The sequence below is a fragment of the Sphaeramia orbicularis genome, chromosome 5 (genome assembly GCF_902148855.1).
Source record: "Sphaeramia orbicularis chromosome 5, fSphaOr1.1, whole genome shotgun sequence".
Classification (NCBI taxonomy): Eukaryota; Metazoa; Chordata; class Actinopteri; order Kurtiformes; family Apogonidae; genus Sphaeramia; species Sphaeramia orbicularis.
In genome coordinates, this window is record NC_043961.1 from 27224140 (window position 1) to 27327138 (window position 102999).

At 37.3% G+C, this 102999-nt stretch overlaps 9 protein-coding genes across 19 annotated transcripts; 3 read left to right on the top strand and 6 right to left on the bottom strand.

The window, feature by feature from the left end:
- Positions 1–4258: 4258 nt before the first annotated feature.
- Positions 4259–8612, bottom strand: sys1 (SYS1 golgi trafficking protein). 2 transcript variants are annotated; one of them, XM_030133875.1, is made up of 4 exons: positions 8477–8612; positions 7069–7330; positions 6905–6972; positions 4259–5435 (listed from the first exon to the last, which is right to left on the bottom strand). In XM_030133875.1, the coding sequence occupies exons 2-4, from the start codon at positions 7225–7227 to the stop codon at positions 5195–5197; spliced, it is 468 nt and encodes a 155-aa protein (XP_029989735.1). In that variant the 5' UTR covers positions 7228–7330; positions 8477–8612; the 3' UTR covers positions 4259–5194. The 2 variants fall into 2 exon arrangements, with proteins under 2 accessions (XP_029989735.1, XP_029989736.1); XM_030133876.1 differs by having other exon boundaries at positions 7069–7340; positions 8477–8604.
- A 2130-nt stretch (positions 8613–10742) lies between these two features.
- Positions 10743–23975, top strand: LOC115419223 (peroxisomal succinyl-coenzyme A thioesterase-like). Of its 3 annotated transcripts, none has more exons than XM_030133871.1 (12): positions 10744–10827; positions 12702–12796; positions 14430–14648; positions 14834–14933; positions 17464–17654; positions 17747–17922; positions 20270–20386; positions 20464–20552; positions 22075–22168; positions 22289–22369; positions 23042–23177; positions 23278–23975. In XM_030133871.1, exons 2-12 carry the CDS (start codon positions 12703–12705, stop codon positions 23388–23390), a joined length of 1410 nt encoding a protein of 469 aa, XP_029989731.1. In that variant the 5' UTR covers positions 10744–10827; position 12702; the 3' UTR covers positions 23391–23975. The 3 variants fall into 3 exon arrangements, with proteins under 3 accessions (XP_029989733.1, XP_029989731.1, XP_029989732.1); XM_030133872.1 differs by having other exon boundaries at positions 23281–23975; XM_030133873.1 differs by lacking the exon at positions 12702–12796 and having other exon boundaries at positions 10743–10827.
- A 1636-nt stretch (positions 23976–25611) lies between these two features.
- Positions 25612–26341, bottom strand: LOC115419907 (protein S100-B-like). The gene is made up of 2 exons (XM_030134982.1): positions 26194–26341; positions 25612–25764 (listed from the first exon to the last, which is right to left on the bottom strand). The coding sequence occupies exons 1-2, from the start codon at positions 26320–26322 to the stop codon at positions 25612–25614; spliced, it is 282 nt and encodes a 93-aa protein (XP_029990842.1). The 5' UTR covers positions 26323–26341.
- Positions 26342–31354: 5013 nt separating this feature from the next.
- inpp1 (inositol polyphosphate-1-phosphatase) lies at positions 31355–37418 on the top strand. The gene is made up of 6 exons (XM_030133891.1): positions 31355–31607; positions 32253–32458; positions 32553–32613; positions 33261–33461; positions 33552–33726; positions 34869–37418. Exons 2-6 carry the CDS (start codon positions 32255–32257, stop codon positions 35356–35358), a joined length of 1131 nt encoding a protein of 376 aa, XP_029989751.1. The 5' UTR covers positions 31355–31607; positions 32253–32254; the 3' UTR covers positions 35359–37418.
- Positions 37419–38854: 1436 nt separating this feature from the next.
- On the bottom strand, positions 38855–46117 carry dnajc14 (DnaJ (Hsp40) homolog, subfamily C, member 14). Its single transcript, XM_030133886.1, has 7 exons — positions 45984–46117; positions 43366–44789; positions 43122–43228; positions 42627–42746; positions 42327–42487; positions 42096–42198; positions 38855–41330 (listed from the first exon to the last, which is right to left on the bottom strand). The coding sequence occupies exons 2-7, from the start codon at positions 44572–44574 to the stop codon at positions 41036–41038; spliced, it is 1995 nt and encodes a 664-aa protein (XP_029989746.1). The 5' UTR covers positions 44575–44789; positions 45984–46117; the 3' UTR covers positions 38855–41035.
- Positions 45626–55895, top strand: nab2 (NGFI-A binding protein 2 (EGR1 binding protein 2)). 4 transcript variants are annotated; one of them, XM_030133887.1, is made up of 8 exons: positions 45626–45931; positions 48957–49619; positions 49895–50814; positions 51003–51136; positions 52061–52109; positions 52210–52324; positions 52849–53034; positions 54948–55895. In XM_030133887.1, exons 3-8 carry the CDS (start codon positions 49906–49908, stop codon positions 55043–55045), a joined length of 1491 nt encoding a protein of 496 aa, XP_029989747.1. In that variant the 5' UTR covers positions 45626–45931; positions 48957–49619; positions 49895–49905; the 3' UTR covers positions 55046–55895. The 4 variants fall into 4 exon arrangements, with proteins under 4 accessions (XP_029989747.1, XP_029989750.1, XP_029989748.1 ...); XM_030133888.1 differs by lacking the exon at positions 45626–45931 and having other exon boundaries at positions 48510–49314; positions 49516–49619; XM_030133889.1 differs by lacking the exon at positions 45626–45931 and having other exon boundaries at positions 48510–49314; positions 49540–49619.
- A 3119-nt stretch (positions 55896–59014) lies between these two features.
- LOC115418925 (uncharacterized) lies at positions 59015–63639 on the bottom strand. Of its 2 annotated transcripts, none has more exons than XM_030133478.1 (5): positions 63529–63639; positions 62111–62225; positions 61387–61506; positions 60940–61304; positions 59015–59553 (listed from the first exon to the last, which is right to left on the bottom strand). In XM_030133478.1, exons 3-5 carry the CDS (start codon positions 61496–61498, stop codon positions 59377–59379), a joined length of 654 nt encoding a protein of 217 aa, XP_029989338.1. In that variant the 5' UTR covers positions 61499–61506; positions 62111–62225; positions 63529–63639; the 3' UTR covers positions 59015–59376. The 2 variants fall into 2 exon arrangements, with proteins under 2 accessions (XP_029989338.1, XP_029989339.1); XM_030133479.1 differs by having other exon boundaries at positions 62111–62204; positions 63529–63629.
- A 10543-nt stretch (positions 63640–74182) lies between these two features.
- On the bottom strand, positions 74183–81241 carry LOC115420164 (probable nuclear hormone receptor HR38). Of its 2 annotated transcripts, none has more exons than XM_030135411.1 (7): positions 81112–81241; positions 79145–79983; positions 78766–78895; positions 78354–78517; positions 78049–78251; positions 77778–77956; positions 74183–77694 (listed from the first exon to the last, which is right to left on the bottom strand). In XM_030135411.1, the coding sequence occupies exons 2-7, from the start codon at positions 79979–79981 to the stop codon at positions 77432–77434; spliced, it is 1776 nt and encodes a 591-aa protein (XP_029991271.1). In that variant the 5' UTR covers positions 79982–79983; positions 81112–81241; the 3' UTR covers positions 74183–77431. The 2 variants fall into 2 exon arrangements, with proteins under 2 accessions (XP_029991271.1, XP_029991270.1); XM_030135410.1 differs by lacking the exon at positions 81112–81241 and adding an exon at positions 80233–80251.
- A 4431-nt stretch (positions 81242–85672) lies between these two features.
- Positions 85673–101720, bottom strand: dgkab (diacylglycerol kinase, alpha b). Of its 3 annotated transcripts, none has more exons than XM_030134336.1 (24): positions 101586–101720; positions 99688–99769; positions 98267–98343; positions 96447–96591; positions 95986–96060; positions 95825–95874; positions 95260–95334; positions 93975–94091; positions 93709–93826; positions 92916–93004; positions 91297–91407; positions 91118–91216; positions 90993–91043; positions 90708–90781; positions 89923–89997; positions 89761–89846; positions 89587–89676; positions 89312–89472; positions 88990–89054; positions 88813–88903; positions 88511–88691; positions 88241–88361; positions 87964–88024; positions 85673–86803 (listed from the first exon to the last, which is right to left on the bottom strand). In XM_030134336.1, exons 2-24 carry the CDS (start codon positions 99758–99760, stop codon positions 86723–86725), a joined length of 2166 nt encoding a protein of 721 aa, XP_029990196.1. In that variant the 5' UTR covers positions 99761–99769; positions 101586–101720; the 3' UTR covers positions 85673–86722. The 3 variants fall into 3 exon arrangements, with proteins under 3 accessions (XP_029990196.1, XP_029990195.1, XP_029990197.1); XM_030134335.1 differs by lacking the exon at positions 101586–101720 and adding an exon at positions 99918–100082; XM_030134337.1 differs by lacking the exon at positions 101586–101720 and adding an exon at positions 99847–99867.
- Positions 101721–102999: the final 1279 nt, after the last annotated feature.

Below are 102999 nucleotides of genomic sequence, written 5' to 3' on the forward strand. Positions count from 1 at the left end.
GCTCCCTACAATCTTTTTCAGGAAAAGCTGCAACAGTGTAGATTTTTTATAGAAGTGAGTTACTGTCATTTTCAATAACTGTAAAAAACTAAACACTGACATGAAAATCTCTTAATTAATATACAGTATTTTCTTTGACTTAAATTAAGCAGATTTTGTGTGACTAAAGCTGATGAAGTGATGTTGTACAATAATCCCACACAGTCTGACCACGATCTCCTCTGATCTATTTGTGTTTCCCCCAGAATTTTGTCTTGCAGGACGCAGCTGCAGAACTATAAAACAATGTGGCTTTATTATAAATTTACTAAATGTCTGTTCATTTTAATTATCAAACCACATCAGACATCAAACATGAGACGTACTATGGTTGAAATGCTCCTTTAATTATGATTGAATTTAGTAGATATTTGTGTAAATGACAATCAAGCTACTTGTATAAAATGAATGACCCCTTTCCCCCTCAACACATCAGCCCACTGTGGCTGATGTTGCACGGCTGCTATAAAGACACCAAAAAACCCCACATCTGACACGTCATCACATGTTTTCTCCTCCAGCTCCTCTCTCGCGCTCTCAGAGCCTCACCCCATGCTTCACTCACACTTCTGACTTTGTGCATTTGTGTGAACAAGAAAATCTGAAGTGTGAATGTTCGTTTTTACTTTTTTTTTTTTTTGTTCCGTTTTGTGTGAAAATGTTCATTTGCAGTTCACTCGATATCAGTCTATAAATGTTCATCTCAAAAGGCCAGGAATATTACAGTCAAAACAGACACTACATCACACAGGTTTGAGTTTCATAAATGAATTGATAAATCCACTGTATAATAAAAAAAAACAAAACACACATTATAATACCTGAATCCTCAGCTGAAACATATTCAGCACATAAAATTAATCTTAAATGAACTCATAAAATATGCAAGAATGAAATTAGCAGCTGCTGTTTCACTGGACTAAAGCTTATTTTTGTAAATGAGCCATACAGCTGCTTTTTTCTCAACGGTATTGATCTACATATTAATATATTGCATTTAGAATTTGATGTGTGCTGTTTAATTTGTCTTACCTAAATTGGTCTAATGTTCCATTTGATGACAGAAATCAGCGTTGTAGATGGTAACAACAATCACTTGACGTACTCAGCCATAAGATATCACTAATTGTAATGGTATTTTAATCATTCTTAGATGAGGTTGAATTTCCTTTCAGTCTGACACTGCAATAAGCACAAAGAAATCAGAGAAAACGTAAGACTAACAAGCAATAGCATTGATTTGTTTCCTGTTTATTTTTCTTTCTCACCATTTGCATATTCCCTTTCACATTCACAGTCTCGACAGTCATTATCAAAACTTGTGGTCCTGAATATTTCACCTCTTTTATCACAAATGCATGATGATTTCTGTGACAGTGCTTCAGAAAATGGACAGTGTGTTGATTGTACCTTGTCCAAAGGCGCCCGGTGTCCAGTGGTATTGACCTGTGCATGACATTAGACTAGCTCCTCAGTGTAACCGCATCCCCTTTTATGACGATTCAAGCCTTTTCCTGACCTCTTTGCCACCATTAGCATGTTTGTTATAGTTGTTTCTATTTATTTGCCGTCTCACAAGTAGTTTGTAGCATTCTGTCATTCACTGTGTGTCTGGTGGTGAGCGTATAAAAACAGTAGTGATGTCCTCAAAGCATGAGCAATATGTACGGTCACTTCAACAGAGGACTCTATTCCCTACATATGCTGTTAAAGAAAGCATGAAAATGATGGTGTTATCATTCAACTATACCACGATGACAATTTATATGGAAAGAACTTCAGAATGTAAAACAAGCTCAGTGTCCATGTTTTATTTCTTAATCGGTTTGCAGACAAAAGCACACTATTTGCAAGACTGTATAAAGCAATATATGGTAAAGTTATGTGTTTGTAATAATAAAGCACCATGTTTAAAGTAAATAATGCTTGTGTGTATTGGTGTGAGTGAGATGACAGATTGTGCAGATATAACAACACAAAGAGGCAAAAATAATTAAGGATTTACTCAATGAGTCAGAAATGGTTCGGAGAAAGCAGTTAGTCGGCTTGTGTGCCACTGGTTTTCTATCGCTGTTTCTGTTTTTAGTTTTTTTTCCCCAAGCAAAGTGCTGGTAATGAGGATCGGAACTCACATTTTTCTACTCGTTAGTGCTTTCCCATCTGCCTCTGTCCACCTGGACGCTTCCAGCAGAGCGAGCGGTGACAGAAAATGAGGCGTCAGGGCCCAGGGTGGAAAACCTTCACAGAGCTTCAAACACACCTCTGCTATATCCCTCATTAGGATCCCCATCTCTGACATCTGAAGCATAATGGACGATTGTTTTTCACACCTGCACTTTCCTTGACACACACATTTTTCTCAACTGTTACGGTTTGGTAGTGTTTTATTAAATGGCTTATGCACAAAAGTACTTGCACTGTACTGTAATTCCTTAATGCTGGTGCCAACATTTACACCTAAAGAAAAAAAAAACTTTAGTATGTACACATTTTCTGTGATGTAGAACACTTCAGAGAACTCACTCACATGAATAATAGGTCCATCTGTCAAGTATTTAAATACATTATAAAAACTAGACTTTAAAGAAAACAAAGGAGCCAATGTTACTGATATAAATTTTAAAAAAAAACAAAAAAAAAAAAACAACTTACTAAAACAAAATATATGGTGAGTCGAGAGAGACAATCACAATACTTAAAAGACATGACAAACTCTGAAACCGAAGCACTGTGGTACTGTTTATCTTTCAAATTTTCATTGTGGTCAGTTTCAGATGCTGCAGCTCTTTCATAATTCATAGTTTGAGTTATTATTTGTTCAGTATAAATTGTCAGCCTTGTAAATCCAAGCTGGACTGACTGTACATATCCTGTCCAAGGAAAATAAAATTCTCACTTTGTGCAGTAATCTACACCTGGCTTTTCTGCCTCTATCTATAATAATATACATTATATAGCCTAAATGTCATCTAAAATTAACATTTATTTGTAACATAGTATAGCAAACTATTACATGATCAAAAACAAATTAATTTTAGATTTGAATGTCTGGGGTCACCAGAAATTTGTGACGTTAAAATGTGGTCATGAGCCAAAAAAGGTCAGGAACCACTGGGTTAAAGTGAGATGCTGCAAAGTCCTCTCTGTGAAGGGTCTGGAAGCCATCATAGAAGGAGAAAACGCTTCCTGAAACCATCCGAGCAGCAGGTTTTATGAATGCTCCTGTCACCTCCCTCAGACAGTCACAGCACTTTCAGAAACACAGACAGGTCCTGCTGTGAGAACACAGCTAGAGGTTGACAGACCGTCCCCAAAGTGGCCACTTTGTCTGCATAATACATCGTGACACAAAGAGATGGAAAAAAAACAACAGGGGTTGTGCGAAATGCTGTACAAGCTCAATGAGGAAGGTTCACAGAAAAATAAGGACAGGGAAAATGAATGCAGAAATATCCTGAAAAGTAAAACTAAGCCTGATTTTTTTATATTTGTGATAGACTGTGTGGTGCTATTATGAAGCAGAATGCATTCTTACTCCACCTTACATAAGGTTACACAGTAGGTGCATTTCCATCCAAAAGTATTGAAAATTTTTAGTTTCAGAATATTGAGAATAGATAATGAAAATATATGCAAGTTTCAATCCATTAGTTTTAATATTTGGAGCTGGTTCATCAATATGGTGTGAAAAATTGCTTGTTCTTTGCCCATTAGATGTATAATGTCAAACAATACCATACTGAGCTGTTGATGACAGCACCAACTAAGAAATTTCAACAAAAACCTGAGGCTGCTGGTCTGAATCATGTAACACTTCAAATTCTTTAACATTTCATTTGCAGCTTTTCATACAGTACTGAGTCAAAGTCTTAGGCCACCATTAGATTTGTTGTTTTAGTGAGGTTATAATGACCATAAATATGCATTTTCAGTATTTGTATCAATACGCACAACTGGAATTTATAAGAAATATGTAAACAGCAATAAAAACAGAAATAAATTTCAGAAATATTATGATTATAAAAACTATGTAAGATCATCTGGACAAAGAAAAGAATAAAAGATGTTCTGAAGGAAGGTTGGTATTCTACACCAGAAGATTATTTAAGAAAACTTCCAGACAGTTGAATAGAGACAGTTCAAAATGTACTAAACTTAAATGTAGGTCACACAAGTACTGACTTACCTGAACAAGGATCTTTTTTTTTTTTTTTTTTTTTTTTACAGCATCTTAATAAAGAGACAGAGAAATAAAAGTGCATTCTCATTACAACCCTGCAAAAATGCTAAAGACAGGCTAAGACTTTTGTACAGCTGCTGTTTCTATGTAACTTGCAACTTATTTTTGTCTCATTAATTTATTCAACGTGACAATGTTCTGTTGGTTCACACATTATTGTTCACTAAATCTGATCTGATTGCACATCACTGACCAACTCAAAAGCCTTGTTCTGCAATTTTGACTTTTTTTTGGTTTGTTTTGTTTTTTCATTTTCACTCAAGTTTTTTTTTAATGTGCAGAATGAAAATGCATCTGGAAGGAAACACATCTTCTGATGTCCTTTTGAAACCCACACAAAAAACATTTACATCCTTACATTTCTGAAGATCTATAATGTAATTTTTTTGTAAAATGATGGTCAACCTCGCAAGTCAGCTAAATGAATGCAAAAAAATCCCTGTTGCTTTACAAGTGTCTGTATTTTCTATGAAGCCTCCACTTGTTATTGTATGTTAGTAATGCACATACCCAGAAAACAAAAACAAAATACTGCAAAAATCCTAAAATGAGGGAACTTGATGCTCATGCTTATGTGCTGAGATGTAATGCAAAAATATTAGTTACAGAAAAAATAAAACATCCTATTTATAGTCATTATGTTCACAGGTGAGTGTGACATCTGTTTTCATAAGCATTAAAAACATTTATCCCAGTATGCTACAGAGTTAATACCGTCTGACAGACAGCGAGGAATAAATACAGAAGTTCATCTGGTGTTGTACATGAATAAGAGATGCATCCAGTCAGCAGACGTATTCACCGATGGAGGTTAAAGCTCCATTTCTCTTCCCAGCAGTGGAAAAAAAGCCTTGTCTCAGCAAGTTCCTTAAGTGTTAACCGTCCACAGATTTTCATCTTCATGTCCACTAGTGTTCAAAGGTTAGACTTGGGTCCAGTATTGACTGGAATAGCCCTGAGCTCAGTCCGCATACACAGGTACTCTCCAATTACAGCCATCAATGCCATGCAGGCTACATTGACGAGCCACCAGGACAGAGACGCTGGAAGATGAGCGTTATAGATCCAGCAGCCGATCATATGGAAGAAGTGCACAGTGACAGTGAAGTCCAGACACTGTTTCCCTCGACGAATGAAGAACCACAGACCAAGGGCACTGCAGGAACAAGAGACAGAAAAGTAATGGTATCTTCAAGGCTACGCCAACTTCACTTATCTTCATATAGATACAAACATGTTCAGGTCTTTATTACTTAATCACCTGTTAGACTTGATATTAGAAATGTTTCATTTATGAGGAAATCCATTATTCTCAATAGCTTTTATCAGGTTTGTGTAACATCATTCTTGAAGAACATTATTTCACAAGCCAAGCTGCAGCTTCATCTCTTTTTCTTGTGCAGACAGAGAGACTTGGCCTGTTATGATTATTACATAATTGTGTTATTGAAATTATCTGAGCTAACCCAATTATTTGCATAATTGTGATAATTACTTGCATTCACCTGTTTTAAAAACGGGATTAAACACAACAGAAATATTATGTTCCATCATTATTTATACATTTTTTTTTACAAAGTTTCAGATTTAACTGGTGAACTTTGAATGATATAACCTAGTTGTACCCACTTTATATCTCATTCATTCATTTTCCAAACTGCTTAATCCTTGAGAGGGTAAGACAGAGATTGAATCTTTATTTATATGTTCAATAACCAAAATGCCTCTTCTTTGTTAGACATACTGTGTGTGTGTGTGTGTGTGTGTGTGTGTGTGTGTGTGTGTGTGTGTGTAGATGTGTGTGTATGTATACACACACACATACACAGTGTTGGGGAAGCTACTTTGCAAGCACAGCTTGTAAAACTACAAGTAGTTCACCAAGGCAGTAGTTCAAACAAACTACATTTCTACCCCTGGAGAAATGTAGTTTGTAAAACTACACCTAGAAAAAGTAGTTTTAGCAACTACTTTTTATTTTCAGCGTTAAACTGAGAATGTAAATGCTGTGTATATGAAACAAAATATGGCCATGGTTGGGGCGGCACATCGCTATCGGGGGTGGTGCTGGTGGGAGGGTTGCCCATGGTGGTGACGACCACATGACGTTAGTAATGATCACACATCTGCGAAGCATTCGAGTGCTGCCAGGGCAAGCAAATCAGAGGCAGTGTTGGCTGTCAAATCTACATGATCATGCCTTCAAAGCAATTCAGGATGAAAGAAAAAGGGACCGTCTTGTATTCAATGGTGAAATACAATTTATATTACAAACAATAAATCTAAATAAAAATACTTAATTTTATGTTGTTGCCCAAAATTGTAGACTGCAAACTGAGTAGTTAAACTACAAAATATTACCCAAAAAGTATTTAAACTACTTGAAACAAAATATGAATGTGGTTTAACTTCCAGCAATTTACAGCAAAATGTAGTTTAACTACATAGTTCAACTACATGTAGTTTAAGTCTCCCCAACACTGTATATACATATATAAACTATTAATATGCTTATGTTACATTATATTTGAAATACACAAGTCAATCCTACACTAATGACATAAAGCAGATGGGAAAAACTCCAGTATCATGACAGGTATAGGGAGGACCGCAGACATTTCTTACCAGGTAAGAGAGTTTAAGATGAATGCCATCATTGAGAGCCTTCCCTGCATTGTTGCAAAAGCAAGGACCTGTAAAAGCAGAGGAAAATCTCCAATACATTTTCTGAAATAGGCAAACATTAAACAAATATAGGTTCAAAAGATAAAAAATAGCCTTTAACTTACCTCATAGCTAAAAATCTGGTCTAGTGACCGATTTGTTTGGACCAGACTGTCAACTCCTGCCAACCACAGGCCCAAGAAACTGTAGTAGATGCACTGCATCAACACAATCTGGCACACGATGAGGACCGGATCCCATATGTAGCTACGGAAATGAGCCATCGCAGACTGATGCTACACGTACAGGCCCAGAAGTTTTTAAAGAAGCTGGCCTCGGCTGTCACCAGGTGGGCGATCCAGTGTGACCAGCCTATGATCTCAAAATCTGCAATAAAGTGAACATTAGCGATATGTGTTAGGTCAAGATTTCAGCTTTACTATATACAAACAATGGGCATCTGTTTCCACTATTTAGGAGATGAATCACACATTGTGTAAAGTTTTGATTTAACCACTGAATGTGTTGCACTTACATAAATTTAACTGAATAAACTGTTTTTACACAATAATAAACCATAGTAGTAAGGATACAAGCACCCTACAAGCGCTATTAATATTTACATAAATGTCCACATTAAAGGACAATAAGGAAAGAATAATTTTCCATTTGATCTAGTTATCTGATCATGTTTATTTGAATCATTACTGAACAACAGTCCACACTCCTGGGCAAACGATTAGATAACATCTTTTCATCATATATTGTGCAATCATTCTTGAATCTTTTTAACAGAGACGCAAATATTTGACAATAAATTACAAAGACATGTGATATGTGTCTGTGTTCTTTATGTCTAATCGTTCTAAATTAATCGTTAGATATGATGGAATTGGCCCAGAATTTCACAATAATCCGTCCAAAAATGACGAAAAATAATCAGTTCCTCAAATGTCTTGATCCGTTAACCAATAACATTCAGTTTACTGTTACAGATTAAGGAAAACTCTAAACATTCACATTTAACAAGCCATCCACATATTCTGATTCTTTTCGTACGTATATTATTTATCCATTAATGACTGCAGCTAAAAAATAACATCTATATATGTTTTTTTTTTTTAATCTACGTGCGTAAAATTATTAATAAGACAATAACGGACGGAAATAAATCAATATTGAAGAGCTAACAGTATAACGTATTTATAAGAATGTAGCGGAAGGTAAACAGTAGATGAACACAGTTTAAGCTCCACTAAAAAACAATCAACATTTACATCAACCAGCTAGCCTGTGTTAACCCTGCTCCAGGACGATTTCAACACTTTAATCCAATATAATAATATCAACTGAGTCATGATAACTTAAAATAAACACAGGTAATCTACTCACATAGTTAAAGGTAGAAAGTAAAAACGCTCAAGTGTTTTCGTGTAACGGTACAACAACACGGAAGAGTAGCTACAAGTTAAAACGTGTTAGCGGTGTCGTTTTCTGTAGAAGCGACAAAACACTGAGACATTTCATACACACCTCAGTAATAAAGAGAGGATGATCCAGATGGATGTCTCATCGACGAACTGCACACAAAACTTCACTTTGCTGAGAAGACGAGGCCTTTGTAAACGAGAGGCTAAAACTGATGAAAACACGGAAGTCTGACTGATTGACCCGGAAGAGAAACTGACCTACTTCCGCGTACTTTCAAAATATAATTTCGTCATACGCTTCATTTTGTTTCCTGTTATATATATATATGTATATATATATATATATATATATATATATATATATATATATATATATATATATATATATGTGTGTGTGTGTGTGTGTGTGTGTGTGTGTGTGTATATATATATATATATACATACATATATATATATATATATATATATATATATATATATATATATATATATATATATATATATATATATATATATATATATATATGTCACAGTAGAGATTGAAATCCAGTAGGATTTGTAATCCTACTAGGACAGATAGGAATTTTGTATGTATGTGTGTGTGTATATATATATATATATATATATATATATATATGTCACAGTAGAGATTTGTAGGATTTGTAGGACACAGTAGGATTTGTAATCCTACTAGGACAGATAGGAATTTTAGTTTGTCCTAGGACAAACTAAAATTCTAAAAACTAAAATTAAAAATGATTATAAATCCTACTAGGACAGATTGAAATTTTAGTTTGTCCTAGGACAAACTGAAATCCTACAAGAAATTTGGATCTGAAGATTGGAATTCCAATCTGTCCTAGGAGAATTTGCAATCCTACTAGGACAGTATTAGAAAAAAACAACTGACAAAACCTCTATAGTATTACTTGTTTGAAATTTTGAAGTTAGTACTATAGACTAAGGTTATTGTCACTTAACTAGTGAGTAGTATGCAGCACATTTAAGTCTTAGAAAAAGTCTTTGAAGCTTAGCTATAGAATATTAGATTCAAAGTCTGTGTAAATTCTGAATAAAATCATGGTTTGTAAGAATATTGTTGTTTCTTTTACTTTTAACCCTACCATCTAGACCAGGGGGCAGCAAAATGCCAATGCCAACTTTAACATCGTACATTTTCTGAATGGCTTGGCAAGAATTAGATGATAATAAAAGTGTATGTTGCCATGGCAACGGGTTGTTTACAGGTACGTTTTTCAAATTCTACCGATTTCTGAATACAAATGTGTCTCATTTACATACCAATGACAGTTACAAACGGCCATTGAATAAGGTTGGACCAGATAGGACAGCTGGCATCCTGGTTACAATGTGTATTGACCTAAGGGCCATATACTGTATCTAAGATATGAAAATAATTCAGCTGGAATAGTGATGGCGAAATCATAGGACAGACTAAAATTCCAATCTTCAGATCCCACTTCCAAATAGAATTACAATCTGTCCTAGTAGGATTGTAAATTCTCCTAGGACAGATTGGAATTCCAATCTTCAGATCCTAATTTCTTGTAGGATTTCAGTTTGTCCTAGGACAAACTAAAATTTCAATCTGTCCTAGTAGGATTACAAATCCTACTGGATTTCAATCTCTACTGTGACATATATATATATATATATATATATATATATATATATATATATATATATATATATATATATATATATGTATATTGCAGCCGCTAAAGCACAAAGTGTTAATTTCGCGCTATGCGTGAAATTTTTTTGTCCGCGCCCCCACCCCCCCAACATTTTCTTTGCCCTCCAGTTGCCCCCCCCCACACACACATACACACACACACACACACACACACACACACACACTTTTAAAATCCTGGTGCCGCCACTGAGTGGAGGGGACATTTTTGGAACTCCATAAAAAATAGGGTCATTAAAACATTTTCAATCACATTGGTTTTTTCATGCCTAATGAAGAATATAAACACTCAGGAACAAAATCTTGACTAAGGTTCTCATAACTGATGAATCAAAGGGTTAAATTACCACTGATATCCTTGTCTAGCATTTTAACCACTGAAATAAACGTTACTCCAAATCCAAACAATTCCAAAGCCTTGTACATAAATGGATGCTCCACTGTATCAAACGCTTTATGACAGTCGAGAAATACAATGATGGCCTGAGACTCCACATAATGTGAGTAGTCCAGTAAATCTATAACCAACCTTATGATGTTACTTATATGGTGACCGGTCATAAAGCCAATCTGGGTTTCAACTCTTACTGTATTCAGTTTCAGGGTCACTACAGTGACGTTCAGCCTCCGGTGGGTGGGTCAGTTCGAGGCTCCTCCTCCTTCTTCTTAGTGGAAACTTTACTCTCATCTGGATCTGCGAATTATTACTGAAAGTTTCACTCCTGCAGAAAACATCTGTGGTAAAATATGCATCTTTACGAGTATAATCTGAAATATATTTAGAGAGTTCAAAGTCTGTGTAAAAGTTTGTGTCAGACCTTTGGTAAAGTTTGTGGAAACATGAAAATCCTGTCGACTGGTCAGCTGCGATCAGTTCAGATTCGACATGTTTACAAACGGACACTGTTTATTAATCTGTAACGGACTCCATTATTATGCGGGCTTTTACTGTATATGTAAATATGAAACCATTATGTGAAAGTTTAGAGTTTAAGTTTAGACTTAGATTTTTTGGCTAACTTTGCAGTAGTCTTATGCAGCCTTTAGCTTTGTTGTTTTTCCATGGATGTAATGGCTGTGTGTCTTTATTTCTCATCAGGAATATGCAGGAATTATGTGCACAGCTATGAAACTCACAAATGAAAAAAAGAAAAAAAAAAAAAAAAAAAAATCCCAACGAAATAGCTTCTGCAGTTACACCAGTATTCAGTGTGACCTCCATTCGGTTCATTAAATCTTCAGCTCTCTAGGGTCGACTGTCTGGATGTTTTCTTAAATATTCTTGTGTTATATTCCACACCTTCAGAATATCCAGTGGTTTTCATGGTCTTGCATCATTGTCTCTGTCCAGATAAATAATCCAATCTTGCTTCTTCAGTATTCATATTTTTGCAGCTATATGTACATTTAGGAGCTGTTCTACTGCAATATTTAGAAAAATGACATCCAGCATTTTATTTCAGTGTCAAATTCAACAGATTTGACCCTCACACAAAACTTATACTTTTTAATAATCACAAACACTATTTCATCTCAGTAGTGTTAGAGAAATGTCTGCGTTTTCCTGTTTCCACTGATTGGCTGAGTGTAATTCTCATAATAATGATGGTTAAAATGCAGTCTCCTGTTATTTCTTCATCGTTGTTTGACCTGTGGGGTTTTTTGATTCTAATGTGAATGACTCCAGATTAGATTGAGGTTATAGAGTACTCTCATATCTAAGTAGATAGATATCAGATAGATAAGCACGTAGGTAAATAGAATGCAAGGCCGTTACTTTAACTTAACATTATAAGACGGCTCTGCTGTTTCTGAATGCTGCCCTCTAAATAAAATGTGTTCAAGTACTATTTATACACATCAGTAATCACCTTTGACCCAGTTACACTTTATTTATCAAGAATAAATGACAGTATCACAATCATGTCATTAGAGGAAGGGAAAATATTTTATTCAAACTTTATGACAAACAGTGTGTATGGTTCCTTTGCAACAAATGAGTAAAATCATGTCTAAAAGTCAGTTTTTTGACCTTATAAAATAGAAAAATCTGCCTGTTCTTGCAGGAATAGGTATTACTTATTACCTCCGCCAAGGAGGTTATGTTTTTGCCGGCGTTGGTTTGTCTGTCTGTCTGTCCATGTGCAAGATAACTCACAAAGTTATAGATGGATTTGGATGAAAATTTCAGGAAATGTCGATACTGGCACAAGGAATAAATGATTAAATTTTGGTGGTGATCGGGGGGGCACTGATCTGCCTTGGCGGAGGTCTGCGCTCTCCGAGTGCTTTTGTAGTTATAGTTTGTTTTGTCTTGCAAATACAACCAACAGGCTAAAACAGGAATAGTCCACATTTTTATGGCAGTAGTCAATGAAGCAGTCAAACTGATCTTTTATGTTATGTGATACGCTGCTCAGTCTGTAGGTTGACAAGGGTTAAAGGTCTAATCTGTAACAAAGGTTTTACCTTTGCCACACAAGTTTCAAAAGCAGAGTGTGAGTTGTTCAGTTAAATAGTTAACATTGCAAATTTTTTTCACCAGAGCAGAGAAGTTTAACTTTACCGAGGTACAAAATTCAGGGGTTACTTATATACTCATATTTGTTTTTAGGATGAGCAGAAATACTTTGAGACCACTGACGGTGAAGATGATCACATCGTTACTCCGTGTTCACAGGAAACTGTCCAGTTTGAATCCTGCAGTTGGTAAGAATGTGTATGAGTGATTTTGTGGCATTAAAACGAGGCTTAAAGGAGTGATATTTTGCTTTTTTAAAATGGAATTATGCATTTTAAAACACTAAAACCTGTGGTCTACACAAACTGTAAATGCTATGCTTGGGTCTGAATTCTTTATTAATTCAACTCCACAGGTCCATCTGCAACCCTATTTCAGAGTGATGACACTAGAAAGGTCGTTTTGAGCGCTGGCCCTTTAAATGTAAATGAGCCATTTCACATTAAGCTTATCAGTTTGTTATGCTGTATTTTAGGGCTGTCAAAATTAATGTGTTAACATGTATTAATCCATCATCATGATTAATCTGATTAAAAATTTTAACACAGTTAACACATCTGCAGCGCAGAATGACTCTTAACATCTCTGGCAACGCATTTCAGGGAGTTTGTCCAAGTAGAGTTACCATCACACATGAACAAATGGGCAGTTGATCCGGTAATGACAGGCAGCAGAACACACCCATAAAGACAGAAGACGGTAAACAACACGTTGGCCCTCTGGATGGAAATATGAGTATAAAAAACCCCAAGACAGAACAGTTGTTTCAAGTTGTTTTGTTGAAATTGTTGAAGGTGTTTAATAAACACGTTAAGTGCATATATATTCTCTTCTTTCTTGAGTCTACTTGCTCATGCAAAATGAAAGGTGATTAATGTACTGTAGATTAAAAATGAATGATATTAAATTGAGATTAATCTAAATTAATCCACAGCAACCTTGTGATTAATCTTATTAAATTTTTTAATCCTTTGACAGCACTAATTTATTTGCATTGCTGTTTTAACTGTGATACATGTCAAAGTACTGAAATTGTTAAACACTGTTTTCTGTTGTTTTTTACTTGCATGCATTGACAATGTGTTGAGCTTTTATTGAAGTCATGCTCTCACTCATTTGTGAGTTTTGTTCACAAATATGATATAATTCAGTTATTGTGATGATTATACGCTGCTGTGTTGGGTTTTATTTATATGTAATGTATGAAAGTTGTTTGTTTTGTTCTTTATTTTTTATTGTAATCTGTATTCTGCTGTTCTCTTGTCCAGGTCAAAATTATTAATCTTAATAATGAAAATGAGAAGTAGTTTAATTAATAATGTTGGTACTTGTAGTGGCACTACCGTCCAACACTGAGTTTTAGATATTTTTAGCATATAAAATATTTGTCCAAAGACAGAACCAAAAGTCAGAACACAACATAAGTTCAGAAAAAGTATGTGAAGCTTTTGAAACTTCCTAGTTTTTTGTATGAATTGGTTATAAAATGTGATCTGATCTGCATCTAAGTCATGTGTATAGACTAAGAAAATGTGCTTATAATATTTAATTTTGCACAGCTATTGAACACCACTGGAGAAAGTGAGCAAACCCTAAGGCTAATTATTCCAAAAAAAGTTAATTAGAGGCAGGAAACATGAATTCTAATCAACAAAATGAAATGGATGGAGTCTCACTGTGATACAGACAGTTACTTTCATTTTTTAATTAAGGCAACTTTAAATCGTATGAAGACTCATCTGTAAAACTCAGGTCATTTGTTTCTTATACATTAGGTCCATAGATCATCAACACTACATCTGGTTTATGTGTTCTCTATAGGTGCAGTTTGTGGGGTTCGCTGGAGTAGTGGCCTTAACCGACCCCCCCTGTTGTCAGCCGCTCCCGCTCGCGCCCTCATGGATGAACAGATCATCATTAAAGGACGCTTCCTGCCTCCACACTGTCCAGTTACAGTGTGTGCACAGTTGCACAGTGACGACGGAGACCTGTGGCAGTCGTTCGCCCACTACAACACAAACGCCGATGGAACTGTGAACTGTGAGCTGAAAAGATCACTGTCACTGTGGACTGTATGTCATGACACTGTATTGGTTTAATACTGAAAAACAGGAATTCATTTTCCTTTTAGCCAGTTTATAAAGGTAACAACTGTTTTTGTAATTAATGCTAGAAGATTCTGTATAATTAAGAATGGATTCAGGCAGTTTTTTTCTCTTCCACAGTGGCCAGTGATCATTCGGTAGGGGGCTCGTATCTGGGCTGTGAACCGATGGGACTCTTCTGGGGACTGGAGCCAGCTCCTGGATCAAGAGAAGGTTTGAGGCAGGTGATGAAAACAGCCACACTGAGAGCTAATAGTCGAATATTAGAAGCTGATACCATAACGACAGTGTGTAGCAAAGCAAATCAGCCGGTATCACCACTCCTACTTCAACACAGTGGAGATAAATGACTCTTCTTACCTTTATTAAACCAGGTTGGTCCCACTGAGATGGGGGATCTCTTTTTCAAGGGAGACCGGGTCAAGACCCCTCAAGTCAAGCAGTTGTTTTTATCTGTGCAGGAAAGCTGAGTGGTCCCACTATAAGAGGAGCACCTTATCACATCATGAAACTTTCTGTATCAGGCTGTATAATAGCTAGTTTTGTCTATTCCTTATTAAAGCCTTTGCACACTGAGAGTGTGACAAATGAATGAATAATTAATTACCCACAAACAGGTCTCATCAACACTATTAATGCTGGCACCAATGCAACTTTGTGACAGTTGCAACAGATGTTTAGGATCAGGTTTGAAGAGACTTTTGCCAGATGATTCAGCAGAAATAGAAATAGATTTAACAGCAGCTGGAGCCTCATTTGCACCCTGTGTTTCTGATCCAACACCTTCTTGTCCTCTGGGTCTATTGTCCAGGTGAAAAGGCACACAGTGCAAACTCTTATTATGTTGACATTACAGAAACGCCTCGCATACAGTCTGGTTGTTTGTTGATGCTGTTCCACACATTGTCTTTCGCTTCATTATTTTAATTAGGTGTATGTTTTTACAAAACACTGTGATTAGACATTAATGATATCCTTTTAATGTAAATTATTGGTTGAGGGCTTTATTCATGTCTGCACAAATCTCCTAACATAAACAACAGTTTGAAAAAATAGAATAAAGTTGTGAATTAATTACATGAAAAAAAATGCCGTCAGTGTTTAAAGACCTTAATTCTCATTTGAGAATTGACATCAAGGATAGGGCTGTAGATGCTGGACTTGTCGGCACCCTTCTGTTACAGAAAGAAAAATCCACAATGGTCACTTAACTAACCTGAAACTGACATAAGTAATATTTTTTTTAAAAATATACTAAAAATTAACCAATGAAAATCAGACACTGCTTTTGAATTTTGATTTGAAAGAATAATTTTTTAAAAAATGACCATTGGGACATGTTCAACTAAGGTGTCTCCTGTAATTAGCATTATATGTGTCTGCAAATTTGTAATCAGTCAGTCTGTCTGTTTTAAAGGCTGAAAAGTAGTCAGTGCTGTTTGGTATTATGGAGTGTACCACACGGAGCATCAACCACAAAACACAAAGGAGAGGGTTGTCTCAGGACAGTAGAAAGAAAATTAACAAGCATGTTAACGGTACAGGCTATAAAACCATCCCCAAGCAGTCGGATGTTCCTGTTACTACAGTTGCACATATTATTCAAAAGTCTATGTGGGTCATGGGTCCCCATGACCGTAGACAACATCCCTGGACATGGCCACAAGAGGAAAATTAATGACAAATTGAAAAGATGGATAATGCGAACGGTAACCAAAGACCTCAGAACAACTTCCAAAGAAATTAAAGGTGAACTCCAAGGTCAAGGTCATCAGCGTCAGATCACACCATCCATCATAGAAACAACTGGAATTTGCCAAAATGCATTTTGAAAAGCCCTAAAGCTCCTTTAGAGCAGGGGTTACTAACTGTGGTCCTCGAGAGCTACTACCCTGCATGTTTTAGATGTATCCCTCTTCCAACACAACTGATAAACCTATCATCAAGCTCTGCAGAAGCCTGATAATGACCCATCAGGTGTGCTGGAAGAGGGAAACATCTAAAACATGCAGGATAGTTGCTTTTGAGGACCAGGGTTGATGACCCCTGTTTTAGAAAGATTAGACAAAACTGGAGTTCAGTCACATCAGCTCTATATTCACACAAATATTAAACATGCAAAGAAAAGAGCAGTGAGTACACCCTGTTGTGAATCTCAAGGCATTCTGGAGCGAAATGTGGCACCCAATGTCAGAAAGGTTAGTCTCAGTCACATAATAATACATAATTACCCAAAAAACAGGCCCAAGGATGGATAAGAACCAAACATTGGCTATTCTGAAGTGGCCTTCTACGAGCCCTGGTCGAAATCCTATTGAACATCTTTGGAAGGAGCTGAAACATGCAGGCTGTTGAAGGACCCCTTCAAACCTGAGTCCACTGGAGCAGTTTACTCATGAGGAGTAGGCCAAAATATATGACAGAAGTCTCACTGACAGTTACAGAAGCTGGATTGCAGTGATTACAGTCAAGCTCCTTTCTTGAATTGCGCCCGTGTGGATGAATAAAGTTGTTTTGAATTGAATTACCTCCAAAGGTTGTGCAACGAAATGATAAGTTAAAGGTGCCACCAATTTTGCACGTGTGTATATCATTAAATTGCACATATCCAAAAGCAGAAATAATATTATGATGGATAGTAAAAGGTAATATAAGCATAGTATGTCCACTGTTAACGCTAGGTGGTTTTAAGTGTTTTAATTGACAATTTTTCTAGTTAATGGTTACTTGCAAGTTTCCTGTCTCCACAGGCTGAGGAAAAAAAATGTTGAGACACCATATGTTGTGCACATGTCACTACTGGAAGGACATGTGTCGCAGAGGGAAGAGCAGAGCGTTGAGCTGGCAGTCGCCACGACTGAACGGTGGTACATGGCACCAGGAGTAAAGAGGAAAGATATTCGCCAAAATGGAGTTGTTGGGACATTGTTCTTACCGCCTGGTTAGCATGAAGTCTGCAACATTCACTCACAAGTTTTAAGTATCACATAAAATGGTGGTTTTCCTTAAAGCATCCAAATACACTGATTGCAGGTCCAGGCCCATTTCCAGCCATGTTGGACATGTGGGGAATGGGTGGAGGACTGATGGAGTACCGCTCTGCTCTGCTCGCGTCCAGGGGATATGCTGCTTTTTCCCTCGCCTACTTTGGGCACAAGGACTTACCTGGTCCACAAACCACCATCAACGTTGGTGATGCATATTTCAAGGTGAGGTAGTATACTCTTTATATGTATGTTTTAGAATCATACATGTGTCCTGACCAAAGATGGAAACAATGCAGAACAAATACTTCATTACTATACAAGTTATTCTGTATGTGCAGGTGTCTCTGCTTCACTGAAGCATTGACTTTTCTGGCAACTTATTGTTATTCCTTGCATTTTAACAGAGATACCTGTACTTTCTACTTCTCACATTTTCACAACAGGCTTGTTGCTTTAAGACATTAGAGGAATTATTGATTAGTTTTGACTTATTTGGCAAATGCAAAACCAATTTTAATCTTAATTGATGAGATAATGATATATAGAAAACTCAGCTCCTTGGATTAATTGGTGCAACACACAAGAAACATAACTAGACACAAATTATATTAAGGATACAATACATTAAAAGAGACATGAAACAGATTTATATGTTCTTAGCTGAAAGTTATAATTAATTTATACACTGGAGAAAAATTAAGGTTCAGAAACAATTTGTAGAAAAGTCTTTCAAAATGTTGCTGTTGTCCGTACTTGAAATAATAACCTGAAAAAAAGTTGAACTTGAGTATTCGCAGGGTGCGATTTGTTTTGCTGAATGAATTTCATCCTTGGGGGGGACAGGCAGGTTGTGATTGAGTTTTCTTACACCTGTGGCCTACATTGCTGGCACTAACTTTCCCCTAAACCAAACTGTCGACAGTCTTGGAATTCGCGAAAGTCCCCATCACAGCTGCCTTAATGCATGGCCTTACCCGGGCTGCAGCTCAGGGGCCCACCGAGTTCAGGGGCCTATTATTTTTGGGACACGATGAAAGACCAGTGTCCAATGAATGCTAAGGAGTTAGATTGGTGTGGCTCCTCCAACTCCAGCCATACTGGGCCAGATCTACTAAAGGTTTGCGTAAATTAAAATGTGTGCAAACTCATTGCACACTCAAAAAAATCTACAAACTGATTTAGTACCAGTGCGCACTAAGGATTACATCTTTCAAAGGTACCAAATAGTGCGTCTGCATCCAGTTAGTACATTTGTCACAATGAATATGCAATTTGAGGCATTTACATGCAGTTGTGCTTTTGGTGGGAGGAGAAAATGTAAATATATTTATTTAGCACACGCAAAGTGATTTATCAAACCAGAAAACAATTTTGCTGATAGAAACTGCATCTCTAGTTAACACGTCTCAAAGGGAGGTGCAAACGGTTTACATGCATAATTGTGCACACATGGCTGCCGTTAGGAGACATCGAAATGATGAAGCGAGATGCAGAGAACGCATTTTTCAGCCACGTGTGAACACTTCTGGAGTGACGGAAGAAAAAATAATTGAGACATACCCCCCACACACACACACACACACACACACACACACACACTTTATGGGACTCTTTTCCACTCCTGATGAGTGTGATTAAAAACATGCACCGATATTAGGCTACAGTTTGACAAAATTTTGTGCGCCTGACAGTCATTCCGTTCATTGTTCGGTCAGTGTTGCCTTTTTCTTCTGACTCTGAGACTGGTGGTTTTGTGGTTATGCAAGGAATGGAAGTTGGCTTTGTTCCTGTGCTGCCACACGTGGTCTTTGACTGTGACCTGATTAAAGGTGTATTTCCACTTGGTGTTTGCCCTGCTTTACCTTTACAGGGAGTGCAGTTTGGTCTACTGGTCCACTGCCGCTTATTGTTGTAGCCAAACCTCTCTAACTACAGAAGTGTCCTGCCAGAGCTTTGTTGACCTCAGTCCAGTCTGCACAGTGATACATGCACAGAATAAAATTATGTCTGATCCTGTCGCAATAACTAATGTTGAAAAGGCATTGATTGATCCGGTTTCACTGTGTGGTCTGTGTCCATCTGTGTCTAAAGACCAGTGGATTAAAGCAGAAATCGGACATGTCTCTGTCTGTGTTGTGGGACCAGGTTGTGCCACATGACCAAATTGGTGATAGGGGTTATTTTGTTCATGATGAGTTGTTAATTGGTAAGTGGATGTGAAGGTGATTTGGTGGGTGAAGCTGTATTTCAGGTTGTGGTGCCTGCTGAGTTTAGAGCTGAAGTGTTGAAAACAGCACATGGACATTTTGGAGTGCATAAAACCTATCTGCATGTCCTTAAACACTTGCACTGAAAATGAATGTTCAGCTGTTCGACACGTAATAGGGCCTACCATTAACTCCAAAAAGAATTAGACCTGTTGATTGCTTGTTTTTTCATGATTTACACCCCCCCGTCCCCATTTTTTTGACAAATCGCACCCTGAGTATTTGTGCTCCTACTTGATAGTTATGCCACTTCCTACTAATCTCACTGTAAATTTAATTTGTTTTATGTCTTATGTTTACAGTCTGCATTCCAGTTTCTCCAGGATCACCACCAGATTTGTGCTAACAGAGTGGGCATCATAGGCCTCTCCTTTGGAGTTTACCTGACTCTTCGAATGGCTGCTCACATAGGCGTCAAAGTATGTCAGAAAGTTAAGTACACATCATCCAGTACACATGAAAAGTCCATCTGACTTGTTCGTATTCTCCTCCTCAGGCATCCTGTCTGATTTGCATTAATGGACCAGTCGGTAGCGTCTTGGATCTGGTTGATGCAGACGGCAGGTGTACAGCATTTGAGGAAAGGTCAATGAAATGTCCAGTGCATCACATTTAGGAGAGTGGGCCACCATTCATGGAGTCTGCCCTCTTTGTTTCTTTCTTTGTTTCTTTCTTTGTTTCTTTGTTTCTTTGTTTCTTTCTTTCTTTCTTTCTTTCTTTCTGTTATAATCATGGACAATCCAGCATCATTTGTAGTTTAACCCATAAAGACCCTGTGCTGCTTTTGTGGCAGTTCCCAAATTAATTTTTCTCTCTATTTAACCTTTCTTAAGTGATTTATCATCATTTATTGTAATATTATCTGTTTTATTTTGTGTTTTTTTTTCCCCAGTGAAAATCAGGTATTTTCCTATGTTTAATTCACTGACTATGTAGATGTTCATAAAAGCTCAGGTTAAAGTTGACGGTTATTATATCAAAAATAGAGAAAAGTGAAGAAAAAGTGACTTTTTTCTGTAAAATCTATCATTAACTGAACATAAAAACATGCATCTCCATCTACTTTCATTTATCAAACTCCATGGGTTTTACTGTTGAACCAATGTTGTAGAAGATGACAGTGTTTCCACATTCACTACGGAGCGTCTGAACGTCCAAATGGGTCATATCTGATGACTATGTAAAGATGACAAACTGCATTTTACACCAATTATTTACATGTATTGATAGGATTAGTGGATCAACAGATATTAAACATTTTAGATCAGTAGACGATTTTGGTAGACAGTTGCGGTTTGGGTCTTTATGGGTTAACATATACAAAATAAACACTGATTCTGTCAGAAACCTTCTCATGTTTTTGCAGCCACCACTGCAGAGAGACCCTTTTCCACCAACATGCTCAGGAACTTTTATTTCCAGGAATTTATTTACCTTAGTAAAAGTATTCGTGGTGATTTGTGTGGTTTTTGTTTCCACTGCACCTCAAAGTTCCAGAAAATCTTATCAAATCAGGTTTGGTTGTTTTGAGTTGGAAACTCAAAGTCCCATAGAATTTCTATTGTGCATATTTAGCAAATTTGTTTAACAAGGTCCAGGCTCATTGGAGTATATTTGCTGAATATACTCTAGAACAAAAGTACAAAGTGCTGCAAGTGTACTCCACCAATCAGCATTCTTCAGTACACAGCCCCGCCCCTCAAGAATTCCAGAGAATCTGACAAGTCCTACCTCCCCTACTAGAAACTTTTTTTCAAAGAAAGTTTGGGTTTGAGGGAAAGGTTTTTACCCAGGTAAATTTGGTGGAAACACACCAAGGTTTTTCAGAATCCTGGGCAAAGTTAAAGTTCCTGGTAAAGTTTCAGCGGTGGAATAGGGACTACTGAGCGTTTTTTCAGTTGGTTGAAACCTACTACATGCCACGACATATCACACACAAACCTTTAATGTTCCGCCTGTGTATCAGGTTGCTATGTCAGTTCTGTGGTTCTGTGGTACTGTAGATCTATTTATATCGCTAAGATTATTTTCATGATTTTTATTTATGGTGAAAGACTAGTCCAAATTATGGTTTATGATTGTGGTTTTCTTTCCTTTGTCTTTGTAGTAGTCAGAAACATTGGTCATTTGATGAGAGAGGCTATGTCAGTTTCAGAGACATTTCATCGCCTGGTAATTTTAATCCTGAGAACAAACTCAAGGTAATACCCTAAGAGACTAAACAGACTCCTCATCCTTTGGAAACCACAACACACATGCATTATGAATATTCAAACTCCTACATGATCACCTCTGTTTTTCTGTTTTGGTTTTCTTTACAGCTGGAGAACATCAGCTGTCCGCTAATGTGGGTAGTAGGAGAGGATGACATGAGTGCCTCGAGCATTGAAAACGCAGATGTGGTAGGTTTCATATGGTTAATTCAAAAAATGTTTATCTCGGCTCTAAATGTTCAGTTCATTTTAAGGCTGTGGCAAGAGAACACTTTTCAATTAATTAACTGGTCAGTCCCTATAATTCCGTTCAGTGTTGTCGTCCTCAAACATCTTGTTTGGTTCAGAACCTCAAGGATATTTGGTTTACTGTCATAGAAGATTAAGGAACCCAGAAAATACTCAAATGTATGAAGGTGGAATGTAACTATGTATTTCAAACATATACAGTGGTGGAAAAAAGGTTTTGTTCACCCCATGTATTTGTGATCTATTGCATTAAGAATCAGTCTTAAGTCATTGAACTATGACAAGTATTGTTCCATTTTCCAAACCCACATGCTCCCCTCTGCATGTTCCGTCAAGGTCAGAACTGGATGTAATGAAACACATCCAGGACATGACATGTTGAAACTGTCAATTTAATTTTGTTATTTTTTTCTTGTTAACGATAAACAAAAAAAATCAAAATATATTTGTTTGTATCTATCTGATGCAGCACATTTTGAAACAAACAAGATTTTTCTGCAGATATTTCATGATAATATTTACAATTTGTAAACTTTTGAGGTTGTCTGAAAATGTTTTTCCACTACTGTATTTATAGATTGACCATACAGTAATAGTTATCTTTATCATCAGATGGAGGAGACTCTGAAGGCTTCAGGTAAAGCCCACCTGTTCACCCGTTTGTCGTACCCTGGTGCTGGTCACCTGATTGAACCGCCCTACTCACCCAACGCAAGGCTGTCCCTGTGGAGCATCAAACCAGTGAAATGTGAGTTTATCGTCCTGCTCTTAATGTGACACTGTTAACATATTAGCCCAGTATTACATTGAAAATAACTGAGTGACTGTTGGTTCTGTTTGTCCTGCAGACATTACCATATGGGGAGGTTATCCTGCACCACACGCCGCTGCACAGGAAGACGCCTGGAGGAAGATACTGGATTTTTTAGATACTAACCTGAGGGGATTTGGTCAATCATAAGAAAGACTGAGGCTCATTTTGAGAAAGTAGAAATTAATTGTTTACAGATATCAGCCAATCAACTCACGTTTAACTCACATTCACCTTCAGCAAACTTGATTCTGCACAAGAGGGAGCTGTTGAATCAGTTTCAGAGCAGTTCTTCACCAGAACACATCAAATAAGTAGAAATATTCAGATCTGTGATTCCACGCTGTGAAAATACTCATCCACAAGTATTATCTACAAAATATGCTTAATGTATGAAAAACTAAATTTATAATGTAACTAAATGCTGCCTGTCACTGTTTTACTTTTATATATGAATTTTTACTGCTGCATTAATGTGTGTTACATTTTACTGATGTAAATGTTGAGCTCATATGAAATACTTTATATACTGTTGGGTGGTTTACTCGACAACAGTGCATTAAGTTTTTAATAAGATCATTGTATATTTTAGGTGTTTATCTTGTGAGAACCCTGTACACTGCAAAATTGTCACTTTCTCTGATTTTACCATTGATGGGTATGTGTTTCATTGTATGTTGTTGATTTTTGTTTTATTCTCTAAACTACCGACAACGTTTCTGCCAAATTATAAATAAAAATATTGTTATTTAGAGCATGTATTTGCAGAACATGGCAAATGGTCAAAATAACAAAAATATGCAGTGTTTTCAGCCCTCAAATAATGCAAAGAAAACCAGTTCATATTCATTTCTAAACAACACAATATTAATGTTGTAACTTAGGAAAAGTTAGATCATCAATATTTGGTGGAATAACCCTGATTTCAATGACAGCGTTCACATGTCTTGGCTCTCCTCCATTGCTGTTGGATGACTTTCTGCAGCTCCTGGCAGAGAAATTCAAGAAGCTCAGTAATGTTCCATGGTTTGTGACCATCCAACTTCCTCCAGAAGTTTTCAAAGTGGGTTCAGGTCTGGAGATCGGGCTGGCCATGACAGGGTCTTCATCTGGTGGTCTGTCATCCACACCTTAATTGACCTAGCTGAGGCCAGGAGCATTGTCCTGATAGAAAAACCAGTCCTCAGAGTTTGGGAACATTGTCAGAGCAGAAGTCCAGTAGTTTTCAATAGTTATTTTTGGATTACAATTACTCTTGCAGTATAATAGTACTGTTTTTGCCACCCAGCTAGTCCTATTGCAAGAAGACAGTGATGGCCACAGTAGTGGTTTTTACTTCTTCTTAAGTAAGACATGGATCAGATGTTTATTAAGTAGAATAAGGTGTGCAAGTGTTGGAATTCAACAGACACAGGAGTGGAATGGCTGTCATACATGCAGACATGCTGATTACACAGGAAATTGCAGTGGTTGCAATTTTTTTCCAGAGCTGTATATATACATACACACACAGTTATTTTTCAGACATGACACGGATGCTCTTCTACTGCTTTGCTCCATGTTTTAGCGGCCTAACTTTTCCATAAAGGCAAGAAACGAGGTCAGGTCGTCTACATAGTCTTTTGTTTTGACTCAAGACAAGAGAGTTGCAGAAAGAAGCTGCTGTATTTTCAGGGTTTTTTTTCCATTTCAGTTCCTGCAGTGTCAAGAATGTGTGAATTTTCTAAATCCATAGAGAAACATTTCATCCCTCAATTTATCTCAAACATTCAGAATCAACACGTACAGAGATACATGGTTTTCACTGAACATTAAGGAGAAGAAAAACTCTAATTGTAAAGTAACTAAGATGTACAGGAGTAGGAGTATAAAGTTGCATGAGCTGAAAATGCAGTACAAGAACTTCATAAGAGTAAAAGTACTTTATTACATTCTACCACTGCATGCAGATGTTTACATCTGTAGTTTAATCCTTATATGTTAATTTTTATTGTTATAAGATTTACAAAAGATCCATACTACTTTTCTAAACATCCAGATTCAACACAGGTTCTACATTTTATTGTGTTAATTTTAGCGACTGAAGGATTCTCTGTTGTCATTGTTGAATAATTTTATTTTATGCCACAATCTTGTACAATAAGTTTTGATGAAGAGAGAGGATCAAAGCAATGATCAACTTTTTGTCCAATTCTTATCAGACAACAAATAGATAATAGCACATAATCCATTCCAGAATAAACAGATATTGATATATAATTTTTGTGTTTTTGTTAGTTTTTATATATATATATATATATATATATATATATATATATATATATATATATATATATATATATATATATATAGTAATGAGCACACAGGGTTACTAGTTATTGTGGTAGTTTGGGATGAAGAGTTCATGGCAGGCTGAGGTCACCATGGCGATTAAGGTGATGAACTCCTGAAAGTCAATCTCCAGGTCTCCGTTTTGGTCCAGGTCTGCAAAGAGCTCGTCCAGAGTTTCGTTCTCTTGTATTTTCTGTTCAGCAAAGAAAGCAGATGAAAGTAGAACATTTAGAAGATAATATTAGAAGTCACACAGCAGCTCCATGTGGCTGTCAAGATCATTACACGTCAGAAAAGAAAACAGTTTGGGTTTAAGTTTACTTTAGAGGACAAGTAACTGTTTATCTGCAATTTTAGAGTAACTCAGACTGAAATAAAGCATTTTAACTGGAGTGAAGTTATCTAGTGAATAAAGAATGATTGTCTTTTTTTAACTAGCAGGAAAAAAGAGGAAAAACACTAGTGCTTATTCACACATTTAAGTTCTGTTGTCTATAAGGAGACATGAAAATCACACATACTTTTTTAGAATCTTTTATCTTTAAAATAACTTCCATGATTTATTATAAGTTTTAAAACATGCATTCTGCCACAAAAATGCACATTTACATCTACAACTTACCATTATGAAATGATTCATCTCATTGTTGATAAGCTCTTTAAGTTCTGCTTTTCTCAGTTTACACTTATGACCAGAGTATTTGTGAAACACACGGATGATGGTCACCATGCCCCTCTCCAGCTCTGACATGTTGTCCTCTGAGACCTGCAGCAAACAAATCCAATCAACTCCCAGCTACTGCTACTCCCACATAACAAATAATCTAATAGAGATTATTACTTTTCTGTTTACTTTCATATATGAGATGCAGTTTAACATCCGCATCAGTAACCTGTTGTATAAAATAAAACATGCTGTTTACCCAGAGGATTTAGCCTTTCTTACCTCCATCTGAAGAAGCTCCTCCGTCCTGTGAGGATCCTAAGTGCGACTGATGACTTCTCCAGCAGTGTGTTGACTGCCTCGCCCAGTTTAGCGTGGACTTAACTGTATTGATCAATGATATGAGGGCTACTCAATTTCAATGCACTGCATAATGCACAACTAATGGATACCGGTGGTCAGAGGCTTGACCAAAAAGCATTTGCTTCTGTATTGTATCATTTCACAATGATCATGTGTCACCATTTTGCTGAGTGTGTTTGTGTGATCTTACAAATGAACTGGCAGAAATGCCTGTATTTTCCATTTTTCATTTTTATGTATTTTTCTTGATACTGTGCAAACAATTAAATAATATTAAATTAAATACAGTTTGTTATTATTAACATGTAGCCATTGGTAAAGAAATAAAAACTCTTGAAAATAAAAGTTATGATATTAAGTAAATTTGAAAAGTCATTGAATTGTATTTTGTTGTCTGTAATGAAAGTAAACAGACAAACCTGTCTGATCACAAGAACATGGTTAAAGAGTAGTATTTGTTGAAGTCCTTTGTTGAGCTGAATACAGTTTTATGTTGGTTCAGTTTTCCCTGACGTGTCACAAAGTCAGCACCAAACTTTCTGACAGTGACTCTATTTTAAAAAGTCTAAAATTCACCTATAAATGTATTAAATATGTTTTAGGTTGTTAGGTTAGGTGACATTATCTTTACCTTTATAAAGTTAGGTTAACTTGTAAAATGTAAAACTACAAATCCAAACTAATATGGAATCGATAAGCATTTTTCAAGGTGTGCAGTGCTGACATAAAAAACGGTGAAAAAATTAAATGATGGAACTGTGAATACATTTGTTTACTTTGTAGGTATTTCTGGCTCTGTTATCTTCCATTATGGACTGACAAATAAAAAAATATATATATATATAAACGATCTCAAATTGCAGTCACGATAATTAAAAAAAATAAAACCAGTGGTTAAACTTGAAGAAGCTCTGTGTTTTCTTCTGTGAAACAGTTTGCAAAATGAAGATAGAAGTGAAACTAACATACAATTAAAGAGTGTAAAACATTGCTATATTTTGTCTTATAAGAATAAAGTCCAGTTCACATAATGATCACATTATTGGTCTTTGAAAAGTCATGCCAATTTGAAAAGTGTTGAAATTTTTATCAGTGATAAAAGTCGGCATGATACAATTTGTGTGTACTTTTATGGAGAGCAGTACACTGAACTGGAAAGATCATCTTCAATTTGAGTAAAAAAAAACTGTTATTCAGAATTCACTTCAACCTTTTCCCCTGTGGTTGTATGTCAAGCATTTAAACCTCATGACAATCTGTAACAACTTTAATGTGTGCTATGTGCTATAATTTGAATAAAATTTCTGGCCTAATAATATCAACCATTACTAGGATGTAAAACAAATGATTTTTGAAATTACACAAACGTGCATTTAACATTATGCAACAAAACCCTTAACTGAACTCCTATAAAAAAATAAGTCTGTCATCAGTCCAATGCTGTGTCTGGTTTTTCCTCCACAGTCGGCATAAAGCAACTATATAGAGCTGCACCTCTACTGAGAGCACTCAGCGGTGTGTTTGTGGTTTAAGGTTTTATAGATGAACAATTTGTGGATTTCTGATCCACTTTAAAAGCGCTCAGAAGAACCTAAATATTTAAACATTAAAATGTGCTTGTAATTTAACAGCATTCAAAGAGGAACACGATGTCAGCCTAGATACATATTTTACATCCATATGCAGACTGTCCACCCACATATCACTGAGCCCCAGAGAGATGCAGAGTGGAGGCTGTTTCCTCTCTCTACTCGTATAATGTGATGATTACTGCAACTTACTGTAACTGACAAACTAAGTTATTCCATTTGTAGCAAAAAGAGGTTGGGGTGACTGTTTTCTTGAGAGTAAGTTCTCATTAACAACTAGACAATCCTAAAGTCATTGTCATTGTGACCATTTGATATAAATTATTCACTAATTTAGCCAAATTTATATATTGGTTTATGTGTTTATAGGCATCTATCTTTTCTTTCAATCTGAAATTTGATTTATTTTACTGTAAATATAAATAATTAGGGGTATTTTTGCATCTTTTTTAAAAAATTATTTGTGGCATTTTGTACGGCAGTTTGTACAGTATCCCTTAATACTGTTTGTTTACTTTATTGCTGTAGTTTTTTCCATGGAAAAAAACAACTGACAGGCTCATCAAATGTAGGATGCTGGACGTCATGTAAAACACATGTAAATCCCTCTAATCCATAACACTGATTCATACAATTTTTTTTTTTTTTAAAGGGGAGGAGTGCCTATTTGTTTATAACCAAAGGCCTTCCTGGTAATGTTTGTGAAATAAAATAATTTTCTCAATATACACATAAGACATAGCATATTCAAATAAAATGTGCAGTTTTCCACTATGTTCCATATGTGAAAAAGTCAGGTGTTCCGATGTTGAGGAGTCAGGGACTGGACATTTTGAAAAATTCTGTAAGTTTTTATTCATTCATTATTCATTCTTTATTTGGGAAAAGTGGGAAGGTGTTCATTAATCCATGTTCTCTTTTCTCCATGTGATCTGAAGAGCTGGTTTTCATCAGCAGTCACTTCGACTGATGTTCATGGAAACCCTACAATGAATAAAAAAAATATAGCATGCACAATAAGTCATATAATAAAAACATGTATAATACATGGAATACATCTAAATAAGTTTGTCAAATAGAGCTAATACAAGAGGATAAAGGGAGACTGATTGAATGCAGTTTTCCTCAGCATTTTTTTTTCTTAGTTAATTTATCATGGAAATTATTTACTTATAGGAAACACCAAATCCACTTTAAACGTGCACGACATCTAGTCCTTATAAAGGCTTGGACTTCAGTACCTTGAATGTGTTTGGCAGAATGTTTGAAACTGTCTGCACAATCAAAACACATTACATGTATTTGTGTTTTCAAATTGAAGTTGGGAAATACTGAAAACTAGAATATGCCTACAACATTTTTTGCCTGAACACTGAGATATTCATTAAATCTCTGACAGAAGGAGACATTGTTAAAGCATATAGTGGATCTTCACCACGAAAGATCTCATAACTTTTATGAATATTTTGGCAATAAAATCAACCAGGTGCTGAAAAAAGACAGCTGCCTGTTGCATTCATAAGTATTACTGTGGTGGTTTTTCATGTTGTTATTCGGGGGGATAAATGTATGGATAATATGAATTTCCAGGAATTGGAAGTAATTTGACTCACTTTTCCTTTTTTCTTTTCTTTTCTTTTCTTTTCTTTTATTTTCTTTTCTTAACCAAACTTCTACTCTCCTTCTTCTTTCACTGATTTCAGGGTGCATGCAGTGGATTCACCCCTTCACCATTTAGAATATAAATAATAAACATGTATGGAGTACTTTCGTTGACTGTAAATCTAACACTATTCAAACACTATTCTTCATTATATTCTATTATATTTTGAACTTTCACTTAGTGCCTGAGTTTTGCACTTTAACTAAATAAAGACACATAAATTGATAGAGAAAAGTCACAAGTTGGGGCACATGGCCGATGCTGAAATGACACCCAAACTTTATTAAAGAACCACAACAATACAATCAAATATTACAAGCAACAGACAATAAACTAAACATATATATAAAATAGATGGCGCAATTATTGGAAATAGGTGTAATCATTCTATTTTAAATAGTGATGTGACTTTCACGAACGAATCGAATCTTTTGAACGGCTCTTTGAAATGAATGATGGGAACCGAGTCTTTGTAAAGAGCTGTTCTTTTTTATTTTTTTTAAGGAGGGAGTGTCCAATTGCCTGTCAATTTAGCGTCACTGGGGAGGCATTGGGCGGGAGGAGAATGTTCGAGCAGAAAAAAAAGCATGTCTCATGGCAAGAAGTTAGCAAAAAACAACAGTTTGGAGCGTGAGGTGAGCATCAGCATACTCGAGAAGGCGGAGCTGGAGGACTGGTCGAAACCGGAGAAAAGTTTGAGAGTGAGTGAGTGACCACCTGTGAGTAATGAGCCAAAGAAAAAGGAGTAGTATGTAGTAGTTGTGTTTTGTGCAATTTTTTCTGTATGTTTACACACATTTATTGTTCTTGTTTTGAGGAGAATAAAATGTTATTAAATAAGAAAGTGTTTTATTTTCTTCTTCATTTTTAGGCTACAGACTATAGTCCACATAATGTACCATGATGTTTTTTGTCAAATTCCAGTATTTGCCTAATGTCACCTCTCATGTCATGTATTTAGCCCACACATTTTAACTAACTATTCTTTTTTACAGTAAGATAATACTGTTGCGCCAATTAAACACCTTTAAAATGTAATGTCAATCATCACATGTAGTCTATTTAGTCATTAAAACATTGGTGTTTCAAAATAATGCAAGAAAACATAAAAGAGCCAGTCTTTTGAATGGCTCTTTTCAGTGAACAGCTCCTGATTGAACGGCTCCCTTCAAAGAGCCAAAAGTCCCATCATTAATTTTAAATAATTCTTTGAACATTGTAATGGTTTTGTTGCTTTTTTTAGTTTATTATTTGAGTAATGAATTAAAATAAGTTTTGGATCCGCACTTGAAAATTGTGTGTTATTTCAGTGTCGCTGGTTGAATCAGAACAAATGCAATTTGTAAGATAGTCCCAAAAAAAAGAAAGAAATACGTGGCACAGAGACCCGGAAGTCAAGATTTCGCGGTCGCACCTCATCGCCCCTCTGCTCTACTTCCGGTTGTCTACTCCTTGAAATACCGCCGTGTTCTACTTCCGCTTACGTCACTGTCTGCTCCCTGTGCCTGTGGTGCTTGATGTGGGTCTGTCCGCCCTTCCTGCGAGAGGAAACTCGCACTGACGTAAAGAAACCAGAGCAGACGGGATCTCAGGGTTAATTAAGAGCTGAAATACCTGTTTTACTACACATCCGAAGCTGTACGCTCCAGTATCATAACTTACCCGCTGCCGGTGACTGCAGGTCGGTCAGAAGGAAAATACAGCAGCCGACAGGGACGGACGAAAAGGAAATAAACAGTGTAGAAGCTGGTATTTTGGTAAGGACTGAGTCTTTTCATGGCAGTTTTATTCTCTGACGTCTAAACTCCATTGCTTCATTACCTGACATCATACATGCTAAGCTAACACCTAACAAACCTGTGTGATGAGACGATAAAAGCAGCAATAGTTGACAGAAGTGAAGTTAGAAGCAGTTCAAGTCAAAACTAGACAATCTACATTCTTTGGGTTCACTGGAGGCCTGTATTTCCATCCACAAAGATCACAGAGCTTCTGTAATGGTTTTTTCACATTAAATGGGGGCTCAACAGTCCTTGGTAGTCTCTTTCTACAGATATTATTTTACTTTGTGATGTGTTTCTTTTAACATGTTGCTGTATTTTACACATTTCTCATCTATTAATTTGGAAATCATGGTAACTACATGGCTTCACTGAAGAGTTGAATATGCATATATTAAGCAGACATACTGTGGTGTTGTGTGCACATCTGTCTGTGACCCTCATTTCTCCTTTTTCTTTTTTAGAAATGCCCTGTTTTCATTAGGATGCTATAATTAGCTCAGTATGTGAGTGTGACCTGCCTCATCTCTTTTCCTTCTCGCTTCCTCCTTCCCTCATACAAAGACGAGGTCTCTGTTCTGTTTTGATAAAAACCCTTGTCAACTTGCCCCTTGTCTTTAGGCATGGCTGATCTGCTGAGGCTGCTGCTCCGGGTGGCTGAGAAAGCGGCTAATGTGGCTCGGGTCTGCAGGCAGGAGGCTATTCTTTTCCAGCTCCTTGTGCAGGAGAAAACTGGAGAAGACAAGAACAAGAAGTTTGTGCAGGACTTCAAGACACTGGCTGATGTGGTAATCCAGGAGATGATCCGACATGATGTTGGAGCTGAGGTGGGAGACAAACATAAAGTAGAATGCAGCATAAACCAGAATCTTGGACTACTTAGACTACTTGAATCATATTTTGTCTTGCTCTTTTGTGTAGTTCCCTGAAATGGTTGGTTTCATTCATGGAGAGGAGTCCAACAAGTTTGAAAATGGGCTTGGTAACATCACACTTTCTTTTTCCCTTTGAATGTCATAACCACAGCATTTGGATAGATTAGAATCCATTTCAGAAGGTGTGGTTAGGTGTGCTCTGGATCTTTTTGGATTGAAATAATCATGTTTGTTGTCAGTCAGATTCTTGTATGTGAAGAATTTCAATCCAACTTCTAACCTTTTTAGCAACAATTGTAGCTTGCATTCATTGGTTTTTTAGTAGAATCACTTAAATTTTTCTTTTTAGCCATATTAGTTATATAAGTTTCATGTTGCAGCTCTTCAGTCTGGGTAGTTACACAAAGAGTGTGTTTTTTCCACTTGCAGTTTCACACCTGCAGACTGCCCACTTAGATTCTCAGTGTCGTAGGAATTTAGAAGAGTTTCTATTAAAATAATACTACATATTTTTAGAGAGTGTTGTATTATAGTAGTTACTCCATGTCATATGTGTAGAATAAATCCAGGAGCTGCAGTTATACTTGACCTAATGATCTACATCTGAACCTCATCACTGTTGATTTATCTTCAAAATTATCAGACCATAAAAGTCAACATATCAAATGGTGTCTGTACAAATATTTGGCGTTTTCTAAGCTGCTCTGTGTAAACTTTGTTGTGAAGTGATCGTTTGCTTGTTCTGTTGCATCAGGAGAGAGTGTGATTGTCACCGTCTGCAGCACAGAGCAGGAGACCGCCACGCTGTTGTCCACGGTACTCGATGGCGATCACACAGCAGCGTCTCTTCTGGCTCGAGCCATACACCAAGACCCCGCAACGATCGACGCAAACACAGATGGTCTGACAGTGCCCCTCAGCCCCTCAGAGCTCGGCATCTGGATTGACCCTATAGGTAAAAGGGCCCGCAGTGTATTAACCCAAAGCTCATTCTTTAAAGATGTGCCTCAGTGAGAGCAGTTTGTTTCTGTTGTGTTTAATGAAGACGCCACCAGCCAGTACATAGAGGGTCGTGAAGAGGTGCTGCAGGAGGGTCACCTGTCTCCTTCTGGTCTTCACTGTGCTTTGGTTCTGATCGGGGTTTACCTCCGCAGTACAGGGATGCCTGTTATGGGTGTCATCAACCAGCCGTTCCACCACAAAGATCCAGTAGGAGGAGGGTAAGTTCACAACCAAATCACACTGAATCGTCAAAGCCCACAAATATTTCTTTTTCTATTTCATTTTGCTCGAAGCTTGTGTACTACAGCCAGAAACATTTAAGCAGTCACTGCACCAGGAGGCAACATTAAAGGGCTGTTTTGGTTAGAAAACGAGGCATGAACGTGTCTAATTAAAGTTATAATATGTAAGATATGTGAAGAAATTTCCATGTATTTATCACCTTTTGATTCCAATGTGTGAACAGATAGTAACATCCTAAAAATGAGCACCCAGTTTTCTCATTGCGTAGATTTTATGAGCAGTCTGCATACCAGTTTCTACATAAAGGACTCAGGGTAGATTTTCTATTAAAAAAAATGTGATGCTTGCTCCTGAGTGCCTTGATTCTTCTCTTCTGCTCCTCTGTTACATATTGCACCATAAAATCAACTCTTATTTTTTTGCTATGCTTTAGAAATCTAATATTGTCCAATGTTGGCTCTATTTCACTTCTTTCTAAACAAACACAAACCTGCCTTTTTTAATTTTTGTGGTAGATTTTGTTCCGCAGAAACATTTAACCAGTCACTGCACCTACAGGCAAATGTACAGAGCTTTTACAAAAATATATATGACAGTGTCTGGTTAATTTATTATGGTATTAAAATTTTGCCCTTTTTACTTGTAGAATTACATAATACACCGTCAGTCTTTGAAATATGCTGTAATGATGCACTATGAGATGCACCATGAGTTTTTGCTTAATTGTCTGCTGCAAGATTTGTGGTTTTATGAAACTTAAATAATCATCCAAACTGATGGGATTTGGATTTGGATTTTTTTTTTTTCCTGTTTTGTGAGAAATTAACATAGATTGATGTGTGTGTGTATGTAGTCTTTTGTGTTTCTGTTTGAGATTCAAGTCTGGACAGCATAAAAAGAGGAACATCCAATGATGAGTCTGACCAGATACTGTAGGTCTCAAATCAATCAACAAACTGTAGAGAGTATTTACATGGTGTGACTCAAACTCCTGAACCTTTCAAACAAATATGTAAACTCTGTTTCATAAAGGCCATCAGTTCAACAGGTTCTCTCACAAACTCATTTGTTGTTACAGCCATGTGATATATTTTTGTGTGTGTGTGTGTGTTCACAGTTGGAGGGGGATGCATTTTTGGGGAGTGTCCTGTGATGGTGTAAATGTCTGCTCATTGTCTCGACCCAAAGCTGGACCTGAGGGGGGTAAAGGTCTGTCTGCGGTCCTGAGCTCCAGTGAGAAGTCAGTGGTTAAGGACGCTCTGGCCTCGCTGTGCAGCCCTGATGAGCTGATGTACGCATCTGGAGCCGGATACAAGATCCTGTGTGTCATCCAGGGCCTGGCTGATGTCTACGTCCTCTCAGAGGGCAGCACCTTTAAGTGGGACTCCTGCGCCCCTCATGCTCTGCTCCGGGCCCTCGGGGGAGGGGTGGTAGACCTGACAAAGAGTCTGCAGTCCAGCTCTGCAGCTCAGACCGAACTGACCTACCACCAGGCATACACTGAGTGTAAAGGGGCAGACCGTTGGGCCAACCAGGGAGGCCTGGTGGCTTATCGAGACTGTTCTCAGCTCTGCAGAGTCATTGAGGCTCTGAAAGGCAAGCTGTAATTGTCACATCTCTGATTATGTGTTTTCTATATTGGAGGAAAGAAATATGGGGTCAAAGGAAGAGATATTTTAATTATAAATAATATCTTATTTTTAATCATATATATGCAATTTTACGTATATTACAAGGTACACTTCAGGTCTGGGCCAAATAGTTTTCACATATAATGTGTTTTTTTCCTTAAACTGGAGGTTGTAGAGCAGTTGTAGGAGTGTGAATGACCAGAAAGAAAAGTGTGGAGCAAACTAAAGCACACAACACACTATAAATCTGGTAAATCGAGTAAGATTCAGCACAGCAATATTTATTGAAAGCAGACTGACATTTAAGTAAAGGGCAGTGGTCATTATTATCCAGACAGGGTGATGCAGACCTCCCTTTACTACAGGACTACTCACTAAAGAAATCAATAACTTGCAAAAATATTAATCTGGTTTTACTGATTTATTTTTTTTAATAAAATATTTTCTGTAGAGGCTTAAGCCTCAAGAGTCTATGATCAGAACTGTGCCCATAGATAAAATGGAGGAATGGAACGTCAGTATTGACCAATCAGAATCCCAGTATCAAGTAAAGATCCAGTGTGCAAAATTCAGGACGATCTAATTCCAGAAGTAGAATATACTTTAAGATTAATAATTATGTTTTTATTGATGGAATGTATAATCACATGAAAATGAGAACTGTTCTGTTTTCAATACCTCAGAATGAGTTGTCAATATTTATAGTCTACAATCTACAGTATTTTTTTTTGCTTGGTTTTATAACACGTTATGTTTAAGTGTGGACCAGAGTTAATATCCCCTTAACTATAAGCCAACAACAGACAACACACACTCACTCTAATGAGGGACTTGTGTGTATTTTGCAGCTACTGTTGGTGAACATGGTGGGTTTTACTTTGGTTGCAGTCTGCAACTTCACTGTCACTAAATATCAATAATACTGAACCTTTAACAAAGCTGTGTTTTAAAGGAAAAGTAAGATAAATACTAGGGCACTCGGAGACCACCTCAGCTTAGGCCACTCTTCTCATTCATGGCCTGTGTTTTCCACCTTTCTGTCTGCTGTTTCATTTAAGGTAGTTTAACTGTTTACATGGAAACAAAGCTCTTAGTTCTTCTTTCCCTCATTCCCTCAGTTCATCTGCTTCTTTCCCTCAACTAAGAATCAGTGCCGTAGTTTTTGTATTATCCTGCAGACAGACCAACAGGAATGACTGAAAAACGTCCTTGGCACAGGTCATAAGTGAAAAGCATCTTCACAATGAAACATATCGGTCAAATCTAAATTTCAAAAGTTTAATTTTGAATGCTGTTTATCCCAGGCCTGATAACCATGTATTACACCATTGCAAAGCTTTTAGATTAGATGAGTCTGTTTGCTGCTGGACAGCTGAGGAATGCTTCACTGTCAGAGGAGTATGTAACCTGGCATCACAACTGACCTGATGAGTGTTTGTTATAGTGAAATGACTGTTTTATCAGACCTGTAAAACATAAATAAGTGAAGTGAATGAATGAGGCCCTAATCGAAGCGTCGGAATCTGCACGTCAGTGAATTGGCTCCTTTTAAGGAGCAGATGGATTCACATGCCCTGCCCTTTTTCCATGGCCACAGCACCATTAGTTAATAAGGTCAGGGAATGGAAAAGCCTTATGAGGTAAAACAGCGATAGAGAGCTCTTTCAGTGTGGGTTTACACTAAAATGAAATATGAAGCCCAACGACACCTATGCAGTCTGACAGTGCAGCAGGAGATACTTATAAAGATGTTTGCAGTGTACATGTGTAACTTTACTTTCATTGTCACTCTGTTTAAATTGTATTAAGTCTTGCATTAGTTTATACAGAGCACAAACCAGTACAAACATTGTGCATGTTGGAAACCATTTTATTTTGAAAACCAGAGAAAGCGGGGGAAAGAAACCCAACAGTGACATTTTAAAACTGTTTGCCAGCCAGGGAACTCACCTCATTATTCCCTACAAAACACCCTGATGATTGTCAGATATTTTTTGCAATACTTCTGCATATTCTGTTAAAAACATAAAAAAAACACAACCTCTGGAGTGTTGGCTCTTCCTTTTATCATCTCAGACTTTAACTGCTACCTTTAACAAACAGCGCCGTACATTCTCAAGTCAAGGCGGATGTGTGGAAAGCAAAGCATTCTGGGATATAGCTGTGGGCCCAGAGACCAAATAAATGGCTATTTATTAGACATAAATCCAGCTGTGAAATAAGAAAAATTGCACATAATGGAGAACAAACTGGAAAAAAAAAAAGAATTTTATCATGTAGTGTTTAGTGTGAATTATCTTATTCTTATAAGATCTGTTATTGATCTGAATTATGAGCCTGAAAAACTCTAGTTCTGATTGGTTTACATGAAAGACATTGCTGTCACTTATTTTATTTTACAGCAACCCAATCCACATTTGGGAAACTGGTCAAAAACGAAGGATAATATGACACATGAAGAGAAACATGGCAACTGAAATGGGCTCAAACATCATTAACAACAAAGGCTCATCTTCAGAAGCTCACACAAACCCACACTGTGCATCAAGATGCCATATCAAATAGCTCAGATACTTCTTTTTCTCCAGAGTGGTAACTAGACATGCAATTCAAATGATGTTTTAAAATAATTTGTCACTCATTAAACATTCAGATTCAACAACAGAAAAAAGAAAATCTTGAGCTGTTAGCCTAGCGAGCTACACCTCCTACTCAGCTGCAGCTGGAGGAGTCTGATTCGGCGAATCACTGATGACTGTTCAGAAACATTCTGATGTTATTACTGAGGTGGGAGTGCAGAATAACACAAAAGAAAAAAAACCGACAATGAATATTGTATTTTTTCATCAACTGTCAACATGTAAAAAAAAATACCCTTTATAAATGCCTTATCAAGCATAGCTGTCAGATCACTACACATTCTTCACATATGAGCTGTAAACAGTAACCGTTCTGTTTTGTTAAATTAATCTATGCTGAAAATTAAACTGTAATTTCTGTGCAAGAACTGTATGAAGAAACCAAACAAGAAGTACAACCAGTTCCTAACAGTCAGGCTGATACAATGCTGTAACACTGGAGAGTCAATGAGTGTGGAATCTGAGGCCTTGACATGGTTAAAAGTGAGTTTCATCAGACACCATAGGGCTCATTAATCAATTAGTTGTTGATTATCTTTTGTAAAGTGACTGTAAAGTGAATATCTTTCGGCTGTGACCCAAATATTTGAGGATCTCACCTGCAGCACTGGAAATACATGTTCACCCTTTATGACAAATATTTCAATATCCATTTTCATATTTTCATATAATGCACATCTTGTAGGATATAAGTATTACTCGTTATATATTTTTACTAGCAGATTTCTGTTACTGAGGCTCCTAAAATGAGTTGTGATCAATAGGGACTTACTGATGTACAACCCCAAATCAGAAAAAGTTGGGAGAGTATAGAAAATAAATAATAATGAAAAAAAAAGCAGTTTTATAGTATTAAAATGTACCTTGACTTGGATTTCAATGTAGATATGAATGCATATCATGTTTTGTCTGGCCAGTTTCACTTAATTTGTGAATATACATCTATTCCTTACATTCAGTCTCCAACATCTTTACAAAAATGGAACAGCTGACGTGAGCAAATGATTGCAAAGACAACGTGGTGCAAAAGCAGCATCAGGAAAGGTCTGGTTGATTCAGACCAATGATGGGATGAGATTCAAGATGTATTCATCTGGATGTATGTCAGGGCGTAAACAGTAAGGATTTGAAGCTTAAGGTGAATACTATGACCTCTGATCCAGGGGCTGAGGAAGAAGAGGGTCCTGGACTTGGAAACATAATAAAACATGAAGATCCTGTCCTGTTCACGTAAATCACACCTGAAACACTTCTTCAGACCCTAAACATTTGTTAAGTGTTAAGAAATGGCAACATTACAAAATGTGTTTCTGTCCAAATTTTTTAAGATATGCAACAAGAATAAAAATGAACATGTGTATTTCGACAAAAAAAAAAAAAAAAAATACACGAGGTGAAATATCAAATAAAAAACCTGTTGTAGTTTCTAATGTAAAACAGATCAAGGATAATTTAGTGTTTTAATTTTTATGTAACGTACCATCCCAACTTTTTCTGATTTAGGTTTGTAAAAACAGAATGCTTAACATGCACCCCAAAGCATTTCCAGAGGCATAGAAAGACATGAAACAGTTCCAGTGCTGTGGTGGATCAACAGGGGGCAGTATTGAGGAGCAGTTTTAATCTGCAGGAATATTTGGAGGAGAAACATCATTTCACTATGTCAAGGTGTCACTTAAAAGGTTTTGAGACATCCTCAGAACAGCTCAGTGTTAAACAAAACTACTGAACTCCTCCTGCTGTTGCATCTGAACCTGCACTAAATTATATAAAACCGATGACGAAACAATATTCATATCATTGTACATCCTAAAACAATTTATTTTGACCAGTTTGAATGATTTATGTCCAGATTTTACACACTGACAACATTACAGGTTCTTTTTTCAATTTAAGACTTATTTCTTAATGAGTTTTGGTTCTTCAGATAAATGTGAAAACGTGTGTTCTGTGAGTGGTTATGAAGCAGGATGTCATTCCCTGGTAGTTTCATCATTCATTTCAGAATAAATGGACACAGTGCTACATTACTGATACTGATGTTTTACATCATATCTTTTTTTAGTATTAGCTTGGACGGGATTTGTTTTTCTTAGAGATTATATAAAACCTCATTAAAATAATTATGTTTTCAAGATCCTGAGAAAAACTATTTTTAAGCAGCGTGCCCATTTTTAAAAGACAATTTTCCTGATTATTTTACTACCAATCAAAGGGAAAAGCTCATGCACATGGTGGCTTGTGACTTCAATTAGGAGTTGCAGACAAACAGTATTTTGCTTTCCCTTGCAGGCCATATGCTGAGTACCAGAGCTGCACTGTGGTTTTAAGGGAGAACAGGCCAACCATTAGTCATTACTGGATGTACAATTAAGAAGTTTGTTGCATCGCGTAGGAAAACCATTCTACAGATGGTCAAAAGCACTCTGTAGTTTTGTGAATTTAGCCGAAAAAAATATGTTGAGCTTGGCTGTCTTTCATTCATTCTTCAAATATAGTGCCACAATTATAGGGAACAAACTGAAGCTGCCCAGATCAATATCTTCTTCATGTTAATGTACTTCACAGTCCCTTTCATCAACTAGAACCACTGTCTGAAACTAACTGTAGACAAAACATTAATAACAGATTGTGAGAGAACTGAAGTGTTAAAATGCAGGTGTGTTAATCATGCATTGCAGGATTTGGCAGAATTTTAGGAAAGGAAAATGTTTCATTACAGCATCCTGATAAGGATTTCAATGCCAAGGCTACAGTCGTCTTACAGACCAACAGAAATTAAGGTGAAATGAGCGGTAAAGCACCATCACTGCCACCACTTCAACTCTCCTTCGATACTTTTCTTCATTCAACAAGCTCCTCTTCCTGATCTAGTCTCTCCTCTTGGGTGGTGTCACGCCAACCCACGTGATTCCTCTCCAGTTCAGGTCTTGGCATGCCAGCAGGCAGGCGAGAGACAAACATGGCCATTATTCACTGTGTCCCTGTGTTGCTGTGTGAGAGGTCGACAGACTTCACCTCTGGAAGGGTTTGCGGACCTTCTTCCTCCTCCTGGGGGGTTTGCCGCTTTCAGCCCACGTCTCAGCTGACTCTGGCCGTTGACCGCCCGGCATGTAAAAACCTGTCTGCCCCGGGGGAGGGGAGAAGGTAGGTGCTCCACCACCAGGAGGGTGATGATGGGGCGGACCTGAGGGAAAGAAGCCCCCGTTGGCAGCCATGTCGTTCGGAGGTCCTCCCTTGAATATACGATTGAAGAAGTCCTGCAGATCGGCCGGGTTAGTTGGACCTGTCGCTTGCTCGGGGGGCGTCCTGAAAGTAAAAGAAAGTTCAGAGATTATTTACATGGAAGTATTTTAGAGTAATGATGTCAATTAGCTACTGACACCGTTAGTATGATGAAAGTCAAACCAAATGATGCATAATTACAGGAGAATCATAGAACACCTCCATTTTCTCTAAAGGAATGACTTTATGGTTTACTAAATATATTTATTGTCTTAAGTATATTTATTAACCATGTAGTTCCATTCCTTGAGTGCATCATGGCCATCATGGACTGATTTTATACACAAGGTTTGTGAGAAATCATACAAAAACTGCTAGGTTGCCTATTTTATACACACTGCTGGTTCATTTTTAACAAATACTCTCTGTGTATAAAAGCACTGTTAGAACAGACCCTGTTACTACACCATCTGAAGCTTTATTTGGACAGCACTCCACTCCAGGAAGTAGTATACCAAAATTATAACGGCAAGAAACAAGCAATTATCAAATGACAATAAACGAAACTGACAGACAGATCATTATAACCCTTCAATGTGTTGGTCTTTTATTTAAATAATTGTGTTTGTAGTGTATACTGTAATAATATTTGTCCTTGTCAGAGAGAACTTTACCCTGAGAAATGAAAAAGATGGAAAATATTCTGCCTCTTGGCCCAATTTTTCCATAACACATCTAAGAATAATTTAAAGTATGTGTCCAGATAAAGAGGAGGAAGAAGCTACATACATAACATACACCAGTATTGTGGTTTTGTTGTGATAGTTTTAATCAAAAGGATATACATACCTGTGTCGTGTGGAGTTGCTGTTATTCTTTGAACCAAAGGAGATATGATAGGGCACTCTGTGTGTATCAGGAGAAATACCAATTCTCTGACAACCTGCCCACTCTAAAAGAAGACAGATGGAAAATCATATCAAATAAATCTGAACCTCTTTAACCTGTGTGAGATACTTTTGTAAGAACTACAGACTGTTTTGTTGGCTGAAATAGTAAATATCTGCAGCTGATGTTTACCTGTAATATCATAGACCTTTCCATCCATAAAGGCAAAATATGTGATGCGTAGGCCTAACATGCTCGACTCCGCCCACAAGTCCCCCTCCTCAGCGCTATGGCAACGGTTGCACTCAGCACAGAACCGGGCTTCAGCAGGTTCACGATCCATCTCGAACCGCCTGCACACACACAGGTCACGAAGGAAAAACACTGTGGTGATTTTTTTTTTTTTAATTCACATGATTCACAGGTGTGTAATACTCAATGTTCAACTCCAAACTAAGGAAATATTTAATGCTGAAGCAGCTGGTGACTTACTTGTGTTTGCCTTCACACTTGGTACACATCATCGTGTTCATGGCTTCCTTCAGGTCATCCTGCAGTTTAGTGAGAAACTCATTCATGGACTTTGAGAGCTCAGTTGCTGCCATACGTTTCCTATGTGAGAGCAAAACAAACTGGTTGGTCTTGTATTACAACTTAACAGATGAAAGGAAAGCAAAATAACTGTAAATCAAAATGCAACTAAGAGGAAAAAATGAAGTCGGTACAAACACTGTTTTGCCCAAATGTCACTAGTGTTCACATGCTTCCTGTGCAGTGTTTTATTTTCAGTCCTATGTTACATTAATTATAGCATTTTATCCTGTATGTAATTTCTTTTTGGTGGTGAACTTTGTACTTTATTATATAAAACGTACTTTGCAAAAAAATGTTTATTGCTATGCCTACTAAAGAAAATACTTTTTTTCATGCCGATATTTCATCCTTTTTATTTTTATTTTGCTCTGTCTACTTTTTATGTGTACTCACAACTCATACTCTCGTCGTGTTTCTGGGTTACTGACGATATCCCAGGCAGCCCGCAGTACTTTGAACGCCTCTCCAGCTCGTGGGTGTTTATTCTTGTCTGGATGGACCTGAGAGGAAAATGGATAGAAAAAGGTTGTATGAGTAAAGAAGAGATACAGTTTTTTAGTCATTAATACAGGTATATAGTGGTAGCATTGTAAAAATAACAAAGTATCAGCAGGTGACAGTGAAACTCTACACATACCTGGACAGCCAGCTGTCTGTAGGCCCTCTTCAGCTCAGCCTCAGTTGCGTGGATCTCAACACCGAGCACTGAAAAAGGGTCAAGCTCATCCTCTGGTACTTCGGCCAAGGCCAGCAGTCTTTCCAGCTCCTGACCTGGCTGGCTTCTCCCTGCTCTGCCTGGCGACTCAGGGTTGGACGATGGCACATGGCCATTTCTCCTGAAGCAGCTCCGGACTTTCTCCAGCAACGATACAACACTCCTCCAGAACCTTGACTCCTGAAAAAGTGTCCAATAGTGTTTCCCTCTCTCCCCACCAATGCGAACTAATAAACCTTTTGCCCACTGAGTTCCAAGGATGACCAAAGCGCATAACAGTGTGAAACAGGATAAGGCAGAAGTCTTTACAAACTTCACTGACCTTACGATTTTATCTACTAGGTCTGCTCCTGTGCTTTTTGTCCAGTTCAGAATCCGGCTAGCATCTGCCTTCATCCCAGGTATGTCTGTGATTTTAACAAGGAGCTGCTGGCCAAAGTTGTAAAGTTTCACACCACCTGTCTCCACGCCAACTCCACAATTATGAGTTAGCGTGACAATAATTTCGATCATCATATGGATGCAAGAGATGCACCACAAGCTGACTGACTCTGATAACATTTCCTTAAAAGCTAAGACAAGCTGGTTGCCTGTGCGCCTGCGGCCTCGGTTCTGCTGATGGTGATGGTGGTTACGTCTGCGAGTTTGCTTGTGCCTGCTGCCACTGGATATAACATTGCCTTTTTGAAACGAGGATGATGTAAAAGAGCTCTGTTCTGACATGGATCCACTGTTCCTCAGTTTGCACTTCTTTCCACTTCCAATGCTCCTCCAACCTGACTCTCCATTCATTTCCTTTGCAGCTTCATCCTCTTCCTGATTTATAACCTGCACATTCTCAATATCTGCCATACTTTCATGCTCTAACCCATCTGAAACCTCCTCAGTATCCTCTTTGGCCTCTGTAGATCCACAAAATTCGGATTCCCCAATTCCAGAGTCGTGTGGAGTGGATGGATTAAGGGTGTCCTGAGAATTAGATCTGAGATAGGCTGTTCTTTCCTCCTGGTAACAGTCATCATCAGTCTCTCTGGTCTCCCACTGACTGGTCTTAGTATCATTACCATCAGCGGTCTCTTCATCAGTGTCCGTGACCTCCTCCATCTCCTTCTCAGCTGCTTCTCTCTCCATGTTTTACAGCTGATTAACAGAAGCCACGTGAAAATGAAAACTCATGGAAGTTGATATCCTAAATTCATTCTCTGTGGCAACTTCTTCCCCAGACTCGTGTGAAAAAGGTAACACAGAGGGCACCTGGGAGTCCGATTCAGGTTCACCATTATCAGCACTCACTTCCTGGTGTCAAAACTCCTTTTCACAGTTCACATCATGCATTGGGTCATTTCCTGAAAACAAACAGAACCGGTATTGTATCAGTATACAGTGCACAGAAATTTTTCCGAGGGAGGTTAGTTATAGGTCCAAAATATGAATATACTTATATGTAAATTAAGAATGACTTCTTCCTAGGGCTAGGCAATATACTCAAAAAAGAAAAAAAAAGTCAAAAAATATGAGTTAAAAAATATGTTTTTTACGAAACCCACATGCAATACGTGACAGGAAAAACATATTCACAATATACTACAAGAAGTAAGCAAATTATACTTTGGACTTTTGCCAAGCAATGTCATGTAATGATGTTGATTTTTACAATTGTGGCATTTTTCACCATTTTCAAAAAGCAAAAACCTGCTTAGTCACATTAATTTGATAAAAAATCCACAGCTCTACATCCAATGTTCAAAAACAGTCCAGATTTGAAGCTGTGTGGCACCACACGTTCGCTATAATTCATAGAATTCAGAATTCTTTTCCCCTCTGGTAAAAACAGTTTTTAGATTAGAATCACAGCGAACTAAAAGGGAAGGGATAAAGTCAATATTAGCGAATACTTCACGTTTAGATTGTTTGCTCAGCGGCTACAAAAACAACGTTCAAACCACACAAGTAGCTGCGTGAAATGATCTACAACAAAAATAACATAGCATTCATTTCACACCAATGGCTTGTTGGTTAATCTCTACAGAACTGACTGCCTTTGACAAACGATTGATGTGATCCAAACAATAGCCATCACAAAACGGCGGACTTATAAATTGTTGTCTGACCATTTTTATGTTCGTTTCACTTTGACAACAGCAGCAGAGATTATTAAAACGGCTAATGTTAGCAGACAGCCTGAGTGTTAGCATGAGGAAGCAGCCTTGCCAAGCAGGATGACATACAGGGGGCTAAAATTAGCTCGGTTCTGACTGTCTACCCCTGAAGTACTTCGAATAAATTAGATCAGTTAGAAATTTAACGACAACACAGCAACGCTAGCGATTTGTTAACGTCCTCTGCTAACAAACAGCTAACCGTGCAGCTAACTGTTAGCTACGAGCAGCAGCGAGCTGGGCTAGCTAATATTAACGTCTGTTTCCCCTTCCTGTGGGGTTTGGCAAGTAAGCTAAGGCATGTTTTCAACACCGGACGAGTCCAATAAGTAGGTACATTATTTTTCATTTGCATTCAAACAAACTAGATGTCATATATACCTCTCAGGTATTTGTGTAACCTTGTTTGTTAACAGACAGCCAAGTGTCCGTGTTGTTTTTTTAGCCACTTCTTCTTCTCCTGCTTCTTTTTCTACTTTCTTCCAATTTCTTCTTCCTCCTCCCCTTGCTTTTCTTCTTCGCTGCTTTCGTACTGTTACACAACAATTCAAGTGTACTGCTGCCATCTATTGTTGTGGCCGCGTAGCTAATAATGCAACCAACTTGAGAAATTTGTATACATTTTCCCTGATAAATCTTGTAAACATACCCTAAAAATTTTATTAACTTAGACATCCAGCTGCAGAGGTATTGAACAAGCAGTTAGTATTTAACAGTTTTAAATTTTTTTGTCTTTAAATTCTTCAAAAACTGTTTCAATGCACTTCTCAGTAACATGTAATCTATGTGAGAGCTTCACTACAACCATTGATCAGAAACAAATTGCAGAAGTAAATATTCAGATATTTGGTATTTAGGTGTGGAAGGTGTGGTCTTGGACTCGCAACTAAAATTTGATGTGTTTATTAGGAAAGAGTCCAAAACCATCAAGACCAGCATTAACTGTAGCCTACTAAAGCAGCCCAATTCCATGATTCTCTCTACAAATTCTACAAATTTTTCAATGATTTTTTCTGATATATGAATTTGATATTTGAATATGTGAATGGTTCTGTATCAGCAATATTCAACAAATGATCTTAAAATATAACAGTAAAGGTATCACCACAGGGGGAGCTGCTGGTGGAGATTGCAACCAAACTAAATGTAAAACATTCTTTGCCTGTTGAAGGTCCTCAGATCTGTGATTCTTGACCACCAGACATAAATAATCAACTAATGTAAAAGTTTTCAATCATAAGGCAACACTGTGGCTCAAACAACAACAAATCTGTGAACATTTAATCCTATCCAGCACTGATCCAGTTGCTGCTTGCAGATCTGTGTCAACATATGTATTTTGTCAGTCTTTGTTGATTTTGATGCTGTTCTGTCATACTGGTTTCTGTTTCAGTGTTGTTTCTTGAGACACAAACCAGGGATATGGTCTGCAAACCATTGCCTGTAACTATTGTCCTTGTCAAACAAAATCTAAATTAGATAGTGTATAATACAGTAACCCATTATATGTTTACCTCATATATGTTGGCCATTTTTATCCAATCCAATCCAATCCAACTTGCGCTTTAAAACAACTACAGTGGACCAAAGTGCTGTACAGAAGAATAATTACAACCAAAATAGAAGTATAAAATACAGAATAGATTTAAAGACATAGAAACTGTACAAAAAAGAAAAAAAGTGTTATATAGAAGAATAAATAAAACCCACATAAAAAGAATAAACTACAAGGATAGATTAAAAAGCCATACAATTAAAAACAAACAAACAAACAAACAAACAAACAAACAAATAAATAAATAAATAAATAAGAACTACCAAATAAAAACAATAGAATAAAGATAGTACCTTCAAACATCTCACATGGTTTCAAAAGCCAAGGAGAGAAGATGGGTTTGAAGAAGGGATTTAAAAACAGACAGAGAGGTTTTATGGTTTATTTCATTTTTCGGTAGGCCTCTAAGACCCCATCCTTAAGTGCACAAATATGTTTTAGACACCCCCCCTACAATGTTCATTAAATTATAAACATATCACTTGTGCCAATATAGGCATGCTGTATATCACTGGAAGGGTTAGATTCTCCATATTTTTGCTATTTAGGTGTTTCTTTGAAAATCACATGCATTTAAGAACAATTCATGAAAAAGTCAAGACGTGTCAAAGGTTATTCTTGTTCCTTTAGTCCAGTGGTCAATTATGATTGAACAAAGTCCAGATAGAGAATATTTCTTCATGTACAGTTCTGTTGCATCATCATGTTTAAATTGAATTATAATTTAGTTATATATCAATTGATGTATATAGTCATTGTATCAGCATATGTCACATGGTGTAAAAATAATTTTAATTCAGGTTCCACATACAGACTAATAAGATGTCAGTTGGGTCAGACCAGTACAATATTATCATAATAACCTATAAATAATGACAACTGCAGATTTTATCTTTGTTTTAGTGTAAAAAAGTACATGATAATGTTTATATTAACAAACTATCCTTTTACAAAAAATGTGAATAACCTGAATATGAACATCCAGAAATGTCTTAGATGAAGTAAATGCAATTTTAACAATATTCTGCCTGTTACTAAACGTTTTGTGTATTTGTAATTGTCATGTAAGTTGTAATGCACATGTGTAAATTATAAACTGATAAACCGAGGCAGAATATTGTTCAAATTGCACTTATTTTTCTTAAGACATTTTAAGTTGTTCATGTTATTAAGATTTTTAAGGAAACGTTGTAGATGTAAACATTATTGTAATGTAATTTTACTTTTTTCATTGTTCTTATTTTACTGGTCCAGCCCACTTGAGATCATATTGGGGTGAATGTGGCCCCTGAACCAAAATGAGTTTGACACCCCTGGCATATGTACTGCATAAAGACAACGCCTCAAATCAAATGAAGAAAGCTATATTTCAATGCCACTTCAACAATACTTATTTTTAGTGCAACTCTGGGGGGTTTTAATTAAAGGTGCAACTTCCAATGTCCAACCAGTGCACCATGTTCAGTTTTAACCCTGATTGCAGGAAACAACAAACCCTTGTCCTGGATGATGAATGGGCTGACTGTTGATAAGGAGCTTTAATGGGGAGTTTAGTGTTGCTGTATTTATTTGGACGAATTATCCCTTTGAAGTTGCAGTGAAATGAAATGATTAAAAAGTGCCTGTAAACAGTAGGCTACAGAGGGGAAGTACATGAGCTAAAATTCCATCTGTCCTCCTAGAATAATTTATGACCACCCCCACTTTCAAAAAAGTAAAACACAATTTTACACTATAGCCTGCTCTATTTGCACTGCATTACATCCACATGTTGTTAACGGTTCTCTGTGTAATTCAAGTGTCTGAGTGCACAAGGTCTTTGGCATGGCAAACTGTGGGAACCCCCCGACGCTTCTGCATAAAAGACAGATCTTGAAGACGCAGAGGGTTAATTTCAAGCCCCCACCACCACCACCCACATCTCCAATTTGAAAGCCGCCTCTCTACCGGGAGAGGAAGGCTCTTTTTCGGTCAGATGGCGTGCTGCAGTCCGCCCCCGTCATTCTCCAGCCCACACAGACAGCAAAAAGGCAGCCAGCAACCAATACGGTGCGCCGGAGGAGGATTTCTGCCAGTGATTTCAGACGAGGTACGATACGCAAAGGGGATTTACTACGCCAATCCGAGCCGGGGAAGCTTTCGGCAATAGATAACAGGGTAAGAAACGCACAGGACAATAACTGCAATGTGTCTTTGCGCAGGGTGTTTTCTCCTCACATCTGGCTTCTGTCGATGATTTTTATCTGAACTGGCGCCAACAATTGAAGTGTTTCTACTTTATTGATGTCAAAATCTTACTGGGTTTTGTCCCGTTGATCGATCGAAAATAGTTTTTTTGTTCTTCCTCATGTTAATCAGTTTCATTCTGGTATTACGCACCAGTGACATCGGTTTTTGGAGAGACCCTTTTGCGTAATTACGCTGGTCCCTTCTCAGCACATCCGTCTACTGACTTGAAGAAGGTAAGGCAGGTTTCTGTATTCTCAGCCATATTATCATGTAAGTGCTTGGATGGGGGAAAAAAACGTGTCTGAAATGATGAAATAGTTTGAAGGAATCTATGATCCTCAAAAGTAGAGTTTGCATAACTTTGATGTTATATTTTCAATTGTATTACCATAGAGTATTTTTAAAAAGTATACTAGGTGTGGTCCAGAACTAAGTCCCTACTGAAATTGATGACTTGAATAGAATTGTTTTCATGTATTTTCTTTATTCTTCTGCCTATACTTTGCAGTGTTGTGTGCCATGTCCCTGCCACGCACACTTGGGGAGTTGCAGCTCTATCGGGTGCTGCAGAGGGCCAACCTGCTGGCCTATTATGAAACCTTCATCCAGCAGGGTGGTGACGATGTACAGCAGCTCTGTGAAGCAGCAGAGGAGGAGTTTCTGGAGATCATGGCACTAGTAGGCATGGCCACCAAGCCACTGCATGTGCGTAGGCTGCAAAAGGCCCTCCGAGACTGGGCAGCAAACCCTGCCCTCTTCAGCCAGCCTGTCCCTAGTGTTCCCCTCGGGGGCATCCCACTGTTCAAAGTCGATGGGACGGGCACAAGCGGGTCAGCAGGAGGGCCCAAGAAGTCTGTAAGCAACGGGCAGCCTGGTTCACCATGTGAGAGGGAGGATCGGGCATGTCTCACTCCAATGCACAGCGGGAGTCCCAGAAGTCCCTGCTCCCAGGCGTCCCCACAACCACCGGACACACATTACAGAGAAAAACTGTCACCAATGGATCCACACTGGCTCAGCCCAGATCCAGACGGAAACTGCACTTTATCCTCTGCACATGGAGAAGAGGAGCCGCACAGTCCACCTCTACTGTCAACATGTCCCGCAGGCCCCTCCACATCTCCAAGTTCCTCCGCCTCTTTCACCCCTGCAGCCCTGTCTGCCTGGCCGGGGGGTCAGCTGGACGGAGAGACAGCAAAGGCAGTGGTGGAGAGTGTGGAGAGGCTCCTCAGGACCCTCCCCAGGTCAGATCCTGCAGAAGTGAAGACTCTGCTGAGGATGAACAAGAAGATGGCAAAGACTGTGGGCCATATCTTCAAAATGGGGTCTCAGGATGCAAGCAAGGAAGAAGAGATCAGGAAGTACAGCCTCATATATGGACGATTCGACTCCAAGAGGAGAGAAGGCAAGCAGCTCACACACCATGAGGTAAAAACAAGAACTGAGATCAGGTGTTTGAATGAATCACTTCATGTTTCATACCTACACTAACATGAAGCCTCACTCCAAACCAGAGAGGAGCATCATGTAGTAACAAATACACAGCATGTTTCATGTGTTTTGCCTGCATTTCACTTTCACAGTTCTAATCCATCCTTCAATCTCTTCCCTTTCAGCTGATCATCAACGAAGCTGCAGCCCAGTTCTGTATGCGCGATAATGCCCTTTTGCTGAGACGAGTGGAACTCTTTTCATTGGCTCGGCAGGTGGCAAGAAAATGTGCCTACACCTCCACACTAAAGCATGCAAGGTAAGGCCGCTGCCTGTGGAGAGGAGTGATTTGTCCAACAGGAACCAGTGACCGACACACCACACTGCTGCTGTGATTACTCCTCAAGCAAACAAAAACAGCTTGACAACCAGGAAAATAGTCTGAATATTACATTGATGTGGACAAAAAGAAAGTAAGCGCCATCTTGCAAAGGCAGGCAAGTCAATTTGCATTTATTAATTCCAGCAGCATCATGTCTCATTTATCGTAGAACTGAATGAAATCATTGAATAGCTGGAGAAAACAGCTTGTATTTAGCATATTCTCCTTGTGGACTGTGGGTTATTTTATTCATCTTCCCACCTGTGCATTTGTTTTCAAATTGAACCAGGCTCAGATCACAGTAGTAAATAAACTCTAGCCTCAGTAGTGTTATTATAATGAGCTTTGAGGCCACAGCAAAAGACACAAAGCTTATATTTGCTTGAAAAACATATCTCCTTATGTCTTAATGATTTATAACATCACGACAAAACAAATTGCTGCACTGATCTATTTAGACTAAAAACTTCACAGTATTAGTCACAATAAGTAAATCTTTAGCCTCATAGCATTTCCTAATTTTCTAAGTCGTATTTTTTTCAGGTCATAGCCAATGATGACAAATGAAACAGCAGTGTTAAGAGAGTAAAGTTACGCAGATATCATAATTTTGCCAAAAGTATGACTTATAGAATTATGTTACGGGGTTAATGAAATGTTACAATGTTTGCTGAAAACATCTGACCAAACAGATGTATGCTCATATTATATTTATTGCCATGACTATACATAATTCAATGCTATCTCATTAGCTGTTATTTCTATTTTCATACTTTTGTTTAATTCCATTTTACACTGACATTGTAATGTACTCAATTTTACTTAGTCCTAATGAACTTTTGACTGGTTTCTCACTTTCAGGACAAATGAGGAGAACAGTGTACAGACTCAGAAGAGAGCGAGACACGAGGTGAGTGAGGAGAACTGAGGAGGAGGAGGAGTCACTGAAAAACACCATGTGCACATTCACATGTGATCATCAGTTCTGAATCAACAATGTGGTGTTTTAGGTCATTGTTCCAGAGAGCGTGTCTTCACTTCTGGGAGCAGAGGGTTCAGAGAGTCTGACCCAGAGAGCAGACGACGACAGCTTATCTGCAGAAAGCCTGGACAGTGTGTCGCATGGTAAACACTTTAAATCTGTATCATGAACTAGACACCCACAGTCTGCTATTTCAAAGCAGATCTATTCCATACAAGGTTTGACCACTTTCTCTGGATCTGATCTAAGATTTAAAGCTACAGTAGAGAGACATTAAGAAAAAAATTGAAAAACAAAAAAATACACACCTTCCCTCACTTCCTTAAGCATAGACTAAACATAAAGATACATAATGCACTGCTGTTTGTATGCCAGATGTTTAAAAGCCTGAAAACAGAGCCAATAGGAGAGACAGAAGGCCTCATTTCCTGTCAGGCAACTTGAATCACAATATGCTGAAGGGTTATTGTAGAAAGAAATCTTGCCAAATCACACAAAAGTTGCCCACTGATGCTTTAATGTGTTCATCCTTCTGCTAAGTTTCATGAAAATCAGAGCAACAGTTTATGTGCTATCATGCTGACAAACAAACAGTGATTAAAGAGATTAAACTCCAGAAATGTTTCTTCTAAAAACCCTATAAACCTAAACCTATCTTTCCTGCTAGACATCGGCTCCCAGTGCAACCAGTCTCCGTCCCCTCGCCATCCCACCGACGCCTCCAATCCAACCAGCTGGAGTCGCCATCTCATTCAGCAAACGCTAATGGACGAAGGGCTGCGATTGGCTCGGATGGTGTCACATGATCGGGCTGGCAAGATCAGCCTCGGGTCAGAAGGAGCTCATGCCACAGGTGACTTTTCAGATAAAGACTTCAAAATATTATGCACTTAAACATGGACCCAGAATAAAAGTCTGCTTTCTCGTGCTGTTTTCCCATTTTCTGTGAGAGGAATTGATATTGGGGTTGAATTGAGAATGGCAGACAGAGAGATTCCCTAACCTCTTCTAACAATGAATATTTTATAGCTACAGCTTGAACTCTAGTGAGTCACAATCTCTCTGAGGTGACGCCTCCCACTAAGCACAGCTGAACTTCACCAGACTGTAAATTAGAGAGGATAGAAGTTAGAAGGGGAAACAGAAAGAGGTGGAGAGAGAGATGTAGAGAGGAAAAAAGTGAGAGAGGGGTGGGAGGAGGAGGGTGTTACACTGTTATAACACTTCTGTAATAACCCTGTTACCCTCGCATTTCACTGATCCATCACAGCAATTTTTCTCACAAGGAAGAAAAAGTAATCTGGGCAAGTTAACTGTTCTGGGCTGCGATAGCCATTTGAAGATATGAAGCGAGGAGAAGGAAGCCAGCAAAGACATGAGGGGGCGGGGAGGGAGGGAGGGAGGGAGGGAGGGGAGGGGGGGTAGGAAGTACTCTGTGGGCGGCAGAATCGGACCCCCCCTCCCCACCAGCAGCGACTGACGTCAGAGTGTGCTAGGTGCGTGGGCTGAAGGGCGGGATGGATTGGCGTGGGGGCGACGGAGTGGGAGGTAATTGGAGGGGCGTTGCATTGACTCACCAAGCGACAGTGTACAAAAATAAAACCTGTGGGCAGGGAAATGGCACAGTCTTTTTATACATCTCTCCCTCTACCAAAAGGACTGCGGAAATAACAAAAAAAAATGACATATGTTTCATCTCTGACGTCGAACTCCCTCACTTTGTCTTGTTTTTTTCGATCTTCCACTCATCCAAGTTTCCTTCTTATCTCTCTGTGTCTTCTTTCACTTCCTTTCACTCTTTTCTGCCGACATTTATCTGTTGTTGTTGATTTTATCACTTCTCGCAAAATATTTCACTATTTACACAACAGAGAAAACTTAAATCCAGTGCATCGCTTGTATTCCACATGTTTGCAACTGAATATATGCTATTAAATATTTGTACAATCAAAATATCATTGTTCATATTTTATTGCATCACTCCTTGTTTTTACAGTGAATCAACAGTGAAAGATTTAGTGAAGCAAATGATTAAATAGACTTAAAATGAGTAAATCTTGACTCATAAACACAGGGGAAACACTTAAGTGCTTTTTGGCCTGATGGTTTTATAAAGTAAATGGTGCAGAGGTGGCGAGAGTACACAAACCCCCATGTGTGTCCTTGTGTTTATTCATAGCTCTTTGCAAGCTAATTAGTGTATTTCAGAAATAATTGTTCCAGCATGAACACCCGATGAACTTTGGTTTGACTCCCTTCACTCATCACCTGTTGCTTCCGTGTCTGCTTTATCAGACAAGCAGAAGCCATGACTTGCGTTACAGCTGACGTTTTATTCGTCAGCAGCTTGCATTGGTCATATAAACCATGATGATGTCATTCCATGTGGGAGAACCTCGAGCTGAATTCCCCAAATGATTATTCAGAGGTCTTAAAGTGCTGGTTGCACCATAATTACTGAGACTCTTAACTGATTTTATCTTATATCTCAGTTGAAAAATGTCTGTTGAGTCACTTGAAAGCATGTATTAACAGCATTAAACAAGAGCAAATGCATAAAGATGGGTTTATTGTATGTTCCCTCATTTACATACACAGTACTGATTTATATTTCAAGGTGTTACACATGCGCTCATGGCCTGATGAATCATTTCTGTTTGTCTGAAATGTCACTCAGTCCGCTTCAAAACACTTGTAAGTGTTTTTCTAACCAGCATTTGTTCTTTGAGTGACTCCCACTTTAGTTATCTTTGCTTCTCTCTGCAGACCACGACAGTAAAGTGGACAGGCGGAGCTCCATAACAGCGTGCAGGAGCGGTAGCCCTTGCATCATCAAAGACGAACCCAACCATCGGGGGAAATGAAGGAAAAAAAAAAAGAAAAAAAAGCTCAGCAGTATCAGTAAACATGTGCTGATGAACTCCACTCAGAGTCCTGTGTATGAGCAGGTTTTTATACATGTAGTTACATCACTGACAGCACAAGCATCAGATAGGGAACAGACTCCTATCGACAGGCGGGATCAATATAGTAAATGTCAGCGACTAATAGTTTGCAGTTACTTCTAAACACTGAAGTTGTGGATTGAATTTGTTTTTACTTTACATTCAGTATATATTTAGGTGAGTCCTATTTATTTAACTTTTTGAGAGCACATGAACTATATGTCCTGCAGCTTTTAAGCAGAAAATATTTCAGCTCACGTGGCTCTTGTGATGTTTGCCATCCTGTTTCCTATGACATGGAATTGGCACAGCAGGGGGCACTGCAACTTTAGAAACTGACTGCCTTCAATCCAGTCTGACTGGAGTTGCATGGAGACTTCAAGGGTTCTTATGAAGTCTTTTTTTTTTAATCAAGTAACAGTCTCCAGTTTAATCTGCAGCTCTCAGAGTTCACTGCGATGGTGTTTTATTGATGATAATACTTCAGGCTGTTTCACAATCCTTTGGTGAACTCAGTGGTGTGACATAATACTGATATTAATACTAATGCTTTATTGATTTCTATTCAGAAGTTGTTTTTTTACTTGCCTCTCTCCTCTGTAGAATCAGGTGTTGTGCTCATGGGCCCTTTAGCAGGGGGGATTCGTGCTGATTTTAGGGCTTTGAATCTGCTCTCCTGTTTATTTACACTTCACTGCCGTATTGTACAGCCTCTGAGGAAACTACATTCAAAACTACACTGCAAGGTTTAGAATTAAACAATTAAAAATGAAAGGTTTAACACAGCATTTTCAGATAATATGGTGATAAGTGTGGATTATTTAGGTGTAGCTGAAACCTGACCGTGTGTCTTTGGGATTATTTCTGTAGTCTTAGATCAAAAGAATTATCAGTTTTTGGAAGCAGTGGTTTCGTACTTAGGGACTTACAGTTAAATAGTGTCACTTTTCTCAGTTTACTTTAAACTTTCAACAGGAAAAAATATAAACAATATGTAGACATTTACAAAAAAGAAATCTCATGGTGCTTGACTTTTGATGCAGCAGCTACTACAGCTTATTTGACCCCGCTTTAATTTGTTAAAACTGCATCCAGGTTTTATGAAACACGTCAACAATGATTGATTTTTGTACACTGAATCACACAGAGTATTAGTGAGGTAGCTTGCTGTGCATCAGTTACACATGCCTGTCTCTTGAGAATTAGTAACCTCCTCGGTTTATTATGTTGAAAAGCAGATTATTTATTTTGTTACATCTCAATAAATGTTATTTTATTGCTTAAAACAGCAGTGTGTTGTGTTGTATTCCACGAAGGATCATTTTTGGCAGCTCTCATGTGTGGAAGAGGCTGAAGGAGCTGCGTCAGATAGTAAGCAACACCTCTGCTGTCGTCGTGTTTATTGCACTGATGCTCTGTACAGGCCTTCAATGCCTGCATGACTCACCTGGACTAGTGACGTAACCGGCACTCATCATCTTTGTTTTTGAGATAGACATCAGGGAATATGAAGTTATACCACCCAAAATGTCAGGCAGTTTATTTATGAAGCTCAGGACAACTCAGTATGTTTGAATATTGAGGTTAATCTGTGGTTTTACTGTTAAGTTGCATCTTCATCATGAGGCCTTTCCTGAAAAAAACATCTCCCGGAGCGTTTTGCATACACAATAGCAATCATATCAAGTTTTCTTTTCTGTGCTATGATTGTTCGAGCAGCAGTCATGTGGCAACAGATGATGGAGCCGCCATCGTCAATCAGCTGTCAGCACTGCTAATTAGGGAGTTAAATCTTATACGCTATTCTTAGCCACTGTTATTTCCTGAGTAACAGAGAGCTGAACTGCAGACAGCTGATCGCATTATGCCTGACTGAAAAAAGGGAGCACAACCACTATACATTAGTATATTAACCCAAATATTCTGCAGTCTTTAAACAACAGATCTATTTTTAAAATCATAAAAATGAGCAATAATAATAAAACAATGTGCCCACACAGCCTGTAAGTGAAACAAAACTTTAAAAAAAAAAATTACACACTGAAAGTAGATATTTAACATGCTACTGCTCATTAAGTTGCAATAATTTTCTTTTCAGATATATTGCTTTTTATTCGTATTTATGCAAATTAGTAATGACCTTTCATGACCTTTGACCCAATGGTTGATTACATACTGAGTCCCATTTACACTTTATCTATCAAGAATACATCACATTGTCAAAATCATTTCAGGTAAAAATATTTTACTCCGACTTTATGGGCAAGTGCATTTTTTACCCTAAATCTCCATTAAAACACACAATTAAAATCGGAATCTCACAATTAAAATGTAATATTTATTGATCACTGACCACTAAACCCATTTATTACATTTTCTAACAGCATACCAATAATGATGATGTGAAGTAACAAGCATGACACATTATGCTTTCCCACATTCTCTCTAAAGTGATGATGACAACGTGTGCTGTGTAAAGTTATTCATTTCAGAGTTAGCAGTTATCTTTTTAAAACATAGCCACTTCTGATCATTAACACAACATTGTGTCATACTGTGTGTAACTGTTACTACAGATGATCAAACTAAAGCACTGAGATTATTTACTGAAGGCTGAATCAGAACGTAAATCACCACTGTGGCCCAGACAATACAATAATAAAAAAGAAAAAAAATGTATGCGAGGCTAATTTCTCATATTTGTTTACATTTCTTTGTGTCTATACCATTTGTTAGTTGCAGAGTCTGTCATCATTGAGTGCTGTGAAACATCTGATCTTCAACAGCCAAGAAATTATTACCTACAACAAGGAGGTTATTTATCACTTGTGGTTGTTTGTCAACAGAATTACATAAAAAAGCACACACAAACTAAAATGCCACTAGGTGGAAGGGAATAGCATAGACCATGGATGAACCTGTGAAATTGGAGCAAATCCATTGAAAGTGTGGACCATGGAACATTTTAGTTCCAGGTACTTCTTAGTTTATATTCTGGTTAATCTAATCTATTCTAATCAGTATTGTATAATCCATAAAGACCCAGCGTGATTTTTGTGTCAGTTCCCAAATGAAATTTTGTCTATATCTGATCTTTAAGTGATTTATCACCATTTATTATAATATTATTCTCTATATTTTGCATTTTACCAATATAAATCAGGTATTTTCCTATATTTAATTCACTGATCATGTAGATTTTCATAAAAGCTCACATCAAAGTTGAGGGTTATTAAAACTAAATCAAATGAAACTGCTGAAAAACAGACTTTTTCAACAAAGATATCAACAACTGAACATAAACCCAGTGTTTCCATCCACTGCCACTGATCCAACTAGATGGGTTTTACTGGTGAATCAATGTTGTAGAAGATGACGGTATTTCCACATTCACTACGGAGCCTCTGAACGTCCAAATAGGTCATATTTGATGACCATGAAAACATGACAAACTGTATTTTACACCAATTATTTACATGTATTGATAGGATTAGTGGATCAACATGTATTAAACAGTGTAGATCAGTAGATGATTTTGATTAAAGTTGGATGTTTGGGTCTTCATGGGTTAAATTGTAGTGACACAGTACTATATAGACATGGAATATAATATTACTACATTTTCACTCTGATTTACCTAAAAGCATCTGTTGAGGATGATAAGCAGGTTAATTAAATATGGATGATTGTAAAGAAAACGAGGTTCTTGCATATGAAAACAGACAATATGCACAGTATCTTGTACTGTTTTGTGTGTTTTCTCTCTCTTAAATCACCTCTACTATGTTAAAAAGCAGTTCATTGTCAATTAAAGAACTAAAATTCACTGTTCAAACATATTTTTTTGCAAGACTTTTTCCAGATTTGGTTCAAGCTACATGGCAGCTACTCACCTGTCCACAAATTATATTAATATCTGTTTTTGCTTTTTGGCACATACACGTCAGAGAAACCTGCACAAAAATAAAACCAAAGTTATTGCATGGCCGTGTGGAAGTAATGCAGATGTGACTGAGAAACTGTCCATTTACAATCAGCGCCCACTATCCTAACAGCTTTATATGAAGTCTATTTCCAACATGCACTTTACATGTCAGACATGCCGGCATCAGCTATTGCACAGTTCATCCATCAAACAGCTGAACAGATCGGTTTCAACTCTGCTTTAGATGAAATAAATCAAACCTGCTTCATCAGATGTTACCATATAAAAAACATATCATCAGGCAGCAGAGAGGATTCGTTTTCCTTTAGGTAATGTGGGTGTAGAGATGCCTTAAGAATTCTCCTCTGGTGGTTGTGTCTCCGGGGAAAACTGCTTGGCAGAACTCACAAACATGAGACTGCAGCGCGATGTCTGACATCAACAAGGCGTCCGACTGGCCCAGGAAATCACCGTGTGGGGACAGACAACCTGCCAAAGGTGTCTGACGTGAACACAAAGGACAAGACGGATGTTTGTGAGGAGGAATACTGCTTCAAAACTGGCATTTGGTTATTAGACGTTAACACTCATGCAAAGTAAAAACTAAGTGTGAAGTATTTAGATTCCCAAATAGGGCTGGACAATATATTGAAATTCATTTATTTAGGGTTTTACTTACTGAAAATCAACCAAAATACCTAAATTTTACAAATCAGCCCCCTCAAATTCTTCCTGCACAAACAAAACATGGAACTGCATCTTGGACAATGCATCCAGTACATTCGTTCATCAACTGAATATTTTGCGCTAGCTCACATTGAACTGTCATCTTGCTCTTATACACTTATGTCCTTTGCACTCGTTCTATATATTTGTCCATAACACTTACGTCTGCATACTGTATATTATACCCACTGTACATAGTGTAGTTATTGTTAATACTGCATATTCTGTACTGTCTGCCTTTGCTGCTTATTGCCCCTCTGGCTAGATGCTAATTGTTATTCATTGCTGCAATTTTGTTGCACAACTGGTGTAATGACAGTAAAGTCTATTCTATTCTATACATATGTAATGGCAATAACTTGAATCTGAATTATTGGAGATTATTCCTCTGGAGATCATTCTTGCTCAAGAAAAATCCTCAAGGCAGCCTGTTGGTTTCTTGTAACATATTAATTGTGAATGTTTTTCTTTTTTTTTTTTTTTTTTTTTTTAGTAAATAAAGTGTATTGAATCACGTTTTGTCTTCAGCCCACATGGCCAGAAAACATTTAATCAAAAATGTTTAATCATCCATAACACTGAAAAAAATTAGTTCAAATTTTTTGGCCATATTACCCAGCTCTAGTGACAACAAGACGCAGAGCATTGGATTTTTTTGGTCAATATCTATTATTTTCACTGTAACACACAAAGCATTAACACTTTATAATGCTTTTAAAACAGTTTAATGGTAAATATCACCATTTGAGCATAAGTGTGTGTCCACATAGCTCTTTACATAAAGAGAGTGTGTGATTAGGTTAACTGAATATACAATTTCAGCTGAAAACTGTCATGAATTAGATTATGTTTTCATGATCAGAGGTTCACAGTTGACAGTTAGTTTAATCATCAAAATAAAAAATAAGAGAAGACGTATTTGGTAGAGTTTAATCAACCACCAGTTATGTAATGAGAAAACTGCAGATTTTAACAGATATTTCAGAGGTAACCATAATTTTGGATTCACGTTACAATATTTTAGGATGGTAAATATTACACAAACAATAGCTTCAGCAAACAGCAGATTTAGAAGGTTACCACCACTAGTTTGGAGTATTTAATGTGACTATTGTGGTTTTAACTGTCCAGGTGTAATGGGTGATACAGTTCAGACACCTACCTGTACTGTGTGCAGCCTCCTGTCTCCAGCTCTGTGATCTCTGGGTTTCGGATGTTTCGAGACATTCTGAGAAGCTCCCTGTATCTTTGCAGCATCTTGGAATAACAAAGATGAGGGGTTTGGATCTGGCTTTCGATCATCTTTTCCATGCACGTCTACACAGAGCTTAAACATGTCTTGAGCCAGGAGATCAGAGAAAGTTCCCACATTTTTAGATGGGCATTGAACACCACACTGTGCTGCAGGGTTGTGTGCAGCGGCTGCCAATGGTAAAGGCTTTTCCAGGAGGCAAGTGGGGATTTCTGGAGTGCACTGCACAGGGATGGACATGGTATCGCTCAACTCTCCATTTGGAACAGATGCACCTGAGGAAAAACAGCTTCAGAGTGAATAACGACCAATGCATCTTAGTAACCTTTGTATTTACACAGGAGTTTATCAGTGGACCTTGTTGCTTCTGCAGGGCTGTGGTGAGTTGATGTAAAAGAGCCGCCTGCTTCAGGCAAAGTGACCTGAGACGAAGGAACTCCTGGTACAGCTGAGTGTACGCCTCCTCCATCTCAGCAGCTAGAAAACATCATAGAGGACATGAGGCATTTTCTACATTAACTCTAGCATGTAGAGATGGAAGATTAATGAAAGAAACCTTCAATACTTCGAAGAGTTCTTGTAAAATGCATCTAATAACTAATCTAATATGACTTTATGTGCACAGAACATATCACATCAAATATTTCTTAAAAGGAGAAAAGATGTAAGAAGGATATCAATATTAGCTGGATATTTCAACTTTTAAGTGATTACTGACATCAAAACTATGATAAAAATGTTTCTCCATAGTCTAATCATTAAAACATGCTTGAACTTTTTTTATGCTAAAATGTTGAATTTAAATATATTAAGTATAAATAACATTCCTTACAAATGGCCAAAAATCCACATGCACATGATGAGGACATGATGTCAGTGTCCTCAGCTTTAGCGACAGCCCTGAAGAATTTAGTTCCTGTATGCGAAACTAACAGCACAAAAGTCAAGCCTTCTTCTTTAAGAAAATAACGTTTTTGTGCATTTACCAAAACACTCTAAACAGTGACCTTCAATAAGTTCAATAAGTTTAGTAACTCTACCTCTGACATAATCGTGTCCACATCGGTACAGTTTTACCCACCTCACCCAGACTTCAGGACTCCTTCTCTATTTACCAAAACAAACTGCATTGAAAGGATTCTTCTCCCGATTCTTCTCCATCTCAAATCAGCTTCCTGTTCCAGTCAAGGGATAGGCTAAAACACAGATTCATCAATAAAGTAGAGCTAATACACACATCACAGAATAAAGACGTACATGCTCTGGTCATGGAACAACACATAATCTATTGGACAATGTAATCATGAGGAACTAGCTCATAAAAAAGGAAGTGAAAGAGGTTTGGTTAAAAAAAAAAAGGAACTTCTCAGTTTAAGCCTCTTACATGAGACTGTATGACATTCTTTAGCACAGAATGATAAACAGAACAAGTATTTTAATTTTTCTATTTAGCCACTGATATTTTTGTTAATCAGCTATACATGAACCTCCCATGTACATGTATGATCAATATGGAAATGTAGACTCTTACAATGTTTGTTTATTTATTTATTTATTTATTTATTTATCAGGGACAATGCAGTGAAACATAGCGGACATACATAACCTCTGATGTTCTGCACAAAGAGTATATAGCATTTAGCTAATTTGCAAGTCCCATCGCTGGTTGGGCTTTTCAAGAAAGAAATGCATTTATAATATAAACAACAAAAATATTTGCAATTATTATACAGTATTTAGCCCATAGCATGATGCAAGACATTTTGTACTACTCTGTGATTTGCTGTTTTACATATATTTTCTGTATTCATTAATTATTACTTTTTATGAAGTACTACTTTATATATTTTTCATATGTTTGTATATAGAATTTTATCATATATATATTTCTTACTTTAATCCTCATTTTTAATGTTATTATCCCTATGCTGCTCTGTAACTCCCCACTGTGTTCATCTTATCTTATCTTATCTTATCTTATCTTATCTTATCTTATCTTATCTTATCTTAATTTATTACATTGGATGCAGTGTTTTTACTGACAATGTACGTAGTCAAAAAGCAAAAATGTTGTGAGGGAAATAAACGCTTCCAAGGTCTTAAAATGTAGTAATTAAAAAAAAAAAAAAAAAAAAAGTTTCATTAGAGAGCTGCAGGGTTTTTTTTTTTTTTTTTTTTTTTTTTTTTGTTTTTTTTTTTAAAGAAGCCTCAGAATCAAAACTCTCCAAAACGTAATGTCCATTCGTGATCTCCAGGTCCTGTAGCCTTTAAAGAGGAGGATTTATCTTTCTTTCTCTCCATAAATGACTGTTAGCAGTCATTTAACATATTTTGTCATCAGAGAGAACACACATATGACCACAGAGTAACCTTTTGCCGATTACATTTGGAAATGAAATGTCAACGAAACACGAAAGTCGAAACACAAACTAAGGTTTTTTCCTCTGACACGCGAAAAACGTTTCATTTCAAGTTAAAAGACACATATAGTCTACTTACACTTTCAGGGTCTTTTCCTTCCTACAAGGAAGTCCAGGAGCAGAGGCTGACAGAAGTGAGTCCCTGCGGCTCAACCAGATCCGCATTTCAGCGTCATGACGTCTTCACCCCTCAACCTGAGACTGAGGTCACCTGCACTGACGTCAGCCGCGAGCGCACCTGGAAAAACACACTTCCTGTTTAGGTCTGACTTCAGAATAACAAAATAAAAGCCTCAGAGGAAGAAAGAAAGTCCTACTACTACTACTACTACTACTACTACTACTACTACTACTACTACTACTACTACTAATAATAATAATAATAATAATAATAATAATAATAATAATAATAATCAGCATCAATATTATTATTATCATGGATGGGATTGGATTTATTCCAATACCACAAAGTATTTACAAACTTGATGTACTTTACTTGAGAATTTCCCTTTAATGGTACTCACACTGTATCTCAGAGGTGAATAATGTACCTTTACTCCACTAGTTTTGTCTGACAACTTCAGTTACTTTTCAGTTTCCATTGTTCTCATCAAATGGGTTTAATTTATGGGGTGCTTGTAAAATTCTCCTCCTTTCTGAAAAAAAAAAAAAAAAAAAAAAAAAAAAATCCTGTTGAATTGTTTGGAAAATGAATTGTTGCAAAGCTGACAATAGGCCTGTTCTAGATCTGAACTTGTGAAAAGTAGACTTTGGCTTTCACAGGATGGAGATGCTACAAACATATGATCTGACAGAATATAGTGCACTATAGATTAAACTGCACAGCTGCTGATCATATGGTTAGAATCAGCTCAGTCTAAAGAAGAAAAATGCACCTTAAACCAATGCAACACCAAAATTGATCCAAAAGTGTCATACACAACAGTAAGACTATGTTACTGCGCTGTGACTTCCTTTATTTTTCATACTGTGCCTCATATACAGTACATGCTGTACATACTCTTACAAAGGTAAGACTGGGCGTTGAAAGCAGAGTATTTTCACAGTGAGGTATTTTTAGTGGAGGCTTAAAAAGCTTCTCCCATCACTGGTTTGTGGCGACCCCCAAATGAATTTCCTCTATATCTAACCTTTCCTTTGTGATTCATCGCTATTTATTGTAATATTATTCTCTGGGTTTTTGTATTTTTCTGTGAAAATCAGTTATTTTCCTATAAATTTACTGGTGAAGTAATCAATCAATCAAATAAATGTTATTTATATAGCACCAAATCGTAACAAAAGTTATCTCATGACACTTTACATATAGAGCTGGTCAAAACCAGACTCTCAAGCCAATTTACAGAAACCCAACAGAATCCCCCAGGAGCAAACACTTGGTAACAGTGGAAGGAAAAACTTCCTTTTAACAGACAGAAACCTGGAGCAGACCCTGACTCTGGAGGATGGATGTCTGCCTTGACCAAGTGGGGTTAAAGAGAGAGGGTAAAGGAAGAGAAAGAGAGAGAGAGAGAGAGAGAGAGAGAGAGAGAGAGAGAGAGATGGGGGTGGCATGGATGCACAGCACTGAACTACAGCTGATAGAAACTACAACAGCTGGTGCTAGTATAATCACCAATAACTAGAACAAATGTCCATAACTGTTAATACTACTTCTACAAATACAAGTATTAACAGTGGATGTACTACTACTGCAACTGTTAGAACAAATAACAAAAACCTCTACCATCTATGTAACTATACAATAAACACAGTCACAACTATATGGATAAATGAGTGATGACAATAAAGGCAGGAGAGAAGAAGGACCACAATAGCAGGTTCAGAGATGATCCAGGGAAAACCTGTGAGGACATAAAACACAGAGACTCCAGGGAAGATGGAGAGTCAGTAACATGTAGATGTTCACAAAATGTCAAAACAGAGAAAACTGAAGAAAAAGTGACTTTTTACAGCAAAATATACCTTTAATTGGACACAAAAACAGGTGTCTGTAACCACTGTCATTTGTCAAACGACCTGGGTTTTGTTGGTGACTCAATGTTTCAGAACATGACAATGTTTTCATGTTCATTACAGAGCCTCTGAATGTCCAAATATTACATCTTATGATGATGAAAAGCTAGGAAAAAAACCTACATTTTACCTGGATTATTTTAAAAGTAATGAAAGAATTATTGGTTGAAAAACTAATAAACCTTTTAAATCAGTAGGTGCTTATGGCCACATTGAGGGTTAAAGTCTGATATAATAACCACAACATGGAAAAGGCTGATTTATGCCAATTAATCAGTCTATACATCCAGAAAAGACACTACTAACTATTTTTGACCTTATTAGAAACAGGACACTTGTTGAATAAGTTAAACATCAATATTTTAATACATATTAATGTATTGATATATATTAATAATCCTGGAACTGAATGTGAAAATAAGAGCCTAAAATCTAGATGATTTCAGATGTGATTTTCACTTTTTGACCCATTATTTTCCCACAAAGTTGACAATTCCCATTGAAGGATTGATATTATCCATCAACCATTCTCAACATCAAGTTTTGCTAATAACAACAGATCATTAAATGTCTCTAAAAATCAAGTATCAGATCAACTATTAGCTTTTCTCATTCTTAGTTTCAATATCTGTCTTAATAGATTACACTTTGGTATTACAATGCACTTGTGTGATCAAAAAGCTTTCATAATACCCTGAAAAATCACACCGTGCTCATCAAACTAATAAAAAGTCTGTCTACAAGGTCATTGCTACTTTATTTCTGTATTTTACATTAGTCGTATCTGGCCTGAGTAAATGACAGGTGTGTGGAGATGGGCTACTGTGAACAGAGTTTTCCATGAAAATGCTTTAGTTGTCCTCTGGGACACAACACATATATACTGTTGGTATAGTGTATGTGTGGTGTTTTAGGTGTCCAGTCATGTGCTGAATGTGGCTGATACTGGTATAAAAATAGACCCACATTAAAACAGCAGGGACCTGTGGGTGGCAGACTTCTTTTCATGCCATCCGCTCCAGAAGGAGCCGGGGTTCTGGGCCTCCGTGTCAAGCCCTGACAGCTGAGTTTGCAGCCAGTACCTTGTGATCTGAGGGTTCGACTTCAGTCTCATTATGTAACTCTAAAGTCTGTCTGACACTCACAGAGGCACGTCTTTGTCCAGCCGCCTGTACTTCAAAAAGGTTTGACAACTCTGAGGCCAAAAAATACACCAGCGGTTCATCTAGAGGTACAAGACATTGAATAGACGTGATTAACACTAGAAGTGTCTGGGGTCTATATGGAGGTCCCCTATAGTCCACAAAACATGTCCTCTGTCATTGGTAAGGTTAGGTAAATGTCCTCACAAAGGATGGTCATTTATGCTCTTCCAGTCTTTATGCTCTCTATCAAACTGATGGTTGGTTTTTTCAGCTTCGTCAAGGCAAAAATAATTTACATTTCAACCCCTCGGTGAAAACAATATTAATCTATCAAATCTAATCAAATCGATTATATTGTCAACAGTTACTTTAACTGAGACTGGGTTGAACTCGTATTTCATACTGAATGAAACATACTTAAATCATTGATTATTTTTGAAAGAATTTCAGTAGAAAAATTCCAATGATCCAACAATGTAATCACGTAGGAATGAAAAAAATAGATTTTTTTTCACTTGTTTGAAAGTTGTGTCAATGATTTTGAAGTTACACCTAATTTTGCTTTTTTCGCAGGGTATTTTCATTGCACTATGTCTGACTGAATTTGAGTTAAATGAATTTTTGTAAATATTAATATTCTTTTCTAAAACAATTCAAGTACATTTAACTAAATGTCACCAAGTGCTTTAGAAAGATTGATGAAGTTAGTGAAAGGATTTTTTGGTGGGGGACTATGTGGTCAGTCTACTTAAATCTCATTTTTAGCTCAGCGGCTGATAGGGTATGAGCTACTGTGTGTCCACTGTTGTCTTCAGCGTCATCTTCGTGTTTGTCGTCACCTTCGTGTGCAATTTCTTCAAATATCTTCTCTGACAAAAGTACAAGTCAGCTTCATTTGTAATTTTATATGTATCTTCTTTGGCACAATGTCAACAAAGTCTGTTCACAGTTATGAGACATTTTGATTTTTGAATTATTTGCAAATTTTTGAAATATATAAAATTTGCCTTTACTTATAATGAGCCATATTTTGTTGGCTTATAACATGGAAATGGTTACAGATATCAATGTGGTTGCTACTGAGAACTGATAGAAAGTCATAAATGGACTTTGATTAAAATTGTTGAGCTCTCCTCCAGTGACAGTACCATCCATTTCTACTGGGACATTGTTCTCCTGCATTAAGACCACAGGACTCTAACATAGAGGCAGAACCTGACAACCTTGCAAATTCAACTTGTTATTGATTCTGGAACTTGTCGGTGAGCTACAGGGCCATCGATCATAATTTTTAGTTTATGAGAACACATTTGATTTGATTTGATGAAAATAAATTATAGTTGTTTTAGATCTTTAAATCTACTCAATAACATTAAATTCCACATTGTTCATTTTGTACCCCAGACAAACACAGAAATATTTGACATTTCCAAACGTATTATATTATATATAAGCACTGTCTTACACTGTGTGCATTTCTATTTTTAACATCCAGTCGTGCTTCCAGAGTTGTGTTTGATGCTGTTTAATGTCCAAATAAATGCTGTTTTACTTAATGGTCATAAAATTTTGTGGGGTTTTGATCCATTTTAACGATAAAACAAGACACAAGTAGTTTGTTTTAGCAGCTGCAGTGTGTGAACTGTTGATAAAACAAGCTATTTTTATTTTTGCTTTACATTACACCATGTGTGTGTTTGCTAGTTTACACATTATGTTTGCTCTGACCTTGAACCTCTACACGCAGACGCACCACACCCTGACCACCACCTCCTCCCCCTCCTCCTCCTCCTCCTCCTCTTCCTCCACCTCCCCTCCTCTCCCACCAACACTCTGCACTTGATCCCTGTGTTGGTCTCTCTGAAGTGTGCGTCCATGTGTGTCCGTGTGTGTGTGTGTGTGTGTGTGTGTGTGTGTGTGTGTGTGTGTGTGTGTGTGTAGGGGGGGGCTTTGCTGTGATGCTCTGAATAACTTCCGGGCAGGCAGCCAGGAACTGTCATCTGCCAGTGCAACACTATCCATCCTGTCAATCTTGTTTTATAATTGTAACATTCTCATGTTCTTCAGCTGAGCAGAGAAAAGTTTCCAACATAGTGAGACACACACACACAGAAACACCGGATGAATTATTTTTAAGGTTTACTATGCTTCTCCAGCTGAATCTTTGCTAAAAATAAATATGTTAAATGGGTTACCTCTCCCCATTTTCACTACCGTTTTATTAATGTCTTATCTTTTGTCGATTAATCATTTTCTTTAAACTGTAGGTAGAATGTTTTTGTCCAAACAGGTGACGCTGCAAAGGAAACTGGTTAGTTTTCTTGTTGTTTTTTTTCTCAAGAGTCTTTTTTTTCTGAATTCTTCTGTGGAGATGTGGGTTTGTTTGTCTTAATGTCATCTTAATAATGCAAAAACCACTGCACTAATTTTAATGAAGGGTGTCAAAAACAAAAACAAAATGTTATGGGGTTGTCATTGGCTCATGTCCTAAAAATTGGGAAAAATCTTTGAGCATGAAAACATAATGATTTTGGCTCTGGTATTTTTTTCAATATCAGATCATCATTATTAACTGATCTTTATCTTGGTTGAGCAAAAAGTAAACATGGAATTGTTACCCTACCCTACAGCCGATATCAACTTGAAAATTTAACACAAAGTACATGGGTAGGCCTTGAAATTCTAGATTGATTGAGTGATTTATTTATTTATTTATTTATTTTCAAGATTACTGGCGGAAATTTTTGTCATTTTCCAGGGCAGTTATTGTTATGTCACAAAGATGCTGATAATATTAATACTGAAATCACATCCACTCCATCCCACAACAAATGATAGAAATATAAATCAAAAGGAAGAAAATGTATTGGTCAAGGAGTTGATTTATAACCATAACTATATCTTTCTTCAATATATGTTTGTATTTATTGGAATTATTTCACATGGCAGATATGATCTAAAGAAGGAAGAATCTACAATCACTGAATGTCTTGTCAGTAACTTGATCTGTTCATGTTTTACCTTCAAAATTACCTTTATACAATAAAAGAATGGTTTAGTTATGATAGGCCAAATTATGTCTTCCAACCTAATATGCTGGTTTGTCTGATGGAAGTGGGGTGTGTCCCAGTATGTTCCATTCCCGATTAAACACTCATGTTCATTAACAGTGCACTGTAAAAAAAAAAAAAAAAAAATCTGTAATTTAACAGAATTTTCACTGTTTATTTCACAGATTTTTCCTGTATTTTTAAGAGACAGGAAAATATCAATGAAATGACAAAAATAGACTGTGATTTTACATGTCAAATGTAAAATAACACGAAAAAACTGTAGCTGAGAATAACCAAAAAATTTCAATTTTTTAAAAGAATTTTTTCTTTCACAAAAAAATACAGTTAAAATACATTTGCAAATGTATCATAATTTCACAAATATTTCTTTTCTATCTATGAGATTAAACTGTTAATTTAAAGTTTAATGCTGTAAAAAAATATCAAAACCAGATAAAATTACTGACAATTAATTGTAAAAGAAGTATTTGTTCTGTTAGTTTAACAAGCCTTGTTTGTTAATTGACAAATATCTTGTGTAATTACAGGAGGTTTCACAACAAAAATGTTGAATAAATGTATTTTTGTGAATGTATAACATGTATGAGCACTGATAAACTGTCAAAATACAGTTTTTATCAGTGGATTGTACAACTTAGTCTCAGTGAAAATTATTTATATATATATATTTATAGGTAATTTGATTGTTTTAATACATCTAAATATTCTTTATTAAACATTAAAAAGTCAAAAAAAATATACAAAATCTCATGTAAAGTTAGGGCAAAAAACTAAATTTTAATTATGGAAAATTACTGTATTTTTATGAGATGCTTATTTTCCGTTATTTTACAGTATTTTTTCAGCACCCCTGCTTACTGTTTTTTTTACGTTTTTTTTTTTTTTTTTTTTTTTTTTTTTTTTTTTACAGTGTGTGGTAGTGCGACATCAGTGTTATTGGAACTCAACTCAAGTTTCATGAAAATCAGTGCAGTGGAATGCTGCTGACAATTCACAGATAATCCATAAAAACATTAGAGGTCCACTGGGCCCTTGTGGACGTGCGTCCTGCTGCGTCTGTCTACATGTCTTTGTTGTCAGGAAGTTTCAGCCTCTTTGCACTTGTTCCTGCCTGAGCACTTGCTCCTTCCACACCTCTTTTAACATCTTCTGGTGCCGAGCAACATCATCATGACAGAAAAAAAAACAGTGAATCAGCTTCAATAACTTCAAGGTTATAAGCACTGAAACATGACAGTACTGTCAGAGTGGCTGCTTAATCCCCAAGGACACAGTGAGGATAGCCATTAAATGTCCATGTGCAGAGCAAACTGGTTCCCACCTTTCCTTCCTCTGCTCTCATGAGACTGATAATTCAGCCATATTACCAGTCACTTATGAATTTAATCCTGTGGGGACTAAGAGCTTAGGTTGTTGATGTGCTCCGTACAGTTATCACAGAGAAGGCATGAGCAATGACGTCTGCTATCTCATTTATCAGCAGACTCTCTTACAGAGAGAGACCAGATCCAATTACAGAGGTTTCTATGGGCTCAACAATGGCTCACTATAAATACACTCACAGAGGGTTTTCCACACTCAACAACCCACCCACACATACGCACATACAAAGAGCGAGTGCACAAGTGACTGTGTTTGGACGAGCGTTGGGTATGTGTTCACTACTGTCATCATTTCTGTCTGGAAATATCACACATGCCTCTCATACATCCCCAAATAGGTAGACACATAATCTTAAATTCTATTCCTGGGGGATTCACTAACCTGCTGTCGAAAGAAAGAAAGAAGATCCATATCTGTGAAATACAGTGTGTGCAGCTGTGTGTATAGGTGTGTGTGTGTGTGTGTGTGTGTGTGTGTGTGTGTGTGTGTGTGTGTGTGTGTGTGTGTGTGGAACTTGCAAAGGTAAAGTTGAGTAAATAGATTAGAGAAAGAAACATAGAATCCCCTCAGAGCACTAAACGGCTTCACAAAGTTATTTACAGCTCAATCCATCAATAAACGACAGGTGCAGCATCCTCACAAACAAACCTATTAGCTTTCCTCCCGCTGGAACAATATCCTCTCCAGTCATCAGCTGCTCTCTTTCATACAGACATCTTTGTAAAGGAGCAGCACACTTTTTTGTCTGTACATTATTTGCGGAAAATTCTATGCTTTTAAGACAGGAAAGAACCTTGGCAAAAATGTCCCTATTTATTTATTGTATGAATGGCTGTGTAAGTCAAATCTCTCTTAAATGAGCTACATTTCACAGTGAAAGAGCATTAACAATGAGTTATTTGTTCACTTTCCTGGTTCTAAGTCACACATCACATGACACACACACACACACACACACACACACACATCTTTTTCAGTCAAAACAGATAGCGTTTCTCAGGCAAAAAGCTAGAAAAACCCACAGGAAAAGCCCCAAAAACCGAAGATTTTCCCCAAGGAGTTTGAAGAAGTTAAAGGAGAGTGAATTATTACACTACAACCTACTATGTGGATACAAGGAAAGACCAAAATTAAGATCCAATTCAGATATAGGATAAACATTCTTCTTTCCAATAACCTCAGGCAGTCAAAAAAAAAATCTATAATTGCAGGCAGTATAAGCAGTTATTTCACATGACCCGTGTGTTGAAGTGTTCAAAATTAGTAATGGTCTCAAGACCATTCTAAAGACCACCTTTCGAAGGTCTCAGGCTCGTGTCAGTCTTGAGTGTGTTTTTATTTGGTCTTGTTTCAGTCACAGACAAACAGGACTCAGGATTTTATTTCAGGATCAGTCTAACACTTTTGATTTATTTCGCAACATCACAAATTTGGTTTGAAAAAAATCAATCTTCAAAATTCCCCTCAGATCCAAAACTTTTTGCCAATTATTGATTTGTTTTTCCACAGGCTGCCTCTACTACTCACTGCCAAAGGGAATCATCTCACCCCTTAAACCACATCAATCTTTAATACATGAAAGTCTTGGTTTGACAAGCCCATGTTATGATTCCAGTCTAGGCTCGGTCTTGACTCATTCTCTCCCTGTCCTGGTCTCGGTTTCAAATTGGTCTCAACCCCTCAAAGTCTTGTTGCAGTCAGTGTCAACACACTCTGGTTTTGGCTCTGATTTGGTTTAGTATAGGTGGTCTTGACAAAAACACCACCAGTATCTCCATTTATACTGTGGACACTCAGTGATGTGACATAAACATTGAATTCTGTTGAATACAAAAATAATTAAGAGAGTCCTCAATCAACACACCAACATACAAGAAATAATCTTTTGTAAGACTAATAAGTTCAAATAAACATTTCTACTTTTACTAATTTTTCAGAGGTTTACAGTTTAAGGGGATATACATGCATCTACTCTTTACCAGATTTATAACCATTTATGCCATAACAGATTTTTGGAAAATTGGAAAATTTCCAGACAAGTAGGACAGTTAAATACATGACTCACAGCTGCAGTACTGGTCATTTTCAGATGTAACTCAACTGCTCTACTCTGTGTCTCAGTACTGAAAAGTGTTTTCATGTTTCCTTGAAACTATGTCGGGTCATCTATATCTGTATTTAATCATTTGATTTGAACTGAGTGGAGGAAGCTGCAGGAGAAGACTTTAACAATAGAAAAATCACTTGAATACAAAATATGTAAAAGGATTTTTCAGAATGGCTTATTCACACCTATGGTTATATATAATGTCCTGTTTTATTCATGATTTAGTGCTTTTGTCCATGTGGAGATGTTATTAGTACATGAGTATAGTACTGTGCTACACCATATAAACATATAATATGTTTATTTTTTGGGCTCTTTAAGAGAAAAAGTTAGAAATATAAGCATCAACAGTAAATAAACCCATACATATTTCTCTTTGACAGGTAATGGAGAAGTGTAAAAGCTGCTTAAAATGGAAATTGTTTGGTAAAGGGGAAGTAAACAATGTACTTGTACTTTTCCGATTAAATGACAGAATATCTTACTATGTATTACAAACCAACTGATTCATTTCTGTTTTCTGTGTATCTTCGTAGTCAGTAAGTCAAATAGAAAACCTGTATTTCCTCAATTTGATTAAATCAAGGCTTATTTTACTTGTAATGTACTTTTCTTTACATTTTGTGTTCGATGGACTGTCCAATTCAGCAGTGCACCAGCCAAGTACATACATGAACATCGGCATGTTTGTGTAGCAAATCACTGTGACATGTGAGCTACATATCACAGGTTCGAACATAATGTCTCATGTCTGCAGGGTGTTAGGCTTCAGTTCTGAATTTAGCGTCCTCCATGTCAGGTCAGAGGTCAGAAGTTTAGGGGGTGGGTGGTGGTTCCAGAGGGTACATTTCCACTTTTGGAAAAAGTAGGTGTTAGGAAGGGAAGCACAGAGTTCAAAACTGGGACAGATTTACAGGGAGATGGATTTTCAGCTTTGATATGGATGTGACCACTGATTGCAAACTGTGACACTGAAAGTCAAAAAGCGCAGGAGATGAAAAATGCTTTTATTACAACCAAAGAAATTGCTGCAGTCATTCAAATCCTCCTCATGCAATTGTTCTCATCTGCTGTTCCCATTTGACTCAGCTTGCAAGCTTGCCATTTTGTAATATAATTAACATCTCAATGCAAGCTAGCTTTTCATATTGCCTCCTCCTCTTTTCTCTCCTTGTCCCTTTTTTCCACTCTGTCTGCCAGCACCAAAATCCAGATGACCGGAACGTGGTGTACAGTAGGATCGGGTGTCGAGCGGCTGAATGTAGTCCTTGCTGTGGCTGAGACTGGCACGGTGTCATCTTCCCTTTGGTCAGGGCTGTTGCCAACATTAACGCCATGTGTGACAAAACAACACAGACTGAGTGAAGAAGAGATGAAGGCCTACTTTTGGTCACTTTTCATCACATCATTAATGTGTAACAAGCTGCTGCAGCAGAGTGAATGCTGTTTTAAACAAGGTTAAGCTTTATTTCCTGAAGTGTGTTCATTCTTTGATTTTCTGGTCTTTCCCTTAAGAGCAAATCTGGTGATGTTTTACATTGTTACTTATCAATATACTACGCAGAAAGACCAAAACCATCAATTAATGATGACCCTATACCTGAAAAAAGTGTTGGGCTTAGGTGCTGTAGTTGCAGATTCTTCTCCCAAAAAAATCTGATGTCATTTGATTATAAAATGTGCATTCATCTTCACATACTTTGGATTATTGCACCCTTGATTTGAGGGGGACTTACAAGAAAATCTGACATTTTTAAATACTTTCAGACCATTATTACAATATATACAATATCTGGGTAGAAAAATTTGAAAAAGATAGACCAATAGAAAGCCTCACTAGGGATTTTTAGATCTGCTCACCTCGTTGTAAATTCATTTTGTTACATTTTACATGGATTTTACATTAATTTGGCTCTACATGTATTTGGAGCTTTCTATATTTACCTGTATTGTTAGGGCTAAAGCTTTATTTATTATTATTTTGTATTACAGGCATTTATTTTGTTCTAAAAACTATTAACAGTGAACAGACACGTAATAAATTAATAAGATAGTGTGCACAGATCTTAACCTGTGGGAGATTTGGGACTCAAACGTTACATAAAGCAGCCTCCGCTACCACCATCAAAACACCAACTGAGGGAATCTGTTTTTCATCCCTCCAGAGTTCACACACTGCTGTTCTGGAGTCATGCAGCACTGCAGTTCTGACTACAGCATCAAATCTGCAGCTGAAAATAGATCCACACAAATGCACTACTTACTACTGTTTGAGTAATGTCCAGCTGTTTAAACCTTTTTCCATTCATGACTATTTTTTCGCTTTGGCTAATGGGATGGACTAAGACATTGGTAGGTTTGGTCTTTTCATGGGATTAGTTTGCAGAGATATGGGATTGTTATAATTTTTTTATGTGTGTATGAGCCACTACATACAAAATGCTATAGAATATAAAACATACATCCTATGAGATTAGACCCAGAAGACAGAGTTCTATTTTGACTCATATCATTTCTAATTTCCATCAGTTATAATTGCAAATAAAGAATAAAAACAGGAAATGTTACTCAAATATAGAATAATTAATACCTGATGAATATGAAGTCTGAACTGACCAAGGCCACAACTGATCTAATATATCCAAGAAGACAAATAGAGGTGTATTTTCAAAAAAAAAAAAAGATGTATTATCAAACATTTTCTCTTTCTGCATACTTTTGCATCATGATCATTACAAAAGCCATACTCTTAGTTCAAACAAATGCTTGAAAAAGAACATGTACAGAAGGAGAAATAGGTGCTCATATAGTTTGAACACTGACGTGCTCTTAGCTGCTCATTGTAATATCACAATTCAGCGTGAAGTCTTAAGATTTCTATAGTTCATTCTGAAATGAGTAAAAAAAAAAAAAAAAACAGATAAAAAAAACTGCACAATGTATTAGAGAATGGAAGACAGTAGCAGAGACATTTGCAAACACAGATGAAGGTTCAACACATGTAAGGTGCCATGTTTGTATGTAATGACCGAAGACAAAATGTCAAATGTCTGCTTATGCTTTTCAGTCCTCAAAATAGCTTGGGGTTACTTGTGTAAAATTCTCAAAAGCATATATTGGATTTACTTCCTAATATGAGAGTTTGAAACGTGTTCTGACTTAAAGCTAATATCAACTGAGACAAATTTAATTATACATTTCTGTGCCTCTGAAATATGTGAACAGGACTTCCTCCTTGTACCTCTTAAACCACCTGTCATCACATATGGCCAGCTCCAACTCCAGTTTAGCAGTGTGAAATGTCACTTCAAGTATTGTATGCTCTTTATCAAACAGTGCTGACACCTCCATACCTCACACATTTCGTAACAAACCTGGCACAGACCTCTCATCAAAATTATTAAGAATAACTTCAGTGGACATCCACCGATTATGATAAATGGGCTCACTCCCTGCGGTACCTGAAATAAAAATTCACTTTGTGCCATTTAGTGAGGTTCAGGGAATGAGGCTTTTTGAAAGGCACTTTCATTCATTAATTCCACTTTGAGGAAAAAGTATCTGGGAAATGTGGTTGAACAGGAAGTCTGCCAGCATCAGCCTTTAAAAGGTGTTACAATGGCAGCAAAAGAGCTATGGCAAAACATGTTGATTAGCTTAAGGCAATAAGGTTAATAAACTTTGGTCCAAGACCTTCCACAGGAACTAGATTCAGGAGTGAAACTAAATTTTGTGTTCCAAAGAAATAAGTACATATTTCTGTTTTGAGTATAAGCACTTCTCCATTTAAGAAACAGTGATTGTCTTTGTATGCTAAATTATCTACTGCCTTCTTAGTGGGATCAAAAAGCACCTTCAGAGCATGTTTTTTAAGGGATTAGTGTGTTTCTTTAGCTTTTAGAAAAAACTGAATATGTAACACTGCAGTGCATTTATCCATTACCCAACATTCATACATCTACCACAGCAATACAGTCATTTTACAAATGCACACAAAATATGTATATATTTATATAGATATGTATATAAACTGTGTCCTTACTGTTATATCAACTCAATCTCAGCTCTGTCTGAACTGACCTCATACTGTATGTGGTACTAATACATGTACCATATTAGAAAAATAATCTCAGCTGGTCAGACATTTGTCAGAAAAAGCTGACGCAGACGTCAGCACCAGAGTTCAATAACAAAATGTCAGGTGATTTCCACCTCTTTTCTGTCTCTATATTTTTTTCAGAATGGCAGAGTATCCATAAAGATTTTGTCCACGATTGGTGGAGGCGGGACCAGGTCTTCTAGTTTCAGGTAGAAGATACGCTGTAGGCCCTGTGTGCAGAGAGTCCGCAGCTCAGGAAGTTTCCCAAGAAGACGAGAGAGATAGTTGGGGTGGGTCCTGCTCAGTTCTGACCCGTTTCCACTCACATGCTCCCTCAAACAAGTGATAAGATGATTCTGGAACTCCTCAACCCGTTTTGGCTCTTTAAGGCCGTGGCGATCTAAAGACAAAGGATGATCATATTAGAAAACTCATCCTGAAAATGAATATGTTTAAAACGTGAACGTAAAGAGAGGTTCTTACCTGTGATGATAACAAGAGCTGAGAGGCAGGCAAACATGGACACATCCAAGTTCATACGATGGAGGTTCTGGGAGAAATCCATGATGGAGTCAATCCAGTCACCAAAACTACGAACACACTGCTTTCGGTGGAGCACCACTCCACTGCAGAAGATCAGCTTGTTCTTCTCTGGATTTGACCTGTACAGTTTGAATCCATTAGTAACATGAATAAACAGGAATATTGAGAGAAGCAAGAGTTGTGATGTTTTTATATACTGTATGTAGCCAACCTGTATGCCAGTCTGAGGATGAACAGCTCAACAAAGGCAGATTCAAGAAGAAGCTCCTGGTCCTCGGTGCAGAAATCTGTGAATCCTGGGATAGTTTCAGCCCAGTTCCGTATCACATCCAAAGTACCGGTTAGCAGGTCGTAGAACAGCTGGATGTCACCAGCATCTTCTTTCTCAGGCAGGTTGTCCACTGTCTCCTGGTACTAAGAAGGGGAAACAGTGAAAGGTCAACAGATGCTGTTAGTTCTTTGTTTTTTTTATTATGCATCACTGGTTTCTGGACAGGACACGACTCTTATATTTACCTTGGAGTAATCAAGCTTTCCAATATTTGGGTTTGAGTCTAAATGTGCCCGGACAAGAGAGGAAATGATGTTGACGCTGGGGGTAGTGGATGAAGCTTCGACCACAGTCTTGGGCTTGGAGGGCAGACGTCCCCGACGCCCTTTGAGGCCATCTGTACGAACAACTGGGAGGAGAAAAAAGGGGAGGAGCTCTTAAAGCACACACTTTTGACTCTCACATGGCGTCCCCGCACTTAAAAAACAACTGCCCCGTTAGTTTCAGTTTTCCTTTTTTCTGCAGCTGGCACTGTAAAGCTCTGGTTACATACAGTATATCTGCCAGTCCTAGCTTCAGTTTCACAAGACTGTCACGACAAACCATCACCATACATTAGTCACTTAAAAGCTTTAAAGGAGTCTGACATCACATTACCTTCTTTGACCATTCCCACTGCAAGACATTTCTGGAAACGGCAGAACTGGCAGCGGTTTCTCCTCCTCTTATCCACTGGACAGTCTTTATTGGCAAGGCACACATACTTTGCATTTTTCTGAACTGTTCGCTGTTAAAAAAAAAAGGAGAAGCAAAACATTACAAAAAAAAAACTTTTTAAGTTAAAATTTAAAACAAAAAAAAAAAAAGAAAATTATTGTAACAAGCACTTTAGGATGAAAAAAATAAGTTCTCAGTAATGCAAACTATGTAACTGTGTTGTATTGATGTAATTTTCACTGATCAACCGATTTAAATGTATGTACCACTCAAGTAATTTTTTGTAGGATAAATGTCTGAAATGCTGTTGGGCCTCTACCTTGAAGAAACCTTTGCACCCCTCACAGGTGCGAACCCCATAGTGTTGGCAGGATGCATTGTCACCACAGACTGCACAGCGACCCTCACTGTTTGCTGGGTTTTGAGCTTTAGGAGATGTGAGAGCTCCCTCCATGACTCTGGGGCTTTCCAGAGATCCATGCTCGCGAGACATGGGGGGGCAATGAAGTGACAGCACATGCTGCTGAGGGGACAGGAAGTAAGAATCATCCTGGCTCGGCTGAGACTCCTGATGCTGCCCCAGGGGAGAGTGCTGCTCTAATGTGGGGCTGAAGGTAAAAAAGGAGAGCTGCTGGGTCATGGCAGCCTTGTCAGAAACAGAGGACGAGGGGGTGGTGGAGTACGGACTGAAAGGGGAATCCCAGACAGGTGCAGCCTGGGTCTGACAGCCTGGTGTTGGAGGGGAACCAGCAGCATAGATTGGGCTGCCATAATAGTCTGAGCCACATGATGACAGAGTTTCATCCAAGCAACTGAGTGCAAAGGAACCTGGGTAGCAGCCATACACCTGGAGATCATCCAGCTTGAAGGCTTGGTTCTGCATCTGAGGGCTGGAGTTTTCTGCAGCTGCTGCTCGACTAAATGAAGCTGTAGAGATGGCCGGAGAGGTGGTAATCTTGCAGGAATAAGCATCGAACTCCCCCATGTAACCATTTCCCACCAAGGTGTTGATGCTGGGCAACGAAGATGCCGACAGCTGGTCCTTTTGGCTACTGATGTCCATCACCAGTTTGGCACTGAGGTCAGGATTTAAGAACTCTGAGGTGAAGTAGTTGTCATGAGGCAAGGATCCGTACTGGGTTTGTACACAGGGCATCGCTAGGACAGCAGAAAGTACATTAATTATTGGTCAGTCTCAGTAACTATGCTTATTCAAGTTGGATGAAAAAGTTATGGTTAAACACATCCAAAACATATTCAAATCCCTTTAAATTACTCTGTACCATGTAGAACTTCAATATTATGAATACATAGTAGGATTTTCCTGTTTCAAGACAAAAGTAAATGAGTGGAAGAATGGAGTATCCTGGGTAAGAAGTTGTTAACAGCTTAAGAGCAGGTACTTACACATGCAATAAAGTTCAGATGCTCCTGTAAATTAGACATTTCTGAAATCAAAAAGGTTGGAGTTTCTTAATCCTCTGTCTGTGATCATCCAAACGGTAGCCTGCATTAACACCTTCAGCATGGATTTCTCCAACATGCCATTTCTCACGCCCTGGGCCTACCAGTCGTCCTCAGAAAAGGCAGATACAGCTCCAGCAGAGGAATCAGATATTGTCAGATATTGTATTACTGGCTGTTAATGCTCTGAAAACCTCCTTCAGTGGAGGGCAACCCTCTTTTGCATGGGCTGTACCAGGGAGTGTTGCAGATTGTATTTCAGGGTGGGCTCAATGCCAGCTGAAATAGGAAAGATGGCAAAGCCTGGTTGTGTGTTTGTTCATGTGTCAGTGTGTATTATGTGTGTGTGTAAGTTTGGTTGTGTCAATAGACGTGAATCTACAAGCTTTAACTGCCTCACTCAGGATTTTCAGTACAAAAGCTAACACCTGATCATTGTTGATAGTTTTTAAAACTCTCACCAGTAGTTTAACACTTTTGTTCAACTTCTGATAAAGGATGCAAATTTTACAGTTTTTAGAAAAGTGTCTGTTCAACTTTTGACAAGTTATTTACGTTCGTTTTCGCTATCATCAGTAATCTTAGAGTAAGGGTTTTACTACCAACAGAGGAAGCTTTCTATTTTAAAACATTATTTTAAATCAAACTCTGAAATTAACCAGTTAGATAATTAGCAACAGATGATATCCGAGTAGAGCTCAAAGTTGTTTCCAGTGAGCACAGTTTGTTATAGTCATAATAAGGCGCAAAGACCAGTATTGTTAAGACTTCCGAAGTAAATCAGTCTATAAGTCACATGCAAAAACAGCCACTTGAACTCACCTGGTTCAAGAAAATATCCCGCTTTTGAGTCTTTTCATTTAGTCCACTCGAATAAAAAAAGCAGTGTCACCTCAGTCAGCTGCTGCGGGCACACACACTCATTCAAACACACTCACGCGCACACACTGGGTCAGACCGACGCACTCTGCTCCATACACTCTTGTTTTATTTTGGCTGCGTCGACAAAGAGGCGGGCCTTTGCCCATATATGGTGAACGGGGCGGTGGAACGTTCCGGGTGGCCGGCCAATCAGCGCTGGGATTGACACAGACGTTCTTCCGTATGACGCACGTACGGGATTCCATTGACGCAAAAGCCGGGGGAGCGTGCGTTCTAAAAATAAACCGAAACGACAGCGCGGCTCACGTGGGGCTATAACTGGATGAAAAAATTCTAAAAATAACGACTGTTTGGAGGCGCGGATGTTAACGATGTTTAATGGAAAGGAAGGTTAAACAGAGAGAGAAGACACCTTGAGGATTAAGATTTTGTTTTCTTACCCTTTTCCTACCTTCCTCTGTTAAGTTAATTTAAGCACATGGGCCCGAAATACTGAGGAAAAAATAAACCCTCAGTGTAAAAATCCCATGCATTTACTGTGTTACAATAACATTTCCTAATATAGCCTATATTGCCACAACAAGTAGATTTTCAGATTCTTCCTCATCTACTCATTACTAGTAAAAGTCTTACATTCACAGTGTTACTCAGTACAAGTAGTAACCAAAAAGAATCAACAAGTCATAAAGTATTAAACTCGGATGCTATTCATTAGAAAGGATCTTTGCAAACTGTGACATTGTAACTGTCACCATCAAACATATGTAGCAAACACCATTTCAATGATATTATAGGCAAGGCAGGTTTATTTATATAGCACATTTCATGTACAAGACCGTTCAAAGTGCTTTACATTAAACATTAAAAGCATTACAGCAGAAGCAATAAAAAGTAGAGGCATGAGAAAAACAAACAAACAATCAGATAAATAGATAAAAACAGATCAACAGATAAAACAGACAAGCAGATAAAACAGATTAAAACTTTTAGCTTAAAAGGAATTACACTGTATATGTCAGGAAAAATGAAATGGCTTTTAATCTTATGAATGTGTAGCCAATTTTATGTAACTCTATATATTACTGGGTATATTGTTAATACAGTGCTGCATCAGATTATGTGAGTACATCATATATTTTAAAGGGGCTATATGTAGTATTTCTACTTTCAAAAAACAACCTAAAATTATCATTAAAATTAAAAAATATATATGTGCTAAAGATGCCAATTTATTGGACAGGACACTTCTACCATGGTGAGGAAAATAACACTGTAAGAGCTTTGACCAAAACGTGTCAGTAAGTGGCTAGATGGAATGAGAATTGCTAAAAAACAACTTTTAGAGCCAAATAAAGTGACGAAGTGATAAAAGCTAGAAGCACTGTTATTGTTTTCCCCACTGGACACAGCTCTAAATGAAAAGAATGGAGTTTGATGCCGAAATCACAGCATTTCTCTTACATCGGTGAGTTTGATTATGAGGCATATGAACGTATAAAGTTATTATGTGATGTTTTTATCTTTACCGTTTGTTGATCCATGGTTCAGACTGAACTATGACAGTTCTCACCTTTTTGGATGATTCCAAATAGATCTTTAGTGTAGCTATTGAACTCAAATAATATGGAAAACAGAAGGGGATTTGTGGTTTTACTGTAGACAGAGTTACGCTAACAGAGATAGAATGTAAACTATCAGTTGACAATGCACGTAAAGATTATAAGACACAGTCTTATTTGGACCAAAAATGATCCACTTGACTTCACCCTGTTGTTAGATTTTGGAATATCAATATAACATATAACCCATTTAAAACTTAACTGTAAGATGTGTAGTAAAAATAACAGTATTTCCATTTGAAATCTAGAGAATTATGAAGTAGGCGAGGAATACTCAAAGTAAGTAGAGATACCTCAATACTTAAGTACTTAATTAAAGTACTAGTTTTACTCCCCAAATGCTTTTTGATTTGATTTGATTTGATTTGATTTGTAAGGGACAATGTGCAGTTTTATATGAAAATCATGCCATTTAGTGCATTGTACCAGGTTTAGCTTAGGACATGCACATAGTAATACTGTATTACTATTACTATTACTATTACTCATAAAATGTATGTATGTGTGATGTATAAGTAATACATCACACTACATACATTTACTAATACATTACACATACATACATTTTATCAGCAGCATAAGTATGTGTGATACATTGCTGTACAAGGTCAAACAGCATGTGGATTAAAGAGTCAGAGTGAGAGTAATTTTTGGCAGATTTTTCAGTTTAACTATAAGATTATTTCACAGTGTAATATTTTGACCTTCATGTGATATGTTTGGTTTTATATATGTTTCTCCTGTGATTAAACCAGTCAGGGCTAATGAGGTGACTGACTGATATTGACTTTGAAGTTCTTTCACTGGCTGATATGACTAACACCTCTATATAAAAGACCTGCCAGTCCAGCTATATACACATACCCTCTGTGTTTTATTCTCCAAAGGTTTATTCTGACCTAGGAAATATGTTGATTGAACAAATATATACTAGTAATTGAAGAGATCATTTCGCGTCGTAGACCAAATGTCATTAGCAGGCATTACACTAATGTGCATCATGCATTTGACAACTGCAGTTGCATACATTCATTTGTCAGCAACAGTCTGAGCATCATCCAATACTCTCTATGTACACTTCTCCACAACAACCCAAAGATCCAAAACACAGTAACATCTGACCCCTCTCAGGGGATCTTTGGGTGTGATCTAGTTTCTTTTTTAAGTTCGAAGAAAGTGAGAGGGATCATTTGGGGTGAGAAGCACTCAAGCATTTCCCTTTGGAGAGAAAACCCACAGCTGAAGTCAGACACACAGGCCAGCTGCACTTTGACAGAGATCAGGGTTATGGTTGCAATTCAGTTAAAGCAAAATGCACAATGTCTCTGTTTTTCTCAGTCATTGTTTTCTTGGAGACATATGATTGCATTATGACACTTACGAATTTTTCTCCTTTATTTATCTGCTCACTGCTTTATTCGACTTTTGTAATGAAGATGTGATGAATTTACACACAGTCTGCTCTTACTGGTTTTATTGAGGGTGTGAAAGTGCAGTTAGAGAACATGTTTTTGGACAATAAGCATTCAGTGAAGAACAAATACTCAAATATGTTGGGAATTAAAGGAGACATATGCAAGAATTTCCAGAAGCGTCAGTTAAGAAAAATGGTATAGTATAGTATAGTATAGTATAGTATAGTATACTATAGTATAGTATAGTATGGAATGGTGTCTATCTATCTATCTATCTATCTATCTATCTATCTATCTATCTATCTATCTATCTATCTATCTATCTATCTATCTATCTATCTATCTATCTATCTATCTATCTATCTATCTATCTATCTATCTATCTATCTATCTATCTATCTATCTATCTATCTATCTATCTATCTATCTATCTATCCGTCCGTCCGTCCGTCCGTCCGTCCGTCCATTTATCCATCCATTGGGTAGAAGGTACATGATAACGTTACAATTAATTGATAAATCAACTTAAACTTTCTTAATTATTTCATTCTATTTGCAATGAGATAGTCTGAGAGATCATTTTTGCTTTATTTAATCAAATCTTAATAAAACATCAATATAATCATGTGAATTAAATATAAATAGTTTGTGTTGATTCAACATGATTCTGAAGTCTGATGTGTTTTTTTTGTTTTTTTTTGAGTGTATATTGAATTTTGATATATATATGATTTAGGCCGTCTGTGGCTGAAAGTACTGAAATTATTTTAACAAAGACAAAAATGGTTATGTGTGATTTCCCAATCAGTAACATAATATTCACATGTAAGGATGTACCGGTTTTTCTACTTTCTGAGGGGCATTTTAACAGACTGTGTCCTTGCTTGCAATACAGTATACGGTAAAAAAAAAAAAAAAAAAAAAGTAATAATAATAATAAATGATTGATTCAAATTAATCAATTCATGTGACTTAATTCAGTCTTCAGTCAGCACATTAAAATATCTTTAAGATACACAAAGTATTATTTAGTATGTAGCTAAAACCATTTTGTGTCTGCTAATTTTTCCACCAACTCCAGCTTTTGTTACTTCCTCCTCATCGTCTTTGACCCTGTGTTTGTCACTCCTACACGTGTGATGTATATACAAGCGTGTGACACACACTATACATCTAACAAACCCTTTCTGTTGCCACTTCACTATCTGTGGATTAATCCTCCTCCTTTCACGCCTACTTCAATCCAAAGCTTGTCTCACTCTTTGGTATTGAAAAGATTTAAGCTCAGATTTTAAAAAGACAGTGGTTACATAACACATTACATTTAAATAAATCCACAAGTCAGTACATTTAAATATAACTATTGTTGAACATGAGTACATGTCATTTTCTGTTACAGATGATCTATTTTTCTTTCTATGTGTCTTATAAACATCTGCTGCTGCCACAAAGAATTTACATTTGAAGTGAAAACTGTCTGACTGATCTGAAGTCTGATTCCAGTGTGATTTAATGTTCCATAACATTTCCATAAATATAAAAATCTCACATCACAGAAGAACCAAAAACAAATCTTATGTCCAATAAACTTCCCAGGAAACACAAACTTGTCCTGGGGCAAAGTATTATAGTTATTTTTCTTCATCTACTTCAGCAGTCACTTCATCTTGCTGTTCTAACATCACTGAAACAGAGAAAACAATATTGTCAACACACAGACAGAAATAACAACTAGTTTGACAATAAGATATGAAATAAACATAAATGAATACAAGTACAAGTTCAACCAGTTTCCGGTCACAAAAAATGTCATAATTACATCAATAATGTCATATTTAATCTGAGCAGCTTTACCAATGACACAAAGAAACAGCACTTTTGACAAATTTACTGAAAGCAATTTGATAAAAAGACTGAAATACTTTATATTAGTTGCTGTCTATCAATTGTTTTTATTCATGGGATAAGAAAAATCAGATGTATACTTTAAATTCCCTTTACTTTCAGGAGTAACACCAGTTTTTATAAAACCCTGTTCAGCCACATTCAACAAGATTTTCTTATTGTCATCTCAGCCAGCTGCTGCTGTGGGCACAAACACATTCCTATTGTTCCTTAAATATCTGTTTAGGAAGCAGTAAAATTTGTCTGGACATTCACTGACATAACATCTGAACAAACAGATGAGAGAAATGACATCTAACATGACAAATAAATATAAAACATTATCTATTAGAGAGAAAGCCTTCACAACATAAAACATAAAAATATGCACATTTAATGTATTTACTGTGAACATCGTGTACACAGTATACGAATATATTTTATTTACAAAACATATAATCACTGCATTACTATGACGTTGGCACACACATTAGTTTGTTTCAGGGATGAGATGCAAAATACATACAGTACACAAAAATAATTTTATTAACAGCAGTGATGGTAGTGGTGGTGTGGTCTTCGTTGCTCAGTGACTGGAGGAGGTGGTCTCACTGCTGCAATGAGCCAGTTTCTCTACTTGAACTGAAAGAAGCCGGTGGGTTTTGTCGGTGGAGCCATTAGCATGTTAGCTTGGTTCTTGTGAGTTATGTGGATCTGAAATCAATAAAGCACATGATGTGGGTGAAATACAAGAACATTTATGGCTATGTTTTACACTTCATAAATCTTTTTCACTCTTTAAAATTTAAGACAGACTTCAACTCCACTGTCATTTTGGCAGCTCACCATATTGGTGTGCTGATAATGTATATAATATTTTAGATTTGTATCACAAAAGTACAGTAAATGCCAGAAACTGCCATTTTGGCACAATGTTAATGTAAACTTGAATTGTTTTTAACGTTTTTATGAATTGATATTTCTTATGCACATGTCAACTCACTATGTTTTCATCCATGTAACAGCCTTTGTAAACTCTCATAATGTAATGAAATGTTTAACTCTGTCTGCATCAACCTTGCAAAGTTCTTGACGAATAGAAGTGATGCAGTGAGTTAATTACAACCCATGAAAAACTAAGGTTTATACACCTGCATTGGTGTTTTCCATCACAGTCATATTACGAATGCATTCATCTGACTTTTTCAGTTTCCATATCTATGTGGGAACACATATATGTATATATCTATCCACTTTCAAGGCTGATATTGTGTATTGATCCAGCACCAGTGTTTCACTAATAATCAGTATGCATCACCGAGTGGTAAAGAATGGTTAGCGAATTATTTGTTAGTGATTAGTGAATAATTTACTTTTAAAATTATAAATAATCATGCACCAGCAAGTGGGTAAAGCTTTAAATCCCTCCTAAGTGCAGTCCCTTCATTGTGTAAGAGGAGATCTATTTTGTAAAACAGTTTAGTGTCATATTTTTTTTATTGGTCATTATTAGATTTCATAACTGGGAACATTGGTCTTTTCTTTATGAAGATTGTTTTTATGATTATTTAGTCTGTCAAAGCAACAGGACCTGTTGATGGCGAATGCTCTGTTGTCCTGTTTTTCAAACAAACAATTAAGGTTTTCACATGTGCTTGGAGTCTCCCATCTCTTACCCACCACTCTGATCACAAACATGAGTAAAAACAAGTAAAATCCTCACATAAACCATATTATTGATGGATGGGTGCTAACTAAGTCATATGATGTGTTTTACAGCTAAAAAAAAAAAGTCTATGTTTGTAGATGTTTCCATAATTGCTTATTTGACTGCTGCATCTTTATGCTGATTATAACGGAAAATTAATACTCACCGTGCAGGGAGGCTGCATCCAGGGCTCCCCATCAATCTGCATGGGCAGTGCTTTGATTGTCCTACACACAGGGAGGAGTGAGAGTGAGATCTAATTATACTGGATCATTTATGCTCTATGTGCAAAATACAGAGGGCACACAGAGATAGAATGAAACATCAATTAGCAAACAAAACCAGCTCAGTGTATACTGTTTATTTTACTCTATGGACATTTGAATTTAAACTCTCGACTGTATATTGTATTAGCCAGGTGATTTTATCATGATGTACTGAACCTGATGGTAATCCGAGACGTCTGTGCCAGTCTGTGCCCAGCGCTCTTCAACCCCGTGTAGATCTGTCCCATCTCGATGACTCCTTCCAGCCCCACAACCTCCAAACGTTTATCACTGATGTCTGAACAAACAGATCCAATCCAAAGGCTTTCTCAAAATGACATCACATAAATACACTGATGAATCTGCACTGACTCAGGTATGAGGAGCTCAAACAGGGAATGAGGGGATTCAGGAGACAAAATATTTCATCAGACCAGCCTTCCTCACCTTGTGTGACTGTTTTAAGATGTTCGACATCAGTGATAACCTCACTTGGCTGAACCTCTGGTCCACCGTCTGGCCTTTTAGATTCCCCCCAAAGGTTAGAGCCTCCGTGCATGCTGGGTATGTTGAGGACAGCTATGCCCTCCAGAGGCAAATGGCTCAGGTCCAGATGTCTTCCACAGCACTAGTTGAGACAAAAAACAACCAAATTCAAGATTCAGTACCTAGAGATTTATTTGTGTTGCACATCAACAGTTTTGTGGAAACAATATGATTTTGAGCTTGAGTCCAACTAAAGTTTGCACCTCAATGGCGAGACACTCGTTCAACTTCTTGCAAGAGGCAGAGATGGACTCAGAAGTAGCAAACTCAAAATACCACAGCTTATTCTTCATTCTTAAAAGCAACAGAGAACACATCATAAATGACAATATTCCAAAAGACTTACAGAAAAATGCTAATTACTTCATTCAAATCCTCACCTGCTATTGAACCTCTGAGGGAATTTCTCTCTCATGGAGTGGAAACGATGAGCGATGGAAGCGTCCTGCAAACACCAATGGATTCTGGTCAATCTACTTTCTTGCATTTGTTTTTAGTTGCCTAATACATTGGACTCGGCCTCTAGTTTCAAAACATGAAAAGATGAATCATAAATAAGCATCACATCAGACAAAATGTTTTTAAGCTCACATTATACCTGATGTCAAAAGTCTGGTGTAAAAAACTTGTGTTACATTTGTTATAGCACTGAATGAAAACTCAAAAGAAATTGATAATCATGCTCCTTATTGTCTCACTCACCACTCCAATGGAAAAGTAGTTGTTGATAATCTCATAGGGCACAGGGTCTCCTGCATCTTTGGGGTCATTTGGTATCACCTGGATGCTCCAGCGGTCCAGTGGAACCACCTCGCTGCTTTCAATCTCCTTCAGGATCTCACTCAAATCTGAGCCCTCGTATCCTTCCATGTGAAGCAGCACAGATTTAAACCACGAGCACTAATGGCAGTAATGAGGCTTAAACAGTGACTGAGTGATAAGTGCTTAATTTAGGGTTCATGTTCTGAGTGTCGTACCTCCTCCCCAGCGTAGACAGCGAGCCATGTCATTCCCAGTGCCCAGAGGCAGGACGGCGACTGGAGGACAAACCTGAAGCTCTGCCTTGTCTGAAATGATATTTTTGTATTTTTTTTTAACATCCATGATCATAATCTGAGTCACCTGTCTGAATCGAGACGGATGCGGAGTACCTATAGCATCCAGCAGCCATCCGACAGTACCATCTCCTCCACAGACCAAGATCCTGTACTTACGCAGGTTGCGGAAGAAGTGTAATCTACAGGACAAAAGTCAACATTAACATGATGAATGAATCACACCATGGGCTACATAGTTGTAACACTGTCCTTTACCCTGGTGCAGGACCCCCATTTGACAGATTGTACACTTGACGTGGGTTCAGCAGATACTGAAACTTCCTGAGCACTCTGTGGGAAAATACACAGAGAGAAAAAAGAAATCATAACATGAACATAAAACTGAGGGGGGAACAATCTTTAGCTTTGATATTCTTCACTTACATACAGTTCTATGATTTATTTCATTTGATTTCATTTTGACATCATTTTTAATTTAACACATTGAACGCATGTGAATTAGAAGTTTTTATGTGAGTTTGATACTGCATTACTCATTTTGAAGATTTTATGTTTGTTCCAGCAGACTCATTACCTATTAGATGGAGGTATGTTGTTTGTAAAGTTTGCTTATTTTAATTATTTATTGTCATGTTCCTACATTCGTGTGATATGAATGTGCACTTATTCAGTATTTTGCTGGTTATTTGATTCATTTGATGGTGACTGAGGTGCAACTGAGACAAATAAATCCACTGGTAACAGAATAAACATAATGTTGTGTGCTTTCTTGAAGAAGTGACAATATGGTCTTCACAATGAAGGTGAGAATCTATAATTTATGATATTATCAATAATACTGTCATTTGTAGGCCTATTGTAAAGGCTGTGTAAATGAAGAAGAAAAAAAAGGCCTAAAAGGGCAAAAAAAAAATCATTTGTACAGTCTGTTTTTCACCATCTCTGTATACTACTGCACTGTAAATGCCTGGTAGAAACAAGAAAGATGGATACTACTTTACTTTCTGTCGCAGTCTTACTTTACACATATAAAGGCTTACCTTTCACCCTGCTTTCCTCCACTTTTAGGGTTCACAAAGACCAGCAGAGGATGAGTGTCTGCCATGGGGACAATCTGAAGAGAAATACACAACTAAATCCTCTGAAAAACATACAGATTTTAGTTGTTTTTTGTTTTTTTTTACTTCATGTATTTTAGTTCCCAGAACAGCCTTAGTGAGGATGTCTTTCTAAAGATTACATGTTATGATACAGGTGAATTTCATCCATTTTGACACTATCTATTGATCCTATGAGCTGTAAATATGTGGACATTAAGACCAGACCTGCAGGACGTGTCCATCAGGAGTGACATTTAACAGGCTGGTATCCTCCTCCTATACAAAACCGAGAACAGACAATAAGTGAGATTAAAATGCTGTAGATCAGTGTGTTTTGTACACGTTTTTACCTTTGAGACAGCATGTATGGCCCACGGAGGGAGGATATGATCTTTCAGTGGCCCACAATGGCAGGACGACAAGCCGATTAAAACACACTCATCGTGACGCTTAAAAAGAGACAAAAAGAGAATAAGAAGAAGTGATTCACACTAGTGTATTGTGTACGCAACTTTAAAAGGTTGCTCACCATATCCTTGCACCACACACAACGCCTCCCTGCTAAAGTTTTGATCTTCTTGTGGCAGACTTCACACTTGGTGGAGTTACAGTCAGCTCTGATCCAGTCGTGAACCGCGATCTGAGACACAAAACCAAGGTGAGATCCCACTTCCTCTTGTATTCATCAACACTATTTGTTTTTCAACATTCAAAACTGTTATTACAATGCTATAATGTCCTTTCAGATTGTAATTCTAGGCTTGTCTAGACAAGACTTAAGCTGCTATTCCACGTGAATGTTCATGTTGATGTTCCTGACGCCAGAAGAGCCCAGCCCTGAATGACTGCAGGGAAAATGATGTTATTGATGACTGAACAATCAGCGTGCACCACACCCTTCTCCAGAACAGCTGCAGAAGTCACGGACCGTCCCGGATTTATGGTGTTTTGGATGAATATTGAGGTGGCAGACGCACATCAGATCAAATGTCCCTAAAGCTCACAGTCTTCTCTGTCCCTCATCGACTTCTGAGGGAATATTTACTGCTCATTGTATCTGTCAGTGTGAATGAGTGAGTTTTGGCTTGTGGCTCTGTACCGGAAACACAGCAAACAGATCCATTTCTACACTTGTGCGAAATTAGAACATTTAACAGATGTACAAAGCAGACTGAGCCATCTGTAATCTGCACTTAAAAACACTGATGGGCTGTACTTACTGACTAATGCAATGAAATGTTCCCTGTTGGTAATGAATTTGCTACCATGTAGTTTTTGTGTGGATAAAAAGTACTGACGCAAATATATTCTATAAGAAGAATGAGGAACATATTTTAAAGTTATATGTAGTATATCTACTTTAAAATACTCAATGAAATGACCTAAATTGATCATTAGAGTGCTTAGAAAAAAAGAGTTTGGACCAAAGATGCCAAAAATGTTAGTTGAACTAAATCACAGGCACAGGCCGATATGTCACTGTGAATGTATGTGACCACTAGAGGGAGTAGTGAGTCACTCAACCAGTTGGTAATTGTATTGAAAACTAGTGCAAAGGCCAAGGTGTGGATGAGAATTGTTAAGAAACAACTTTCGGCATCAAAGAAAGTCACAAAGTGATGAAAAACAGTACCACATTTGTTGTTTCTCCTCTGGACACACTTAATACTGAAACTGATGCATTTCTTCTAAATAGGTGAGTTTAATTATGAGGCTTATGAAAGTATAAAGTTATTACTGTATACAATGTAATGCTTGATAGTTCATATGGTTTTTGGTTTTCCTGTGGTTGTTTTCTGTTAAAAACAAGGCTAAGCTAACGGACCTATAAACTAGTAGTGGACACAGCACATAAAAATTATAGGAGTTTTCTTTTCACTAAGTTTTGACTTGAAGGAAAAAAACTTGATATTACCATAACACAGATGTGTGTAAACAATAAGTTTCACACTTTATTCAGTGAATGATAGAGCCTGGAGGAATAGTATAAATTTGTTGGTGGTTTGGTAGGTGTGAGTGCATCCTGGTACACAATATCCTCCTGTTGCTGACAGATTAAAATACCAATACTACATTGAACAGAATCTGAGAAACAAAAATGAAGAAAAAGTATGTGGAAAAGTAAAAAGGGAACATTGTGCCTCTTACACCAATTTCCTTTTTGGTTTGGACAAAGGTGCGAGCGCAGGGTTCAGGATTCTTGTTGGCACACTGACTGTGAACGGTGTACTTGCAACCTTAGAAAAGTCAAATTAACCAGTATTAATTCATGTGTTAACGAGAATTATGAATATGAATGCAAATACTCGTAATGAGATTATTAAAAAATCCTTCATGTTTGTAATTATAACATGTTTTCTTGCACTATGTACAGTGGACCTGAGCTAAATCCCATACACTTCAGACTTCTAAAGACTTTTGGGTCGTCTTTACCTTTACAGATCCCTAATTACATATTCCTTCAGCAAATATAGGGTTGATAATTGATAATCATTGTTAGGCGTTAACAGTTTAACAAAGTAGGCAACTACAGACAAAATACTGCAAATATACATTTAAAAATCTCTACCATTACATATCAACCATGGATAAACAACAATTATAACCAAAATTGATCTCTCACATTTTTTTTGCCTACAAGTCCTAGGAAAAGCACAATCATAATCATGTTACATACATGAGTGATTACTGACCTTAACGGGTCGTAACAGTAGAGTTTTTCTCACTATTTCACCTGTAGTTTTTCTGTAACAATCCACATATTTACCTTTAATTATGACCCAACATTTTACTCTATACTATTTGGACATAATAGTTTGATGACTGCAAAAGGAAGAGTTTCAGACTTTTACAGACTTTTTAAGGACTGGCAGGAGCCCTAACTTATTTAACCATGTATGAGGTGCACGGCTGCCCCCTGCTGGGTGTTGTGAGGTCTTACAGGTGCAACAGAGTCCCTGCTTCCCAAGGCCGAGCAGCATGCTTTGACACACACTACAGTAAGTCGGCTTGTTGAAATGCTTCATCCTCCAGATATGATGCCCATCCTTCTCTGTCATCTGCGGGGTAATGGAGGAGACAGTGACAGTTAGAGGAAAAATCAGAGAAAATCAGAGGCCACATGGAAGAACACTGAAATCAAGAAAAATAATAATCTAAATAATGCTTTTCTCTTCAAAGAAACCAATCAAGTAAGACTGTAATGACCTTAAGGCCAAGCAGAACAAGTAAAGGCACGTTGTTCATGCCTCCCTTCAGCCACTCCTCTAGGGTGACGGTGCCACTGTCATCCACATCAATTGCTGTCATCATGTCCTTAAGCACCTGTGCAATCACAAAAACAGCAACAGATAATGCAGGTTATGTTTAGTAAAGTCATCCAACACCTGTTTTAAAGTATGTCATCATGGTAGTGCTGTAGCTATTACAGTTTTACAGAGTTGAAATTCACAGCTGCTGTAATTTAGCTGTTTTTGTGGGGCATCAGGCACATTCACTCTCCTCTGGGTAAAGATAATATCTATATACGAAGTACATTTAATTGCTTATAATAAGCAAAGATATTTCCAATTTACACAACGCACAATAACACTGTGAGAAGTATTCATTTAACTATCCATTCTAGTACTGCTGCAATTATTGTTTTACTGTTTGACTGAGCGTAACTTCCAGTGCTTTTTATGTATCTATTTATTTATTATGTCCTCAACTATTTTGCATAATTATACCTACACAAACTTTATTGTACATTTTATGTAAAATCACAGTAAGGTTTTGATTCTATTTTATTTCATAACTGGTAAAACATCTGTAAGATCCATCAGGCAGTTACTAATTCATGAATGTGGAGCAAGTTTTCCTGGAATATTTTTCTTTATTACACTGATGATAAAAATAAGAATTTAAATCAACACAGGAACTGCTGGAAAGTTTGTGGATCTCATGATTTGCGTCATTTATATGTTTTATGGAAATGTCATAAAAAAAGTCATTTCTGGAATTATTTCTGATTTAAAACAAATACTTGAATAAAAGATACAGTACTTCATCGCTGTAGTTTCACTGTAGAAAGAGCAATGAGGGGTGCCGGTTGTCACAAAATACTGCTAATAGCAAGTAAAATATGCTATTGCAAAGGACTGTGGTAGTTTAGAAGCAAAATCTGATGATCATTTAGGAAATTTTAACATTGCACAAACTAATGCCCACACGGAGATTACTGAGAGGAAAAAGACGTACTTTATGTATCAAGACCATCTTTAAAAAAATTAAAACAATGCATGACTAAAAAACATAAAAAGAAATTCCTCTTAGATTAGCAACGATCACTCTCTCATCCACATTTGACATGTGGGCATTGAAATGTACCTGAATTGAAGTATGATTTTCTTTCCCAAATAAGCAAAAACTGGGGGGGGGGGGTAAGAGCAACCAAATAGATGCTTAAAATATTAAAAAAAAAAAAAAAAAAAAGAAAGACAGAGATTCTTACTGGTCTGAGTTCAGTGACGTCCCAGCCCAGGTAATCAGCAGCTCGCATCATCTGGGTGATAATACGATCCACTTCCTGAAGAGACACAACAGAGCTGTTACATATATTCAGTGTGTAGATTATTAGTTGGGGGAAACTGCAGCTCTTTACATATTAACTATATGGGGATATAAAGACATAGAGCAGTATGTTTTGGTATGAAGTGTGTTTTATTGGACTGCAATAATTTACATGTGTGTTGAAATATTCATCAGGGGAATAACTTTTCATTTACTTATAGTTTGGACAATGTCATAATTTTGTGATTATATATCCAAGTTCACAGTAAAGTAGCCGTCTGTTCTGAATTCTTCATCTGAATTCTTTCCTTTCTGCTGGGAGGATGTCAGATTTAACATTACACTACATATTTCCAACGTGTGTTTGTGATTTCCAAAATACCCTGTAAAGAACTGCAGGATTTCTATGATTTGCTAAAACAACCACAACATGCATTGCAACAGATGCTATAAATGGAGGATAACAAAATTATTTCATTGTATAAATATGCAGTAATGAAACTTACTGAACTGTCCAGGAGTCCATTTCCATCTTTGTCGTAAAGTTTAAAAGTAACTAGAAACACAACACAGTCGGTCAGTGATGTAATGACTTTCTCTGCTTCATATTGTGAATGCATATTTATGTATCTCTAAACAGTTGTTTTGAGGATGTGAGTGAACTGACATTCAAGTTTCTCCCGGGGCTGTGCTTCTTCCAACACAGAAAAGTAGCAGGACACATCACGGAGAAAGACGCCGCCTTAGAGAGAGAGAGAATAACCAACCCTTCAGTACATTATGATGCAAAAAACATACACTGGGTCTGAGTTTAATAACCAAAGCGCTATATTTTTTTATTCCCAGTGTGCTGCAGCTAAATAAAACAACACCGCTTATATGAACAGGTGCACTAATCTCCAGAGCTACGCCTACGGATTCATCCCTGTGATGCAGCACTACAAAATGAAAAAAACAAACAAACAGGTGGGTGATGGACAAAAAATACTCTTTGGACCACTCTTTGTTTCTTTGATTTTCTTCAGAGAATGTATCTAAGGCATTCCCAGCTGTCCTCAGAAAGCGCAGCACTCTTCCTGTTCACAACTGCTTCTACAGGTGGAAGATTACACCTTCACGATGATTTACCTCCCTTGGGCAGAGAGCTCTTTGAAGACCCATCATGATCTACATGTTGGAAATAGCGAAAAAGACGTTGGCAGAAATCTGCAGGGAAGTCATCCACCTCTAGGTAGGTCTTGAGAAAGAGACAGAAACCCAAAGCATCGACACACTGAAAGGAGAGAAAATAAAACCCAAAGTCAGAGGGGACCAGAGGTAAAAACAGTCTCTGCTTTAAGGATATTCGCCTCCTTGTGTTTACTCCATTGATCCTCTGTCAAATACAGGTTAAGATAAGACAGAAACACAAGATAATGTAATTTGGAAGTTCAGCAAAAAGAGACAGCCTTCAATTTGTGTACTTCCAATGAAACCAAATCATCCTTTTCATTTTGTAGTCAGTAAAAAGATGCCTAATCAAGTCAAAAAGTAGATGCAAAAACACATTCTATATTTCATTTGTTTCTTTGTAAAGCTACTGAACTTGAATTCAACCATGTCAGTGTTCATCTTCATCAAATACATATTATTTTTGTCTGTTTTTGTCTTTTATGTCTCTACATAGTTGATATACACCGCCTACTAAGCGAGAGGTCATCTGTCTGTATGTTAGTGTTCCAAAGAAAGAATAACTGATAATCCCATTCAAATACATTCAGCACGTAGTAACAAGCCTGTTAGAATTCTAGAAAACTGTAAGGAGTAAAAGTAACAAGTCATCATTAAAATAAATACTCAAGTGAAGTACAGATATGGGTGCTTCTATAAAACTGGTCCCTAAAAACAGGACAGAAGGGCAAAAAATTCAAACCAGATGCAGACTAATGTTATGAAGCAAGTTTGGAAGCACTTTAGGTCTATTTTAAAAATAAATATTTACTGAGATAAAAGAGAAACTATTTTTCAGATAAAACACATTTTTATATTTTTATATAATTTTTATACAAAAATTTGCATGTAACACGGTAAAAATGACATGAAAATTACACGCATCTTTTTACTCTCTCACAGGTACATTTTTGGAATCAAATTAATTATGCAAGGCAGAGTGTTTCACAAAAATGACCACTGTTGCAAAGTCACTCACAATTTATTTGTGTTTAAATGAGCAGGTTCTGCATGTAACGCCGGTGGATACAATGGGTTACACACAAAACCTGGAATGAGACTGAAAAACCCACATGTCTGGATTAGAAAAAACACAGGGATCATCACATTTAACCCAGAGTTTTTGTTTATAGTGGTATATCAGACCATTTTAAGTGATGTTTTCAAGATAAAAAGCATTGACACATAGGCAGCTTTTCCTGTCCCAATTTTGGTCCTATTTTTGTCCCTAATATTTTATTAAAAATTAATTAATTTTTGGATGGCTCAAAGCAAGAGTATAATTTAATTGCATTTATGTGAGGTCATCATTAGGTACATCCTAGGGGGAAATATGTCTAAATTAATCTTTTATTATTGGGTCTAAAAAACCTGGCAATGCGCCAGACACCAAAATGAACCCAGTTTCATAGAAGTACCCATATACAGACACTAGGGACAGAAAAATTTATGTGGGCATACTGATGAGGTATTTGTATTATTACTTCACATCTGTCAGCAAAAAACATGCAAAAACATCAAATATGTCTAATATTAAAAGGAAGAAAAATATTCCCAGTATTAAAATTTCTAAAGTTTCATCTTTCAGGAAACTCATGTTTTTAGATTCATTTAAAACATTCTTTTCAATGGAGACAACTCTGAAAAAAAAAAAAAAAAAAGAACTTTTCTGCCAAGGTAAAGTCTGATCTGATAAAAGGCTGTGTTGTGTGTTACATGTATCTCTGAGCTTCACTCACTTCTCCAAAGCTGTGTTGAGCCAAACGACCCCCAGGGTGAAACTCCTTTATCACATCTTTCACCCTCAGAGTGCTGTCTGCAAGAGGAAGACAAGAGTGAAGTCCATATAAATACAACAGGTTCATAAAGACTTTCCTTATGAGTTTGTGTGCTTGGAACACGTCTGCTGAAGAAGGTGCCAGTGTTTGTCCCTCATGTCAAAAACATGACTCCTGAGTAATATAACAGAAAAACCAAAACCAGATTGTCTCTAATTGTGGACTTGGACACACTGTGTGTATCCTACATTAAATCTGGCTCAGGTCCGGCTGTCGGAGGTAACACAGAGTGCTGCTTTTCTCCGCTCCAGCTGCAATTATCCATTCATCCATTATCCAACGGTGCATTAAAAGCCTACAGACCCATTTCATTTCTTTCAAAGCTTTTGAGTATTTTTATCCCAGGACCTTTTTTTTTTATTTCCTGTCAACAGGTTTATCAAATTCTGCATTAGCATTAACCCCTGGAGCACGGGTACATGCTTAGAGTTTGGAGCTTGTTTTTGTGTTTTTCAGAGCATACATAGAGGAGGTCACATCAAGTACAAGAGCAGTCTGCACAGTGAATCAATCACGACCTCTTTTAATCGTTATTTACTTTCAATGGGTGTAACAGTTGTGCCAATATTTTGATGCCTCTAATGTGTCCAGTCTTAATTTACTTTAAATGAACTTCCACTTAATTAAAAACATTTTTGGATGAAACTCTAATTCAACTCTTTCTTTATTTTTTTCTTTTAATTCTTTTTAAACTTTGTATTTATTTTGAAGTCAAGTTAGCCGTGCCTCTCTAACTGTTAAGAGATTACCATCCCATCCTTCTCTGTTCATCTAAACATTATCAGTAAATACAGCTGAAGTCAATCTGACAAAACTAATTCAAAAATCTAAAAAAGTCAACAAAGTCTTAAAGAAATGATCAAATATATTTTTGTATGGCTTAGAACATGGTTTTAATGACATTCTAGTACTGATGAAGCCATAAAAGTGACAAACTAAAGGGAAAAAAAGCAACATCAAGTGATTGATTGAGGTGTTGAGCTTCCAGAGAGTGTTGATTTTACAGACTGTGGATATACAGTCTGTAAAATCTGAAATCTCCCATAGGTGTTCATTTCAGATGATCATTTCCAAAGTCATCAAATCATTCAGTGAACCCTATGGATGGGGACACTATCCTGCCATCAGTTTTTTGTGTAATTTTCTAGCTGTCTATATGTATATGTATATAGAGAGCTCCACACTAAAATAAATATTATTTTTGATTTCCGTTGACCTCCTGATTTCCCTACCATTGTCTGCTACATAATAACATCCTTGCATGGATCATTTAAAACCTTGTAATCCTGTAATTGCTATGAAGATGATGAGAGCAAACTTACATTCCATGTAATGCTGCAGCTGGATAAAATCCACCGGGGTGAGAGAGCCTTCAGTATCGTCAGACGAGGCCATACCTGTCGTCTGAATGAGCCAAGACAAAAGAAACCGAAAAACAAGCAGAACAGTTAAAACAAAATCATACCTAAAGAAATGCTAACCTCGAGTCAAGCAGCATAACATTTGAAGCATGTAACATCTTAGGTCATTTTCTACTTTAGTAGTTACTCACATAAACAGGTTTACCCTCATTCCTTTGATTGCTCATAACAGTAGTAGGTGAGACACTCCCGCCCAGTGGAAACTGGATCACAGTGAATGGATCCAGATCATGTATTCATATTCTCACAGAGGAATCCCCAGTAAAATTCCATCTAATAGTAAACGTAAAATACCCTACCATTATAATGCTCTGTTAACTGAGTGGTTTTGTATCTAGGCCTGAAACTAGATATATTCATTCTTGATTGAAAATATTCTTGATTAATCAATCAGTTTTTGGTTCAATGAATGGCCAGAAAAAAATTTTGAAAAATGCCCTCAGCGCCCAAGATCCCAACCTTAAATGTCTTGTCTTATATTTCGTTTATTGTTATCAGGACAGAGGAAAATCTTCACATTTAAGAAGCTATAATAACAGAATTTGCACATTTTTTCCGGTTACTCAATCTAGTGAATCAATTACAGAGATAGTTCTATGAATATGTTTGTATCCACATAAGGCTCTGAATATTATTCATAATATTAAATATTCAAAGTTTATAATTTATCAGACCATCTTTCTGTACATTTTGCTCCTGATAATGTGAATATCACAAACTAAACCTATAACATACATAATATTTAACACGTTTGCTGTAATCAGGAGTTTGTTCAGTGAGAGCTGACAAAAAATCAGGTATGTCAAATGTGTGGCCTGTGGGCCAAAACTGGCCCACCAAAGGGTCTGATCTGGCCTGCAGGATGAATTTACAAAATGCAAAAATTAAACTGAATATATTAACAATCAAGGGTGTAAAAGCATTTTAGTTCAGGGGTCACATACAGTCTGATGTAATCTTAAGTACAGTAATAGCATAATAACCTATAAATAATGACAAGAAGAAATTTTCCTCTAGGTTTAATGTGAAAAAAGTAAAATTACATTGTGAAAATATTTACATTTACAAACTATCCTTTCACAATAAAATGTGAACAATCTGAATAAATGCCTGTTGCTAAATTTTTGTGCATTTATAGATCCACTATGCCCTGTAAGTTGAGTTACTAATAAGTTGAGACATAATATTAAAATATTTTTCTTTCGAATTTTCAAGTTGTTCATAGTTGTTTAGGTTCTTTCCATTAAGATTATGTGATTTTACTTTTTCACACTGAAACAAAGACAAACATTTTGATAATTTTGTAAAGGTCTGTTAATTTACTGGTCTGGCCCACTTGAGATCACACTGGGCTGTGTGTGACCCCTGAACTAGTTTGACTAGTTTGAAGCTCCTGCAATAAATGATTGATGATGGACTGACTTCAGCCTCAATGGATGGACAATCAGCTGTGACCAGCAGCAGCAGGAAAATGACTGAAAGCTCGTCTGCAGAGATGCTTCCTGTGCTAAATGCGTCCAATTATATTATTTAGAGTCTCCCATAAAAAGCTCTGTGTAATAACCTGGCGGCTTAATCAACAAGCTGCTGTTCCAGAGTCTAGCAAAGCCATTAAGAAATCAACAATTAAAGCCAACCTTTAAAAGGGGCATCCATCAAACCGGATTATACTCTGAAACCACAGTGCCCATCTGACTGACAGCCAGGACTATTTTTTTATTCATTGCGCTCAGTGCTGGTGAACAGGTGATCAATAACACAGCGGAGGACCGGAGCACAACCCTCCCAGACCCTCTTACCTGGTCTCGGTGCGTCGGACTCCGGCTGAGGTGAATAAAAACAGTCCCGGACAAGAGGCACCAGGACTCGGAACTTTGTGGAGCTGGTTAGCAGCAGCTGGTACTTGTGGGTAGACGTTCGAGGCGGTATTAGCGGATATAAAGGATTAAGAATGGGCGGAGGAGGGGCTTTTACAGACATAATTACAGCTAGTGGCACCGCCTCGCGCGTCCACGCACACACACACACAATGTCAACATCCTAAGCACGCGGACGCACGCACGGACGCACGCTCGCAAGCAAACTCGTCTGAGGGGAGTGAGGGTCAGGTGTGAATAAATAAAAATGTAAATTCAGGAATTGTGTCTGAAAAGGCTACAGCAACACAACTACATTTCAGTGTTGAGTAACTTTTTTTATTATTACAAACATGACCTGAAGTCCAGAAAGCAGTTAAGATTAGATTAGATAAGACAAACCAAACATAAAACTGGCACCAGGGTTTTTGATAATGTAAGTGAGCTGCCAGGTTATTACAGGTGTTATAAACAAAATGGAATGAAAATGAATGCCCTGAAAACCAACCGTGCATTATTGAAGAGATCAGAGTGTACAAATGTAGACATGTAGACATATACCTCTTTTTATTTCTGTTTATACACATCAGTAATCACAATTACTCAGGTGAATTGATTAAATACTGAATCAAAGTTACATTTTTATCTATCAAGAATAAATCACAGTGTCACAATCGTTTCATGTGAAGAGGTAAAAATATGTACTAAGAATGAAGTTCTTATATTAATATTAGATATACTCAGCATTTCACATATGGAGGCAAGGAAAAGTATGTGAGCCCTTTGAAAATTCAGTTTTCTTTGTGAATTGGTCATGAAATGTGATCTGCAGCTATAAATCACAATGACAAACAGTGTTCTTCATTAAGAATCTTTATTTGTCAGTATATTATACATGCAGACATGCAACACACTGAAATAGACCCTCTGCATTAAACCCACCACTAGCTGAACATGTACGAATGCCACACACTGCAGACTGGGAGTATTGAACTGCCATGTCAGGCCCCCAGGGAGCAAATGGGGGTTCAGTGCCTTGCTCAAGGGTACATTAGCCAACAATTTGTCTGTCGGTTTGGAGAATCAATCCGCCAACCCTTGGGTCACAAGCTTGTTTTCCAAACCTCTATGCCACTTAATACCACAAATAAATAAATAAATAAAAACATACATACGTACATACATACATACATACATAAATGTTTTTAATAAACTCAGTTATTAAGCATTCAGTTTTTGCTAGAAAAAGTAGGTGAAACCTTAAAATAATGACACCATGAAGAGCCGATTGGAGTCACATTGGAGTAAACCTGAAGTCCAATCATCAAAATAAGATTTGAGGTAGATGTGGTGCTAC

What these genes read in the sequence shown, in the direction of transcription:
- sys1 (XM_030133875.1), bottom strand. Translation starts at nt 7,227, where the DNA reads ATGGCTCATTTCCGTAGCTACATATGGGATCCGGTCCTCATCGTGTGC. An exon ending in ACCAGATTTTTAGCTATGAG is followed by an intron (nt 6,973 to 7,068) that starts GTAAGTTAAAGG and finishes CTGCTTTTACAG; the next exon opens with GTCCTTGCTTTTGCAACAAT. An exon ending in ATCTTAAACTCTCTTACCTG is followed by an intron (nt 5,436 to 6,904) that starts GTAAGAAATGTC and finishes TTGTTCCTGCAG; the next exon opens with TGCCCTTGGTCTGTGGTTCT.
- LOC115419223 (XM_030133871.1), top strand. Translation starts at nt 12,703, where the DNA reads ATGAGCAGAAATACTTTGAGACCACTGACGGTGAAGATGATCACATCG. An exon ending in GGATCAAGAGAAGGTTTGAG is followed by an intron (nt 14,934 to 17,463) that starts GCAGGTGATGAA and finishes CTGTCTCCACAG; the next exon opens with GCTGAGGAAAAAAAATGTTG. An exon ending in GAGCATCAAACCAGTGAAAT is followed by an intron (nt 23,178 to 23,277) that starts GTGAGTTTATCG and finishes TTTGTCCTGCAG; the next exon opens with ACATTACCATATGGGGAGGT.
- LOC115419907 (XM_030134982.1), bottom strand. Translation starts at nt 26,322, where the DNA reads ATGTCAGAGCTGGAGAGGGGCATGGTGACCATCATCCGTGTGTTTCAC. An exon ending in AGATGAATCATTTCATAATG is followed by an intron (nt 25,765 to 26,193) that starts GTAAGTTGTAGA and finishes TTTGCTGAACAG; the next exon opens with AAAATACAAGAGAACGAAAC.
- inpp1 (XM_030133891.1), top strand. Translation starts at nt 32,255, where the DNA reads ATGGCTGATCTGCTGAGGCTGCTGCTCCGGGTGGCTGAGAAAGCGGCT. An exon ending in GACATGATGTTGGAGCTGAG is followed by an intron (nt 32,459 to 32,552) that starts GTGGGAGACAAA and finishes TCTTTTGTGTAG; the next exon opens with TTCCCTGAAATGGTTGGTTT. An exon ending in CATCTGGATTGACCCTATAG is followed by an intron (nt 33,462 to 33,551) that starts GTAAAAGGGCCC and finishes TGTTTAATGAAG; the next exon opens with ACGCCACCAGCCAGTACATA.
- dnajc14 (XM_030133886.1), bottom strand. Translation starts at nt 44,574, where the DNA reads ATGGAGAGAGAAGCAGCTGAGAAGGAGATGGAGGAGGTCACGGACACT. An exon ending in ACAGACAGCTGGCTGTCCAG is followed by an intron (nt 43,229 to 43,365) that starts GTATGTGTAGAG and finishes TTTTCCTCTCAG; the next exon opens with GTCCATCCAGACAAGAATAA. An exon ending in AAGTGTGAAGGCAAACACAA is followed by an intron (nt 42,488 to 42,626) that starts GTAAGTCACCAG and finishes GTGTGTGTGCAG; the next exon opens with GCGGTTCGAGATGGATCGTG.
- nab2 (XM_030133887.1), top strand. Translation starts at nt 49,906, where the DNA reads ATGTCCCTGCCACGCACACTTGGGGAGTTGCAGCTCTATCGGGTGCTG. An exon ending in AGAAGAGAGCGAGACACGAG is followed by an intron (nt 52,110 to 52,209) that starts GTGAGTGAGGAG and finishes GTGGTGTTTTAG; the next exon opens with GTCATTGTTCCAGAGAGCGT. An exon ending in CCTGGACAGTGTGTCGCATG is followed by an intron (nt 52,325 to 52,848) that starts GTAAACACTTTA and finishes CTTTCCTGCTAG; the next exon opens with ACATCGGCTCCCAGTGCAAC.
- LOC115418925 (XM_030133478.1), bottom strand. Translation starts at nt 61,498, where the DNA reads ATGGAGGAGGCGTACACTCAGCTGTACCAGGAGTTCCTTCGTCTCAGG. An exon ending in AGCCCTGCAGAAGCAACAAG is followed by an intron (nt 61,305 to 61,386) that starts GTCCACTGATAA and finishes GTTTTTCCTCAG; the next exon opens with GTGCATCTGTTCCAAATGGA. An exon ending in GGAGGCTGCACACAGTACAG is followed by an intron (nt 59,554 to 60,939) that starts GTAGGTGTCTGA and finishes TGTTCACGTCAG; the next exon opens with ACACCTTTGGCAGGTTGTCT.
- LOC115420164 (XM_030135410.1), bottom strand. An exon ending in AGTGGGAATGGTCAAAGAAG is followed by an intron (nt 78,518 to 78,765) that starts GTAATGTGATGT and finishes TTCTCCTCCCAG; the next exon opens with TTGTTCGTACAGATGGCCTC. An exon ending in AGCTCTTGTTATCATCACAG is followed by an intron (nt 77,695 to 77,777) that starts GTAAGAACCTCT and finishes CTTTGTCTTTAG; the next exon opens with ATCGCCACGGCCTTAAAGAG.
- dgkab (XM_030134335.1), bottom strand. Translation starts at nt 99,953, where the DNA reads ATGAGCAATCAAAGGAATGAGGGTAAACCTGTTTAT. An exon ending in ACGTCACTGAACTCAGACCA is followed by an intron (nt 94,092 to 95,259) that starts GTAAGAATCTCT and finishes GTGATTGCACAG; the next exon opens with GTGCTTAAGGACATGATGAC. An exon ending in AATGGGGGTCCTGCACCAGG is followed by an intron (nt 89,847 to 89,922) that starts GTAAAGGACAGT and finishes TTTGTCCTGTAG; the next exon opens with ATTACACTTCTTCCGCAACC.